Source organism: Pogona vitticeps, chromosome 5 (genome assembly GCF_051106095.1).
Source record: "Pogona vitticeps strain Pit_001003342236 chromosome 5, PviZW2.1, whole genome shotgun sequence".
Classification (NCBI taxonomy): domain Eukaryota; kingdom Metazoa; phylum Chordata; class Lepidosauria; order Squamata; family Agamidae; genus Pogona; species Pogona vitticeps.
In genome coordinates this window covers 141,597,796-141,741,974 of record NC_135787.1, presented here as the reverse complement: position 1 = coordinate 141,741,974, position 144,179 = coordinate 141,597,796, and positions in this window count along the sequence as shown.

Sequence of the window (144,179 nt, the reverse complement as noted above, 5' to 3'; positions counted from 1 at the left end):
TGGAGGGAAAGCTATAAAGCTAACCCTCTTATATCCCACTTCCAGTAAAATTACCTTGAACTGAGAATAAACAGAATGAAATATATTTTAATTTGGAAGAGGTGTCTAGCGGATTGCCGTCTCGCCACCCTTTCCTCTTCCCTCCATCTGGTGTTATTAGCAGTTGACTGACTAGTGGTTACAGAAGGATCCAGTTAGCATCCAGTTGTTATACTGCCAGGTCTGTCCTTCTTATAACAGGCAAAAGTGCTAAAGTACACTTTTCCTGAGCTTATAGACAAGGGATGGATTGATCTTTTGTGTCCAGTATCTACTTCAGCTTTTTGTTAGAAGCCCCTGGTACACCAGCAAGAATAAGATGCAAAATATTGGTTAGAAATGAAGCCAGATGTAATATGGTAGCTCCTTTTATTTCCCATGGAATATCTACTATACTCCAGGAGCCACAGCATGGCCAGCATGTAAAAATACAAACCTACTTCCAAGTTACTAGAAATTTGGAATGGGAAAATGTTGTTTACACTGCAATTTTGAGCCAAATTGACCTAATTTATATTTTCTGGACTGAGAGCATTTCCAGATGCACCTTTTAAAATGCCACCACTGTGCTTCATTCACAGAATGTTACAGAAACCCCACATGATGTACTTCTTCATCATAACCTTCCTTTGTTTTTCTGCTATTTCATGTGTCTCATCCTTACCACAGAAAATCCATTAAGGGGAAAAAAGACAAAATATTCTGCATAGTGCTTTCTAATTGCTGGCATGAGGAGCCTTCCATCTGGAGATGCTCCAGTCTACAGATCAAACCCAAGTTATTCCTTGAGTTGTACACTTTTCTGCATTATGCCCTGCAGTTTTGATCCTAAAGGTACATATAAAAATGAATATAATAAGGAGATTTGCATACCAAAATTGTATACAGAGTTGCATATATTAGGGAAAGTTGCATAGAAAATAGTATATTTAGAAAACATTATTTCCTAGTACAAAAATCCATGATTCATTATCATTAATGTTAAAACACAGAAAGGCCTTCATGGCCTTGTTTTTTTTAAAGATAATGCTATTAACATATTTAAAACACTAATCAAAATATTTTTAACATATTCATAAATTACAGAAGTTAGGTGGCTGTATTAGTAAATGAACCTAGATTATTTGCAGTGGTTAAAGCAAAGCAAAGCAAAGCAAAATGTGTTCCTTATACTGTATACTGCCCCATAGCATTTAAAGCACTCTGTGGGTGATTACAATTTTAATTATGCAGGCTACATATTGCTCCCCCCGTGAGCTGCATAATCAATTTACCAACCTCAGAAGGATGAAAGGCTGAGTCATCCTTGAGCCAGCAAACTGAGCCTGTCACCTCATGAGCAGAGTCTTGACTACAGTGTTGCAGTTTAATTACTACACCACGAGGCTTCCTGTTATAAAGAAAACAGGTTGCAAAGGGTCGTGAACGTATGTTTCCAGACTGGATGAATAGCTATTATATTGACCAATGGCAAGCAACCATAAAGTGAGGTATGGTGGGAGTCAAAAGTATCCTGAGTTCTCACATACACAGATGGGATCTGAACTGACTGTGACTGAGAAAAGGATCATAAGATTTGGATAGATAGACTGATGGAAATGTTCGCCCAGTGCGTGTCTACAGTTTAAAAAAAAGATAAATTTCATGTCTGGCCAAGTTAGAAAATAAATTGAAAAACTCAACATAAATCTGCTGTTATCCTACTGCCTGTATTATGCTACCAGGCATGGAAAATTGTACAAAGTTGACTGCTGCACCTGGATCAGTAAAGATGCAGAAAAAGCAAACAAATTAATCAAGGGGCTACAAAGGAGAAAATTAGGATTGGAATGATTTTTAGATTATAAAAGAATGTTAGGAAGAGGAGACACAATTCAGGGGTAAAAATCATAGATGATATAGAGCAGAGGTTTTCAATCTTGGGTCCCAAGATGTTCTTCGATTACAGCTCCCAAAAAATCCTGGCCAGTACAGCTAGTGATGAAGGCTTCTGGGAGTTTTACTCCAAGAACACTTGAGCCTCCAAGGTTGTGAAAGAAGACAGGAAGTTCTTGAGGAGCATGAGCGGGAGGGAGGTATTACATCTGATCTTGCTGGTGGGTTTCTCATTGGCAATTGATTGGCTGCTGTGTGAACAAAATAAATAAAGAATACTAGATCTTTGGTTTCACTTGCCTGGGCTCTTCTCTGACTCCTAACTACACAAGCTTCTAAACTTTATGGAAAATGTCTGGCCTAAAAGAAACAGCTTGTATCTTTAGGCTTTCTCCTAAACATCTGGAGTTTGAAGAGGCTATGTGAATGAGAGAGCCGGGCTGTCTTGGTTTTCTTCATAAGTGGTGATAACTGCATGAAGGCAGTTAAAGGGAACAGGACTGAAGCCTATTCAATCTCTGCCTCAAATATTAGAGTAACATGTTAGAATCTCACTAAAGTCACACTATTGCTTATAATTCTTATCACTTCGTGGATACATACTTTTGGCAATGATCAGGAGAAGAAAAAACGGCAATGGAAAATGTGAGGTAAATGTAGGCCAGGGAATATAATTTATCTGCACTTTGTCAAGGGATGGGATCAAAGGTACAGTTTGTCTCTGGTGAAAGAACTTGGTGATGTTCAAGGGAATAAAGAATAGGAAAATAAGATTTAAATAGTAAGTGCAAATGTCTGTTTATTCCTATAAATGAAATCCTGATGCATTTTAGCCCCTTCAGGGTAATGGCTTTGCATATAAATGGCCACAGGTCTTTGAAGGACTGTCTGCTCTGAGATCGTTGTCTCCCCCCCCCCCACCCTTCAGAGCTCTCACTACACACTTTTGAGAATTTATCTTGTCTATGGTCATAAACGGGCTGAGCTAGACGTTTGGCCCATATTTCTCAGCCACATTCCTCTTACTAGGAGTCACGAGAGCTGTACAAATAACTCAGGTCTGGGAGGCGGGGAGGCAGAGAGGCAAAGTGTATCATTGATACCTATGGATTGCTGACCTGGCTGTAGCTTTCACCTGTGGACATTTAAAGAAATAGTGAGTTTAAGATTTGTGGGGGGAGACCCTCCCATGCCCCTGGGGACAACCATGTTGGCACCTGCAGCCGAAATAAGAACTTCTCCCATTTCTCTTGGTGTCAGAAAGTCAATTCTGACTCAAAGCAACCCTTTTCAGGGTTTTGCAGGTAGCAGAGATTATTTGCATCATCACTAGTCACAATGGCTATGAGGATTACGGCACATAGGATCTGATTAGCAAAAAGAAAATCTGAAGGAATCAAATTTTCAAAAAGTAACTTTTTCCATCTCTGGATAAAGATGAAATAGTGGCTCTTCCAAAGATTCATGGCTGAGGAGAGATCTAAAATGGTTCTTTTATTAGCACATTTCCTTGCACGCAAACTGCATCGAGAATCACATTTGCGGTAAGCAAAACACGATCATGATATGCAATGTCATGCTGTTTGGGGAAGCAGGCACAGTAAAACAGTTTTATGAGGGTAACAATGCCATCAAAGTTGTTCTGACATATTTATATTCCAATGTCAGACAACTCTGTTAAGTGCACAGTTAAGGCATGAGACCAGGAGAAAGAAAACTGCACATATTATAGGCCTGGCAACTCCTGAATTCCTCTCTGGCTTTTCTTGTATTCCTCCTATCCAGCTTTATATCTGTCTCATTGGCATCAATGCAACAGTAACTTTCACTAGAGCAGCTGCCAGGTAGCTCTCCATCCCTTGTCCTTTACCTCTGATACCCAGAACTATGTTCTGACAGTGATACATACTCTTGTAGGCCTAGGCAATGATACCTTCTTGTCCCTTTGTGGATCTGGACGCAGGTAGTTGCAGGTAAAGGATTGATATGCTTCATAATAAAGCATAGACATAGCTGAACTATATTCTGATAAAAGGAACAGCTCTATGAGCTAAGCCCAGTTACCAGCTGAAGTAGTGGGGGTTTAACTACTATGAGCCTGATACTGGGAATGAACTGTATGTGTATGTGATTAAATATGGTAAAGTTCATACCAAAGAAGACAAAGGTGCTGGTGTGCGGTATAAGGCATGGTCATACGTCTTTTCAGGGAGCAAATTCATAGTATGGGGAATGCTTTTTGGCTTCGCATTCGAGGGTGCACTGGTGATAGTGTTGGCAGAGATGGTGGCGGTGGAAGATTTTATTTTGTTGTTTTAGATTCTGGTGGAACCCATTTGCAGATAGAAAGGATTTGGTTACTTGCTTTCAAATTCAAATAAAATTTATTGTCATTGTAAGTATATACATAGTATACTCATACAACGAAATTCACACAGACAGCTAGAGACCAGACCGACATGTACACACATAAAAAAAAATCCCCAAACACTCCCCACCTATTAAGCTTGTCATCTCTGCTGACTTCTCAGTTTGCCAGTTCTCAGGATGGTAAATATGGGCTATCTTGGAGAGCAGTCTCAAGACTTCAAACTGGATCTTTTACAAAAAGGTAGCTTCAGATTCCATGATACTTACATGCCAGTTTGTTTCCAAGACATGTACAAAAAACTATTTTGACCTTTAAATATTAAAGACCCAGATCTGCGATATCACAGAAGAAGGCCTCGGTGAGTTCTCCAGAAAAAGACTATAGGATTGCACTCTTAGCAAACTGGAACTATTGGTTTGTAAAAAAAAATTGCAGTGGAGAGACTTGAATGTAAAAGCTTCTGACTATATCAGTTGGAAGATACATTTGGCAATGAGTTCTGATATACGGAAAACAAGGCCTACTTAGAATGCCACTGGCAACAGTTGTTCTTTAAAAAAGAGAGATGACACAGTGATAACTCCATAAATTGAGCAGAATACTATCTGTCTGAAACTGTATAGTAAATGTCAGGTGCCACTATTAAACAAAGGCTGCCCTTTATGGGTCTTATAACAGGACAGGTGGGGGGAGCTGTGCTTTGCCTTTAGGCCATCTTTGAGATGATTAGTAAAACACTATTTCTCTCTGTAGCTTTTGTAGTTTTGCTTATTAAGATGTTTTTCACCTTTCTTCTAATTTCTCTCTGTCGGAGTTTATAGGCCAAATAGCTTTATAATATCACACAGAGGATTTGCCCATAAATTAAACAAATTTCAACAGAGCTCAGTCTTGAATAGTTCTATCAACCATGTTAGTTTGTCGTTGCTTGTGAGTAGGTATATGTGCTGTCTTTGGCTGAACTTGTAAATATGAACAAAATCAAGATTATCTGTGCATTTCTAAAGTGACTATGGGGTAGAGCAAAGGTGTGTTGGTTGCCCACAAGATGGGGTATCACCTCTCAAGGATTCATTGTGTTAGATCAGGCATTCATGCACTGTGATTAGAAGTGGGGAAGATAAAAGAAAGTAGATGAAGGAGAATATGCTGTTTATCTTATAAATGAGCCTTCCTGGCTTTTCTTGCTGCAAAGTCACTGATTAAACCATCTACATCTACACTGCAGTTGCAGCATCACTAAATTAAGATCCAATGAAGAGGAAGAATGGGAGTGGAAAGGCAGGATGGAAAGTGTAGAAAAGCAGAGTCCCTGCATTGCCCTTTTAAGAAGGAATTAACAATGACTGTGCCCATTGCTATTTTAAAGTTGCTTCTTGGCAGCTGGCTAGGAAGCCAACTGGGACTTTCTCCTGGCACATGGGAAAAGTGGGGCAAGGATAAAAATAAAATAGAATGTCAGCTATGGAGACTGCCTCTGGTGCCCTTCTGTCCTGCCTGCACCATTCACTCTATGGTCTGGAGCTTCCATTTGCATTTTCCCACTTGCAAGCAATTAGAGATTTACAGAGAACAAAGACTGCACAAGTACTATCATAAAACTGGGCAAGTACTGGTTTAGGTTATTACCAGAAATATTGGGTTGGCCTTAACTGCTGGATAGCTCAGTGGTTTAGGTCTCTTCCAGAGCTTGGAAGTTTGATTCCCCACTGTGCCTCCTTGACAGGGGCTGGACTCAGTGATCCATAGGATCATTTCCAGCTCTGCAGTTCAAAAATTCTTCAATCTGTGCATTCTTTATTAAGTCACAAGAGAGGTTGGAGGGCATCTGCATGTTACTACTGGTGAGAGAGGAACCAGATGAAAACATAATAGAGAGTTAAAACTGCTGATTCAGTGGGTCTTTGTTGGGTCTGCTGGCCATACTGAATTCTGACCACAATCTCTGGTCCATAGATTTCATTATGTGAAAGAACTAAGATCTGTTTAGGTCTCATATTGTTCTCTGCTTGAACCTTCCCTTTAGAAGCTCCTGCAGTGATTTTAATGTGGATTCTGGACTTGGAAGATCCCAGTTCAGATTTTTGTTGAGACAGGAATTCTTCAGCAAACCACTATTTCTCACTCTAATCCAGAGATGGGAAACATTATATTTTTGGACTACTCCCCAGATACAGCAGGCAGCGTGGCCAAAGTATGCCCCAAAGGTAAACTAACCAGTGCATATCATGATGAAGAAGCAATAGGAAACAGCAAGTTTAGTTTCCCATTTTCAAGTATTATGTTCTGTTTAAAATAATTAACTTCTTAATATGCACGGATAAGAGTTTACATGAGTGAGATGGGAGAAGAGAAACACAGGAGAATTTTTTTGTTGAGTGGGAAAATATCTCTAGCTTATTATTCATGGAAGAATTCTACCCTTGTATGTGTTCCCTTCCCCCACCTTTGACTGCTCATGTGTGTATATATCATTTGCACAAGTGTAAAAACAAAACAAAACAAAAAAACACTCAAATCTCCCTTGGTCCTTTCTTGCTGGAAATATAAATGACCAGGCATTGGTAGACCCTATTTTGTATTTTGATGCATGTCCTAGGCTGCATAGCCTTTAAAAATACACCTGTTGGGTGCATGCCAAGGTCATCCAGGGTTATTGATTTGTGTGCTTGAATTTCCCTCTTTGAGAACTATCCAACCTCCGAATTATCAAAAAATACTTTTTATCATAAAAATAATGTCTTTTGTCTTCCTGCAGTTCAATTAGATGCAAAAGTGGCCAAAAAACTATGCTCGGAAGGCTGAAGGGTCTCCTTCCTCTGCAGCTTGCTTCCCTGAAGTTCAGACTGCATGAGATCTTGAACTTTCATTTAAAAGTGCTGCTCTCTTACATGGAGAAGGACGTATATTTGTCCTAGCATGAGCCTTTCTTTCTCTGTGTCCTGCAGATCTGGAGGTACACACAGGCTTCATATGTAAGTCTAATTGTTTTGGTACTAGGCTTAGAGGAAGTTCTGTCACTGGAAATCATATGTACTATCAGCTTCTAAATATGAGGTTGGCATCTCATGTGTGCACTTCATTCCTACAAACTGGTGTAGGTCTTGTAATCTGTAATTCTCAGGATCCAATAGCCAGGATATGGCTTTTTTTCCACAATCTGAACTGGAAGTACAGTATTTACATGTTGTTTATATTGATTTTTGTGCATGATGGCATTTTCTAAGGAAAGGAGAGAGATGAGGGTTGGCTGCAAATGAACTTTTTTCAGTGAAGCAGTTGTTAGTTTGAAGGAGGCAACACACTGTGTGATGCACAGTGTGATCATTCCCTGTCTTCAGGCACAGTCCTTGCCATGGGAAAAGAAAGGATCATGCTCTGCATTGTTGACTGCAAGACATCTTTTGTTTTGCAAGGGAGAACTTGCATGTTGCTGTGTGCTTCATCTCTCCTGGAACAGCAATGTTGGTATGCATATATCAGAAACTGAACACAATGAAAAAGTAGAATCATAGAATCACAGAGTTGGAAGAGACCACAGGGGCCATCGAGTCCAACCCCCTGCCATGGAGGAACTCCATCAAAACACTCCAGACAGATGACCTTCCATCCTTTGCTTAAAAACCTCCAGAGAAGGAGACTCCGCCACACTCCGAGACAGCATATTCCACTGCCGACCAGCTCTGTCAGGACGTTCTTCCTGAGATTCAGATGTAATCTCTTTTCCTGTAGTTTGAAACCATTGCTCCTTGTACTAGTGTCTGAAGCCATGGAAAACAAACCTGTCCCTTCCTCGTACTTTATCCCTTAATATGATGCTGATTTCCCCACTCAAATGATGACATGTATTTAAATTTTTCACTACAGTAAAACATTAGCATTCAAAGTAGTACACTATCTGTATCTAAAGGACACCATCAAATTTGTCATTAATTTGGGACGATTTGGGGAAGAATTTACGTATGTTGTTTTGTACAAAAGTATTTAAATTAGGCAGATTTGTCGTATGAGTTGCTACCAAATCTTCAGAAACTGGTGGTGATGTATTTGAGGAACCTGGGAAGAACACTCATATGTTCTTGTTCATTCATAACAATGCATTAATAAAGCTCTTTGGATTCATGGCATCATAGAATAATGGAGTTGAAAGAAGCCTATAAAGTCACCAAGTCTAACCCCTGCTCAATGCACAAACCCAGGTTAAAGTCTGTCTAACCAATAGCTGTCTACCTTTCTCTTGAATGCCTTCACTGCTGGAGAGCTTACCACTTCCTGATGCAATTGGTTTTGTTGTCATATAGCTCTAACACTAGGAAGTTTTTCCTGATATTCAGCTGAAATCTGATTTCCTGTAACTTGAGACCATTTTTATAGTTCAGTTTCTCAGTTTGCAGTAACCGGGAACAGTTTCTAGCCCTCTTCTGTTTGACAAACTTTAAAGTATTTGAAGAGTGCTATTATATGTTTTTGTAGTCTTCTTTTCTTAAAGGTAAACATGCCCAGAAATTTCAATCTTTCCTTAGAGGGCTTGGTTTCCCCTGATCATCCTTGTTGCTCTCCTTTGGACCTATTTTAATTAGCTGCATCCTTCTTAAAGTGTTGTGTTCAGAACTAGACAAAGTATTCAAGTTGAAGCTTAATCAGTGCCACTTATCAATAAATGAAAATTTTAAAATCACCTTTTCCCTGCTTCCTGTTGTGAGAGGGGCAGGAGAAGATGTTGGAACATGAAAGTTGATAGGGAGGAATGAGCTAAATAGGATTGCTTTGAAGTGTGGTGTAGCTTCCTGTCCCGAAACCATCTGATCCTTGCATGTGGATACAAGGATCATTCTAAATATGAGACTGTACTTTCAAACGGCTAAGTTTAGCTTGGTCCAGCCTGGGATAAATTCATTGTCTAGTTGCACTCAGATGGGCAGTGGGATTGTGCTGAAGAATATTTGCTACTCTCTCTTGAATTTTAAGTTTTTTAAGGTACTGTTGCTAACACAGAACAAATGTTTCTATTCCACTAATGTCACCACCGCTACTACCAAAATGGTGTACATGGAGAGGCAATTCCTAAATAGAATGATGAAAGGAAGGGACATGACATTATATACTGTAGGTGATTTTGTGGCCTATGTTAAGAAAGTGAAGTGGTTAAACGCATCCCGCAAACACAAATGTGTATGCAACATAGACATAACAGTATGAGGCAACAGTGTGAGTGCAAGAAGACATTTCAGTTAAAAAAATCCACATTTTGTCAGAAAACAATGGCTTGACCAGTTGAGGAGAGGCCCACCATGGTCCAAGGATGAGTATATGTAGCCTCTGAACATTTGGAGATTGTCCATACCTCATGTTAAGCAAATGTTACGGATGTACAACATCAACTTGTAGGTCTATTTTAAAAATATGGTCTGAGCAAAATGTAACATAGGAACCTGCCTTATACTGAATCAGATCCCTTGGTCCTGTTGCCCTTGGCCACTTGAGTCCAATATTGTCAACAGTGATTGCTAGTGGCTCTCTGGACTTTCAGCTAGTAGTCCTTCCTTGACTTTTTTGGAGATGCTGGGGACAGAATCTTGGACTTTCTTAATGCAAAACATAAACTGTACGACTGAGCTGTGGCCATGTACCCCTGCCCATTTTGGGCTAAACCGCAGAAGCCTGTGCCGCAGGGTCAGAAGACCAGCAGTTGTAAGATCAAATCCATGCGATGGAGTGAGCTCCCATCGCTTTGTCCCAGCTCCTCACCAACCTGGCAGTTCGAAAGCATGTAAATGTGAGTAGATAAATAGGTACCATCTCAGTGGGGAGTTAAAACGGCGTTCCCTAGTCACATTGGTCATGTGACAACGGAAACTGTCTTCAGACAAGCACTGGCTCTATGACTTGAAAAACGGGATGAGCCCCCTAAGAGTCGGACACAACTGGACTTAAAATGTCAAGGGGAACCTTTACCTTTACCTTTTACCTTGGGTGAACACAGTGACCTCAGGGTACATTCTAGTTGCTGGTTGTTGAACCAGCTTACGATATCCCTCCTTATGCTAATTACAAAAATAAAAAAGCTTTATAGCCCAGCAGTGCTGGATATAGAACTCTTGAATCTTCAGTGTGCAAGATGATGTCAAATTTTTATTTGTGTCATTGGGAGCAATGTTGCAGGGATATGACTGAATGTGTAATAATGAGATGCAGCATGATAAAAAATGTGATTCAGAGAAACATTATGATTGCTCAAATTGTCCAGATTCTAATTTCAGTTCTCTTTGTGAGTGGCTTGTATTGGTTTCTTGTACTGTTAATGACCCCATTGGTGATCTTCGTAGTAGCTCTTCCTCTTCTCAACAAGCATGTTATGGTTCAAATAGAGTTCTGTGGCAATTATAGAGCTTGTGCTTTATCTATCTTTCTAATATAGGGTCACTGTAAATCCTGCTTCATATTTCAAGAGCTAAATATATCTATTAAAATGCAAATTATGAATTCCCACTATTTTCAATCTTCTGTTGCAGCTTTCCGTACTCATTTTAAAAAAGTTTTGTTGGGTTGTCAGCTCTTAATAGGAGAGATCGACTAGTACTAAGACCTTTCTTTAACTTATAAATTTTATCATTCTGGAATGAGGCATTTGATATTATGAATTAACTGAGTAAGCAATGAAAACAAGAAATGTCATTTTAAACATCATTATTTTATTTTAATGTGACCTTATATGGACTGCTGAGACCTGGCTGAGCGAGGCCAAGAAATCTAGCCTTATAATGGCTTTGGCTGATGTAAAGCAATTTAGAAGATCTTTTCCCTGGCAAAAACAAAGGACTGAACATAGACTGCTTCTCTTACTAGGGACAGGTGTATGTGTGTTATGTGCCGTCAAGTTATACCAACTTATAGCCACCATAATAGGTAAGTGAAATATGTAAGCAGTGGTTTTACCAAATTCTACTTCCTCCATGAGTTTCCATAGTTGATCATGTTATCCAGAGTCTGTCACTCTATACAGTATACCACACTGGGAATCCCTTACTAGATATAATGCTCTATAATTTGCAAGAAATAAAGTAGGATAGCAACACACTGCAGTTATTGTTATGTGCAGTACTTTTTTAAAAGCAATTTTTTAAAGACCAAGTCACAAAAGCCATTTTCACCTCAGAGCCAATTCTGTTAGAGGAACCCTTCTGCTTGGGAACCAAGTTAGTTCAGATCTCCAGCAGCATGTTGCTTCCCTTGTCAGGCAGCCTGTCTCTCTACCCTCCCCCTCCCCGACCACACAACAACCTCTCTACCTAAGCTCAGACTTCCAGCAGGCTGTGGTCCATGGGGTTTGGGGAAAGGGCATTGTCCTTCCCTAGTCCACCTCCTGATGGGCAACACCTTGTGTCAGGTTCCCTGGCACAAACTACTGCTTGATTTTTCCCCAAGACAGCTGCTAAAGGGCACCTTCCCTGGGGAATCTGCTTTGAAGGTGTACAACTTGGACGTCTGAAATCCAAACTTCATCAAACTTGGAGATGGTGTGTAGAGGAAAGTCAGGGGAAACCTCTCTGTGATTTTGGTGTCTTTAGGTGACTGGGAGGCTGTTACAGGGCTCTTGAACTCCCAAACCAAAATGAACCAATTTGTGGTTCATTTTTCCCAAAAGTTTGGGAAGTTCATGGTTTGTGAACTTCATTGAACCACAAACTACAACAAACTGCCATTTTGCTGGTTCATGCCCATCCTTAATCATCACCCTTCTGCAGACATAATTTATGCAACATTTTGTATACCGCCTGTATTTTAGCGTCCTGTTTTTAATGGCAGTCAGTCAGATAGGCAAGCAAACTCATACACAGAATATTACAGTGGACCCTCTACTTAAGGAATTAATCCGTATTGGAATGGTGGCTGCAAGTCGAAAAGTCTGTAAGTCGAATCTCCATTGACCTACAATGCACTGAAAACCGATTAATCCCATAACCAGTGGTTTTTATTCTATTTTTATTCCATTTTGGGTTTTTTCTGGTCTGTAAGTCGATTCTCTGGCTGCAAGTCAAATCTAAATTTTGCAGCCAGAGAAGTCTGTAAGTCGAGCCGTCTGTAAGTCGAGCCGTCTGTAAGTCGAGGGTCCACTGTAGTTCGATGACCCTTATCTATTTCTTGTGAACCTGTGAAAATATTCAGGGCTGCATTGCCTTCAAATCAAGATGTTCCATTGTACTATCCTAGTTAATAGGTGTTGATAATCTGTTTAATCTCCTTTTACATGCATCTAAGCTAGTGGCTATCAGCACATTTTATGGCAGCACATTCTAAGTGTTAATTATGTGCTATGTGAAGGAGTGCTTTCTCTTTTTTGTCTTGCAACTTAAAATTGTCCAATTCATTTACTGTTTTGATTGCCCATATCAGTTGTAAAATTTCCTTTTTGAGAAAGCATGACTCGGGTATTTCAAATACAGTTACACTGTGTATTTATATTAATATTATATTACTTGACAGCATATTACTGCTGCTACTCCTCCTCCTCCTCCTCAAAAATACCATACAGTCAAACAAGATTATAAAAATATTGACAGTTATTGCATAACAAATGCAAATTCAAACCAAAAACCTCAGTACCTGTTAAATATAGGTGCAGTATGTATGATGTTCCGATGATGATGATGATGATGATGATGGTGGTGTTGGTGGTGTTGGTGGTGGTGGTTGTACTCTTTTTGCCCCATCGTTCTCTAATGCATACTGTGTGTTTCTTGGGCTGGTGTCTGGAGGCAGTTTTGGGATTGATGATAAGAACAAGCTGACATTTAATCCAGAAAAGACGTTGTATGTACAATGCATGTACAATCAGCCCAGGTTTCTTTTTGACTCACTATAATCTGTAGAAACACAATTGGCATTGATGACTAAGACCACTGGCTTAGACTGATATATCATCTGGGACAATTCTGATAAAAAGTATTACCCATGCACTAGTGACTAGACTGTTTGTTTGATGTATATACAATCCCATTAGTGCAAGCACTACTCTAAGTGGTTTACAGATTAAAACCTAATACCCACAAGACTCCACATGACAAAATAGTCTGTTGTAATGTGTTCTATGTAGGTCTGCCTTTGAAGATGGTCCAGAACATTAAACCAATGCAGATCTGCCCCAGTCCTGCATTCTGATATTAATAGGGACAGCATGGTTAAAGCCTGTAACACCAGTTATGATGTGCTGATTGCCAAAATATTTTCATACTCAACTCAAAACACTCTTTGCTGCCTTTAAAGCCCACAATGATTTGGGAGCAGGCTGCTTAGAGAATCATCTGTATCCACATGAACCTTCTAACACTTTAAGCCTCTCTTTGGAGAAACTAGTCATATACGGATCAATATGAGCAATTTGGTGGCTGAGCAAGAGGAACAGGGCCTTTGGGGGCAGTAGCCCCATGTATGTGGCATTTTATTGCAACAAAAGTAAGGAAACACAGGAGCTACAGTCAACATAAATGGCCATGTTGTTTAGAAAATATTCCTGCTGCTAAAAAGTCAACCATTTAAAAGTATATTGAGTGGGGATATTCATTCATCGTTTCTTCCCCAAAAGTGCCAGTGAAATTCTCACTCCAGATTGGAAAATAAATGCTAACAATGAAGAAAGTCTGGATTCTCTTACGGCTTTGCATGATATTCTTTTTGAATATTTAGAAGATAATTACCTGGCTTTCCTTTACTTTCCAGATTGTAAAATCAGTCTAAAGCTATTTAGACTCCATTGACCTAATTCAGACTGATGTAGAGTCATTCAGACCCAATGTGGATCCATTCAAATCAATTTGATCCAGTCTGGGATTCACCTGGATTTGTTCCAATTCCCTGCTAGATTTATTTCCATGACAGCAGGTGATATATTTTTCCTCTGATGTATGTTTATGTATGCTCTTGCATGTGTGTATAAAAATATCCTTATCATATCACAATTTTATGCCAGAATTATGGCTAAGTCAAAGTCATCACTGGATATTTTCAAACAGATTTTGGAGCAGGCATAGAGAAAAGGAATTGATTTTCAGAGGTGGTATGTGAAAATTAATGGCTTAATGTAATATGAATTTGGGCAAAGCATCTTGTACTGTTTTCCTTTTCTTTCCTTTTAAAGCCCTGCTCCTCAAGAAAATGGCAGAGTCCCATAAAGGAACTTGGTGGAATCCCTATTATGCACCCATCAAGCTACATCAAGATGTAGCAAATGTATAATTGAGCAGTTGTCTGAAAAACAGAGTGTCCTTCTTCTGCTTATTGAATTTCTACCATCCATTGAACAGACATGGAAACTTTGCTAAAGTTGAAAAAGGGGAAAAATACCCCCTGACACTTCTTATTTAGGGCAAGTCCCTGTCCCCATAAAATCATCGATATTTGCCCACCCGTGATAAAACCACTGAGAGTAGAATTACATGGGAACTTGTCCTGGGTTGACATGAACTTTTGAATATCGCACCCTAGCTGTTTGCCCCAGATGAATTTGCAGTTCAGGCGGAAAGTTTAATTATCCCTGGAAGGTATATTTCAACTGTCTGTACAAAAGGGCCAACTCAGCTACATTTGTTCCCTATTTCACAAAGCTGCCTTTCTCTTTCATCCTCCTCTCCCATTGTCACTGTCCCCTTACAGCAGTTACTGCTGCTGATTCACCCGCAGACAGCTGATACGGGCACATAAATTAATCCCAATTTTATATAAAAAGTATACACAATACCTTCTCACAAAACATAAAAATGTGTATCCCTGTAGCCTGTAATGAGACATTCAAATTTCTTCTGTCTAATTTTTTTTGTAAGTGAAGTAATGCTGATCTAAAATGGCACTGAACCTGGAAGAATAATAGCCATTTCAATGAGGATAGGTACTGCCCCTATCTCTCTTTCCTTTGTCCTTCTTCTTTTCATCCACCTCATACAATTGCATACCCAAAAGGCTTTGCCTTTGAATATGCCAGTGAGCTGGCATAGCACTAAGCCAGGAAATTAACATTAAAAAAAAAAACCTTCTTGAAAAAGAGAAGAGGGTGTTGACCTAGCTGTATGAACCTGGAGGAAGTAATGTTAACCCATCACACTTTGCCCCACTTAAGTTTCCATCCTCAGTGTGGTCATGACATGCTCCTTCCCTTTGCCCCAAAGAACTGATACAGATGGCCATGAAACCAAAAGAATGCCATGTGATCCACAATTCAACCAATCAATCAATTAAGATCTGCTAGGAAGGAAGGAAGGAAGGAAGGAAGGAAGGAAGGAAGGAAGGAAGGAAGGAAGGAAAGTACTGAATACTTATGGGAAAAGACCAGATCTACTCATGTTTAGACTTATGTTGAGGAAAATATAGCAAAATAAATGATGAGAACTACAGTAGAAATAGCAAGACAAACCTCTATCTAATCATGCCCTAAGAATGATCCCAAAATTTATAATCTTCAAATAGGCTTGTGAAAATGTGGAAAGGTTATTTTCAACTTAGTACTGGAGTAGATGCCCGATCAGTGACTGTCATCATGTCATAAGAAATACAACTTAAGATCTATAGGTCTCATAACTGGGACACATTAGATTATGATTTCTTTCTTGTCATGGTTTATTATTCAAAATGGAATTATACAGAGATAGACATCTAAATCCTTTTAAGTTTTTTTTAATTTGTCTTGAATGGTGTCAAAAGTCATTTAATGATTCTGCCCTTTGCTAAGGGAAAAGTAATTATCATCTGCATAGGCAAAAATTGTGGGGTGCAGAGAGATATTTTTATCAAGAAATATGCATTTTGCTGAATAAGAAAATGCATAAAGCATGGTTTGATTTATATTGCCCAGATACAGAATAACGAGTATTCTCTGTCATTTTCAGGATAGCTGCAAGTAACCTTTGATTTTTTTTTAACTTATAAGGAATAAAATTATAGTTCTTGAGAACATATTACCCATTTTCTGCCTGTAGCAAAAAGTGATAACATCTGCTCTCTTTTTTTGGTACTAAAATCATTGCAGCAATGAACACTGTAAAGTGGTCTGCTTAACCCTTCTTGTGTGATCAAAAATATCCAAATATAATGGTCCATTAGCATGTGAATGACTTGTTTGGAACTAACAGTTCCATAACAAACTCACCTAGTTGTTGTTTTTATTCCTCCTCTGTCCCCCTTATTGAAATATAAGCATTTTACATTAGCTGAAAGAAAAAAAACACTGTGACTGCTGTATTGCTCTGAAAAAGTATGAAGACATTGCTTTTCAATAGTGTATGATTCATTACTATTAAACAGCTTTACCTCCTTTCCATCTTTTTTCAATAAGGGGGAGGAAATGTCAGTCTTTGGTCATCCCCTGAGAATGAATTTAATCACTTTTTAATCATCCTTTTCTTTCTCTATTGATCAAACTGACCACTTATTTTCAGTCCAGAAATAGCCTGAAGCAAGCATAGGGGCAAGAATCACAATTTCACATGAGCTGAACACAGAATGGGATGTTGTTTGCTCTACTTTCAGGGAGCAGGTAGACTGTTCATGACTCTTGCAGTTCCTCTCTCTCAGAGGTTGGATGCCATGATAGCTACAGCATTCCGATCTTGGATAACTTAATCCAAAATGGCAATGCTGATCTGAATCCAAACCAGACTTGCTCATCCTTCAGCATTCTCTTTTCTGCATTTCTTGTCACATTTCTTTTACTTTGTATGAGCAGTTGTAACAATCTCTAATTTTTTTAGTTTCTCTTTATGTGCGTAACTCATGTGTCCTAGCTTTCTCTACTTGACCTGATCTTTCATTTCTTGGTCTTTATTCATTTGCTTTGGTACACTGTCTTGATCCTGAAAATTATTAACATCATGTGGTATACCAAATAATCCCCTTCTAGATGTTCTCCAGTGCACCACATTCAGAAGTGTGTTTGATGGGGACATGGGAGGGGGACTTCTCTGTTGCTGATCTTCCACTTTGGAACTTCCTCCCACAATAGCCCAGGCTGCCTCCATCTTTTATTTATTTATTTCTCTTCTGGCAAGCTTTTTCTCAGTGACTGGTTGCCTGAGTGGGGTTTTTTAATGGATTGTTGTGTCTTGCTGCTTTGAATGTGTTTTTGGTGCTGCTTTTGTTTACTGTTTTTTAGAGTGGTATTTGTTTCGTCATTTTTAGTATTGGTATACTTACTGATTTTAGCTTCAAGTATTATCTTGGATGTAAACTGCCTTGTGTTCCTTTTTAAGGAGAAAGGCAGGCAAAAATATGTAAATAAATAAATACATAACAAGGAAGATTACCTCATCCAATAGCCTATGCTTTTGGAGGTGCGCAGCAGAACATAATTATGAGAAGCCAAAACAAAACACAGAAATAAGAATAACTGATAGACCAAGAAATCAAAAAGACAAAATTTTGTTCAGTTCAGAATGGGTGAATTTAAGGAGCTGAATCATTCTGGTGTGACTAGAGAAACTGTGTGGGAAGTAATATCACCCATGTGATTGTCTTCCTTCAAAATGACAAAAGGAAACCAGGTCATGCTGTTTGACTGTTCAGTGTAGGGCTATCTACTCTGAGAAGCAAAGCATAGGCAGCGAACACACAAAAATATAAACAAGCCATCCAGTGCTTCAGATTCTTAAACCTTCATGAAACAAACAACAATCATTTAACTGGATGCAAATTATCCAGTTATTTTAACTGGATGCGAACAGCTGTGCAATTCATCTACAGCCTCATTCTTCTAGCCAAGATAACAGTATTGAAAGCATCTACTCATTCCATGCTATTCTTATTGGTAAGGAGAAGAACATAACAGTTCCTTATCCTCTCTTGTGAGGATAAGATCTTTAGTAAAAACACAACATTAAAAAAACAAATTAGCTATCAGTTTTCTGCCCTTTCTTGACATGCCAAACTGGGTGCCAGAAACAGCCACCTAAAAGTAGGACTGTCTGATTTGCAGTAGCTGTTCAGCATCTCAGGAAGCATCTTTCCCATCATCCCTTTTTACCACAAGAAGTTGTGGTTTTGAACCTGAAACCTTCCACGTGCAAATATCTTCTCTACCTCTGAACTACAGTTCTTTGCTAGAATCAGTATGTTGGCAACCAAATTGTGATAACCTCTGCAATTTTGCTAGCAATGAATGAATTGGCTGTTGATGAACCTAGAATCCAGCATGACTTCTGTACCTTTTTGACTGAAAGGATACATGGATTGCCAGTGTTACCTGTTGGCATCCATTAACCAGTTTTAAGACACTAGCCTAGGAATGGATGTTTGCAGGAAGCTTTGCATGTGAGATAGGAACAAGTTTTATTAAGCTACTTGTGTTGGCAAACCCAAGCCAACAACTGTGAAAACTCACATGTGTAATCAAAAGCATAATGCCTTTATGCCAGTTTAATGTCTCCTCTTATTACAAATTGAGCCTTACAGCTGCTCGTTATAGCTCCCACAATCACCACTCTGAATCATTATTTATTCAATAAAATGAATTTATTATCAATTACTGCTATTAATAAAACAATTTAAACGACGCTGTAAATGCACAGTTCTTTATCAGCCAAAATATTTGCTCCAGATTATTTGTTTCTTTGCCTTAGGTAAGAAATAACTGGTCTTTAACAGTGATCCACTTCTAAAGAGGCTCATAGGCTAGTAGACCTCTCTGTAACATAATTCTTTGAAGTGCATTTCTTTCCATGTACTTAAACATTGAAGATGTTGGTGTCAATAAATGAAGACAAATAGTTGTTTCTGAAATAGGAAGAAAATGTTAGCAGGAAAATGATAAGAATAATTTTTTTTAAAAAATCTTATCTATTGCGAAAAGTGCCACCATTTTATGACCTTGGAAAGCATGAAATGGGGGTGGGAATCATGGAGGCCAGGAGCCACACATGATCCCCGAGGCTTTTTATAAGGAGAGGGTTGAAAAAAGGTGAATAATCATTTCCAGAAATGGGGACATGAAGCCAAGGACAGTCTGATGATCCAGAATCCTTTGATGGCTGCACATACACCATGCAACATGCTATACCCTGAAAAAAAAAGAACCAACTAACCAACCAACCAACTCAAACTCACTCAGAAAACCACTTTCAGATCTAAAAAGGTGGATTTATTTTTATTTTGTGCCAAGTGGTATGGGGAAGGGCTCTGCCATCTATGTACGGGATTTGTTGCCAATTGTAGACATTTCTAGAAGCAGCAATTCCTTATTTCCTCATGCCTTGAACACCTACACTGTCTAATGCTAGGTCGGTTAATTTCCAGAACTGATATTTCGTCAGAGGTGACTTATCAGTATGTTGAAAGAAATAACAATTTCTAGGAATTCACTGTGTTTCAATTCCCATATTCTCCTGCAAGTGTTGTGCTGTCTCCTGCCAACTTGCCTTGCCATGAATTATCGATCTGTGATCTTTTGGCATGTTACCAGTTCTTGGACAATACAATGAAATGTGCCTGTGAACATAAATGTCATTCTCAGGAGAAAATGGGCTTTTTATATCCATTATGCTGCAATGCATATTCTTTAATAGAGTGATTCATAGCATAAAAGTTAAGAAAGATTGTGAGCAACTTATTTAAATGGTGCGTCTGTATGTGGCAAGTGCCATCTGTAGCAGTTCTGGTTTAAAAACTCTGGTTTAAATGGGAAGGGTGACATGAGGTGGCACATTCCCCCCTCTCCTCTGACCTCTCCCTGTTAATGGGAAGAGGCAAGAGTCCTCTTTGGCTACATGTAGTTATCAAGCTCCACATGAACAAGAACAAAGCTTCATCCAGCCTGCTGATTATATGGAACTCTGTATTTACATTAAGCCCATGCGGTTGCAGCACCCTTGTTAAAAATACTCATGATGACAGAGAAATCAGAAGGGATGAAGTAAAACATGCATCTTTATCACCCATCATGCTTTCAAAGACAGAACTTCTGAAGAGAGTGATGAACCGTCCTAGATCAAAACCACAATGCTGTCTTTCAGGCTTACTGCCTGCTCCCAAGTTAAAAATCTCAGCTGTTGATGAAACTATGCTATCTTCTCCACCTTCTAACTGTATCATGGAGAAAGGGTCTCCTGCTTCACAGACATGTCAGTAGGCCCTAAACCACTTAAACCACTTTTTTTTAACATGTAAACATTATGAACATGTTCTCCATATGTGAATTATTGTTGCATGACGTGTTGCAGTGTTCTTGTGCAGGCACAACAAATCAACATTCTATAAGGCAATTCTAAAAATGGGGGCAGCCCAAACAAACAATCATGACTTTGAATTGGCTTCATATTAGCACCAAATTTGGTACAGTTGTAGCAGACAGTCTGCTGTTGCTTTGTGCCAAATTTGGGGGACTTTGGACAACGGTTTTCAAATTATGATTTCCCTCCCACTTCAGAAACAGGTGATCATAAATGCCCCCAGATTTAAAATAACCCATATAAACTGAAAAGACCAATTCACATTTGTTGAAAAACAGCCATAATAATTGCTTTATATTTGAGTGAGAAGTGGTTAATGATGATAGAAGGAGTGAGTTTCTGGGATTTTCCCTTGTGCAGCGTCACTTTGTGAATGGTAGTAAGCACAAGAGGGTATTCTGTAAATCATCTTGACTGCTGCCATTGGTGCTGTCAACATTCTTATATGAACAGCTTGGCATATCTTTTCTGCTGGCAATGCAGGCACATTATTGTGTAGCAATGTTAGGTCATTTCCTGGTGTTTTGAATTGAATCTTTATATAGCCAAAGTAGCAGTATTTACACACAAGAGGGGGAGCTCAGCAGGTTTTGAGAAAGCACAGAGTTCAGAGTTAAAAAGAGGAAAAACAACTGAAGCGGAACCTCTCAAAAACAACTAAGTAAGGATTGAGCATGCTAAGTGACCATGGAATGTTGGGTGGCTGTGAGAGGAATGGAAATGCAGAACTAGTGCCGGAAAGGAAGAATAATCTTGAAGCAGGCATGGCCAGCAGGCAAGCTGGCTGGCTAGCACTGTAAAATTTTATTGCAGATTCCACTTGTCTTGTATATCAGAAAACAAGTGTGTCTTTTAAAAACCACAAACCTTTCCAGCTCTTTTTCAACCTGCAATGATGTTAAGAAAATGAGCTATTTTCTAGTTCCTAATCCCAGGTTTCATTTGTGTGTGGGGTGGGTGGGTGGTCTTCATAGATAATAGTTAAAATTGCAAATATCATGGTGATTTTTAAATTTTGATCTAAGACTCATGGTAGAACAGAAAAACAAGCATTATGCCATACCAGGCATGTTAACTGAATCATGTGTAAGACAGAAAAGAAGCTATTTAGTCAGAATTGAATTGATGGAATGTGATTATGATCATTTATTAGATGCTACTGAGAGGAGGAACTAAAATAATAATAATAAAAGAATAATAAAAGAAAACAAAAGAATATTTGAAACACTGTTAATGACTTTTTCACGTAAGCATTGTATTTGATTCAGCAACTTCATATGGAGAATTAGTGAATATTAAAATACAAGGTACAGTTTCTATAGGTTTTATGGTTATATTTCTAGTCTTAAAATAACAAGCCAATCTTCACAGGACAGATTGGCTGACTTATATGGCCTGTTAGGGCTACACAATTCAATGGCCCTCAAGCAAGGTGTTTTGCACCAGTACATACAGATCCACAGTGCACATGGCTGTTCATATATCCAGTGGCACCCATATAGCTTTGCTGAAACTGTGCTAGCACCACCAGTCCATCTTTCAGGTTGAAGAGCTGGTTAAAACAAATGACCTTCCCCAGATTTCAGTTTCATTAGTCTGTCTGCACATTCCCAAAAGCAATGTGCTTAAAGGTATGAACTGAACACAAAGGTAGGAACTTGATTATGTGTGTTATGCTTACAGTGTCTATGCTTTCCATGGTACACCAGCAAATTTTGCTCTGCATAATTTCAAACTGCATGCCATTGAATCCAGGCTAGCTATGTACTATATTTAGCAAAAAGAGACAAACAAAGCAGACAATGCAAACCAGCAGCTACTGCATACAGAGAATGATGATTAGGTTGAGAATGGTTCTGTATATTAATATTTTATTCAGTTGCATTTTATTTTCTAATTACCACTAATTATGTGTTATTTAACGATCTTGGGGAATCACTATTAAATGACAGTGTAGAACTACATTTAACATTATGCAGTATAATTATGCGACTCTATAGTAATGAAAGAAATCCTTCTGAATTGAAAGGGAAACATCTGGGAGGATATAATGTCTCAGATTAATATTTTCTGTATGCTCCACATAGATTTGATTCAGTGGGATCTTATGGACACGTGCAGCTCACTGGAAACAGAGCTTATTCAGACAACTAATGGATGAATAGAAAGAAGAGATCAATGTGACAAACCCAGACCTACTGGGATCTGCCACACAGTTACACCAAGCTGCCACCAACCATTCCCTATAATAAGTCACACAGACCAGGGATGGATTTTTAAACAATAAAAGAATAAGGTTTATTTTAAATACAAACAGGGCAAATAAAACAATCAGGTGAATAAAATAAAGTAACGTGGCTTATTCTCCCACACACAAGCATACAGTTTGGTTCACCTAGAACCTTTAACTTAAAGCACAGACCCTGAACCCATCAGTTCTGGCTAACCCACAGACACCTGAACCTATCAGGTTGGTACTCTGACACACAGTAGTACCCTGTCAGACACCCAGACTCCCACAACAGCTTCTTCTTCCCCAGCTGCTGCTTCGTCCCAACCCAGTGTCTCACAGTCTGTCTCAGCATCTCCCTCTCACCACACAGGCATCACATATTTATACAGTACAGCCCCTCCTCCTGATGTCCCGCCTTCCACTCCCCATAGGATGGAACTTTCCCTCCAAACCCATGACAGACAGGTAACATCAGTGCTGTTATGTAACACCTCCCCTCTTTATAAGTTGTTTTGTAGGGGGAAAGCTAAGGTGCTTTTCACCAAAAAACAACCTGTATAAAATACACAACAACAGTTATACATACCATACCAGATCATACTTACTCATACTTACATTCTAAGTTAAACATTTCAATTAAGCATTTAAACATTTACCATATACATTACATCAATTTACCTTTATTCTTACAAACCAAATTCAAAACCAGGTACATTTAACCTTTTTGTCATCATTATACACATATAGTCCATGTTCTTTCGCCGTCTTCATTCTTCAGGTCTTCTTGATAAGGCGTCAGCAACACAGTTCACTGACCCTCTGACCACCTTCACTTCAAAGTCATAGTCCTGTAGGTTTAAAGCCCACCTCATAAGTTTGCTATTGTGGGTTTTCATTGTCTTTAACCATTGCAATGGTGAATGGTCAGTACACAGAATAAAATGTCTTCCCCAGATGTAAGGCTTGGCCTTCTGGATCGCGTAGACTATGGCCAAACACTCCTTCTCCACGGTTGCCAAATGTCTCTCACCTTTTTGAAGTTTCCTACTCAGGTAGGACACCGGATGCTGGTCACCATTCTCATCCTCCTGGCACAGAACTGCTCCTACCCCGCTGTTAGACGCATCGGTGTAGATGATGAACTCCCGGTCGAAGTCTGGAGCACGCAGGACAGGATAGTTGATTAACGCCTCCTTCAACCTCTGGAACGCCGCCTCACAGTCGCTGGTCCACGGGATGCGGTCATCAGCCTTCTTCCTCGTCAGATCGGTCAGCGGAGCCGCAATCTCGCTAAACCTCGGGATGAACTTTCTGTAGTAGCCCACCAACCCAAGAAATGATTTGACTTTTTTCTTGGTGTTGGGTCTAGGCCAATCACGAACAGCTTCTATTTTGGCCTCCAGGGGTTTTATCACTCCTCCCCCTACCATGTGACCCAAGTATTTTATTTCTGGGCTACCCAGCTGACACTTGCTGGCCTTTACTGTTAGCCCTGCTGCACTTAACCTCTGCAGCACTAACTCCAGGTGTATCAGGTGATCTTCCCAGGTATTACTGAAGATCCCTATGTCGTCAATGTAGGCCACTGTAAAGTCACTGAGCCCTGCCAAGGTCTGGTCCATCAGCCTTTGGAATGTGGCTGGTGCATTTCTGAGACCAAAGCTCAGGACTCGAAACTCATAGAGACCAAAAGGGCTGCAAAAGGCAGTCTTTTCTTGATCCCTGGGATCAATTCTTAATTGCCAATATCCCTTTACCAGGTCCAATGATGAGATGAACCGACAACCCCCTATGGTTTCAATCAGGTTGTCTAGCCTGGGCATTGGGTAGGCATCAGGAGTGGTTACACGGTTTAATTTCCTGTAATCAACACAAAACCTAATGCTCCCATCAGGCTTGTCCACAAGGACTATCGGAGAGGACCAAGGACTAGAAGAGGGGGCGATTATGTTCTCCCTCAGCATCTCGTCCAGCTCCTTCCGCACCTTGTCCCTATAGGGTCCCGTTACTCGGTATGGGGATACTGCCTGCGGGGGTGCATCTCCTGTGTGGATCCGATGCATCACTCCCTTCACTATCCCCGGCTTGTTGGAAAACACCTGTTGATATTTACTAAGCAGCATTTTTAGTTCTTGCTGCTGGTCTTGGGTGAGTGCAGGACTGATCTTTACCTCCTCTGGGTTGTATTTTACTTCCCCTCTACCCTCCCAGAAGGGTAATTCAGCTTCCTCACTCTCAGCTGCTTTTATCGCGAATAAAACCCTCTGTTCCCCTCTGTAGTAGGGTTTTAGGGCATTCACATGAACCACCCTCCTTGCTTGGTTCTCCTCCTGCTCTATTAGGTAGTTCAGGTCTGACATCTTGGAAATGACCCTATATGGTCCTGCCCATTTGCGCTGCAGTTTGTTCTCTCTGCAGGGCCTAAGCCAAAGCACTTCCTCCCCTGGGTCAAAGTGCCTCTCTCTAGCTTTGTGGTCATACCATGTTTTCTGTCTGACCTTCTGAGCTTGCAGGTTTTCTGCTGCCAGCTCTAGATTTCTCCTTAGGTCATTCATCAAGGTGTCTATGTATGTCACAACGTCTTGTGGGTCATCCTGGGTGATCTGCTCCCAATTTTGTTTGATCAAATCAAGGGGCCCTTTCACCCTTCTCCCAAATAAAAGTTCAAATGGACTGAACCCGGTACTGGCTTGTGGCACTGATCGATAAGCAAACAAAAGGGATTGCAGCTTCTGGTCCCAATTGTTTGGATTCTCTGCCAAGTAAGCCCTAATCATGCGCATTAGAGTCCCATTGAACTTCTCAGTTAACCCATTACTTTCAGGATGATAGGCAGTGGTTTCCTTGTGCTTAATTCCACAGATCTGCCATAAGCGTTTCATGAGCTTTGATGTGAACGATGCTCCCAAATCTGTGATTATCTCTGAGGCAAATCCCATCCTGGACATATACCCCACCAAAGCATCGGCCACTGTGTTAGTCTCAATGTTAGTCAAGGGTATGGCTTCAGGATACCTTGTGGCATGGTCCACAATTGTTAGGATGAACCTGTTCCCCCTCTTTGTGGCCTTGGGCAAAGGTCCCACTATATCCACCCCTATGCATTTGAACGGAGTGTCAATCACAGGCAAAGGGCACAACTTTGCTTTGGTCCTGTCGCGGTTATTCCCCTGCCTTTGACACACATCACATTGTTTACAGAACTCCCTGATCTGCTTCCCTATGTCAGGCCAGTAGAAATTCTGTGTGATTCTCTGCTGTGTTTTGTTCACTCCTAAGTGTGCAGCAAACATGTCAGAGTGCCCCCTTTGTAAGATCATAGGGCGATACTTTTCAGGTACCACCAGCTGACTTCTGATCCCATCTCCCCCTTTTGAGATATTCCTCAGGGTTTCTCTATATAAAATCCCCTTTTTCTCCAGAAATCTCACTGGGGTTTCAGGTGTTAGCTGGGTGTCAGTCACCTGTTCAAAACACTTTTGGAGAGTGGCGTCTGCCTTTTGCTCCTGTCCAAATCTGCTGTCTGTGGTTAAGGTTTCCACCACAGCTTCTGAACTCCCCCCACCTGCTTCCGTCTCTGGCTCATCATTACCCCCCTGAACTGTCCCTGTGGTGGCTTGTGAGCGTGTAATCACTAGCACCCGTTTCACATGTTCAGCCAGGTCATTTCCCACGAGCACGGCTGCTGGCAGAGTCGATGAAATCGCTATCCGCCAATCTCCCCTCCAGCCTTGAAAGTTGACAGGTACCTCTGCTACTGGCAGAGAGATTATCTGCCCCTCAATCCCTGCCACCTTCATGCTCTCATTTGGGATTATAAACTCCCTAGGGATGATATCTGGATGGCACAGGGTTACCTGGGAACAAGTGTCCCGCAGTCCCCTATACTGACGGTCAAGTATTCCTACGTCCACCCCTGCTGTCTCAAACAACTGAGAATCTGTTTTTATCAGCAAGCAGCGCTTCACCTCCATAAGAGGACCATTTTCCTCAGCCTGATCAGCAGAGGTAGCTGTTCCAGACTGAGTAGTCATGGCAACAGGCTCCCTCTGTGACAATGAGCTTTGCTCCTTCTGGACACAGAACACAGCTTTTGGCTTGGTCCCACTAGCATTCTGAGGCACCATTCCTTTTAGCTGCTTCAATTTCTCACACTCTGAGATCAGATGACCCTTTCCCTGACAGAAATAGCATTTTCTGGTGTATTTTGATTCTCTCTCCTCTTGTTTGGGTTTTCCCTCCAAATTCTGAGGGCTTGGTTTCATGCCTGAGGGCTTCCCTTCACCATGGGCCCCTCCCCCTTGCTGGCTTTTCCCTGGTCCCTGAGAGTACTTGCTGTAGGTTTCTTTGGGTTTACCTACAGATTTCCCCTCACCCAAGGGCTTTCTTATTTGGGAGATAAAATCCGCGATCTCTGCGGCTGCTGCCACAGATTTCGGTTTCCTTTCCCTCACCTGGAATTTCAATTCCCCATGCAGGACTGAATAGAACTGTTCCAGGGCTATCAAGTCTTTAAGCTGTTCATAGGTCTCTGTTCCCTCCTGCGACAGCCATTTCTCAAGCAGCCTCACCAATTGGGCCCCCACTTGGGTAAAAGTCTGTTCTGGCTTCTTGGTGAGGGACCTGAACCTTTGTCTCAGCTGCTCTGCATTTATCCCATGTCTTGCGAACACCAGTTTTTTAAACTCTGCAAAATCTTTCATCCGTTCCTCAGGCATCTCGGCATAAACCTCAGCCAGGCTACCACTGATTAAAGAACGCATGATGGTCATCTTCTCAGTTTCCCTCACTGAGAAGTCCACAAACGCTCTTTCCACTAAGGAAAAGAACACCTCAGGACAATCTCCCTTGTGGTACACAGGGAATTTCTTCAGGTCAGCCTTAGACAGTTGGCCTCCCTCAGAATCCCTATTATTATTATTGTTCTGGTTCATCATTTCCAGTTTTCTTAACTCATACGCCATCCTTTCTTTTTCCAGAGCAATTTTCTCTCTCTCCATTCTTTCTTCCCTCTCCATTCTCTCTCTCTCTCTCTCTAATTCAAATTGCCTTTGTTTCTCCCTTTCCTCTCTTCTTTCTCTCTCTAATCTTTCCTCCATTTCCCTCACCCTCAGTTCATGCTGTTGGGCTAGGAGTATTTTTCTGAGTTCTGGGTCCTGCTCTCCTGTGCTGTCACCTTGCACTGAGCCAAATTCATCCTCAGAACCTTGGTCAATCTGGGGGTCTTTCACCTCACTCATGTCTGCTACTTGGCTTCGAGTCAAGGGCATACCCCCCCTCAGAACAGGCTGCTTTAAAAAGTCAAGCCTCAAAATAAAACGACCACTTTTTTTCCTTTTACCTCAGAACCAGCTCTCCCTAGAGATTGCTGCTGTTCTTCAGCACTAAAGTTGCAACAGTATCGAGTCAGAGCCTACCCCCCTCTGCTGGGCCTCTCAGCTGGCAAGCTAGCTCACTGTTGCTACGCAGATTTGCCTCAGCTTTTCCCGCCAAAACTAGGCTGCCTCAGAGCACCTAAATCTAAGTCTCCCCAGTTGGCACGTTCTTCTACTAGTGCACCTCCCCGTGAGGTACACCTAGAAGATTACCTACGCGCCTCAGACTGTCCCTGACTAGACCCCCCTTGCTCTGGGCACACTTGCCAAGGCTTTGCTGGACCGCTGGACAACTGGACCAGTCGTATCCCACACGCTGGACACCAATCAATGTGACAAACCCAGACCTACTGGGATCTGCCACACAGTTACACCAAGCTGCCACCAACCATTCCCTATAATAAGTCACACAGACCAGGGATGGATTTTTAAACAATAAAAGAATAAGGTTTATTTTAAATACAAACAGGGCAAATAAAACAATCAGGTGAATAAAATAAAGTAACGTGGCTTATTCTCCCACACACAAGCATACAGTTTGGTTCACCTAGAACCTTTAACTTAAAGCACAGACCCTGAACCCATCAGTTCTGGCTAACCCACAGACACCTGAACCTATCAGGTTGGTACTCTGACACACAGTAGTACCCTGTCAGACACCCAGACTCCCACAACAGCTTCTTCTTCCCCAGCTGCTGCTTCGTCCCAACCCAGTGTCTCACAGTCTGTCTCAGCATCTCCCTCTCACCACACAGGCATCACATATTTATACAGTACAGCCCCTCCTCCTGATGTCCCGCCTTCCACTCCCCATAGGATGGAACTTTCCCTCCAAACCCATGACAGACAGGTAACATCAGTGCTGTTATGTAACAATCAGTTTCCCTCTGACTTCACTGCACTCTTCTTGATTTTTCAAGGTACAAGATACTGCAGAGAGAATTTGCATATATACAACTGTATAATGCACATAGCATCTGAACTGAAAATATAGTGAACACGTGGTGATGAGTGGCAGAATACATATAGATGTCCCATGGTGTAAACAGAAAGAACATCTCACCTCAAAATTTTGGAATGAGGCACCTATCCTTCTTGGACCATGACCTGTTCCTGTGATGTCCTATTTCAACTGTCCATTGGTCAAGTGAATATGGGCTTAATCACTGCCTGATTTTCTTGTACAATGTTCTGCCTTTCCTTCTATAGATGGGAAATATGTCTCACTATGTACAAATGGGTGTGAACATTAGAATAAGAAGCACACAATGAAGTCCATATTGTTCACAAAGCTAGTAATTTAACTGAATTCTTGATACATGTAGGCATCCTTCAGTCTCAAGAGACTATAGTAACGAGTTCTGAATAGAGGTCTTGGAACAGCATCTAGTGTGGCTGAGAAGGCCTATTCGAGAGTGACAGTCCCTTCCATTTTGCTGATTTCGGAACTGTCTCTTTGCCTCATCCTGCTGCACAAGTGTCTCTTCAAATTGGGAGAGGCCATGCTGCACCGCCTGCCTCCAGGCTGAACACTCAGATGTCAAAGTTTCCCATCTGTTGAGGTCCATTTGTAAGGCCTTCAGCTCCCACTTTCAGATATCCTTGTATCACAGCTGTGGTCTCCCTCTGGGGTGCTTTCCCTGCATTAATTCTCCATACAGGAGATATTTTGGAATCTGACCATCAGCCATTCTCACGACATGCCCGAGCCAGTGTAGACGTTGCTGTTTCAGTAATGCATACATGCTAAAAATTCCAGCTCATTCTAGGACTACACTATTTGGAACTTTGTCCTGCCAGGTGATACCAAAAATGCATCAGAGATAACGCATATGATGTCCTCTCCTGCCGTACACAAAGGGTCCAGGACTCACTGCAGTACAGGAGTGTACTCAGGACACAGGCTCTATAGATCTGGACCTTGGTATATGCTGTGAGCTTCTTATTAAGCCATACTCTCTTTGTGAGTATAGAGAACATGGTAGCTGTGTTGTCAATGCGTTTATCCAGCTTGTCATCTAGAGAGTGTGTGTCAGAGATCGTAGAGCCAAGGTACACAAAATCATGAACAACCTCCAGTTCTTGTATAGAGATGGTAATAGAAGGAAGTGAGTCCATGCCCTGGCCCATGATTTGTGTTTTCTTCAGGTTGATTGTTAATCCAAAATCTTGGCAGGCCTTACTAAAATGATTCATAAGTTGTTGGAACTCTTCATCATAATGGGCAACAGCAGCTGCATCATTGGCAAAAAGGAAGTCTCGCATGCATTTCAGCTGGACTTTGGTCTTCTCTCTCAATCTAGAGATATTAAAGAGCTTTCCATCTGATCTAGTCTGGAGATAGACACCTTCTGTTGCAGTTCCAAAGGCGTGCATGACAGCAAAAAAGATTCCAAACAGAGTCAGTGCAAGGACACAGACCTGTTTCATTCTGGTTCAGATGTCAAAGGGATCTGATGTTGAGCCATCAAAAACTACAGTGCCCTTCATTTCCTCATGAAAGGACCTGATGATGTTAAGAAGTTGAGGTGGACATCCAATCTTGGGAAGTATTTTAAAAAGGCCACCCCTGCTAACCAAATCAAGGCCTTTGTAAGATCTATGAAGGCCACAAATCATTCCCTACATTTGTTGTTGTTTAGTGTCCGACTCTTCGTGACCCCATGGACCAGAGCACGCCAGGACCTCCTGTCTTCCTCTGCCTCCTGGAGTTTGGTCAAATTCATGTTGATAGCTTTGGTGACACTGTCACCATTCCCTACATACATCCTCATAGTATTTAACCTAGGCTTATTCTCCACCTTGGAACATTTCATCCATAGTTAAGGATTGGCTGCGTAGTATGTAAAACCATGGTTTAAAGTGGGGTTACAAACCATTGTCTGGAATCCTATTGGTGTCAGCTTAAGGTTTGTCTAACTTGTCATGGCTGATTGTGGCTAATAGATGAGGTTCCAGGGTGCCTCTCTGTTGTGCTGTTGGGTCAATGTCCAGGCATGTGACCAAGACCTCTTATCACCTTGTCAGCCACACTCAACTGTGTCAGATTACTCTAATCTTAAGTGAATACTGATACAATTATGGCGATTATCTACATTAACCATGGTTAAGCAGTACATGCAGAATGGAGAAACTCTTTGCAAGAGGACATGCTGGTTTCCCCTTTGCCTACACCTGCTGAGTGAATGGAACAGCTGACTCAGTGATCCATAATATTTCCAAGATTTTAACTAGATACTAACTAGTATTAACATATATGTTTGTTTAGACGACCAACAAAGCAAAAACATTGCCCCAAATTCCACAGGTTTAACACAAGACGACATTGTGTTAGTGAGTCAAAAATGATCCACGATTGCAGCATTCTCAGTGGATTAGTAGAAAGCATCCCTGACACAATGTGAAGACTTGACTATAAGAACTGGGATGTTACTGTGTAAGCAACTTCATTTAAATAGCTTAGTAGAGACTCTTTCAGTGCTATCTGGGGCGCTTCCATTTTTAAAATTCAATATGTTTGGAAATACATGAAACAAGTGACATGTTCATGTAGACATACAGTATATATGGTACTTTGTATAGACAACCATTTTACAACACATTCTGGCAAATATTTGGCAACATACCTGAACAAGGTGTGTTGTAAGATTCTCCTTAACTCTTCCTCAAAATGATTTTGATGCACAGACTACCCTGTCAGAGGTAAACTTACTTTGGGATAGTTTCATCATCAATACAAACTCCAGGATGTTCACAGATTCATATGGGGAGAACCTCCCACTTCTAGGGTAAAAAATGAATGAGGAAAGTGGCCTCCTCATCAAAATGTCTGCTGAGCCCTTTGCTGTTCTACCTAGATGTTTTAGCCCCTGAACCTGCCTTTAGAGGCACAAATATGGAATAGTTTCCCTTGGTTCTGGATAGTTTGAGGATGTACTTATATTCTACACAAATCATATGTTCAGTCCTAGCCATGTTGCTAACATGTTTAAAAAAATTCCAATAGTCAAAGCAGTCTATAAAGGAACACATTACTTTTATTTTATATTGTACAGTGTAAAGCAGTGTTCTTTGGTATAAATCTAGAGAGCTGATGAAATTTACATGGAAGAACAATTACAAGATTGGATTATTGGTGTTACTGTACTGAAGTAAATGAACTATAAATCAGCCTGATCAATGTCTAATATTAGCAGCATAACCAGTATTTAATTTTCAGTTGAGATCATCTACAGTAATCGTCGTCCCTCAGATATTAATATTCAAACTAAAAATTAGATGGAGGTAATTACTGAAGCAGGGACTGTGAATTATGTTGTTTCTCTTGGTTATTAAGAAATGTTCACTCGGTCAATACAGCTTTATCTCAGTAACTTCTGACATTTTTTGAAAGTGAAAAGATGGTTTTAAGACACTAGTGTGATATCTTAAATCATGCAGTAGATGTATCTATGGATCACTTTGTGTTACATCTTCCTCAACAGGGCAGAACCTGTGGAAATGAGATTAGAAGAAAAAATATGTTTATGGACATCACCATTTAATCTGACCGTAGAAGAGAATTTTTGAAAGGTCTCTCTGTTGCTATAAATGATGTATTATGCAGGTTCCTGAGTTATTTAACACATTGAAGCAAAGTAGGAAAAACAGTACAGTACAGTACAGAAACCTTTATTGGCATGCTGCATAAATAAAACGATAAAACAATAAAATACCGGGGAAAGATTCATTACTGGGGGGAGGAGGAACCAGAACATCAAAGTTGGAGCCCCTCGTTTTGGGGGAACATGTTGCGGCGTCTCTGGATAATGGCCTGGACGTATCTGGCGGTTGATAGAGTGACTTCCTTGCTAAGGTCACCTAGAAGGTATTGTATTTTCCTCAGGTCTGCCCATCCGGAATGAAGGGGGAGAAAGACCATCTGATGTGACAGGCGGATATCCTTGTAGAGTGTACAATAAAATAGCATGTGCTGCAGGGATTCAGTCTTTCCTTGCCCACATGGGCAGATTCTCAATTCTGTTGGTAAGCCCCTATACCTGCCCTGCGCTAGACTTGATGGTAATATGTTACATCTAGCGAGGGTGAATGCCCAGCGGTCTTGTGGCTGTTCTAGAAGATGAAGGTAGTTGGGTCTGCGTCCGAGGGTGAGAGGTAGCTGGAAGTACAGCGGAGAGCAGACTTTCAGGGCCGCGCTAAACAGCGTTTGTCCTTCTATGTCCAAGACCCTGTTTTTGATGGTTTGGAAGACCCTAGAGGGGGGTATTGAGCCCATTAGGTCTGGTGACAGCCCTAGGGTCTTGATTTTCTTTAAGAATAGGGCCAGGCCTTTGGGTAACAAACTGTCAGCAAGCAGGGCTTGAAGCAGGGTGTCCTTAGGGGAGAGAAAACAGATTTTGACCCAGTATTTTAGGAAACTGAGCCAGGCCCTAGTTTCAATTCTCTGTTGACCGCATTCAAGACATAGGGCAGCATATGGAACACAGTGGGGAAGGCCTAAGATTTTGTATAGAAATACAGATTGGACTCTCTCCACGGAGCTGTGTAGTGAAGACATCCAGATGGGGACGCCGTATAAGAGCTGTGAGACTGATTTTGAGTTGAAGATCTGCAGGGCGGCGGGGATGTAGCCATGGCCCCAGGTGTGGTGGAAACGTAGGATGGCTTGTGCCGAGAGCTTGGCAGACTTAGTTGCTGCCCGTTGGTGAGTTGTCCAGGAGTGACGGTAGTGAAAGAAAACGCCCAAATACTTGAACTCTCTGACCTGCTGGATAGATTTCCCATGGAAGGACCATGGGAAAGATTTCCAAGCCTTGCCGAAGAGTAGGAAAAACAATAACACTCCTTTTTGTGAAATTGCAACAGGTAATATATTTTCTTTTGATTGAAAAACAAGAGAACCACACATGACCTGTACATGACTCATTCATAAGTAACTTGTAATATGAACTAGAAACATGTAAACACATTGGGAACAATGTTAGTACATCTATATGTAATGGATGAATTGTAGGAAAACCTTCAACAAGAAGATAGTTCTAAGCACATGAAACAAAAATACTTTGGACCAAAGCAGATGAATGCCATATTCTTTTATACTCAGCAGAAACTTAAACTCTGTCCTTTTTCAAAATTATTTTTAGATGTTTTTAATCATAGCAATAATATAACAATTTATATTATTATTATGTGCCATCCAGTCAGAACAAACTTCTTGTTGTTTAGTTGTTAAGTCGTGTCCAACTCTTCATGACCCCATGGACCACAACACACCAGACCCTCCTGTCTTCCACTGCCTCCCGGAGTTTGGTCAAATTCATTTTGGTGGCTTTGATGACACTGTCCAACCATCTCGTCCTCTGACGTCCCCTTCTCCTCTTGCCTTCACACCAGCATCAGGGTCTTTTCCAGGGAGTCTTCTCTTCTCATGAGATGGCCAAAGTATTGGAGCACCACAGTTCAAAAGTATCAATTCTTCAGCGGTCAGCCCGCTTTATAATCTAGCTCTCACTTCCATACATCACTACTGGAATAATCATAGCTTTGACTATGCTGATCTTTGTCGGCAAGGTGATGTCTTTGCTTTTTAGGATACTGTCTAGGTTTGTCATCACTTTCATCTAAAGAAGGAGGCGTCTTTTAATTTTGTGGCTGCTGTCCCCATCTGCAATGATCATGGAGCCCAAGAAAGGAAAATCTGTCACTGCCTCCGTATCTTCCCCTTCTATTTGCCAGGAGGTGGGGCCAGTGTACATGATCTTAGTTTTTTTGATGTTCAGCTTCAGACAATTTATTGCACTCTCCTCTTTCACACTCATTAAAAGGTTCTTTAATTCCTCCTCACTTTCTGCCGTCAGAGTGGTATCATCTGCATATCGGAGGTTTTTGATATTTCTTCCGGCAATCTTAAATCCGTTTTGGGATTGCTCCAGTTCCAGACTTTCGCATGATGTACTCTGCATATAAGTTAAATAAGCAGGTAGATAATATACAACCTTGTCATACTCCTTTCCCAATTTTGAACCAATCAGTAGCTCCATATCCAGTTCTAACTGTTGCTTCCTGTCCCACCTACAGATTTCTCAGATTTCTCAGGAGATAGATAAGGTGGTCAGGCACTCCCATTTCTTTAAGGACTTGCCATAGTTTGGTCCACACAGTCAAAGGCTTTTGCACAGTCAATGAAGCAGAAGTAGATATTTTTATGGAACTCTCTGGCTTTCTCCATAAACCAGTGCGTGTTAGCAATTTGGTCTCTAGTTCCCCTGCCCCTTCAAAATCCAGCGTGTACTTCTGGGAGTTCTCGGTCCACATACTGCTGAAGCCTACCTTGTAGGATTTTGAGCATAACCTTGCTAGTGTGTGAAATGAGTGCAATTGTATGGTAGTTGGAACATTCTTTGGCACTGTCCTTCTTTGGGATTGGGATGTAGACTGATCTTTTCCAATCCTCTGGCCACTGCTGAGTTTTCCAAACTTGCTGGCATATTGAGTGTAGCACCTTAACAGCGTCATCTTTTAAGATTTTAAATAGTTCAACTGGAATGCCATCCCCTCCACTGGCCTTGTTGTTAGCCATGCTCTCTAAGGCCCACTTGACTTCACTCTCCAGGATGTCTGGGTTCAAGGTCAGCAACCACATTAGCTGGGTTGTCCGGGACATCCAGATCTTTCTGGTATAAAAATTCCTCTGTCTATTCTTGCCACCTCTTCTTGATGTTTGCTGCTTCTGTGAGGTCCCTACCATTTTTGTCCTGTATCATGTCCATCTTTGCACAAAATGTTCCTTTAATATCTCCAATTTTCTTGAACAGATCTCTGGTTTTTCCCTTTCTATTATTTTCCTCTATTTCTTTGCACTGTTCATTTAAGAAGGCCCTCTTGTCTTTCCTTGCTATTCTTTGGAAATCTGCATTCCATTTTCCATAGCAATAATATAACAATGTAATTTACAAAACAAAATGTTTGGCCATAGATACATTTAAAACTGGACAATCACTTTTTTCTGTTTATTTTAGTGGCTGGCCATTACCAAAAATGTAAGTTCTGTAGAAGTTTGATCGCCTTGTAGATTTTATATTTTTATATATATCCTGGGGGTTGTCTGGTACATGTCTGTCCATGTAGGAATTTTGAAGTGTTCTATTTTGTTCATCTTTATCAGTGTTTTGTATTGATACTAAATAGTTAGGAATCCCTGTTCTTGCAGGAGCTGCCACCCATGTTCTTGTATGGCATTCTAATGTGGAATATTATGGCTCCATAATTATTCTGAGAATTGAGGTCAGTGTACCATAGTTTGCTTTAACTGTTATTTCCAGATTCTATTCCTTCAGTGACAAAGCTGTCCCCACTTTTTTTTGCCACAGATGCTCACATACACCCCAACCACAGTCAATGCTTCTGTCTGCAAGAGAGACGGCTTCTGGGAGGGGATTCAACTTTGCTCTTATTTCTTAATAATTGGCTATCCTCTGAGAGCCAGAAGGCAGTAAATGGTGTCCTCCTATTCTGAATGTTTTGGTCCATGGAAAGCACCAGGTTTCTCCATGCAATGTCCCCTTAGCCATGGAAAGAGGAATTGCTCTGATATATCAACATCTTCCTAATAGCGACTCCTGTTCACTCGTCTTCCCTTAGTCAGTGGTGCCAAAACCAAATGTATAGCCCAGAACAAGATCTCCACCTACGCTTGGAATTGTACTGTTCACTTGGTACACATCGCAGAATCGATTGTCTGGAGCTGAGCTCTCAGATGCAACTGCATCTGCTCAGACTCTCAAGGCAGAAATTCAGAACTCTTGGATTTACAGCAGAGAGTTCTTTATTAGCTATACCCACTCAGTGAGGTAAAAAAAAACTGACAGGGTAAGACTAGTAAAACAAACCCCAAAGAGAAAATGACACAAGATAATCAATTATAGCTTGCAGCTGAGTTCCTTGCACAACATCACAGTTTGTTCTGGATAATAATATTTCTTTTGTCAGAGGGCTTTGGATGGCAGGCACATGCATATAGATAACCAACCCACCCCCCTCAAATACTTCCTCAGCACCAAGGCTCTCCTCTGGCAGCAGCATTATAGGTCCCAACAGTGTCACATATAACATCATTACTTGTTCATCTTCTAATCAGATTTCCACTGCCCTTTGCAGTGCTGTTTCACATTCTATGTAAGCAAATAGGGCATTCTCTAACCAAATGGTAGGTCTGATGATGAGCTTGCTTCATCAAGAAGAACCTCTTTGCTCTCCTTCCTGGGATAGTGTGAAACGAGACAACTACATTCAGCTACCCAGGAGGGTTGGGGGGAGGAAGGAGCAAGTTACTTATAGCTGCTCCTCTATGATGTAAGCCTCTTTTGAAGTTTGCAATCTACCCACCCACCCTGAATTCTACTGTGAGTTTTACTGGTCACCTTCCAGGGCCAGATAGGAATTTTTGACCCGCTTCCTGATTGACTGGTGGGAGCAGGGTTGTTTCACCTGGCAGAGGGCATCAGGGATATTAATTACAGCTGGCATTTTTGTTGGTCATACTGGCAGATAGTGTGGAATGCAGTCCCCCTTGGAGCACAGGGGAGATTATAGCCCACCCAAACTCCCAGCACTGCGGACTGTGAGATTTCAGTGTGGAGGGGAGGATATACCAGGGCCACCTGCAAGCTGATGGCCACCAATAGGGGGTTCGAGGCCCAGGGGTAGTCAGAACATGGCCGTCTGGGGCCTCACTGTCTTCAGGACTGTGCAACCTTGGGCATGGGACTCACCTGTTTTCATGAAGAAGGGATCCAGTGAGACCTCTGTTACAAACCTGATTCCACACTATGGCAGGCCCCTCTTTTGGTTAATAATTTGGCTAATGTTAGTAAAGTGTGGCCCTCGTTTGCCCCATCACCTGCATCTCAGATCATTATTCCGGGATGGGAGGTCAAAGAATGAATGGAGAAAAACCTTATGTTTTGTTCTGACATTGGCAGCATATCAAAGCCAATGTCAGAACATCTTAGCCTCTCATTCACTACTGTAGAGAAAATAAATTGAAAAGGTTTCATAAGGGAAAAGCTGAAGTAAGTTGTATCCATGAATGTAAGTATGTATGAAGGCCCAGAGACTGGATCTTCTTAGCACCCGTAGGCTAAAGTCCTCTTGCTTTAACTTGCACTGCATAAGGCTGATGATGTCATCACATGTAGCAATTTTTCAGAGATAAAACATGTCTGACCCTCCCTAAAGGTTCTCAGCTCCTCTATCATGGGGAAGCAATTGGGAGCCACAGGATAGGGGTAAAGTCCTTAGTTTTCAAAAAAACAAAAAACAAAAAAAAAACACAAACAAAAAACAATTTGCAGAAATGAAAGGCTTCTCCCCATCCCCCAACCCCCAACTGCTTCTCCATAGCAAAAGGGACCACATGAGAGCCTTGGAACCTTTTTTTGGGGGGGGGGGATTGGAAATTGTTTATTTCTGGGCAATTGCTGTGACTGTTGACATCATCAGCCTTACGTGGTATAAGTTACAGCAATATCTATCTATCTATCTATCTATCTATCTATCTATCTATCTATCTATCTATCTATCTATCTATCTATCTATCTATCTATCTATCTATCTATCTATCTATCTATCTATCTATCTATCTATCTATCTATCTATCTAGTTATAGATATAGATATAGATATAGATATAGATATAGCTATAGATATAGATATAGACAGACAGACAGACTAGTTCTCATTATAGCCTTTTGTGTAGCCAAAATAGCCCTGGAAACCACTAGGGATTGGGAGAGGCTCTTGTTTTAACTTTTGTGAACCCTCCACTCCAGATCCTGGCTGCTTTTGTGTGTTTGCCCTTCCTTGAGCTGTGCTCCCCCTCCAATCCCTTGAAACACTGAGAAGCCTCTGAGAAGTAGGCTTTACCTTATAAATATTCCTTTGTTAGGCCAGAAATAGCCAGGGAGGTTATATTTAGAGAGCAAATCACATGCACGATAGGCTTCTGGAGACACAATCTGTCATTTAGGAGACTAAGAAATGGGTGAGTTTGGAGGTGGTCTGACTACCATGGTAGCAGACCTGAGGTGGCGCATGTGGTCTCTGAACTGCATTTTGCCCAACCTTGATTTAAACAGGTATTTAGACTAATCCTTCTTTAACAGACATTTTGCCACCCCTGCATTCAAACTCCTGGATGAAACTGGGCTTCAAGGCAGATGTTTGCTGAAATAATATGCACTTGTGATCTTAGTCCCACAAGCTGTAGATTGCGGACAGTGAACTGAAATGATTTATATTTTCTTTGTGTCTTCCCCCATTTCCAATTACAGAATTAGATGTGCTTCATCTTAAATTATCAGTGCTGTTGTAATGAAGCATATTAAACACTAGTCAACAACCTGTAAGGATGTATCATTTCCCACACAATCTGAAGTGCTTAACAGTTTAAAAGAAAAGGTTGGATATACTGTATATAAAATACCTACCTGCAAGGGAAAAAAAGAGGTTATTCATTACCTGAAATAAAATATAAACATTTCTCCCAGAGAACCTTGAAAAATCAATAGATCATTTCATAAGATGATTATGAGATTCTATATCATTGGGAGTTCTTAAATTAACATTTATTGATGCGTTGTTATCCTTGTAAATGAAATGAAATGCTCTGTGAAACATTTCTCTTCGCTGTCACCCCTCCCCCCACAACTAGTAAGCCTAGTGATATTTATTAAATTGAATGCTTGGTTTTACTATCATGGTACTAAATCCCATACAAATCAATGTATTTAAGGTGCCTTAAATATCACTTTTATAGAGTAAAAGCTGCAAACCAAATTGGATTTTTACTGCCATGTGTTTTAACAAGCTGCTAATTATCTTTTTAATGGGTTTTCCAAAAAAAATCTTGCATGCCCTATTTGATCTGTAAGCTCCGGGTTGCATGGAAAGCACAGGGTATATCATGCATAAGTGAAAAATGAGGCAAGTGATGAGAGGGACCTTGTCAGTATTGCTTCATCACGGAATTAGCACTTTGCAGAATTAGCATTATCTATGCCATATATCCTGTTTGGAGCCTTCTGAAGGATGCTTCTACAACAGGTATGTTTAGCTGGAGATCTTGAGTCACACCAGCTTTCTTAAAGCTGTGACTGAAGGCTGAAGTACACACTATGTTAACTAGGAATTTGCACAGTCTTGAAGAAAGGAGCAAATAAACAGCAAATTCTACATTTCTATGATAGCTGTGGCATGAAACAAAGACCCCAGAGGAATTAGCATGGTAGAGTGGCATGCCCGCTGGTCCCCCATTTTACATCTAGCATTCGCACATAGAAGTGGAAGAGAAAGGAAAACTAAGGAAGATCTTCAATTGGTGGCAACAGAGAAGCAAGATATGTTCTTTATTTTACAAATGAACTCTCCTTGCCTTTTCTGTTGCAAAACTGTTGACTGAATCATCTTGTGGTTACAGCACCAATAATTTCAGATCCAAGGAAGAGTTTGGGCAGCAGAGACAAAGGATGAAAACCATCTGGAGAAAAGCAAACTGTGTGCATTGCCCTTTTAAGAAGGTATCAGAGGATCACACCAATTTCCATTTTCTAGTCCAACTCTCTCTCCCTAGCCAGTGACCGTCTTAGGAAACTAACTGAGACTTTGTGTTGGTGGCTGTGAAAAAAAGGTGAGACGCAGAAAGAAAACAGAACACCCAGCTATGTGCACTGGCACATTAATTACACCTTGATTGTTAATTATTACTAATCTCAGGATCCTCAGTGAGTGGGTTCTAAATCACGAAAGAGGCTGATGGGAGGGTGGAGCTCATTCCTTCCCTCATCCCTCCCAGGTTGTGATTGTGAGACTACCAAAGTCTAACTATATCCCCGGAGGAGAGCAATGGAGCTCCACACTGCTGAAGTGCACTCAGCACTGGCACTGACATTTATTTAACCAAATAACCAAATTTTGCTCACTTCATTTTATATATCCCAACCAAACCTTTACATGACCCCAGTACAGCAAAACAGTGGTTCCCATATGAGGATCACCAAATGCTGCTGGACTTTAATTCCCAGAAAGCCCTAGCTCGTGTAGCCAATCATGAAGGATCATCTACATTGCACTCCAACAATATTTGGGAACAACCACTGCCAAACCATACTGCAACAAGAAGCATTTTGCTATCCCGATAGAGAATGGCTTACATTGCTATGGGACCCATCAATGCAGATGCATTTCCCATATCTTTTGCTTTATTTTATGGTACAGGATCAGTTTCAAAGATGTCCCAAAGAAATGTAAATAAATGTTACTGCAGAAGAATTATTTCATAGTTATAAATGAATAAGGTTATTATCTTCCTTTATATTTATTTAGATAGCAGGAATATTTCATGCTGTTGTCATTTTTAACTTTAAAAAGTGTGTTGGCCTGGAGGACTAAGTATGCAAAAGTGCGTCTATGAAGATGAACTAAAATATAATGAAATATATATGTTGTGGGGAAGAGAGGTTAGATTGCATTCTCTTATCACCATGCTGTTAAATCCTCCTTTTACCCCTCATTGGTTTATCCAAAGAGCCCTTAGGCAAAAATAAATGGCAAGTAAAGCATCAAGTATGATTATCTGTCTGAAAATTCTTATTGCTACAGTTTATATTTATAATACATTAATGCATGGATTGATTTGATTTACATGCCTCTTCTTACAAGATGACATTTTAGTTATAAAACTCAATCCCATTCCTCTTCTGTCCAGCCCTACTGTAGTAAGGTAGATCTGATCAGGTACAGTTGTAGATACCACAACAGAAAGAATAGCAGTGGATTAGTATTCAAAATATGAGCCTGTAAAGAAATGGCTTATGATAATGGAAGCTTAGCCTAGCTAAGAGGCTGACTACATAGATGTTCAGCCTGCTGTTTGGTCCACTGCAGGGACAGACTGGTTCACTCCTAAAGACAGCAATCAGGTGATGTCTTTGTTGGAGCAAACCAACTCCCAGAGTCAGCTCCCAGGGTGGTGTTACCTGCACCTTTCTGGCATGACACGTCAGAGAGAGAAAGCGAGAGAGAGAGAGAGAGTATATATGCAGGTAGGATTGCTCTTTTGGTCCATTTCCAGTGTATGTTACCACTGGGTATGAACCAAGAGTCTTCCTTTTTTGATTTGGCATTATCATGAAGAGGGGAAGAGGGAGTGAAACTGGAGCATCAAAAATGTGCTGCATCAATTATCATTTTTTTTAAAAAGCATTTTCTTCCCCATGCCTTAAGCTGCCAGTTAAAAAACTGCTCGCAGTTGAATTTGCTGTTGTGGCAGTTTCTCAACCAGCCCTTTGGGACAAGGGAAAGAACTGTTTTTGTGTATTAGATATGTCCATTATGCTGCAGCAGGTTCTCCACCAGACTTTAAGAGAGGTATATAACCTAATACAATTCTTTTAAAGATCATTTTTATTACACATACCTAATACTTTTAAAAATGGGCGAAAGAGAGTCTCTTGACTAAAAGTGATTCAAACATTTTAGTGTAAGGATAAAAGACAGCATGTGGTCCAGAACTGTGTTGGCCAAAATGTGAAGGTCTTACCTGTACCATCATCAACAGCCTCCACTGACTTGCCACCAGAACTGGATTAAGCCATGCTGAGCCCCCACCCATTTTCAAATTTAAGATACCCATAGCATTATAGATAAATGTCTTGTTCTATTAGATTGGGAGGTGGGTATTTTTTTAATCTTCTGAATTTTAGAAGTTCTTCATAATCCAAAACTGAAGTTTATTTAGCTTGTCTCTAAATCCAGAACTGCTTGTGCCCACCCCTCCAGGATTCCCGAGGACATTATGTACTATTTGTGGTTATACCACAATAGCCAAGGCAGTTCACAGGTGTTTACAAGAGCAAGTGAATACAAGACAGTTTACCAGTGAAGGAGCTTGCAGACGTTCACACAGGTAGTTTTGATACACAGCTGCTTTTGTACAGCCTTGAGTTTGTTTTTTTTAGGCCTTCCTCCAAAAGACAAAATAGCTTATTTCCAGACTGCATTTAAGACTGCATTGTACCAAGAGATATGCAGAAGTATATTTTTCTTCAGACACTAGTAAGGTCTGGTAGTGTCTCAGAAGACCAAGCAGCTAATGATTCTGAAGACTTTTACATGCATTGTCATTTTTTCTTCAGCCCCTACTTAACATCGTTTCTGTCTGCAATTGCAAACAGTGAAAAGTACCACCAAATAACACATTATAGAAGTGATGGGGAAGGTATAGCCTTCGAGATGCTGTTGGATTGCAACTCCCATCAGCTTTGAACAGGGAATGATGATGGTGATTATAGCCTACATTTTCTGGATGGCTCCCATTTCTTTTTCGTTTGGAGATAGATTACAATAGAAAACAGTGGTGGAACAATTCACCAATGTGTCCAGCTATGTTGCTCATGAATTGAATAGGGACAAAACCCCTGTTGTGAAAAGTATATGGGCATAGCTTGATCCTGTGTGAGCAATTAAGAGCCATTAACTTTACAAAAGACCAGCTCCTTACTTGTTGATATCGACCAATCCAGTAGCCTGCTTTTGGTCTCTTTGGGAGGGGACACCGGCTACAGGGACTATCACGACAAACATCCTCACTTCCAAATTACCATCACACCAGTGCACACTACCTACATTGACTATCTCTGCAGGTTTGTCAATATTACTATCCAGATATTTTTTGTGTGGACGATATGTGCACCATTTTGTTTTTTGTTTTTCCTTAACAAAGCAGGCAGCATTAAAAGAAAAGGATTGTCAACCCTCTTTATAGATCCTTTTTCTATACCGTTAGCAAAATACACACAGAATTATCCAGCTGAAATATTTCCTTTTTTTTTGGTCAAGGAACTAAAATAGGGAGAAAATCATTGTGGCTTAGATCATGAAGAAGGTCACAGGACCAAAGAGTCCCTTAATAAATGCTGACAATTCCAGCCATGATATGAGAAAGCATTGTCGTTATGTGCCATCAAGTTGCCTCTGACTTATAGCAACCCTATGAATGAGTGACTTTAAAAATGTCCTCTCCTCAACAACCCTTTTCAGCTCCTGCAAACTCAAGTCTGTGGCTTTCTTTATTGAGTTAATCCATGTCATACTTGGTCTTCCTCTTTTCCTGCTGCCGTCCATCTTTCCCAACATTATTGTCTTTTCCAGAGAATTTGCCTTTTCAAGATGTGCCCAAAGTATGACAACTTACTTCATCAGTTTTGACTCCAGAGGCAGTTTGATCTTGATTTGCTAGTTCATCTTTCTGGCATCAGCATCATATTTCAAATGACTATATATTTTCCTGTCAGCTTTCTTTACTGTCCAGCTTTCACACCAGTACATAGTAACTGGGAATACAATACTATGGATGATCTTGGCCTTGGTCTCAAGTGACACATCCTTACATTTGATGATCTTTTCTATTTCCTTCATTGCTGCCCTTCTGAGTCTTCTTCTGATTTCTTGGCTAAAGTCTCCATTTGGATTGATAATTGGGCCAAGGTATACAAAATCTCTCACTATTTAATTTTCTTAATTGTCAACATTAAACTTACCTTTTTCTATTGGCTCCCACACTGCTGACATTTAAAATGTGAGTGCCTTAAGATGGGGAGGGCTTTTATTACTCAGTGTATGTTGTATAGATTAATAACAGTATATGACAATATATAAATGATTTTTCTTTTAAAAAAGTGATTTAGTTCATTCCAGCACTGATAATGCACATTGAACCAGGTTAAACTGGAAAGACATGAGAGCAGCTTTATCTGTGTGTGAATGGAGTAGGGAAGGTCTGAAAATACACAGCGATGCCTCAGTACAAGTGTCTTGAGAATTCTCTCATGCTGACTCCTTATCTCAACATGTAACCCAATCACCAATTAGCGTCAAAGTTACCAGACCCATCAGTTTCCAATTGCATTAACCCCATGCTCTCATCCAGGGGAAACACAATCAATCCACTACTATCCTACTTGCTAATTTTAACATTATCGTTAAATAATTTGAACCCCCCAAAGTGGCGTTAAGTCACGGAACTACAGATCAAATTCACTCTCATTCTGGGATACCAAACTGAAAAGAGAGTCAGGGAGAGGGGGAGAGAGAGAGAGAATCCTTTAATCTAAGATCATGTTCGCAATCTGATTTCATTGTATCTACTTGCTCTGAGCATCGGAAGGTCGTAATTTTAACCTTGCACAGATCAGAGCTATTGGAAAATTATTCATTTTACTGAAGGCTGGCTATAATTCTCCTAATTCCTTGGCATATTAATTGTCAGCAATGAGTGAACCCCCTTAAGTGTCTCATTTATTGCTTTAAATATGAAAATGTTTTAAAGATTAGAAAGGAAATTGTTTGAATTAATTAACTGAACTGACACTCCAGGGATCTGGTACAAGATTTTTTAGACAAAGGTTGGGAATTTACAATAATGGCATTTCTTTCATGGTTAAAAAATATAGCTCCAGAGGGACTTTGAGGCATTCTTAACATTTTACTTGATGTCTGTTGGGGGCTTAAGATTGCTCTGAAAGCATCCATTTGATTCATTGGAGACTCCTCTCAATTACAGTATGAAAAGGCATCACATTAAACTAGCCAGACGGCCCACATATTTCACCATTTAAATGGAACTGGATAACTAGTACAATGAAAACTCAGAATGTAAATGGAAGCTATTAGAGTAATGGCATCATTTAAGGGGAAAAAGATCGCTTTTTTCACTTGAGAGGTAATGTGTAAAAGATAAAACACAGAGCTGTGTTGAACATGATCAATGTAATCACTTTCCCCCTTTGCCTTTGTGTGATATTTCTGTTATACAAACCATTCCATAGAGAAATGGAAGTCTTAACTATGACACTATGGCCAAAATCCTCTTGCTCAGTTATTCCTGTGGAAGGCAAGCAGTGTAACTCATGACAGCTTCACCTTTTCATGGCTAAATAAAGAGTTCCTGCTTAGTCTGATGGATTGGCACACAGCTGAAAATCTAGAGAGGGACTTGTTAATTGCCAGCAAGAAGCTGCTGAGAGGTAAACTGCTTGCTCTCCACAGTTATAATTTCACAACAGGATTTTGTGCTATATATACTGACTACAGCTTGGGAGTAACTCATAAATAATGTTGCTTGCAATTAAGTCCCTACAGTTATGAGACAGTGGCTTCAGTAAATCGTCAAAGAGACATACTAACTGATTCAAGTGCCAGTCTATGGTGTGCCTTATAACATTGCAATCAAAGCTTTTCTTAGTAATTAAAAATAATTAGTTACTTTTTAATATGTAGCATCCGTGAAACTTGCATAGGTGTTGACTCATCAAATCCCTGTTGCTTTAATGGACCTGCTCTGACTGGACTTACTATGAGATATCAGCCAATAGGTGTAATATAAGAAGTGTTCAACACTCAATTCAGAGGCAATATCCTATATTCTTTTTGCTGTGACTGTAGCAGCCCTACAAACATATCACACTTAATATGAGTGTGTCTGTGTGTATGGGTAATAAAGAAGAGCATTTTGGATGAGAACAAATAAATTGGAATAAAAGTCATATTACTTCCATCTGATTTTCAATTTGGAAAGCTGAGAACTCCTACTCCTTCTTTCGACCCCCAACCCCTAGCTAAAGAATCCACATCTTGGAAAACCAATTGTTATATAATTTGTAACAAGGCTGTGTTCCATAAAAGTTAATGTAGTTTGTTTATTGGTTTAAATACTTCAGCAGCATTTTTTTTTTTTAGTCCAACTCTTCGTGACCCCATGGACCAGAGCACGCCAGGCCCTCTTATCTTCCACTGCCTCCCAGAGTTTGGTCAAATTCATGTTGGTAGCTTCAGTGACACTGTCCAACCATCTCGTCCTCTGACGTCCCCTTCTCCTCTTGCCTTCACACTTTCCCAGCATCAGGGTCTTTTCCTGGGAGTCTTCTCTTCTCATCAGATGGCCAAAGTATTGGAGCCTCAGCTTCAGGATCTGTCCTTCCAGTAAGCACTCAGGGTTGATTTCCTTCAGAATGGATAGGTTTGTTCTCTTTGCAGTCCAGGGGACTCTCAAGAGTCTCCTCCAGCACCACAATTCAAAAGCATCAGTTCTTCGGCAGTCAGCCTTCTTTATGGTCCAGCTCTCACTTCCATACATTTTCCTATGGAAAAACCATAGCTTTGACTATGCGGACCTTTGTTGGCAAGGTGATGTCTCTGCTTTTTTAGATGCTGTTGAGGTTTGCCATAACTTTCCTCCCAAGAAGCAGGTGTCTTTTAATTTCATGGCTGCTATCACCATCTGCAGTGATCATGGAGCCCAAGAAGGTAAACTCGGTCGCTGCCTCCATATCTTCCCCTTCTATTTGACAGGAGATGATGAGACCAGTGGCCATGATCTTATGGTTTTTTTATGTTAAGCTTCAGACCATTTTTGCCGCTCTCCTCTTTCACCCTCATTAAGAGGTTCTTTAAGTCCTCCTCACTTTCTGCCATCAGAGTGGTATCATCTGCATATCTGAGGTCATTAATATTTCTTCTGGCAATCTTAATTCCAGTTTGGGATTCCTCCAATCCAGCCTTTCACATGATTATTCTGCATATAAGTTAAATAAGCAGGGAGACAATATACTAATATATACAATATATCAGTAGCATTAGCAAAGTACTTTTCATCTCTTCCTCTCCCAGCTCCTCCAAGGTTACACAATAGTTGTGTTAGTCATCATGCACAAGCTGGTGCTAGTCATAGTTCAAATAGGTATATTGAAATGAACAGGACTTATTCATCATCACTTGGATAAATCCCATTGATTTCAGTGGCTCTGGCTCTGGTTGGGACTAACATTGGATTTAGTCCACTAAAATTTGGTGCTCAGGCTTCAGATGGTCACTGGCTGTTTCTTTTAAAAAGCATTACGTGTTGTTACATAATTTGTTCCATTCTAAAATTAATTGAAAGGGAACCAAATCTGTTACAACATGTAACACATACCACCCGCAAGGTTTCTAGGGGATGCAAATTACAATTTTGGGGAAAGAATAAATGGTCCCCAGCCCTCAGAATGCTCGGGAAGTTAAATTTTTCTCAGCATTTACTTCTATCCTACTATCATAGCACCATTGAGAGTGTCCTAACCTGTGGCATTCTTGTATGGTTTGGGAGTAGCTCTTTAGCGGATAAAAAAGTTCTGCAGAGAACCATTAAAATTGCCCAGAATATCATCGGGCTCTAGCTATGAACCCTGGATGACATCTTCACATCCCACTGTCTGAGGAAGTCACACAATATCCTTAGAGACTTTTCCCATCCTGCTCACAACTTCTTTGAATTGTTGCCATCTGGCAGAAGATACAGAACTATTAAGACTTGGATCACACATTTTCTGAATAGTTTTTATCCCAGAGCTATAATTGCACTTAATAATGAACTTAAAGACCACCAGTAGTGAACAGTTGGGCAGTGTTACTTAGCATGGGGTGTAGATACAGTATTTGTATTTTTAGTGGGGGATTTTTAGTGGGGGGAATTTGTTGTTGTTGTTGTTGTTTTGTGTGTGTGTGCATGTGGGTATGGTCTCTGATTGTTTGTGTGAATTTTGTTGTATGTGTATGCTATGTATAGACTTACAATGACAATGTACAGTATGTATGTATGTATGTATGTATGTATGTATGTATGTATGTATGTATGTATGTATGTATGTATGTATGTACGTACGTATGTATGTATGTATGTATGTATGTATGTATTTATTTATTTATTTATCTATTTATTTATTTAGAAGTTGCATGCCCTAATTCAGGCCTGTGTGTAATTTCTTGAAATCACTATCTGTATAATGACAACTTTTTTCTAAATATAGAATGTGCATAGTTTAGGACACTGCAGTAGCAGCAGCAGCAGTAGTAGTAGTCGTCATCATCATTGTCGTCATCATCATCATCAGACATCATGCACACAAAAGTTAAAGAACTGACAGAAAGAATATATCAAAAGACTGCAGAAAATCTTAAAATCAAAATTAAAATGGGGAAATATAATCAAAGCCATAAACACATGGACTGTTCCAGTCATTAGATACCCAGCTGGAATAATAGATTGGACTCAAAATGAATTAGAAGAATTGGATCAAAAAACACAGAAACGAATGAACATGCATCACACACTACATCCAAAAAGCAATGTGGACTGATTATATTTACCACAAAAAATTGGAGGCTGTGGATTACTGCAAATACAGGAGGTAGTAGAGGAAGAAAAAAGAAACCTAAATGATTATATCAGTGCAAGCAGAGAAAAATTACTAAAATCAGTGAAAATGAACAATATTTTGAAAGCAATAGAAACAAAGGCTCAATATAAGAAAGAACAATTTAAAAATAAACAACTGGAAAAATAAGCCGCTACATGGACAACACCTGAGAAATATTGATGGAAAGCATGATCATAATTCAACATGGGCATGGCTAAAACTAGGGACCCTTAAGAAAGAAACTGAAGGCTTGATTTTTTTCTGCACAAGAACAAGCACTCCAAACCAACGTGATGAAAGCTAAGTTCCAAGGAGTTAGTGCCAACAGCAAATATCGACTCTGCCAAGAAAAAGATGAAACTGTGTCACACCTCATCTGCAAATGTCCAAAGATTGCACAAACAGATTACAAAGTTAGACATGATAGAGTGGCAAAATTAGTACACTGGTCATTATGCAAAAAATACAACTTGCCAGCCTCCAAAAACCCATGGGAACATCAGGTAGAGAATGTGTCAGAAAATGTGGAAGTCAAGATCTTGTGGGATTTCCAGATCCAAACAGACAGACACCTGACATAGTAGTAATAGAACAAAGTAACGTTTGGATCATTGACATTGCAATTCCAGGGGATGCCAGAGATGAAAATAAAGAATTGGAAAAACTAGCAAAGTACAAAGTAATAATAATAATAATAATAATAATAATAATAATAATAATAATAATAATAATAATAATAATAATAATAATAATAATAATAATAATAATAATAATAATAATAATAATAATAATAATAATAATAATAAATGTGCCATCAAGTCAATTCTGACTTATGGTGACCTTTTCCAAAGTTTTCCAAGTAGATAATACTTTTCTTCTTCTCTTCTTCTGAGGGTGCCCTAGGACTGTGAAGCTTGCCCAGGACCACACAGGTTGACTCTACCTACTCACAGGAGGCACAGTGGGGAATCAAACTCCCAACCTCTGACTCTGCGGCTTGATACCTAAACCACTGATCTATTCAACCAGTAATAGTGTGTTTCAAATACTCATATATTGGGTCTAAAGTATTAAGAAAATGTGGGTATACAATCCAACAGTGGTAGTAATGTGATTGTAGCATGCCATGGATTCATACATCTAGCTGATGATCTGTCCAAAGAAACTGGTTTATCCTACATGCACTCATTTACAGGTGAAGAATCTGCTCTGTCTCCGTTTTTCCAGATTTCTCCAAACCACACCTGACATGGGCATGGGTTGGGTGGACTTTGTATTCAGAAATCTGTACATTTCACTTTGTGAGTTGCCTGAAACCTTTTTGCGATTTTGATTTTTAAAGAAATGTAGCAATTGAGCAAACTGTAACCAATTTAAGGGGCAGTTTCATATTTCTTTGAATTTGGCATGAAGCTCCACAATCAATAATTGCATGCAAAAATGCGTGTTTGGAAAGAATACCCGGAAAAGTCCCTATTCTAAGTGATTCAGACAGTCTGCACCTGAGACTGAGGCACAAGCCTTGTGAGATTCTTTGCATTGCCCCCGGCAAGATCTCTGTAATTTGCATAAAAGTCTCTAGTGTCCTTTTGCTTGAAAAGCAAAGCACATTTACACACACGTGTGTGTATGTGCGTGCATGCATACATACACAGAGAAAGTGTAGAGGGATTGGCTAATTGTTAAGATGGCAACAATCCATTAAGGTGTAAAATTGTTAAATAAAGCAGCCATCATGCTAATTTTGGGAAATTCACACATTTGAATTGTTGCTTGCATTGTGTGAATTGCGCAATTTTGCATCAACATAGTTCTGCACAAAAAAATTGGGTATTTGTGTGCGTGTGCAAAAACATCATTCTGCCAATGTAGAAACTCAGATGAAGGCCCAAAAGACCTCCTACCACCCTTGCCAGAGAAAAATGGTGTAATATTTCTTCTGTGCCTGTGACAGTAAGCCAACCAATCATGCACATGCCTACAAAATGTGTTATATTAGTGAAACTGTTCGACAAACAAAGCATATGTATGTACATAAAAACCTGTATACTCACGCACATGTATGTGTACATGTCCATATCTTTGGCTTACAAAAATGCATAAATGAAGGGAACTTGTATAATAAAATGGAAATGAAAACACATAAAATTTTTGTGTAGGTTTAAATATTCATAAAATGATGCAGAAGTGAAACAGATTTACACTTCAAAACATGCAAACAATACAAAATGCAAAATGGCAGGATGGGTCCATTCCTAAGTTTCATGTGTGATGGTATATCTAAAAACGGTAGTTTAACTAAGCAACTTTCTTGTGTTGATGGTTCTGGCTGCTGCCTCAATAGAAGCCTTATCAGTGTGGAGTGGGAACAGTTCTGAGTGTATTTGTAGTTCTTCGTGCTTTAATATAATTGCAAAGTCTTCCTAAGGTTCATAAAAAGAGTGCTGTAATAAATATTTGGATTTACATTGCTTTGGATATTAATCTCAGGATTATTTTCTCCCCTAAAGGGATGTTTTACTTGTTATCTTTCACTCAATCTTAATTCATTTCCCCGTCTATCAAACTGAACTATATGCTGCTATTTTATTAATATACATGGTGCATTATTCAAGAGGAAAGTAAAAAACAATTCCAGCCACTGTATTCTGTAAATAGTTATTTGACTACTCCCACTCTTTCTTTGCTTTGTAATGGGTAAGAGATTTACCAGAGGAACAAATGGCTTGCATTATTTGGTTTTTCTTATGTCTCCCCTGCTATATAGTCAGGGAACAGGATTTACTGCATGCAGCGACAACATGTGATAAATATTTACATGAATAAAATAGGGTACATTGTGGGATGTTTCTAGCATTACCATAACAATTCAGCTTTATATGCTTGCATATGAACAAGATTGATTTTTGTAACTATGAAATCCATAGTTACATGTAAATCTACTTGTAGGAACTACTGAACTGGTGGATGATTTCTTGTGCACACGTTTATAATGAATTTCTCCATGTATGTGTTTATGTGCCAGCAAGTTGTATATATCCTTTGGGGGCTATACTACTTCATAGCTATAAGATCTAGCCACTCAAAGCCCACACAATAACTATCCTTGCATAATCACACATACACTCTATCCTAATAGTGTAATAATTTATTTGATATGTATGGTCAAGTCGCAAATAACTTATAGTGACCTTAATAGACCTTTCAAGGTAACTGAGATATTTAAGGGGTGCTTTTGCCAGTTCCACACCCCCAGTGAATTTCCATGGCTGAGCAGTGATTTGAACTGAGGCCTCTGGAGTCTTAGTCCATCAATCTATCCAATCTATGCCACACTGGGCATCCAGTGTAATAATTAGGCACAGGATTTGTGGAATTCATGGACTACAGCCTAAAGTCTGCAGGAATTTCCTCACCTAGCCATATGGTGGCTTTAATCAAGAAATTAAAGTCCTGACAGATGTTTTCAAATTCTTCAGGTAATGAATTTAGACTCCAGCAGATTGATTATGTTCTCTGCAGGCAAAGATGGAGAAGATCTACAGTCAGCAAAACAAGACCTGGAGCTGATTGTGGCTCTGATCATCAGCTTCTTATAGCAAAACTCAAGCTTAAACTCAAGAAAGTAGGAAAAACCACTGGGCTACTCAGGTATAATCTAAACCAAATCCCTTATGAATACACAGTGGAAGTGAAGAACAGATTTAAGGAACTTGATTTGGTGGACAGAGTGCATGGAGAACTATGGATGGAGGCTCATAACATTGTACAGGAGGCAGCACCAAAAACCATCCCAAAGAAAAGGAAATGCAAGAATAGAAGAAGAGACAAGAAGGCCTTCTTAAATGAACAGTGCAAAGAAATAGAGGAAAATAATAGAAAGGGAAAAACCAGAGATCTGTTCAAGAAAACTGGAGATATTAAAGGAACATTTTGTGCAAAGATGGACATGATAAAGGACAAAAATGGTAGGGACCTCACAGAAGCAGAAGACATCAAGGAGAGGTGCCAAGAATACACAGAGGAATTATACCAGAAAGATTTGGATATCCTGGACAACCCAGATAGTGTGGTTGCTGACCTTGAGCCAGACATCCTGGAGAGTGAAGTCAAGAGGGCCTTAGATAGCATGGCTAACAACAAGGCCAGTGGAGGGGATGGTATTCCAGCTGAACTATTTAAAATCTTAAGCTGCTGCTAAGGTGCTATACTCAATATGTCAGCAAGTTTGGAAAACTTAGCAGTGGCCAGAGTATTGGAAAAGATCAGTCTACATCCCAATCCCAAAGAAGGGCAGTGCCAAAGAATGCTCCAACTACGTACAATTGCACTCATTTCACACGCTAGCAAGGTTATGCTCAAAATCCTACAAGGTAGGCTTCAGCAGCATGTGGACTGAGAACTCCCAGAAGTACACGCTGGATTTTGAAGGGGCAGAGGAACTAGAGACCAAATTGCTAACATGCGCTGGATTATGGAGAAATCCAGAGAGTTCCAGAAAAGCATCTACTTCTGCTTCATTGACTACACAAAAGCCTTTGGCAGTGTGAAACACATCAGACTATGGCAAGTCCTTAAAGAAATGGGAGTGCCTGACCACCTTATCTATCTCCTGAGAAATCTATATGTGGGACAGGAAGCAACAGTTAGAACTGGAACAACTGGTTGGTTCAAACTGGGAAAGGAGTACGACAAGGCTGTATATTGTCCCTCTGCTTATTTCCCTTATATCCAGAATACATCATGTGAAAGTCTGGAGTGGAGGAATCCCAATCCAGATTTAAGATGAAAGAGGACAGTGCAAAAAAACGGTCTGACGCTCAACATATATATAAAAAAACTAAGATCATGGCCACTGGCCTCATTATCTCTTGGCAAATAGAAGGGGAAGATACGGAGGCAGTGATAGATTTTTCTTTCTTGTGTTCCATGGTCACTGCAGATGGTGACAGCAGCCACGTAATTAAAAGATATCTGCTTCTGGGGAGGAAAGCAATGACAAAGCTAGACAGCATCTTAAAAAGCAGAGACATCACCTTGCCAACAAAGGTCTGCATAGTCAAAGCTATGGTTTTTCCTGTAGCGATGTATGGAAGTGAAAGCTGGACCATAAATAAGGCTGACTGCTGAAGAATTGATGCTTTTGAATTGTGGTGCTGGAGGAAGCTCTTGAGAGTCCCCTGGACTGCAAGGAGAACAAACATATCGATTCTAAAAGAAATCAACCCTGAGTGCTCACTGGAAGGACAGATCCTGAAGCTGAGTCTCCAATACTTTGGCCATCTGATGAGAAGAGAAGACTCCGTGGAAAAGACCCTGATGTTGGGATAGTGTGAAGGCAAGAGGAGAAGGGGACAACAGAGGACGAGATGGTTGGATAGTGTTATCAAAGCGACCAACATAAATTTGACTGAACTCCGGGAGGCAGTGGAAGACAGGAGGGTCTGGTGTGTTCTGGTCCATGGGGTCACAAAGAGTCAGATACAACTTAACGACTAGACAACAACAACAAACAGTGACACAATTCTTACTCTTTGCTCTACAGGTCTGTGAAATGGCAGAACCTTCTGAGGGGAGATTTGTTTTTTTTTATGGTGTGAGGGTTCTGCTGTTCACTATCTGTTGTGGTGCCAACAGCTCAGTCCACTGTATTAATTCCCGTTTCCTCTTTCTTCAGTGTGAATGCCCAACTGTTTTTATATAACCATATGAATCTGGAAAGGGATATGAAGTATTTGCTGTGGTGTTGTTCTTCCCTGAGGGTGAGCAGTACAAACACTCCTGATATAGTCCATATTGCATATTTGTCAAAAGATAGCATACATGCCTAGTTGCCACCTCACTGTCTCCTTGTTGGAGAATCCAAGGACACCACTGGCTGTGAAAGCTGTCCTCTGTCTGATGCCTTTCTTCTGTGGAAAGTCTTTTTTATCTCCCAGTTTTTTGAGCTCTCCTGTAGTATTATAGTTCTTTCTCAGAATAAAATCTGAATTCTTCAGTTTCATTGATGTAGGTTGTTTTTACCTTAACAAGACATGTTGGCAGAGGCTTTTTAAACTCAGTGATATTCCTCATCTCCAGATTACAGCAAGACAAAAGCAGAAAGACAAAAAGTGCTTTTCTTTTCAAGGTCTCCACAATTTGTGCAAACATATCTCTCTGCACAACTAGCATCCTTTCTCTAGGAGAAGTTAGGCGCGCGTGCGCATGCACGCACGCACACAAACAAACCATTCCTCCAATACTTTTAATTCTTCAGCAGTGCATGCAACAAAACAAAAGTCATTGCAACTATGGGCAATCCATGTTATTGGAATTAAAGAATTATTTCTATAGTTTTGCATAATCTTGTACCTGAGGATGTCACTGACTACTGTGCAATCACAATTTAATGTGACATGCAGTTGTGTTGCCCTTCTGTGAAAAGATGGGAAACACCTCACCTCTGGCAATTATCAATGTGCTACATTGCATAGGTTGGATCTGACACTGACACTCTGTGAATGGAAGGGTTCTTTTCACTGGCTAGAAAGAACTGGAATCCAGTGTAGCCTTGCCAATAGAAGAGAGGTTGAGACATAGATCCTAGAGCTTCCCCCGTCTGTAGTGCTACATCCACACAGTTTGGAGGGTCACCCCCAACTCTCAACAACAACTCTTCAGGAGTGAAGGGAACTTCATAAAGGAGGAAGCCCAGAATAAATTTCTTTTCCCTTTCTACTTGTACAGCCATTTGATTTATGGAGCTCTGGATCTAATCCATTGTTTGTGATTGCCGCATTCACCGGGGAGGTAACTTTTCTCACTAATTCCACTCTCTAGGAAGTGACACAGTTCCCAAGGTAAAGAAAGGCACCTCTCTCAGTTTATTTGGCTTAAAAACCTAGTTATATATATTTTAGTGTCACTCAATTAAGAGTTGGCCCAAAAGAACAACCGGCTCCAAATCTATCCAGAGTGTCAAGGATTGCCCCTTTACTGTGCCAACCAGCTTGAGCCTTCAACTGGGATTAATATTATTCATCTGTTATGTGGAAAAGTTTTTTTTTTAAAAAAATGTAAACTTGCCAACAAAAGTCCAAATAGTCAAAGCTATGGTTTTTCCTGTCATGATGTATGGAAGTGAGAGCTGGACCATAAAGAAAGCAGACCGCCGAAGAATTGATGCCTTTGAATTGTGGTGTTGGAGGAGGCTCTTGAGAGTCCCCTGGACTGCAAGGAGAACAAACCTATCAATTCTAAAGGAAATCAACCCTGAGTGCTCACTGGAAGGACAGATCCTGAAGCTGAGGCTCCAGTACTTCGGCAATCTCATGAGAAGAGAAGACTCCTTGGAAAAGACCTTGATGTTAGGAAAGTGTGACGGCAAAAGGAGAAGGGGACAACAGAGGATGAGATGGCTGGACAGTGTCTGCGAAGCAACCAACATGAAATTGACCCAACTCCGGGGGGCAGTGGAAGATAGGAGGGCCTGGCGTGCTCTGGTCCATGGGGTCACGAAGAGTCAGACACGACTAAACGACGTCTTCTTATTCAAGTCTTCGTACTGCGTTGTCTCAGCTGATGTGGGAGTTCCCTTCTCTGTTTTTTCTTATGGCTATTATCTGTAAAGTTGTACTTATAAATAAATAAAGAGGAGAATTTTGTCTCCAGCTCAATAAGAAGAAATTCATGTATTAGGGAAATAGAGGTGTAAGGAAAGAAAAGAAGAGTTAATCAAAATTTGATGAGGAAAAACAATAACAATCTATATAAACTTTTTAATGTTCTCACCAAATTACTTATCATTTTCTCATCTGTTTTTCAACTTTACAATTAGCTGCTTCTACAGTCTTGGCACTACATACTTTGTCCTTAATTATTGTTCCTGAAAAGATTGTCAGCTCCGGTCATTCCTGGGACTGATGGGATCCATAGTGGGCTTGGAGGGATTTGGGCCCTAGGTCCATAGATGTTGCTCCCTCCAGGTACTTAGATGTTAGCTTTTTTTTGCTTTATGATGGCAAAAGACAGGATAAAGCTGACACAATCGCCCCAGTATGAATTCCGTGAAAATAATCATGTGATATAAGGCTGCTAACATTTGTCTTGTTGACAGACTTAAATTGTATTGTCCCAGTGGAGTTTCACTTTTTAGGAAACTGTCACAGAACTATAAAAACCCGTATTTTTTCAAAAAGCTGCACACATACAAAAAAAAGGCAAATATCCGAGCACAAAATGCTACTGTACATTTGTTTGTTTGTTTCTTTACAAGTCTCATTCACAATTCCCAAAGTGTCATTTGGTTCTTCATGGTCTTCCTTAGGCAGCTGAATTATGATGTGTGGTAAACTATACATTTCAAAGTGTTGAGAATTACTTGATTCATTCTGGAACCAATTGGCATTACATCCACATGACTGGAAGGTCTTGTAAACATTCAGGTTATGATTCTTAGCACATTGAACTATTAATGAGCTATGGATTGGACTACAAATGGTAACCTATCAATATGTTTACATTTGATATCTGGCACATTGCAATTTCCTTAGCAATCTCACAATGTTAATCAAAAACTGTAAAAAGTCTGACCAGCTTTTTTTGGTCTTGTTTTGTCTATTATATTTCTCTTCTGTTTCTCACACTTTAGTGAGCAATATGGGCATCACTTAGTTTAAATGTCACTGATTTTTAGTGTAGTGAAGAAGTGACTCGGAGGTGCACGTGGAAGGATTAGGGGAATGAACATTATTATTTCCCACCTTTGCTGGTCTGAAGGTGTAGAGAAAGTGCTTGGTATGTTTTTCCCCCTTCCTCTAATCAACTGCAGTATTCCCGAGCAAACTGAATTATGACCTTAGGTCATCTTTTTTATTGTTACATTATCTTTTAACTAATGTACATTTTCACTTTTGTAGCCTATTGCTATGATCTGTACTAGATAACAATGTTGAGGAACCAGAAAAAGTCTTTTCTGGCATCACCTTGTACTAATTCCTCATTTTATGTTCAGCAGTATCTTAAGTCTACATTTCACAGTACCTGTCATTTGTTGGAAGTGAGAATGAGAAAATCAAGCATTGCTAACGTTTGAAAATGGAATCAAGTGGAAATCAAATCATCCCACAAAATCCATTTGGTACTTATTTACAGAGCCAACCGTAAGCTTATTGAAACTTATGAATAACGGATTTTCTCACTGCCCTCAAATGAAAACTGAATGGGTATTTGCCAGACCACCCACTCATCTCCCATGGCAAGTGTATTTTGAACATGCTAGATAAGGAGCTCATAATTTACAACATTGCCTCTTCTCCCAGAGTAAAAAAAAAAAATCTATTTAGTACTTAAGGGAAAAACAGGATTACTGTTCACTTTTCTTGCTTATTTGCTTTGGGCTTGGCAGGCTTTCACAAAACCTTGCCAAATGTAACTGGCTTGGCAAGATCTCCCTGAGGCATTCAACACTTACTACGTTTAAGCTGGCAAAGGCTTCATGAATCAATGAATAGGTGACCAGCTGGTTTCTGGTCAAGACAGCTCTTGATTTGGTACATCTCATCTTAAATGGTTTTGCAAAGAAACTGAGAGATAAACTCCTGTATATTATTTTATGTTTCAGGCTAGATTAAGTGTTTCACTTTAGTCACAAGTTACTGTATAGGCAGAATAAGGCTGCTTCAGAATAAAATGAAATGGAACAAAATACTGATCCATGACCAGTGACAAGAATTGCTGTGGAGGGGCTGGGAGATATTATTCTAAAAGGCCAGAAGCAGCCTATACTGAGCCATAGGGTGGGAAGAAGTGATACTGAGTACAGTGCTCCTCTTACTTGACTTCACTGGATGAATTTATTTCTGTTTCTAAAGTGTGTGTCAGAGACCCCAGGTGGTATATTTTTCAGAATGACAATACCATAAGATTTTGTATTTCACTGTATGCACATAAAGGGTTCAAACAACCCACTCAACCAAAGTTTGTGCTAGATTCACACATAGTCTTATTTCACGTGTGTACTACTGAGGTTTGAATTGGTTGTGACTCTGAGAAAGAGACACAGAGAGAATGAGAGTGAGCAACAGAAGGATGTTGCTGGTAGGCTGGATAGTTCACAGAAAAAGTTAACCCAGTGTGTGGGTTGTGTGAAAAAGATAAATTCCAAATTCTGCACATTTTGAAAAGGAAAATATAACTGCCAATACCATTGTGTGCAGAATACTTACAAGTTTAGAACTGCTTGCCTGCATTCATTATAAATATGTTTACTACACCCTTTCTCCAGAATTGGGACCATCAGGGATGGAACAACTAACAGAATTAAGAGCCGTTATTTGTGTTTCAACCTTCTGGGAGAAAGTTTTCTTCAAGGGCAACCCATTAATTCAGAAATCACAACAAAGAATAGTTGGCACAAAATCTTGACTCCAAACCCAGTCCAAGCCATAGGATTTTATTCTGAGAGTGTGATTAGACTGTGAGAAAGGTGTGCATGTGGTTGCACTGGAAAGAGTCACATTGCCAGGAGGGATCTTCCTTGAAGTGACTATTCCATCCATTGAGGAATCGCTCCAGCCTAGCCCCAAAAGGTCCAGCTTGGGCATGAATGAGGGTCAGGTTGAAGTGCTATTCAACATCACATGATGCCCAGGAAATAGTGGTTCAAAATGTGAGCTATATGCCCATTTAACCATACTCACAGTTACTGGCTGAGTGCAAGTTACAATTTGTCATGTCCAACATCATCCAGATATTCTCCTTCAGACAAGATTTGGTATGATGTTTCAGCTGTGGTATGGTACATGTGGTACATGTGGAGAGCGATCGCCAGTCACATATGTGGTATTTCCTATGCAGATGATGTTATTTCAGTCAAAAAACCAAAAACAAAATGATGGATGGATGGACGGATGGATGGACGGATGGATGGATGACAACTATAGGACACCATGTTACTATCAGTGTAAAAGTTTGCATTATTAGGAAAGGAAGACACACAGATGCAGACATGGCCATAGATTGGTACATATGTATTTAAAGCAGCCCACACTTTTTGTTGAGAAGGAAAATGAAATAGCAGAACATGTTACATATATCCCAGGCTGCACTGTCCACTTATTCAGAAGTGGATTATCTTTAACTTCATGTCAGATGTAATATAGGTTTCCCCAACATACACATAGGCAAGACCAGTAGTTGAACTCTCTGTATTGATTGCTTTCAACAGAGATGGTTGATGATGGCTGACTGTACTTGTTCCCTGGCGTGAGGGTGAGAAAACATGAAACTAGATTTTTGACAAAGCTGTTTGGCTCACTGCAGGACAGCCAAAGTGTCTGGTGTAAGACAGCTACAATAAAACATAGCTTCACAGTTAGCCTCCACAGTGTGAGATTATTGCTATTATCTTGGTTATCCACCTGTATGATTAATCTATTACTTCTCTTTCCTCCCACTTGATGGGAAAGAACACAAAGTAGTCTAATCCCTTTCTCAAAGGCCCTTTTAAAAATGAGTCGTATGCAGAGTAACATTAAGTAAACCACAGGTATGTAAGAAGGCATAGTATTTTTCTCTGGAGAAGGTCGACTGAGATAGAATTGTTTTGCCTTCAACATTTTGCTTCTTTTTTTGTCCCTTAAAAATGCGATAAATGCTCGTGGACAGGCAAGAAACATCTCTTTGTGTTACGTCTTTTCTGCATTCTGCAATTATTTATTTATTTATTTATTAAATTTATACCCCGCCCCTCTAGACCATGTCTACTCGGGGCGCCTTACAACATAAAATAGGACAATATAAAATATAAATAATCATTAAATGCAATTAATATATTAATACAATTGGATTAAAAGTTAGCAAAATAGAATAAGAAGAGAGAAAGAAAAAAATAAAAGACTTAGCTGACTGGAGGGAAGGCCTGCTTAAATAACCAAGTTTTAAACTGTTTTTAAAAAACACCCAGCGAGGGTGTCAGCCGAATTTCTGCTGGAAGGGCATTCCACAGCCGAGGGGCCACCGCCAAGAAGGCCTGGTTTCTAGTTTTTTGCTTCCGAGCCTCTCTCAGCGTCAGACCCCTTAGCCGTCCCTGCTGGCAATGATTCAGGTAGATCTGGGTGGGAGAAGACGGTCTGTCAAATATTGAGGTCCCAAACTGTTTAGTAGCATTAACCTAACCAGTCTTACCAATCAGTGCCATGGGAAGGTTTCATGACATGGGCAGAACCACTCGAGGCTGCCAAAGTTGTGCTGCAAAGACCAGGCAAAATAATAAGGGGTTGGAGCCTGAAGGCAGATAGGTAGGTAGTTGCTGGACTGTCCGGCATGGATGTCAGTATGATGTGCACAGGCGAGGCAATTTCCCCCAAAAGGGCAAGTGAGGTTGGTTAAGTGGTGGCATCCAGGGCAGGTGAAATAGTAGGAGGTAGATGCATAGAGGCAGGTTAGTGAGTATTGGACTGCCTGACACAGGCCTGAGTGAGAAACACACAGGTGGACAATTTTCCCAAAGGAGCCACCAAGGCTGGCACACAATTAACGCCAAGTAAAAGAGTAGGAGGTAGGTAATACTCTACATTATGCTGGTTGAAAGAGGTTTGAGTGCAAAACGAACATGGCAATTGTTCCTAAAGGGGCAACTGAAGCTGGCAAAGTTGTCTGAAGCCTTTAGGGTCCTGTTTGACTGGGCTGGCTGAGGTGAAAACTCTTGGGCTAATATTCCTCAAAGGTCCACCCTCAGCAGTCAGGGTACAATTGTGAAAGAAAAGTTTCAGAGTACTATTAGGCTGCTGTCCTTGAGGAGAACAAGGAAGCATAGGGAGACTGGCTTGGCAAAATCAAAGTGAGAGGCACACAGAAGAATCCTTACCCTCAGCCCTGCTGGTGGTGATATGAACCCAGATTGTGCTCTGTGAAAAAGAACTGCAAGAAAGCTGGAGAAGCCTGCCTAGGTAAAGTCACAGGGGGATACAGTACATAGGGAGAGTTGAGTTCTGTCTACAGGCACCATTCTGTTCTGGAAGTGGCGCAAAGGCAGGAGGTAGAAGTATTTATTTGCATCGCCACAAGGAAGAAGTAAAATGATCCAGCGGGAAAGGAAGGCAGGCCTTAGCACTCTCGCTGTGCTAAGCTAGTCACTCAAAGCTCATGGAAGAAGAATGCACACATTCACCCACTGTCCCTCACACACTCCTTGTAGTAAAACTGTTTAGTAAAATAAATAAGATCAATAAGAAAAAAGATTTCAGCTTTCATAGGAGTGTGTGTGTGTGTGTGTGTGTGTGTGTGTGTGTGTGTGTGCAACTGTCACTCGCCTCATTTTGCGCCAGGAGCTCAATCTCTGTGCTCTGTGTATTGTTTTTTTATTTCCCCTTGCTCAATTCAAAGTGGTGTTGGTTATTTTTTTTAAAACTCCACAAATGCCAGACAAAAACATGAGGGAGCCATGGCAGTGTTGCTCTGACATACAGGTGAGTAGCAAATATTCGCTGTGACCTTTCCCCTGCCCCGGTCACCCAACATACATACAGTCTGTTTCATTCCCTGGTCCAAAGACAGTGCTCAGCTCTAGTGATTATTGTTTGTGGGGTTCTTACACAAAGCAGTGGCATACCATACTGCTCAGGTCTCAACTTAAAAAATGAGAGCAAGAACAATATGATCCATAAAAGGAGGCTTACTATTATAGAGAAGGACATATTCAATGTGCAACTTCCATCACAGCCAGTAGCAATAAGCAGAGCCAGTTTAGAAGAAAACAGGGGTTTTGAAATCTGTGGGAGACAAGCACAGCTAGCCGTCCTTTCTGTACACCTGCAGGGAGATTTTCCTGGGAAGAAAATCAGTCAACCTTTATGTGGGAAGGAAAAAAACTGCTTCAGCAGGATACCAGTATACTTGTCTCCTCTTTAGATGTTTCTTGAGAAATTTGTCAGGTTTAATTATATAGGAATATATTAAAGAGGGACAACTCTTAAGTAGGTGTGTAGGAACTGGAAGCTGAATTATGTTTAAACAGTGCCTTTTTTTAAAGGTTCCCCAGTTCAATCACTTCTTTCTTCTTCTTTTGTGTGAAACAACACTGATAACTCTCAGCATGAGGTTCTTCTTCTAAAAGCACTCCTTTGGAGCTGGCCTAGTGTAATGTGTGTTGAAGTGTTGACTTTAAGATGGTATAAAAAGAGTTTCTCTTTCTTCTTTCCATTACCCTTAGGACCATGAAGGTAGTATTACTTGTGTAAAGACAGCTTGTGCTGGTTTTCATTTATACTTAAAGGTTTCTGTACACATCTAACTTACAGTTCTGGCTAATAAACACCCTCCTGTGATGTCGTATGAAATACAAGAAGAAAGAATTGAAACAATCAAATAGGTCCCCCAAAGCATCCAGGGGGACTTTGAAATATAAACTGCAGCTCAGAGGCCCTCTTATATTTATATTAAACTTGTCAGTGTTACTTTGCTGTACATCCCACCAGCTAAGGTGAAATAAAGAGAGCTTTCCATGTTTATTTTCAATTTCCGAAGCAAGCTTGTTCACTTATCTGCTGACGGTTTCTCACTCAGGATTCCTGAGTGGAGTTTTACTGAAACTTGATCCCTCCACCAGTGCCTGCAATTGTAAAGGATACATGAGTTCTGATCTTGAATAAAGTGATATATTTTAATACATTCATGAACTGATATGTTGACAATCTTCTGACAGTAGTAGCACTAGACATTTTTTAACTTTTTTCAAAACTAGCCCTGATCTCCTGTAATTTTTAAATACTAGTATAGTCTGGACATTAGCAGGTGACAGTGCTATGAGCCACTTTGTTCTGCCTCTTTTTTTGGCAGAAAATCAGGTCAGATTGTTGTGGTCACTTGGCCACCATACTTCAAAACTTGGGCAATCTCAGCAGGACTGAGCACCATTTTTAATAGTTGTCAGCAGCCTGAGTCTTCGGTTACACCTCTCCTGTTTAGCTCCGACTTATTGACAGCAGAATGTCAACTAAATGGAGCTACAAATGAGAGGTGTTGCCAAAAAAGCCTATTATTTATTTATTTATTTATTTATTTATTTATTTATTTATTTATTCATTCATTCATTCATTCATTCATTCATTTGTACCCGCCCATCTGGTCTATAATTATTTTTTTATTATTTTTCAACAGAGTGTTCACATGCTATAAAAGTTGCTGCAGTGGATTTTGTAAAAAACAAAGCATGGAATTTAATTAAACAAGTTCTCTTGCAACCTCTAGTGGTCATTTTAAATATATGTGTGCTGGGGAGCCCCCCCCCCCACTGCAATCATGGCCCAAGAGGTCCATAAGGTGCATGTTGCTAACTACTGATCCACAAGGAATAGTCAAGCAAGATTCCTTGTGGATCAGTAGTTAGCAACATGCACAGGATCCTCTACTCTCAGTAGAGGATCTCAGAGTAGGATCCTCTGCTGAGCACAAGATCCTCTACTCTCATTTGCATAAGATATTACTGCAGAGATAGAGTAGACTGGTCATGTCTTCCTCCAGTCTGCTGCAGGAACTTTGAACAGGTAGAACCTTCACATAATTAACACTAACAGCAGTCCTTTGATAATTTAGGTAAGATCCCATAACTAACAAAATGGCAGGATTCAGCTGGCCACTGTGCATGAATAACATTGACAGGGAGTGGGGGGAACCAATATGTTATGTAATCATCTGCACAGAATGTGTAACATAACACAATGCTGCCCACATTTTGAAATCTCTACATCAGTTGAGACTATTTAAATTTATCTCATTGTGAAGAAGAGAGAGAACAGATGCAGCTAACAGGCAGAGTTTGTCAACCTATAGAAAGTAATGCAGGACTGTTGCATTGATGTTGATAGTTGATATTTAACCTTAGTGGTTTGCTTGCCTGCCCTATGCCAACAGGACAAACCCAAGGGTGCCAAGCATGATCATTGATCAATAGCTTGAAATTGCAGCAGCTGAACTCTCACCTTTGATTTTGCTGTGCTATAGTAGCACTGGCACATTAGTCACTGCAGAATGATTCATCCTGGCTTTGGATCAGGAATTCTCAAGCAACTACAGACTGTGAAACATATTTTCCCCTGTCACTGCATAGTTACACATATCTAGAGCTGGTGTATGTTAATTCAGAAAAAGTTCAATGACATCTGGAAATATCTGACTGAGTATACTGCAAAATCATCAAGCACAGGATGATAAAGATTCTTCAGAAGCAGGATATCACATGCTGGATTGAATGATGCTTGTTTATTTAAGAAACTCATGGTAGAAAGAAAGAAAGCCTTTTAGTAGTTCTTTACAGAACTTAGAAGAAAAAAGTCTGATGCAACTTTCCTTTATATTCTGTATTTTTAGGTGCCTAGGTAATGATACGTTATATACATCATTAAGTAATTGTTTTGTTATGTGCCATCAAGGTGGATTAACTTATAGTGACACTATGAATTAGTGACCTCCAAAAAGTGCTATCCCAGGTTCGTGGCTTCCTTTATGGAGTATCTACCAGATGCCATTTTCCTATGGAATGTTGATATTTCTTAGGTGCTGATATCTGTGACAGAGTATTTCCCACTCTCAGGTGTACTTGAGAGAGATCTCTGGAAAAGTAGCAGTTGACTTTACAAAGCCATTAAACTGAGGCTAAAATGCAAACCATTCCACACTATGATCAGCAGGGCATTTAGAGAATATAGTATTCCCGGAGAAGACAGAGGTCCTGAGGGTGGGTGGACCCACCATCAGTGGTTTGGGAAACTCCCTCTCTTTGGGGGGGTGACTGTCACTGCTAAGAATGTGGTTCGTAGCTTGGGGGTACATCTGGACCTGGTGCTCACCATGGAAAATCAGGCGGCATCCGTGGTCCGCACCACCTATTTCCATCTTTGGCGGATTGCCCGGCTGCGTCCCTTTCTTGACATTGGTGCGCTTCACCACCTTGGTCCATGCGTTTGTATTCTCAATATTAGACCACTGCAATGCGCTGTATGTGGGGCTACTGTTGAGATTCATGCGGAAACTCCAAATGGTGCAGAATGCAGCAGCCAGACTTCTTAGTGGGGTGAGGAAACATCGACAAATTGCTCCTACTCTGACACATTGCATTGGCTGCCCATTCGATTCTGCATTGATTTCAAAGTTAAAGCCCTAAATGGTTTAGGACCTCAATACTTGGCAGAATGCCTCCTCCCACCTAGATCTACTCATATCACCTGATCTAGCCAGGAGAGGCAACTGAGGAGCCTAGTGCCAAGGGAGGCCCGGAAAGAAAAAACAAGACACCAGGCCTTATTGGCAGTGGCTCCCAGGCTCTGGTACAAGCTCCCCCCCCCCGAGATTTGTTTGGTCCCCTTGCTGGGCACTTTCAAAAACCAACTCAAGACCTGGGTATATAGACAGGCCTTCCCTCTGGGCAGGGACGTGGTGGCGCTGTGGGCTAAACCGCAGAAGCCTGTGCTGCAGGGTCAGAAGATCCGGCAGTCGTAAGATCGAATCCACGCAACGGAATGAGCACCCGTCGCTTGTCCCAGCTCCCGCCAACCTAGCGGTTCGAAAGCATGCAAATGCGAGTAGATAAATAGGGACCACCTCGGTGGGATGGTAAACAGTGTTCCGTGTCTAAATCACACTGGCCATGCGACCACGGAAGATTGTCTTTGGACAAACACTGGCTCTATGGCTTGAAGAGCGGGATGAGCGCCGCCCCCTAGAGTCGGACACGACTGGACAAAAATTGTCAAGGGGAACTTTTACCTTTACTTTTCCCTCTGGGCACTACGTAACTTTCTCTTTTTCTCTATCTTTATCTACTTTGTTTTGTGTAAATGTTGTAAATTGTTATTTGATATTAATTGTTTTTATTAAGTGTTTTGTGAGCCGCCCAGAGTAGACTATGTCTAAATGGGCAGCATGTAAGTTCAATAAGTAAATAAATAAATAAATAAATTCTATATGGAAACCATCCATGCCAGAATCCTCCTCTTTATTTATTTATTGATTTATTGATTTATTGATTTATTGATTTATTGATTTATTCATTCATTCATTCATTCATTCATTCATTCATTTATTTATTTATTTATTTATTTATTTATTTATTTATTTATTTATTTATTTATTTATTTATTTATTTATTTATTTATTTGATTTATACCCCGCCCATCTGGCCTAAAAGGCCACACAGTGTAAGCAGGCAGATATACAAGAAAATCCATATTCACTGGTCAGTGTCATACTTTGATGCTTCCTTGAGTTGGAGAAGTAGTTGTGTACTGCTGCTCAAAATACAGCTAGCAAAGAGGGAAAAACTGCTGTGCAACTGCCTTTACATGCATGTCTTCCTGCAATAATATTTTGGCTCCAGTACTGTCCACCTCCTTGTGCAGTGTTCTGTTGAGGCTTCTTTGCCTCTTGGCTGCATACACTTGCATTGATCTCATCTCAGATTCTCCTCATGACTGTGTTAGTTTTCTGTTTCATTCTTTTTATCCCTAGCCACCTTGACACTTTCTCATTATGCCTCCTTCACTTTTCAAGTGATTTTTACTCTTCCAGTTTCATGCTTAAAACTGTGTAATATATGCATCATTTTGCTTTGCCTTCTAATCATTCCTGGTCTACTTTGCTTTAAAAACCAAACAACAGAACACCAAAATCACCCCTTAATTCCTCTCAGTGCATTTTAATAGACTCGGATGAAGATGATTCTCAGGTCAGTTCTTCAGTATTTTATTCAAGAACCTTTTGGCCAGAGAACAAATCTATTTCAGGAGGTGAACAAATCAAATAAGTGCCTTTCAACAGTTCAGGAAAATCATCTGGGTTGGGAAAAGCTAACGGTATTACAAGTCTTATCAGTCTCCATTAAGCTTCAGTTGGTCTTTTGCTCCCTGTTGAGGCTGTATCCTCTTATTGTCTTTGATGTAAGAGACAATTCCAGCCAACAGGGTGCACTTGGAGCTGTCTAAGGTGCTGCTTCCCTTTGCCCTCTGTAGCAAATGCAAAGGTGGACAAGCCAGTTAGCAAGGCAGGACAGAAGTCCCTGAGAAGGCCAGAAGGCATCTGTTCACCTTTCCATAAACATGTCTCAATTGACATTTTATAAACTCACTTGCTTTGGTTTTTTTATTGGTCCTTGGGAGGTAAGCAAGGTCTTCAGCTGCAAATGTGACTTCTCAGGCAGGGAGCTGTGAAAGAGCTGCATGGCTATACATAGCAATAATAAGGGAAAATACACATTTTTCTCAATGTGTGACTTGACCTTAAAATATTTCCCCCCTTAACTTTGCCTTTGTTGACCAGACTTTATCCCTCTGCAATAAAATTATGTTTCTGAATCCAGATGCACAGAACCTCCATGTTCAGAAAGTTGCCCACAATGATACTAGAAATTATTGCACTGGAAGTCTGGATAGACAGACTTTCCCACCTGATATCTTTATGCCACATGGAACCGGGATGCCTAAATAGAGCTTTTTATCTTCATATGATCGAGGTAGATAAAATTCATCCCATCTTGCCTACTATGACTTGAGTTTGCCTATCTTGATTGGATGTAACCCGTTTTGGGTTGGCTCCATCAGAGTCTACCAGCTCCTGGGTAAGCATCAAGTGCCCAAAGAATGAAACTGTATGTGGACAACGGCATTTGCTCCCAAAAATCCTGCACACTTCTTTTCTCATAATCCTATCATTGCTCTCTCCCTACTATGTTTTTCCTGGTTAGTGTCTGGTACAATAATATACTGTTTTAGGCTGCAGTAATTTACAGAGCTGGGTGTGTATATGCAGTCAACATGTGCCTAAATACTTTTGGGAAAGTCAAGCCTTCCTTTGTGGGCAAGGCAACATATCAGTTTTTGCAATATTAGGCAATTTATTCCCACCAGCAAAGAAGAATCATGGAGTCTGTTGCATAGCAATTCATGCTACACTGAGCAAGAACAGACAGTAGAAGTCATTAATAGTGCCAATCACAGAAGCCATTAGGCTGGTCTTTCCCTGCCTGCAGCTTGACAGTGCTGCCTGTTTTAATAGGAGCCGGCATGCTCCTTAAATTTTCTGTGCTTGGAAAATTCATATTTCAAGAACAGGGAACCTCTTCGTTTTTCTAAGATTATACTTATAGCATGATATGAGGGACCTGTGAAAGGTATTTTTTTAAGAGAAGGCAAGTGTGTAGAGAACAGATGGAGGTGACTACATCAGTATCTGCACCATACTGCTTCTATGTTTATAATTCAAATATATTGTACTTGTTCTGACAGTATCCAGCATATACATGGTCCAAATGTAAAGTATAAGGTCAAATTAAAGACAAGTCTATATTTTAATAGAACATTTATTTTTGTTTGCTTGTTTGTTATATACCACCCCATTAGTGTACAGCACTATAATATTCTAGAAAGTGTACAATCAGGACAAGCACTAATTCTTGGCAACTTGTCATTCTATTTTCTGAAAGTACATCTAGATGTCTGGATGGAAAATGACTGATCCCACTGAATTCAGAACATTAGTGAAATCAGAATTATATAAAGCTGCCTTGAATAACTTATTCCTGGATGCTGTTAATATTATTTTTTTACTGTTTTTCTTTCTTGTGCTTTCTCTTTTTTTTTTCTTGTATTGATATTAAAGCTCGATCGGTGAACCCTCCATAATGATTACATTGTTTTACTGGCTGTGTGGGGTTCTGAGTTTTATTTGTAAACTACCTAGAGTAATGTCTTCTCTAAAAGGGTGGTAAAAAATTAAAGTAAGTAAGTAAGTAAGTTTCATGGTAGTCATGTGGTTTTTGGATCACTGTGTAGGTCCTCTTGGGAGAACTTATTTTATTTTATTTTATTTTGGCCTATATCCTCCAAAATGTGTCTTCCCAAAGCACTCCTTTTTATTGCATACCCTTTCAGTCTTTGGGCAGAATGTTTTTGCCCAGCTCACTTTCATGCTTCTCTCCCTTTTCCACCTTCTCCCCTTAAACAAGCTGGTTCACAAAGATTCAGATTGGGTGTTCCTCAGGTTCCCCCTTATTTCCCCTTCTTTTTCTTTCCTTTTGCATGTGTGTGTGGCAGGTAGTAGGGGAGGGAGTAGCATCACCAGCCTTGAGCCAACCCGTCAGCTCCAGAGACACACCTGTTTGCTTCCCTGGTTCATTCTCCACCCATCACCTGCTGAAATCAGCAATTGGCATCCAACACTAGACAAGCTGGCAGGCTGGCTTTACTTATTTTTGGTTTTGAAGTGGCACATCATTAAAATGATGCAGTGTTGTTGTTTTTTTTAAAAAAAGAACAGATTTTTAAAAACCTCTTAGTGAGGTGGTCCAGGGGACACACAGACACTTACGAAGGGTTGCAAGTTAGCCAATGCCAGCAAGACACACCAGTGAGTGGTAGGAGTGGCAAACTCCACAGACCCAATTTGAACCAACAGAGGCATTTACATGTCAAAACAATTCAAAATAAATTGATTTCATGAGCAAATTAAAATAAATGACTCTTTTGCCGCCCCGTAAAATACTTTGCTTCCCTACTACTTTTTTTTGGGGGGGGGGAATCCATTTTTCCATGTGTTTTGTGTAAAAAACTTAATTTAAAACATGCTGAACCCTATTCAAATGCATTTTTACTAGTATAATCACACTCTGTTTCTCTGTCAAACATTTTTTGTTTTGCCAGTGAGTTACGATTCACAACTTTATTGTCCTATTGTCAACCTTAAAATATGAAGACATTTTACCACCTTATATCCTTCTTTTCCCAAAAGCTGCAACATTAGCATGACTTCTAATATTAGATAATTAAAATATGGTGTTTATATAAGATGTCTTAGCTCCTGAATTGTAGGCCAAGGGCACAGAGAAAATTATTAAGATCTCCTAGGCTGATGGACACAGGATGTTCAATATTCCCTGTGGTGGCCCCAACTGTATGGAAATAATCTATTATGGAAAAGAAATAGGACACCTTTCAAAACCTGAATGATATGGCACCTACAGCAGCCAACTAGACTAAAATGCCAGTGTGTTTTCTCTTCTGTTGTCTTAGCTGCAGCCGCTGGCTGATAGCTCTCCATTTCTGCCTGCTTCCTACCTTGCTCTCAAGCTACCACTTTGCTCTTCAATTCCAGAGAGAGAGAGTTGATTTCTTTCCTAACTATGCAAGGGCTGTCTTTTTTTTCTGTGCAAGCTCATTTGAGATGAATGGGAGCAATGCAAGAGCATGGTAGTCTATAAGCAGACAACTGCTTCCTGGGCTTAAGACAGAAGTAAATTTGATAGAGGAATGTTAGAAAGATATTATCATAGGAAGGAGAAGGGCACCTTTGCACTTCTCTTATCAAATAACAGACTTCAGAAGCAAAGGTGAAGTCTGTGAACTGAATGCTTCATGAGCTGCATATATTGATCCATTTTCGCAGGAAGGCAGTGATGATGGGCAATTGAAAGCACTGTGAATATCCCTGTATTTGCTGCTTTAGTAACACAAACATTTACACTTTAATTTTCTTGTATTATCCCCTGTATACTTGACTGATACAGTTTCATTCCAGCTTGTTCATTTTCAATATGTTCTAAACCGAAAGCTATAGCTTATCACAGATATCATTTATGTGTTGAAAACCCTTGTTTTAAAAAAGAAAATTGGTGTTTCATGTGTGCTTGAGCATTCTACAGCTCCAGTGACTTCATGATAGAGTTTCCAGGCTTCTGACTGGAAATGCTGCCAAGGGGTTGTATCTAGACTTAGTCATACTTGGATCCACTGAATACAATGGGACTCAAGTTAGTCACGGCTAGTTTGAATTCTGTTGAGTTCATTCAATGAATAAACCTGGGTCCAACCCAGTAACCTTACGCAGTCCAAACCACACAGAGGTATCCAATCATTTTATCTTCATTTGGCTATCTTCTCGTGTTCTTGTCAGCCTAACTTTATTGTGTCCCCCATTCCTCCAATAAACACAACAATCTTTTGCAGCCAGGAGAAGTAATAAAATAGATAATAGCAAGTCTGTCCCATTGTTATGTCATTGCGTGTGATGAAGGAGGCTACAATCTACAAAGGCTTTTACCAAACAAAACTTGTTAGTCTTTAAAGTAATAGAAGATTCTTAATTAATTTTATTGCAGCAGAGAAGGTTAATCAATAGTAATCACATGGCATCAAATCAAATCTGACTTAAGGCTACCTTTCATAAAATTTTCTAGTTACAAAGTACTCAGAAGTGGCTCACCATCCCCTTCTTCTGGGGTGGCTCTAGTACTGTGTAGTTTTTCCAAGGCCACTCAAGGTGAATTTTCCTCTGGGAGGCAGAACGGGGAATTGCTCCAAATTCATGGCTCCACAGCCAGGTGCTCCAGCACACTGAGATATCTAACGTGCTGTAACATGGCTGTCTCTTTGGAAATTATTCTGTTGTATATTTATATTGTCTTGGTGCACCATTGTAGATGGTTGCTCTCCTGCCTGTAAGTGTGAGGCAGTTGCACACAGCTAAAATCTGGCAAATGTGTGCATAGACATGACTATCTTAAGTATAGTTGCAATTTTTGCATTGCTGTTTGAAGAGTTTTACAGCACCATTTGGCCCTGAGTCTCATCCGTGAAGGTTACTATAAAACAAAAGATGTATACTAAGTCGTGAGGAAACGTCAAATTATGTAATGGTTTGTCATACAAGAGATATGCTTATCATTTAATTTTATCTTATGCTATGGGCATCATTGTGAGTCTTCAGAAGATGGAATACTTAGTGGAAGAGAAAACTGGGGGCTGCTTCTCCTAACCGAGAAAGCTGAATTGAAATGAGTCAGAGAAAGAGGCAAGTGGAAAGATATGTGAGGATCTTGTTTTTCAAAATCTGAAATATATACTTTGATATTATGTTTAATATGGAAAAAGAAGGAGTGTGGGGATTTGTAGAAGAGCACTTGGAAGCAGCGGTGGCGGCGGCGGATAATATAATCCCATTTATCAACAGGGCTACAAATTGGAACAAGATCCCTGTGAGTCTCAAAAAATTAGTAAGGCAGGGAGATTGATCTCAGTCACTTTCTCACAACAAAAGAAAATATGAGCTTGACCTTGACAGTACTCAAGCATTACAGAATATGAACACACTTCCTTCTCTTGGGGAAGAGAAGAAACATCGCTGGTTCTTTGGGTACCATTTTTTATTTTGTTTTACTGCATTTCATCATCAAGTGTTTAAAGGAGAGGCTTTTATGTTGTGAGAGAAGGCAATGGTTTATAGCTTACTTTCAGTGCTATTAAGATCTAATCTATCACTCGTTCAGTCAATTGTATTTGACAAGCTGCTTCTTAAACTTGAACTTTGTCATTTGGTGACAGATAACCCTGCTGGTTTGTTCAATTTCCTCTTCTTCTTCTATTGCCCCCACCTTTTTTGAAAGCAGAGCCTTTGCCATGAAGTGTCTCATTATTAATCACCACCTTTAGGTGTGATTTATTGTATGGTAGGAGCTTGAAAAAGAAAGAAAACAATGATGGGCTGCAGGGTGGGGGTGGGGGAAGCCGAACCATCTAGTATCTCACCTTGATCAGGTGAAAATGACCAAAGAAGGCAGCAATGTTGGCCTTTTGCAGTAAAAATAACAGTGGGGCTCAGGGCATTCTCTTGACTAATAGGTTTTATTTGCGATAAGCTTTTGGAATCTGTAGCCCTTCTAGGAGAAGGAAAACTCTGATTTCAAACCTCCACTGCCTTGTGGCTATATCCACTGATGGAAAAGGCTTCAGGAGTTAACCTCGAGGCAAAATCTGGAGCTGGAGTCCCGGAGGCAGTTCGTGTCATTCTGGCAACTCCTGCGACGTCACTGGAACCAGTTGTATTGGCTCTTGCCTTTCCATTGGACCATTTGAGTGATGTGGAGAGGGGGGAATTGCTTCTTGGGTAACAGCCTATCCTCCATATTATTTTACCCAGGCTTCGTGCTCTGGAAAAGAGACTCATACAGAGCACGTTACCATAGTCTCTGGAGACTGAAGGATGCTAAGAATGTAATTGAAGTGGACTAGATTTCATGGAAGCTTACACCAAATAAAACATGGTTTTTGAGGTGGCATGAGACTCTTAAGTATTCTTGAACAGATAGCAACCATGATGTGCCACCCCCAAATCATAACAGCACCTTTAGAGATGTAGATGCACATCTATGACACATACATATATTCACCACTACTTGTTGCAGAGCCAATACTGTAGCAAGTACTGGGGTTAAAGTGCTGAGTCAAAACTTAGAGTCATAGAAATGTTGAACAGGTAGGAACTTCAAAGGGTCATCTAATCCAACCCCTGCTGAAGCTGGAAACTGATGCTGCTTTTAGTCCCCAGGTCCACAGAGCCATGACCTCCCAGGGTGATCTTTGGCCAATCATTTTCTTATCCTGACATATCTGATACAGGTTTTATGAGGATAGATGGGAGAGGGAGGAAAAGCATGCTCCATCACTTGAAGTCATTGGAGGAAAAGTAGGATATATAGGTATCTCATACTTAACTAATAAATAGACAGTATAAGATAGTTAAATTTCTGATTCATGTTGGTTGCTATGGTGAATCACAAACACATCTTCAAAATACCTGTGATTATTTAAAATACTCATTTTTGATCTGGGGATGATGAGTGCCTAAGGGAGAGGTGGATGTTTCATTCTGAGTCAAATTGGCTCAGAATCCCCACCCCATCCCAACCTGGTAGTATGTGTTTAAACAGACTGCTGTTCCCCGCTTCTCTATTTTTGCAACACAGTAATTCAATTGTCACAGGCTACTCAGGTGTAAACTAAGGACGGATAACTTCAGAGTGTCTGAGAGGTAATTTGCTGCCCCTATGAGGTCATGTCAGCCCCATGTCAGGAAAAGAAATATTAAAACAAAATGTCATGGAAAGTCTAATTCCAAACATTTGGAATGTTCCTTGGCAGGTCAAAGCAAGGAAATACATTTTCAGATGTGCGAGCACAAGACTTGTTTGCAGGTAATTATCAACTTTGCCTACTTGCACAAGCATTTTTTTTTAAAAAAAACTTATTTAATGGGTTATATAAATTTGAAATATATCACACCCTATTGCAGTTGTTCTCAACCTTGGGTCCCCAGATGTTCTTGGACTACAGCTCCAGGAAATCCTGGCCAGCACAGCTACTGGGGAAGACTTCTGGGAGATTTAGTTCAAGAATATCTGGGGACCAAAGGTTGGGAGTCACTGTTCCACTGAATATTGTTAAAATTGGCATTGTAATCACACTTAAAGCTGAATGAAAAAGTAGTAAATGATCAGGGAAAAATGGTAGAATACTTATTGAAGGAATTAGAAAATTATCAATATCATACTGCCCTTATACAATACAGATCTATAGCGGACTGCATCTTGAATACTGTTTACAGTTTTTGTCACTCTACCTGTTGTATAGTACATTTGTAAAAGAGAATTTAAAATTATTAAGAAACTTCAGTAACTGCTCTGTGAGACAAAGTTCCAAAGTTTGGATTGCTTAACAGAGAAAAAAGTGAGTAAAAAGAGATATTATAAGAATATATAAAATATATAGTATGGAAAAAAGCAGAGATATCCCTGCCTTCTCTCATAATAATGGTACCTAACTAAAGCTGAATCAAAATCTATAAACAATCAACAAAGAAAGAAGAAACATATCCCCACACTTCAGTTTCTCAAGAGCTATCATAGCACCAGGGAGCAAACTCTTGGGAAGGTAAAGCACTTGTTGCAAGTATAGCTTAAGATCTCCCTTCTAATTGTATTCAGTTAGGTCTTAATTCAAAGCCTGACTGCATATGATTGAGTGTATCCCCAGATACTTTTGGGTGGGCTCAATTTCTATAGTAGGTTTAATCTGTTAAGCTGATTATTTTTACTGCCAAATTGACTGATAGTTCCTGACTGGGTTCAACAGGACAGAAATACAGTTACTTGATCATTTTGGGGGGAGAGTTCAGCCTTAGCCTCATCTCAGAAAGCTAGAACCCCTTGCCATTTCAGTTTCTTGCATTTATATATTGGCTTTCCTTCAACAAACCAAAGATGGCATCCATAGATGATCTTTTCCCCATTTCATCCTCACAACACAGCAAGATAAAAGAGTGACAAACCTATGGTCAACCTGTATGTTTCATCACTCAATGGAGGCTTGGGAAGGGATCTACTAAATCACAGACAACTACACCACACTGGCTAACAAGGATTGATAATAATAATCTTAGATCTGCAGAGCTGGAAGAGACCCAATAGATCATCGAATCCAGCCCTTGTCAGTGGAGAAATCAAACTCTCAACCTCTGGCTTTGCTCCAGATGCCTAAACCACTGAGCTATCCAGCAGTTATGTAAAACGTTTTGTGGAATACGTTCCCTCAGGCAGGCATACAGGTTTGTAAACAAGTAAACAATCAATATAGGTTAAATGGAGGGAATAACTTAGAATAAATCAACCTAATCCCTTTATTATCAAAGGAGGCATAGATCAAAGGCTTCCATACATGGCCACATCCTTATGAATATAAACAGATGTGATACTAATTCACACACACACACACACACACACACACAATGATGGTGGCCTAAGATGACAGCAAGGCCATGAAAATATATTGTGTGTAAAGTTTGCTAGAGCTACATGGGACATGGATAGCCCAGTGCTTCGGTAGGAGACTGCATGGGATCCTTTATTTGCTTTCTGCTAGAGCATAAAATAAATAAACACATATATAGAGAGTTTTAATGGCTTCTAGCCCATAGGTCAGTCTTTATTAAAATATACTTGTAAATTGAGAGTCTCTTTGACGATTTTCACTGGCACTGCAGTTTTCTGTTTTATGCAATTGGGGGTAGTGATGTGTTGAGCAAGAAAGGTAAGTAGATGCTGAGTTTCAGAAGGAGGATAGCAGCTCTGTAAGATACTCTAGACAGCCATGATAAAAGTGGTGAAGAAGGAACAGAACAATGGCTGTCATAAAAACAGTCCTGAAGTACTGAGAGCAGAACAGTTCCATGCATTCTTATTCCTTTGTGGAAAATAAGAGGTGAAGGTGTCAATTAGCTTTGTCTTAACCTCACAGACAAGAGTGAGAATTTGCCTCATCCCTCTTCTTACCAGCAAAGATCACAAGAAATTTCATGATGTTCTTGATAGTTTTCTTATATTGACAAAAACAATAATTTGCACAAAAGCTTGATGAATTTTGCATAAAAATGTGCCTTTTTTTGCAAAATTGCTCAGTTCACACAATTGTGTAAGTAATTGTGAAGATTCATTGTTATCCAGGTGAGGTTATCTGGAAGATGAGTCATGGCAACTAGACTTCTTTCTTATTAGGTTGAAACATTTCGCTACTCTTTCAAGTAGCTTCTTCAGTCTGAGGAGAGTTGGGGTCTCCTACCAACTCTCCTCAGATTGAAGAAGCTACTTGGACGAGTAGTGAAAGTTTTCAACCTAATAAGAAAGAAGTCTGGTTGCCATGACTCAACTTCCAGATAATTGTGTAAAGCAACCAACATGAATTTGACACAACTCCAGGAGGCAGTGGAAGACAGGAGGGCTTGGCGTGCTCTGGTCCATGGGGTCACGAAGAATCGGACACGACTAAACGACTAAACGAATGACAAATTTAAATTGCCTCAAAGTAGGATGACTGCTCCTAGATGGCATCTTTTAAAACAGAATGTCCTTCTGTGGTTTCTCTCCTCTCCTCTCCTCTCCTCTCCTCTCCTCTCTCTCTCTCTCTCTCTCTCTCTCTCTCTCTCTCTCTCTCTCTCTCTCTCTGTGTGTGTGTGTGTGTGTATACGTGTGCACTTGGCTTTTCAAAGGCAAAGAATGTTGGATGCATATTTACACAAATTATAGAGAGCAGAAGGGAGGGAGCCCTTTGTCTTGCTGTTGAAAGGAGGTGAGAAATCTTGTGATATTTTAAAGGTATTTCATCATGTTGAGACAGGCTAAGCCAATGAGAAGCAGGAATTTAGTTGGTAATCCCCCTTTAAAAATTTTTTGCAGACATACTTTTATTGGAAGAGAAAACAGGGAGTATGCCTGTTCCAAATGGAGACAGGCATGATCAGTGAATGCGCCTAAAGAACCTAAACCATCTGATTTGCAAAGTGACATTAATACAGCCAGCCAGCCAGTAGTCACTGAACGGTTCTCCTGTCATTCAGCACTTGAGACAGCTTTCTGCTCCAGCCATTCTTTTCTGAATCATGTGTTGGCATCAAGAGGCTATTCATGCCCAGCACAATATGAAGAGACTACATGTGGCTGTGTGGAAGATGAGACTCTTTCACTGTGCTGCCCTGTTCACTCCCAAACTTCTTGTTATCTCATGGGAAATCATACACAGCTGCTCCTCTCTCTGGAGAGAAAGATCAATACGTGTGACTCTGCACTGCAACTGCCTCTTCACATCTATTCAAGAAACAGATACAGCTTGCTAAAGGTTTTGGCACTTCAGCTCTGTTCTTTAGAAAAAACATTAAGATTCACATCTCCATAACTGAACTGGGTCCCATTATGAGTGCATAACTTAACCAAGTCTTATGTTCAAGCCTGACTTGCAGTAGAAATCTAAAATAACAGTTTAGACAACAGAACCACACCTTACCAACTTCAGATTGACCACTTTTAAATATTAAGACTAGAACTCTCTTCAGCTTCCCTGAATGGATAGCCTACCTAACACAAGATTGTGCCACTTGCACATGCATTGCTATTGCACAGATAATGATCTCTATGAAGAAAAGCTGCCCTCTGCTTGTACCATGGCAATGATTGTGCAAGCAGAGGACAACCCAGCATCACTACATCGGTGGGGATATGCAGAAAGGCAGTAGGGATACAGGTGTCACTATGTCATGATTTTAACACACTCAATTTCTTTTAGGACTTTCTTGACGTTCATTCATAATTTGTCACAATCATAGACTACTAGATGCAGAGGTATAATTTGTATTTTTTGCGTATGAATTTGTATTTGTGTTGTCCTTCCTGGAGTGTAGATCTTGGAGTTTCTGTCCACATATATGCTTAAAAACTCAGTTCTGTACTCTCTGAGAAATCAGACTCTCTTGAAGAAACAATTCTAAAATATTTCAAATATGTCAAAGAAATACTTTGGTAAAGCACTTATCTCCTGGATTGTAGTGGTTGTTGCCTTTGTTTTAGCAGATTAGTGTCAAATTGACAGCTTTCAATGGGAACTCCTGACAGTGGGCGTAGGTTGCAAATGCATTTTGGTCATCTGCTGTCTTTAAAAATAGGTTTCTTTTAAAAAAATCTTAAGGAAATTCTTTAGAAATGAATTTATCAGCTAGATTTAGTTTCATTGTTGCTCTTTCGTAGATTAGAATAGAATGGAAACTTACAACCCTTAAAAGTTTTTACTGCTTGTACTCTGCCTAAGTACAAAGTGAAAAATAAACAAACAAACACACCTACAAGAGGTGTTTAAAAACCCTCAGAAAGCCTCTCCCCACATTTTTGTTGTTGCTGTTGGCACTAGTTTAAACTTCGTAGTGTCTAGAGTATGAGAAATATGCTATTACATCAATACATAATGAAGTACGCCTATATAGAGGAATAATCACTTATTTGTACCACGTCAAGTTAATAATTCATAGGAGACTGAGAGAGGCAAGTATCTGTCCTCTATGGCCTGTTGCTAAGCTCACATAGGTTGCAATTTATACTCACCATTACTGGTGAAACAGATCAGGAATTCGAGGTCTACACTTGTATAATCTGCCATTTCAGCCAGGAGACTTTGCATGATGGCATCATGAGTTAGATGTTCATTAAGTATCAGATTTTTCCCCCTGTCAGTTTTGTCCATTGCAAGCTTGGTCATAAATATTTGGCCCATTTAATTGAAAGAAGTTTTGCCTGTCTGTCCTTTTGGCTGTTCCAGCAATAAGATAAATTAATTAAGTCCATGCTGCTGCTAAACCTACTGAAGCTGGTCAGGATGTGCAAGCTTCCTTGATTTACAAGGTCATTATGGTTGAATTCAACACTTGATGAAATTATGCTAATTAAAATGAAAGGTAGCTGATCACAGATGAAATTAATGGAAGGTGAAATATACAAATTGTCATATACACAACAACCCCCCTACTTCAGTATTATGATTTAGTCCTTGCCAAGCATAGTGGTTAGAGTCCAAGGACTATGCATTCATCACACAAATCATGGTTTTCACCTCAGTCTCCTTCTACTTCAGCCCCTCCCAGCTTCTGAAAAACTGGCCCTGGAAGTTAGGATCAGGAATTTATCTAGAGCAGCATTGAATGCACAGCAAGAGACTGCAGCTGCAATCAGAACAATCAGTCTGGCCTACAAAATAAAATAATTCTTGGTTGTGTAATGAAAACAGTAGTAATCAAGAAGAGAAACCAGAAGACCACCTCTGGTCAACTTACAGTTAGCAGCTAAATTGACTAAAATCCAACAACAGTACAACAGAACCGAAAAATGCCTTCAGGCCTGGCCCTACCATTGAACAAACTGAGGCTGTTGCCCAATATGGTGGAGTGCTGGGATTGGTGAAACTGCAACTGCAAAATAGCCTCTGCTGCTCCACCTTTCCATTTCAAATTCCTCAACCTCCATTCCTCAGAAGCTGGATGGCACTTTCAGTAATGCCTGGCTGCAAGGGGTCCTCAAAGACAAAACACTGGAGGGGTGTGTGTGTGCCAAAGAGATCACCTGTAGGTGTCTTTTATTTTGGCTGGCCTTTGATGTTTCCTTGCAGCCAGACCTTTCAGAGCAAAATGGGGGAGAAAGGGTCCTCTTGCTGCTACCCCTTTTCTTTTTCTGTTGGCAACATGTGGGGCTGCCTCTCCTAATGGTGTTAGTTCTGCACACAATGGGAGCGGAGGTGCAATGTTGACACAAATTCCTATGCAATGTGGGTGGCCTGGTCTGCAAGCCCTACCTTGGGCAATGGGAGACCTTGTGTTGTTGGAAATTTCATATACACAGCATCAGCAGATATACACCTGTTCCTCTTCCAATGTGATTTATAACATCATTTGCCATCCATGTCCTTCTTCACTCCACACAGGACAAACAAGCCGGTCTCTCTGTAAATAAATAATTGGATATAAACCTATCATCAAAATGGCAGTACTTAGAATGAGTGGCAGACACTTCAACCTCCCAGAAACCCTGAATTTACAGTGGACATTTCTTGCATAAAATCTCTTCAAACACAAGCTCAAAAGAACATCCACCAAGAGGTTTGATTCTATGTCCCAGAGCTTGATAGGAGACCAAAGTGGTTTCTGGTTTTTTTAACCCTTATTATTCACTAATGAGCTCACCCATGCAAGGATATCTGTATTAAAGCTCAGTGATAATTTTGTGAATGACCAATGTCAATTCTTACTATCTATAGCATTTTGTTGTCCTGTGACCTTTCTGCTTGTAACCGCCTCCTCCACAAAACTATGTGTCTATATGTACCAGTAACTCATGTTAACGTTTGAGGCATCTGATGCCACAAGACAAGACTCTTTATTGGATTTTTTCCTCCCAGACACCCAGAGTCGTTTACGAAGTGTCACCTTTTACATCAGTATCCTCTGCTACACTCTCCTGTGTCATCTCCCTACTGACAGAAAATGATGTTATCTGTGAGCCACACATTCCTAACACATGTAATGCTAGCTTCTATTTTACCTAGCAACAGGACCGAGAGGGGTCTGAAGCAGTCTGTGGCATCTTAGCATCTTTTGCTTCTAAATCAATGTTATATTTTTGCATGGCTAACAATCACATTTAAAACTGGTTTTATTGCCAGTTTTACTACCACTCCTTTGTACTTCCAGGTGGGTGTTGCACAAAGCCATACAATGGTGCCCTGCTAGACGATTACCTCGCAAAACAGTTTATTCGCTAGACGATGAGTTTTTGCGGTCGCTATAGTGCTTCGCTAAACAGTGTTTCCTATGGGCAATTTTTGCTGGACGATGTTTTGGTCTGTGCTTCGCAAGACAGGGTTTTTTTGGGACCATTTTTCGCAAGACGATGATTTTGACAGCTGAGTCCGCACTTCGCAAAACGGGCGTTTTTGGGACCGTTTTTCGCAAGACAGCAATTTTGACAGCTGATCTGCTCTTCACAAAATGGTTTTCCTATGGGTGATTTTCGCAAAACGATGATTTTTCCCCATTGGAATGCATTAAATGGATTTCAATGCATTCCAGTGAGGAACCGCATTTCGCAAGACAATGTTTTAGCAAAACAGCAATTTTCTCAGAACAAATTAACATAATCTTGTGGGGCACCACTGTATTGCTGTTTTACTGTATTGTCCCATACTGAATTTTTTAAGGGTTCATATCATTCCAATTTTTTGCAGCAGTAAATTAATTTCCTTAGAGCATCTTATAGAAATGGTGAAGGCTATGCCAACTTTTTCAACATGTTTATAAGACTGTGAGCTATGGCCAAAAGTGGAAGAGAAGCAAGAAATTGTGGTGAAGAACATTTGAGGATTCCTGATTAATTTTTGACCATGTGTATTTCCTCTGATTAACCAGTTTATCTTCATGCAATAGGCTTCCTTCAGGCATATGTGTCTGGATGAATGGATGTTCAAATTAAGCTAATATTGCAAATGATGAATCAAGAACCAAGTATGCTAAATGCAAGATATGCCATTGAGAAGAATCACATGCTGTGACAACCAAGATGTCCTTTGCCACTTGAGAGAGCATCTCTAAACACATGCTAAACAAATCATGTATTTTCACCCAGATACTCTCAAAGATTTGTTTATTTAAAATAGTTTTAAAATATGTTTTCCCATTGAGGAGATAATGTGAATGGTTGAAAACTAGAGAACTAGAAGTCCATTGTTCCATCTTTGGTGCCTTTCTGGGGATCCTACCAGCATCCTCATCTCTTCCAAATTACATATTAATAGACTATTGAAAGTCCTTTTCTGTTTTCATGTACAGAAATTCTTGCATGTTTTTAGAGGCATTTTTCTTCATATGCATTTTTGAATGCATTTCTCTCAAATATCATAGAATCATAGAAATGTTGGAAGGGGCCTACAAGGCCATAAAGTTTAACCCCCTGCTCAATGCAGGGAATATAATCAAAGTATATCTGCCAGGTGATTATTTAAGTTTTTCTTGAATGCCTCCATTGTTGGAGCAACCCAACTCCCGAGGTAACTGGTTCCACTCTCGTACTGCTCTAACAGTTAGGAAGTTTTTCCTGATGTTCAACCGAAATCCAGCTTCCTTTAACTTGAGCCGATTGTTGTGTGTCCTGCACTCTGGGATGATCAAGAAGAGATCTTGCCCCTCCTCTGTATGACAGCCTTTCAAATATTTGGAAAATGCTATCATATCACTGCTCAGTCTTCTTTTCCCAAGGCTAAACATGCCCAATTCTTTCAGCCTGGCTGACGAAAGAACATTCAACTCAGCTAAGTGTTTTAAAAAAAGCATGTACAAGAAATGGAAAAACAGTGCACCAAAGAAGAATAGAAGCAAATAGCCATTACATCTAAGGGGATGGTAAGAAAAGCTAAAGCACAGCACAAACGTAGGCTTGCATGAGAAATTAAAGATAATAAAAAGGGAATGTTTAGTTATGTCAGCAGTAAAAGGAAAAAGAAGGAAACAATAGGGTCTCTGTGTGGAGATAATGGCCAATTACTAACAGGGGACAGGGAAAAGGCAAAACATCTTCTTTGCCTCAGTTTTTTCCAAAAAAGGAAAATAGTGCTCAACCTGAAGGACGAAGAGCAGATGAAGTAGTGGGGGAAATGCAGCACAGAATAGGTAGAGAAGTAGTAGAAGATTACCTGGCTGCCTTGGATGAATTTAAGTCTCCTGGGCCAGTCGAATTACATCCAAGGATATTGCCAGAAGTAATATCAGAACCATTGGCAATAATCTCTGAGAATTCTTGGAGAACAGGGGAAATCCCCACAGATTGGAGGAGGGCAAATGTTGTCCCTATCTTGAAAAAGTGGGAAATAATTATCACCTCATCAGTCTGACATCAATTCCTGGAAAGATTCTAGAGAAGATCATTAAGCAGACAGTTTGTAATTGCTTAGAAAGCAATGCTGTCATTACTAGAAGTCAACACAGGTTTCTCAAAAACAAGTCATGCCAGACTAATTTGATCTCCCCCTTTTTTTTTGATAGAGATACAGACCTGGTGGATGAAGGGAACGCTGTGGATGCAGCATATCTTGATTTCATTAAGGCCTTCAACAAGGCCTTTTAAATTAATTAATTAATTAATTAATTAATTAAAATAAATAAATAAAACAAGGTTCCTCACAATATTCTTGCAAAGAAGCTAGTAGAATGTGGGATAGATAGTGCTACTGTTATGTTGATTTGTAATTGGTTGATTGATCGAACTCAAAGGGTGATCACAAATGGCTTCCCTTCATCCTGGAAAGAGGTGACTAGTGGGCTGCCCCAGGGTTCTTTTCTGGGTTCTGTGTTATTCAACATTGTTATCAATGACTTGGATGAAAAAAATAGACTGTATGTTGATTAAATTTGCAGATGATACCAAATTGGCAGGGGTTACTAATTCTCCAGGGGACAGGATTAAAATCCAAAATGACCTTGACAGGTTAGAGTCCTGGGCCAAAACTAACAAAATGAATTTCAACATGGAGAAATGTAAGGTACTGCAGCTAGGTAGAAATGAACTGCTCAGATATAGGATGGAAGACACCTGGCTAGACAACAGTACCTGTGAAAGGGATCTAGGAGTGTGATTGGGTTCATTAAAGATCTGAAGGAGTTCCTCCTTTTTGACGGGAAATTATAAGGACTCTTGGTAGATCGCAAGCTAAACATGAGCCAGCAGTGTGATGCGGCTGCCAAGAAAGCCAATGCAATTCTTGGTTGTATCAATGGGAGCATATTGTCTAGATCAAGGGAAGTGATAGTACCACTCTATTCTGCTTTGGTCAGACCTCACCTGGAGTATTGTGTCCAATTCTGGGCACCTCAATTCAAAAAGGATGTTGACAACCTGGAACGTGTCCAGAGGAGAGCGACTAAAATGGTTAAAGGTCTAGAAGCAATGTCCTATGAGGAGTGGCTTAGGGAGTTGAGAATGTTTAGCCTTACAAAAAGAAGGTTGAGAGAGGACATGATAGCCATGTTTAAATATTTGAAAGGATGTCATGTTGAAGAGGGGACAGGGGACCTTGTTTTCCAGGGTTCCAGAGACTAGGACGTGGAGCAATGGTTTCAAAGTACAGGAAAAGAAATTCCATCTGAACATTAGGAAGAATTTCCTGACAATCAGAGCTGTCCAGCAGTGGAATAGGGTGCCTCAAAGGGTGGTGGAGTCTCCTTCTTTGGAGGTTTTTAAGCAGAGGCTGGATGGCCATCTGTTAGGACTGCTTTGATGGATGTTCCCGCATGGCAGGGGGTTGGACTGGATGGCCTCAGTGGTCTCTTCCAAATCTATGACTTTATGACTCTATAAGATTTGGTTTCCAGCCCCTGATCATCCTTGTCGCCCTCCTCTGAACCTGTTCCTATTTATTAGCATCCTTCTTGAAGTGTGGTGTCCAGAACTGGACACAATACTTAATGTGAAATCTAACCAGTGCTGAATAGAGGGAAACTAGCACCTCATAGGATTTGGAAAGTGTAAGACAACCCCTCTTTTCTAACACCCAAATTAGAAAACTTGACGGCAGCGTGCGCACCCGCCCCTTTGATCCTTGCACCCTTTCCCAGCTGCCTTTCCCACTTTCTAAGCCCTGCAGAGTTTAGGAAATAGCTAATGCAGTCATGAAAGGGTGGCACGAGTGCGCCCCTTTGATCCTGATGCCCTTTCATCACTGCTTCAGGATCAAAGGGGTACAAGTGTGCTGCCCTTTCACGGCTGCTTTACTCTGTAGCTTCGCAAAAGGCAAGGAAAGTGGCTGGCTGCCCTGTATAAAACGACCCTCAATTTTTGGTCCAATTATTTAAGTAAAGAGTCTCGTCTTATACACAGAAAAATATGGTATCTTGTGATCTATGACAATTTTAAGATCTTTCTCGCTTGTAGTTTTGCTGAGCCAGGTATTCGCCATCTTGTCACTATGCAATTGGTTTCTTTTCCCAAGGTGCAGTACTTTGCACTTATCCCTGTTGAATTTCATTCTGTTGCTTTTGGGCCCCGTGCTCCATCCTATCAAGGTCATTTTGAATTTTGTTTCTATCTTCTAGGGTATTAACTCTTCCGCCCAATTTGGTATCATTTGCAGATTTGACAAGCATTCCCTGTGCTCCCTCATCCAAGTCATTAATAAAAATATTGAAGAGCACCGGGCCCAGGACTGAGCCTTGGGGTACCCCACAAGTTACCTCCTCCCAGTTAAAGAAGGACCCATTAATCATCACCCTCTGAGTACGATTCTGTAGCAAATTGTGTATCCACCTGACACTTGATCTATCCAGCCCACACTTATTTAGCTTGCTAATCAGGATATCAATGGGCACTTTGTCAAAAGCTTTACTGAAGTCAAGATATACTACATCTACAGCATTCCCTCTGTCTATCATGGAGGTGACCTGATGAAAAAACGAGATCAGATTAGTTTGGCAGGCTTTATTCTTGACAAATCCATGTTGGCTTCTAGTTATTACTGCATTGTTTTCTAGGTACTTGCACAATGACTGCTTTACGATCTGTTCCAAAATTTTGCCTGGGATTGACATCAGGCTGACTGGCCTGTATTTCCCAGGCTCCTCTTTTTTGCCCTTTTTGAAGATAGGTACAATATCTGTCCTCCTCCAATCCTCTGGAACCTTACCTGTTTCCCATGATTTCAAGAAAATAATGGATTGTGGTTCTGAGAGTTCTTCAGCCAGTTTCTTCAGTACTCTCAGATGCAGTTCATTCGGCCCTGGAGATTTGAACTAGTTCAAGGTGGTAAGGTATTCCTTGACTATTTGTTTATCTATCTCCAGCTGCAATCCTGTCCCCCCCTTGCACTTCCAATATGTTTGGAAGTTCATAGTCTGTCTTATGGGAAAAGACTGAACTAAAACAGTAATTGAAAACCTCTGTCTTTTCTTTGTCCTCTGTTATCATTTTTCCATCTCCATTGCAGAGATGTGCCACTATGTCTTTTGTTCATCTATTGCTACTCACATACCTGAAGAATGCTTTTTTATTGCTTTTAGGGTCTCTAGCTAACCAATATATACAGGTTTTAAGACATTTTCCTGCTGACTCACATGCTTGTGAACATTTTTCAAACGTACACATCTATATTTGTGAACGTATATTTACATATGATTTAAAAGCAAGAAAACCTGACATTCTCCATTTCCTGTGTTTATATATTAAAAACACTAGTTAATGCTAATCCATTTTTATCCCCATTACAAACATCATGTTTCTTATTAATAAGTTAAAAGACTTTATCATATTGTGTGTTTTTTAAAATGTGCTTATTGTTTGGTTCAGCATCTATCGACTCCAGCTGATTTCCAAGAGAAAGTACAAGGTGTTTATCAGATTTCACATTGTGTTGTATCTTCTGGTGGAGTTTTACTATTAGAGATTAAAGCTGCATCCTGCAGGGCTGATTTTATGGTTGGTAATCTGCAGTTATTGTACACATTCATCAGTTATGCTTATTATTTGTGCACACCAATTACTAACTCATAATTCCAGTAGGGCAGCTCTTTTAAAATGTGTAGGTGAATCATTATGTTTTTAATACAAATACTTGTTTGAGGCATATTGCATAAAAGAAATAATTGGCTATATTGAAGAAATAATTGAAGACATTACTGTTTCTATCCACATGTTATTAATACAAGTACTGTAATGATTCTCTTAATACTGTTTGAATTGTTTGAAATAATTTCTGTATGTTTGCTGCACTTTATTTTTAACAGCACTTTCACCATGAACAACAGGTGGAAATGTCAAATATTGTTCTTGCTAAACCACAGCTAGTGAGTGGTGCCATCAGTGGTCATCTATCTAAAGATCCAAGACCTTATTTAATGAAATAAGCAGGCCCTGAAATGCATGGAGACTGGCTTGCCCTTGTTTGAAAAAAAAATGCACATTTCCATCTGTAGACTGTGGCACCTGGTGCCCATGGCAGTCAGTGGGGCAAAACCACAACAGTTATGAGTGGAGCCAATCTAAGTACTCCAGTTATGTGATTATAAAAATTATCCCCTTCCCTCCCCCAAAAATCATTAAACCATGGGAAAAATACTAACAAAAGGCATATACTAACAAAGGGCCTTCTTGGTGGCTGCTCCTTAGCTGTGGAAGGAACTCCCCCCTTGCAATTTGCTTGGCCCCTTCACTGGCAATATTTAAAAAGTCACTAAAACTCTGACTATTTAGGCAGGCATCCAAAAACATCATATCTGTACACTCAGCTGAGTCTAATTAGTCTATCTGACCAATGTCTCATGTCTTAAATGTTTTAAATGTCTCCTGATGCAATCTTTTCAATTTTTTTGTTGTGCAAACTGGGACTGACCCATTGTAAACTGTTTTGGAAGTGGTCTGAATTTATTTGTTCCTGAGGTTGTGCAGGTCTTTGTATGTTTCCATTTTTAAAACAACCTGAAGGAAAACAAAGGGGAAGTGGGCACTAGGCAGGGCCATCAGTACTGGAAATGTGATCGACCTTAAACAGACTATTCAGTATACTCAGTTTTTGGTCATTCAAGCACTTCTTCAGGTATGTGGAAGAGGCAATTCCAAAGCAGCATCTTGCATCAGAAAAGGAATGATCTGCTAGGTGACTCTAGATGCTATAGGTGCAGCAATAGTTGGCAGAAAATGCAGGGATGGATGTGTTGTGTAAGTGGTTTTCCCAAACTGTAATCTACTTTCCAGAAATATACCTGGGTGTATTTGTCGTCACAGATGTCCAAATGCCACAAAGGTCCACAGATGACAAAACATACTAAAAGTCTATAGACTGTAGTCTATAGCAATAGGTTGGTCTGAACTGTGGAATATTTGGATCTTCTCCAGATTATGCAGTCACACTGCACAAAAATACATTCACCCATCACTATTCTACCTGTACAATCTTGTTAGTGTAACCTAACATTGTAAGTTGATTAATATCTTTTGAATTCCAGAATGCAGGAGGTAGCCTAAAAGTGACACAGCACTTTCCCTGCCTGAATGTGAAATGGCTGACTGAACAGCTGCAGGGAATATGTACACTCCATTGACCTCATTCTTAGCCCTCTCCAGGGTCCAAGTGGTTGAACTGCCCTGGAGAGCTCTGAGGTCGCATTGATGATTCAGCTGTCAATCATCCTCCATGGCTTTTTCTCCTTGCACTACTGTTTTAACTCAAATACTGGCAGACTGTTTTATCCATTGAGGTGGCTGGCCTGCCTGAGGGCGGTTGGGGTATCTTCCTTTTATTATTGGCCAAAAAAGATAGAAATACTTCTGACTCAGTCTGTTTTGCAACTTTTCTCCAGAGACAGTGCAAACCCTGCATAAATACTACCAGGAAGACCAAGTGCTTTTTGCAAAGTAACTGAAATTCTGAAATTTTATGGTAACTAGATACTAGATTTGAAATTGTCTTCTAATGTCAAACGTTTTTATGAAGTACCTGGAATTTTGGAAGTTTTAAGGTAACTAGATACTAGTTTTTAAATTGTTTTTTAATGTCAAATGTTTTTACAAATTATTTCGAATTCTGGAACCTGTAACGGTCTATATTCCCCCCCCCCATGTGATTGGTCTAAGGACCATAGCAATAAACTGTACTATTCTGTACTGTACTACCAGTACAATACAGAATACTGTACTGGTAGTACAGTTTTCCAGTCCATATACAGTAAAATCATTTCTGTCCTTGAACAAGACAAAAGTATCAGCAAGCTGATTGTTCAGGGTTTCTAAAAGTGCAACACATATATGGAGAAAAAAAAATTAGATAAAAGGCATGGAGAAAACTCCAAGCAACCCAAGGGGGATCGATTATGTTTAGTGGGCACAGATTGTTGACCCACTGTTGAGGATGTGGGACAGGGAAAATGGAATGAAACATTCAATCTATTGCTAGTGATACAAAGCCATGAGAAGGTAATCTCTGAGGAAGATGGATGAGCCTGGCCTCTGCACATCTCTGTATAGAGTCATGATGCTAATGTGAGAGAAATAGAGTTCCAGAGGGCTGCTCTAGCCATCTTTCTTACAGTGCATTTTCTAGGTGGGATTCAGAGCAGGTGCTTCTGCTTGTATATAGGTATATAGTCTAAGCAGAACTTTTCCCTGCAAATGGCAGTTTTATTTGTCATCAGACTCCGTGCAGGGATAAGCTATTAGTTGAGTGTCTGTCCCTCAAAGAAGGTAACCTGATTACAACAGGGCAGACAGTGAGTGTAGTGCTTCTCCTCCCATCCATCTTCTTCTTTCCGAAACTCTTCTGTCACCTCAGGCAAGAACCACTAAGTCACTTGACCACAGAGAGGAAAGCACCCTTTTTCAAATGCCAACACCTCCACATGCATCTCTGAATGCACCCTGTTGGAGAAGTACATGGTATGGCAGGACACAGCATGCCAACCAGTTCTTCCTAGAGCTGATATTTTTAAAATTTTATTTTTATTTGCTGTGTTCCTGTGAGTGCCCAGGTAGAACAGAGCTGCCTGGGGGTGTCCAGAGAAGTCATCTGAAACTGCAGCAGAGGCACTTTTTGTCCATCCAATCTGCCTTGCCTTCAACATGACCCCTCGGAGGGGCACCCCAAAAGCCAATTCTAATGAGCCTCTGTTGATGCTCTGACATCTGCCTCTCCCCTCAGTGGTAGGATGCGGGCAGGAAAGTTTGTAGAGCTACTGCCACCTCCAGTGGAGGCTGGTGGGATGGTTCTGTGTATAGAGCTCAATGATGTGGTGGAATAGCTGTGACAATGAGATTGTTCTGGGACTGAGGAGATGTGGCAAGAGGAAGCTGTGACCACCTCTGTGAATCTCGAAGTAGGAGGGTCTTCCTTGGATTCCTACTATAGCTGATTGTTCAGGATGCATGAGAAAGCATTTTTGTTCTGACAGGAACTAAACAATGGAACTATCTTCATGGGGAGATCAGTTTCACCTTTTCTACCCTTTCCTTACTGCCTAGTTAAGGATGTTGTTGTTACTACGACATGATTTGACTTCTATTTATTTAGCTAGCTGCTACTTGCCAATTTATCTATTCAGTTTATATCCTACCTTTCTCCCATGAATAGGACCCAGATAGTTTACAATAAAATTGCTCAAAGACATAAAAGAATAAAGATAGCAACATTTAATTATGCTTTTTAAACAAGACATTAAAAGTAAAATAATAATTCAGTAAAGAACCCTGAGAATGGGCAAGTGAGCTTTGCTCTGAGGTAAAAGGTTCCCCTTGACAATTTGTCCAGTCATGTCCGACTCTAGGCGGTGGTGCTCATCTCTGTTTCCATCCCATAGAGCTAATGTTTGTCCACAGACAATCCTCCGTGGTCACGTGGCCACCGTGACTAGATACAGAATGCCGTTTACCTTCCCATCAAGGTGGTACCTATTTATCTACTCACATTTTTGCATTTTGCATGCTTTCGAACCACTAGGTTGGCGGGAGCTGGAACAAGCGGTGGGGGCTCACTCCGTCGCGTGGATTCGATCTTCGACTGCAGGTCTTCTGACCTTGCAGCACAGAGGCTTCAGCGGTTTAACCCGCAGCGCCACCATGCTCTGAGAGACCTGCCCTAATAAGAAAGTCTCTGCTTGGCAGAGGAAAGACCAGGAAGGAAGCTCTAGGTGGAGAGTTCTAGAATCTTTGAATATTCCTGGCTAGGCTTTCAATGACTGACATACAATGGTTGCCCCAAATCAACAGCTATGCCTCCTGTGAATAATACCTCACAAGAGAGTCATCCATCTCTAAGCCTTACAGTTCATATGGCTCCATTGACTATATATGAAAACAATGTACCCAGTTTTGACAGCTTCATACTATTCCTTGAAATGTTTTCTACATGCTGATATAAAAGCCAGCTACTTTTCCTAGAACACTTATAAATACATGTGAAGAAAAATAATTGCCTATGTCCATGAAAGAGACACTTTGGTTTCTAAAATATTAGTCTAGCATTGGAGAGAAGAATTAATGAATGGTGTTGCCTGCAATGAGAACTCTGGGAGCCAAAACACCAAATTACTGAGGCCCCTGGCAATATCAGCTAACACACAAGACAGATGGGTACAACTGAAGCTGACCAATCTGACCGACCGATATACATACTGTTTTGAAAGCAAGACAGAGAGGTATCCATGGCTTTCTAGTAACTGTATATACCCTTTTGAAATCCTTGCTAATTGGAGGGAAAGAATCACTTAAGTAAACATAAATCAGATTTTCACTTTCCTGACCTCCTCAAGCCCTTTTCATTTTTATTTAATAAGAATGTCTCTGTGTGTATTAATCAATTGACTATGATATGTTACTGTACTGTCTGCATTACTCATAAACCCATGGAGCATATTATTCAGTTCCTTAACTTCAGAACTACCATCAATGAGACACACATTCTTCAGTCTGGAATTAAAATGCTCTATAAGTATCTTATTTCTTTGACCTCAGTGTGAATTTAGACATACTGTCTTGTTTGAAGCCATGTAAAATATAGTAATGATTTTCAACTAGAGCAGGGTCATTGAATAAGTGAGGATTTGGGGAAACAACACCTATGTAAATTCCTTTGATTCGATGGGCTAGCTCTAGCTACAACATTCTACTTTTGAAACATGCTTCCTTTCTCCTAACACCAAAATGTAATATCAATATAACAGTATTTCTTTGTCTAAAAAGGAGCAGTAGAAATGCAATCACTAAATATTTAAGCAGTCTGGTGGTAGCTCTTCTCTTTATTGTAAAAGAAGTTTTGAATGATCACTGTTTTCTGTGGAGGATATAAACATATTTACTGGGAAAATAACTGCTTTACACTCCCACAACTATAAAGTCTGCTGTTTATTCTGCTGTAAACCGAATGGTTCTGCTGAGCTATCTATCTTGAAATTTTTGGTCTTTATAAAAGTTGCAGGTGACTGGACAGGTCAGAAGTGACCAGACATGTGGCTGGCCACTCTCTTACCTTTCTCCATCAGAACTGTGTCCTGGTCTCATTTAAGGGGTTTTGTTCCTTCATAAGAAATTTGATGATTCATTTTTATGGAGGCAGTTTTGGGGTTATATTTAATATTTTAATGTCAACCATTAACACAAGCAGAAATGCTCCCTAGTTAAATGCTGAAATTCATTCAGACTCACCTGGGCTATGGCTTAATGAATATTATTTGCTGCATAATTGGAGCATCCTGTTTTGTTCTGCATGTTTGTTTGTTTGTTTGGCAATGATTCATGTTATGTAAAATAGCCAAACCTCAGTGTTTTATATTTATGATGTGTATATTCTCAAAGTAAAGAGTCTGAAACTTGCTAAATATTCTTTCCTAATGGTGCTTCTATTCATACAACACTATACTTTCCTTCTCCCATAGTTTATGAGACACAAAACAGCCAGTTTGGGGCCCAGTCTTGGAAGAGAGGCATCATGAAAATAAAGTCAGTTAGTCACTCAAGCATGGAACAGTGACCAAAATCTCATTGTACAACTATGCACCTGTAAGCCAAGGTTGCATCTAGGGTAATTGCATTAGTGCCAAGGTAGAAGTGCTCTTCCTAAAGCACTTCTGCTGATGCTTTGTGCAATTGGTCACACCAGAGATGCCCAAATGATTGCACAATTCCATAGCACAATTCCTTGTTGCTGGGCATAATGCCCGGCACATTTACACCATTGTAACATTATGTTAAGCCAGAATGAAGAAGGTACTGACCAGTATTTAATATTCTTTTGCATTCAGAGTTATATACAACATATACTGTATATATCTGTGTGTGCTATGGAATTGTGCAATCAGTTGTGCATCTCTGGTGTAACCAATTGCACAATGCACCAGCAGAAGTGCTTCAGGAAGACTATATATATATTTTAAACTTGCAGTGCTCATAATTGCAAAGCTACAGTCAAATGGGATAATATTACAACAAAATCAATTTTAATTGGCTTTTACAAAGACACTCACAGGACTGCATGTGATAGATTAGATTTACAGTAACAGAATATTTGTGAGAATAACATAGGAAAAACAGAAACTTTAATATGTAGTAAGTAGTTATATACATATAACATATTCTTACTACATATTAAAGTTTCTGTTTTTCCTATGTTATTCTCACAAATATTCTGTTAAATCTAATCTATTACATTCAGTCCTGTGAGTGTCTTTGTAAAAGCCAATTAAAATTGATTTTGTTGTAATATTATCCCATTTGACTGTAGCTTTGCAATTATGAGCACTGCAAGTTTAAAAAGACTATCCTTTACACAGAAATTCTTCAGTTACATTTTTTCTTCTCCCCACAAAATCTGTTTTCCCCCATAAGGACAACAAAGGATGCTGGAAAATGACTTCCTTGTTCCTGCCAGCATTGGTTTGATAACCATTTCAATAAAGCAATCATCACAGTTGTCAGTCTCTTGATCCATTATGCTCCCAAGAAATACATCAAGAGATGACACCAGTTTCGACATCTCAGAGACTTGATTGCACCTTGTAAATTTTATTACAGCAGCACTGCTGTAGTAAAGTTGTGCCAGCACTTTCATTATAATACCAATTTTGAAAGGGTGATAACTTGGTTGTAAATATTGGCCAGGAATTTAGTTTTGGTAGTACACAAGGTCACATCTCCTGGTGCCATTAAAAGAAAAACAAACAAACAAACCTCAAACCAATATTTGGAAATGTCTGTAAATTAGATAGGAGCACAGGAAATTGAAATGCTTTTTTTTTTTTACTTATATACCGCCCCATAGTGCTATAAGCACTCTCTGGGCGGTTTACAAATTAATTATACAGGCTACACATTCCCCCCCCCCCCCCCAGCAAGCTGGATACGCATTTTACCGACCTCGGAAGGATGGAAGGCTGAGTCAACCTTGAGCCGGCTACCTGGGATTTGAACCCCAGGTCGTGAGCACAGTTTTAGCTGCAGTACAGCGTTTTAACCACTGCGCCACGAGGCTCATATCTACCTCCCTTCCCTAGATCTGATCATCAAAGATGTGGCAATAAACTAATAGTTTCAAATATAACAAATATAGAATAGGATTCGTTCACAATGAAATAGGTTATGGCATTCTGAAATTCTTAAGTATCTAAGGAAAATGTCAAAATTGCCACTTATTTTAATAAAAGGATTAAAAAAGGGGAGTGAGGATCACACAATTTTCATATAATTAAAATCAATGTAGTTAGGACTGACGATTGGATTTAGACCATAGTGGCTAGTTTAACTGTGAAGAACTGTGTAATGTATCTGTTCCTTGAATTTGTTGTTTTTCATCCGTAAAATTTGGAAGGAGTGCTTCTGAGCATGTTTTATTGAAAGGAGATGTTAGGGATGTGCATGGCAATATACATTTGTTTTTCTTATTTATTACTAGCTTTTGATCAGTCATGTGTTAGGATCACAGAACCTGAGATCTACAGGTTTCCTTTTATGTTTTATCCAGCACCCAGAATTCTCCAAGGAATTCTACACATAGAATTCTAGACGTTCCAGCCTATATTTACCGGCATGGCCCTATCTGCTGGGCTGTCTTGGGCTTAATCTTGTACAAAAATCACCCCCAATTCATCACAGGAGTCTGAAATCTTTGTGGGAGCTGTACTTTACATGTTATGGTATAAAAACTACATTATTTGGGCATCTTTAGAGTAGTAGCCCCATTGATTTGAAAGGGGCTGCTATCTCATAAATGACTTCAAAACTATTGCTGTAGGAGATTAATAAATTACAGTACTGTCCAGTATCATAAGGCAATAATATAGTCTGGAACGGACAGATAAAGCAAAGGGATGAAGGATTAAGTAATTTAATCCTATTAGGAAATCATATTATAGCTGATAAACTCACAGTACATATTCCCTCTGTTATTACAATTCACTCAATTTAATTGGGACACACTTAGTAGCCAAATAAAATTACATGATTTTTTTAAAGGATGAAGCTATAATACTTTACATATATATTAAATATAGCACGCTGACATAAGTCCAGTTATGTGCAACCACAAGAGAGTAATTTGTGCCCTGTCTCCTAATAATTGAATTTAAACCAGTGAAAGGTAACACTTTCACTGCATTGGATAGGCTGTGATACACAACTGGGAACATTCCCATGTAAGCAACATGAATCTTTCCTTTGTTAATTAGCCCACTTGTAAATAAAATAATTAGAAGTAGATTGCATTGATTTAATCGAACAAACTCCATGTAATGTACATAGGATCATGATATAAAAATAGTTATATGTTATCTGGCTGGTGAATCAATCTCTTGGTAGTGACCTGCACTCAAACAGAACTTTATCCTCTTCTTTGAAAAAGTTCTAAATATTATATTTTAAGTTTGATGCCTATTTATGCTATCTCAGTGGACTGATGTTTTCTTCCAGTAATATGGTGTCATCTGTATGTCTTAAATTATTGATGATTCTTCTGCAGTTTTCTCTCCTCCTTCATTTGACTCTAGTCTAGTATCTTCACATTCTACATACAAATTGAACCTTGTCTGATGCTAGGGTGGAGCAGCTAGAGCTTAACACAATAGCACAAAAATTGAAAGCTCACAAAAATCTAGAGATGAATTTACTAGTGAATGTAAGAAAAATAAATGGCAATACCTCTTGGTGTTACTCACTACCCTTTTTTTTTGAAAGCAGAAACATATTCTTTCTTTTGGGGGGAAATCATATTCTCCTCCTCCTCCTTTGTCATGAATCATAGCACAGTGGGTGGAAGATGATGCCATTTTTTCCAGGTGCCAAAATGGCTAGTTAGAGATCTCATTCTGTCCTAATACTAGTTTTTTTTGTCCAGAATACAGGTTACATCTCAAAACAATCAAATGAAGTAGCATACACAGGTCTTTTAGACGAATCCATAGATTTTGAGATTAGCACTATAATCTAGAAGGAACAAAGTAATTTTCTTCTGAAATTCCTTGATATGCTCCAGTATCCAACATGCATTTGCAATATAATCTCAAGTACCTCTTCCTTTTCTCAATCCAGTTGAAGACGTGTCCATATATAGTAAGGGTCTTCAATGTAAAATCTTTAGTGACCCGTTGCTTGCATGGGACATCAACATGGCAGTGCTCTCATGCACTTTTTGGCTGTGCCTTTTGTTGTGATTCGGATGTATGCTCAGCATTTTCAATTTGTGACATACTGTTTTGTGTTCCATTTATCTGGGCAAATTCAGTCTCCACAGCCTGAAATATCTCTCTTGGCATCCCATCACTCCCAGTTATACGTTTCTTCCGTCGTCATCGTTTAGTCGTTGAGTCGTGTCCAACTCTTCATGACCCCATGGACCAGAGCACGCCAGGCCCTCCTACAGTATCTTCCACTGTCTCTCGAAGTTGTGTCAAATTCATGTTGGTTGCTTCGATGACACTCTCCAACCATCTCATCCTCTGTTGTCCCCTTCTCCTCTTGCCTTCACACTTTCCCAACATCAAGGTCTTTTCCAAGAAGTTTTTTTTCCATGTTTCTTCCAGTTGCCTTTAAAGCAGTTTTTACTTCAGTTTCTAAAACTGCAGGGTTTTTTTTAAAAAAAAATCATAAATTCTTTCAAAGGAATCTATCTGCTTTGCACCTCTTCTGTATAAGTCTTCATAATAGTATACATTTTCCGTCTCCTCTTTATTTTATCTTTATCAGATGATCTATTGCCCATTGGTCTTGGAGCATTCCGAATCCAAGTTTAAATTTCTCATTGATTTCTTGGATCTCATGGCAGAGATATCTGGCTTTTCCTTTTTTGTTGCCCTCTTCAATTCCCCCCCCCCCAACAATTTTTTTGTGTACAGGGAAGACCTTATGATTTTACTGTGGTGGCTGTTGTGTCTTTGGTAGAACATTTTCTAGCAAGAATGATGTTTCACTTCCAGATGACAACCCTGCGAACTCTTCATACTCTGGATCCTCTGATTTGCAAAAAGCCACATCTCTTGAGGAGGAATGTCTAGGACCTGACTTAGATGAGAAGCTGGGACTTTGCAGGCCACCAGAGAATAATTTTAAAAAGCTCAAGTTAGACACAAGGCTTTCAGACATAATGTGAGGCTTGATTCATAGGGGCTTCCTTGGAATAGCAAGCACTTTCTCTTTAGAGTAAATCTGTGCTAGTGGGCCTAAATGGGTTGCGCTGGATAGCATTTCTGGCAGCAGAAGAATATGGGCTGATGCTTCACCAGTGCTGGAAATAAACTGTAATTCACCTTGAACATATGAAATTGAAACCCTGTTTGCTGGATGGTTGTTTCCTTGCCATGAGTGACTCACACTGCCATTTATCAGGCCTTGTACTTCTTATCACGTGACTCAAATTAAACTCTGATCACTATTGATTATAGATTGTTGAATTTGGCTTTGGAAGCTCCTTGTTAGGGACTGACACTGTCTGGTAGGATTGACCTTTATTTGCTGTTCTACCACGCTCTGCTGTCCTTTGTGCATTGATAATATCTAAAGTGTTTTTCAGATCACCCTACAAAGATCCTCTGCCTGGAATCAGAACACAGGGTCCTTGTGATGTCACAGAAGTGGGTCAGGAAAGGATTTGCACATGAACAAGCACAGCACAGAAACTTCGCAGTAATCTAGGAATGTAACTGTTTTCTTATTTTGTGTTTGCCTAGAGATTTCTCAGGGACGTGGTGGCGCTGTGGGCTAAACCGCAGAAGCCTGTGCTGCAGGGTCAGAAGACCAAGCAGTCGTAAGATCGAATCCACGCGATGGAGTGAGCGCCCATCGCTTGTCCCAGCTCCCGCCAACCTAGTGGTTCGAAAGCATGCAAATGCAAGTAGATCAATAGGGACCACCTCGGTGGGAAGGTAACAGCGTTCCGTGTCTAAGTCGCACTGGCCATGTGACCACGGAAGATTGTCTTTGGACAAACGCTGGCTCTATGGCTTGGAAACGGGGATGAGCACCGCCCCCTAGAGTCGAACACGACTGGACAAAATTTGTCAAGGGGAACCTTTACCTTTACCTTTTAGAGATTTCTCTCCCCACGTGGAGAGTGAGAGAAATGTACTACTCCCTGAAACATCAGGCAATAGTGTGAGATATTGCAGCCCTACTATTCTATCTCTATTTTCTGAATGCAATATAAAACATAACTCTGCCATTCTCTCTCTTTGTAATTTGCTTCAATTACTGTTTCTTGCTTAATGCTTCCAAATGTTTGACCTTTCAAGAGTCTAAGCATATTGTTCTATGCATTCTATAAAAACATCAGCATTTTAGCATTAAGAATAGCTCAGTGAGTTAGGCATATAGCTATGAAGCGAGAGGTTGGGACTTCTCATTGGGCACCTTTGAAGTGCCAACTTTTGTGGCCTTGCACAAGCTGCACAGTTCCACGATGCACCCAGAAGAAGGGAATGATAAACCACTTCTGAGTACGCTGTACCTAGCAAACCCTGAAAAGTCAGAATTGACTTGATGGCACGTAATTGTTATTAGTTTATAGACGCTGATGAAGACTACTATTTTTATAGAGCAAGCCTTGCGTGCATCATGATGTAGCATCATTCTGGAGGATTTGGGGGGGGGGGAATGGTGGTCAGCAACAGCATGACGGTCAGAAGATTGTTACAATGCCATGCCATCCATCTCCCCAAAACTGTTGTACAACACATGATGTTAAAAAAAAAGTCTGTTCCTGTTGCATCTCACAAATGGAACCATAAATTAGGAGGAGGGACAATTTTAGCCTAGCTTTAGCATGCTTGTTAACTAACAAAACACTTCAGTTTGAACAAGCTGATGGGGCATCTGTTCTGCTAACAAATTCTGGAAAGAACAGCACTTCCCAAAGTACATGTACTTGTATCATTCAGAAGTTTAACAATTTGTTTGGAATATAAATTGATATTTTCTGATACTTTGATAGCATTCCAGCAGTTCATTTAAAATTGGCTATGGTGTAAAAAAAATTATGTCTTCTTGTGCTTCTGTGCTAAAAACAATTCAATGTTTTTCTGTGTTTTCATTATTGAAAATTTAGTTTACTAAAACATCGTTGTACCCACTAATGCTGTTCAATTTATTTATCTTTGCATGTAAAGCATCTCATGAACTCATTCTGTTCAAGAAGTGAAAGACTGAACATACATAGCATTCATTTGCATAATACACATATGAGCTTTCAAAGCAAAAATAAATTTCAGTCTGACTTCTGGGGTATGATCTGGTGTCTGAAGTTAACCAACATATTGAGTAATTTTTTTTTTTAAAAAAAATCAGTTTGCTCACATTTAGCTAACAAAAACACACTAGAAAAACAAGATGCGATTAGGTAATTTGGCTCTGTTTAATGAATGTAAATGGGTTAATTGTTAAAAAATAATGGATTCCCAGTCAATCCTCATGGATTTCTCATCAAGCAGTAATATTTAAAAAGGTCTTACATGAGCAATCTCACATCTAACATGTTGCATTAATTTAACATTCTAAAATGCAGTACTAGCTAGCAATCATTCATGTTGTTTCTTTTGATGTAGATACAGAATGGTGGTATTTTGTATTTTTAAATATAGTGTGACTTCAGCTGTTCCATTTTTTGAATGATAAGTATGACAATTAAATTACAGTTTAAAATCTGGGAGCTGCTGAAAATCATACATAATCCAATTACTTTTTATTCAATTAGTCTAATAGCAAACCACTTTTCTATAATTAAGATAATCCCTTGAATTTTTTTATCTCAGCTGTTTATCATGGGCCTAAGTTATCTTTGAGGAAATCATACTGGGATATAATTATGTCAGAAATCCCCAGTGGAATTGACAAACTAAATAACACTTGGTGAGCAATTCTCTTTTGTTGTTTCTGTCATGTTAAAGGAAAGAAGTGGAAAATCACCATTTCTTGAGAAGCAAATTATTTTGCTCTTTCATAACTCCTGCCTAATTTCTTTATTTCCTGTACAGTGGTGCCTCACAGGGCAAAAAACTCACAAGATAAATGGTTTTGGCAATGGGGCTGATGACTAGCAAGACAAATGTTTCTACGGCCATGCTTTGCAAGACGAATGTTTTCCGTTTTTTGTTCCTGCCTCATGTTTGCTGATTTTTAAATGTTTTTCTATGATGTTTAAAAAGTTAAAAGTTTTTTTATTGAATTTTTTAAAATCATCTGCACAATATGTATGGCTTTAAAGAGCACTTAATAAACCCTTTGTAAACCAAATTTGACTTTGTTCTGACTTTTGTTGCCCATAGGAACACATTAATTAGATTTCAATGCATTCCTATGGGAAAACGTGTTTCGCAAGATGAATTTTTTTGCAAAACAACATTAACCGCGGAACAAATTAAATTTGTCTTGCGAGGCACCACTGTACTTCTGTAGCAATGATTCCCAACCTTGGGTCCCCAGATGTTCTTGGAGTAAAGCTCCCAGAGGCCTTCACCACTAGATGTGCTGACCAGGATTTCTGGGAGTTGTAGTCCAAGAACATCTGGGGATCCAAGATTGGGAATGACTGCTGTATAGCATGATAAATGTTAGAACTAAGCTTTTATTTTCTGTAACAACATGTTCAACCACAATGTACCATTAAGACAAAGAACAGCAACTAGACTGTAACTAGATATTGCAGATAACTTGCCAGTAGAATGGCAACCAGAATTTCACATCTGCAGTACATTCAATGCCACCCAGGCTGGCTCTTCTGGGATCCACAGTGGGGAACTGAACGCCTAAACTCTGGCTCCACAGCCAGATACATAACTCACTGAGCTGTCCAGCAATAATTTTTAAACATGTGTCACAGCAGGTTGGAAAATTAAGAACCTACAAATAATGTAAATTTGACGTCACCCTCAGTCTATTTGACAAGGCCTTTATGTTCCTTCTTTCCTTCCATTCTGACTGGACAAGTGGTGATGAGCTTCAGTTAACCCCAATAATATTCCCATAAAGATTAGATCACTGAGGTGGGGCTACAGACAAAGTTTTATAAATATATGTTAGTATTCTTTGGAAAGAGTCTTCAGTTGAAAATATCTGGGAAGACTGTGTAAAGACCAAGGCAGGGGTGGGGAAAATATGGCCTGAAAGCTTCATGTAGCCCCATGGCCCTTGATTCAACCTCTGAGCTCCCTCAACTCCTTCATAAAAAGATGCCCCTCACAGTATCTATATATGTATTTATTTCTATACCGTTCCATTAGTGTTGCCACTCTCTGAGTGGCTCACAATATACAATACATACACTGAAACACTCTATAATAAACAGAAAGATACAGTAAAATACAATCAACCCTCTTGCTAGCTAAAAACTGCCTTTCAATAAAAACACACAATGTTAAAACCCATTTGAACATCTCAACTAGTAGAAGGCAGCTTTATATAATTTGTCTTAATTAACATCCTAAAAACGGAGGGATTGTGCCTCTATAGGAAGCTTGTTTCCCAGAGAAGGAGCCATGATTGAGAAAGCTCCGTTCCTCGTGTTGGCTTTTTGGGCCTCCTCAGGTGTTGTAATTCTTAACTTCAACGACTGCAAGGATGTAGCATGTGGGATGGGAAGCTAATTTGTGGGAGAGACGTTCTGCCAGATATTGAAATTCTAAGCCACTAAGGGTTTTATAGGTTATGATCAGCACCTTAAATTGAGAATGGAAACTAACAGGGAGCCAATGAAGGCATGCCAAGACTGGGGATATGCATTTATATCTGCTGGTACCTATAATCTGCTGGTACCTATAATCAGTCTGGCTGCCGGATTTTGGGACTTCTGAACTTTCCTTACTGTCAAAGGCAGCCCTACTTAGAGAGCATTACAGTAGTCTATTTTAAAGATTAGCAACAAATTAACCACTGTTGTTAGGCATTTCTTATACGGGTAGGGGTATGGCTGGTCAATCAACTAAGACTGATAAAAGGCACTCTTCACCCAGAATCTCCAGCCTGTATTGCTAGTGATAAAAGACAGAGGGAGATATAGTCTAAAAACATTTGGAGTGTCAAAGGTTTGCCATCCCTGATCTATGGTATCGAAAGCTGCTAAGAGGGCCAGCGGAACCAACAGGGACACACTTCCCCTCCTAATGTAGTTCATCCATGTAAGTGACCAAAGTTGTCTCTGTCCCACAACCAGGCCTGAAGCCAGATTGAAATGAATTTAGATAGTCCATCTCATCCAGGAACTTCTGCAGCTGAGAAACTACCACATGCTCCAGCACTTTGCCCCCCCAAATATAACTTTGGAGACTGAGTGATAAGGTCCAGTATAGTGGGTTTCAATGAGAACTTTTTCCACAGTGGTTTCAATATCATCTCCTTTAAGCATACTGGGACCCTCACGAAAGTGTACACATTTACTCTGAGGCAGGGGATGGAAATCTATTGTCTGAAAGGCAGGAGATTCTGAGTTGAAAATGAGTTTCCTTTTTTTCCTCCATGAAGACAAATCAACTCAGGATTGACATCCCTAACTTTTGAGTATGGAAAAAAGCAGTGTGCTGACTATAATCAAACAACTTTGTGTTCACATTGGTGTTTGCTGCCTGTGTCACCATAGCAATTACACAGCAGTCTTTCCCAGGAGAATCTTTCACCTGCTTGTTATATGAAATCAATAATTTCTGAACAAGAGCCAAAAAGACATCTTAATGTCTGCTGAGGAACATTTAGACCCCCAGTGTGTCTTTCACAATTTCTAAATGCCCACTGAGAAAGGACAGCAAATAGTTTGCAGTGAAAATTACAGCTGTTTGTAAATGATTTTTTCAACCTAGATATACAGTAATAAGAAATACGAAAGTCTTATTCATTCATTTATTCAGTTGTTCATTCATTCATTGGTTTTATTTATCATCTACCTTTCTATCAAGAAAGGGAATCAAGGCAGCCTCTTTTAATCCAGGCAGAGTCAGTTGAGCCCATGTCAGTCTTGGGAAGACAGCATGGTGCTTACTACAAGATTGTGGTTCAGTACTACAACAAATTTTGCCAAGTCTCAAATTTAGTTTTGTGTCGACATGGTATAAGTATATAGGATGGGCAAGACCAAGATGTTCATGTTACTCATTACTGTTTTGAGAATCAACCATGCTGTTTTGTACAACATATTTTGAAGGCCTCATTGGTAGTAAGAGTGTTTTTATGTTGGGATACACACTAGTAGAAGTGATGTGGGACCTCTCCCATCTCTTCAAAGGTCAGGAAAATCCTGGGATCATATAGTTATACCAGTAATCATAGGAAAATTGTTTAGGAAAAGCTGTTCTACCATTTTAAACATCAACAACTCTTCCCCTTGTGTTTCAGTAAGTTATAACAGGGTTTTTGTGTGTGTCATGTTTGCTTTGTAGGAGTTTCAGTGCAAAGTCTTTTGACTGGATCAATAAATTGTGTGCATTCATATGACTTTAAAATTTAAGACCTCTGATATGTACTGTCCTCCAATCTAAAATTAAAATAACGCTAATGCATTAAAATGTATGTGCTATCACATGTTGTTGCCTATATATTTCTGTAACATGTGGCATGTTGGATTGGAAAATATGAAATCTATTCCTTGCTGCATGAACTAGAAAAAAAATGACTCAAGTCTAATTTCTCCTTCTCCTCCTCCCCGAAGAGGCTGGTCCTCATAATGGCTATTCTGACATTGGATGCAGCAGTCCTGGACTGGTACTGTGTAGCATCCAAACAGTCTGTAAGGTTTTTGCCAAGAGGTTCCACTTTCTGTACGTCAAGCCAGCCAGCTCTCAAACAAAAAGTAGAACCTACTGAAAATATGTCCACAAAATTTCATACGGTAATTATGAAGCAATAATTGACTAGTGTAAGAGCTTGAAACTGACAAGAACAGCCAAGAGATACAAAAGTCTTGTGCAGGTTAATATTTCAGGCACAAGCAGTGCAGGATTATCAAATCTTGCTCATGAAGTTAGCAAGCTAGAAGACCAACCAACCAACCAACCAACCAACCAACCAACCCAACCAACCCAACCAACCCAACCAACCAACCAACCAACCAACCAACCAACCAACCAAGATTTCAGCATTTCACTCCACTGCTGCTCTCTGGGAGATTTCCCAGTCTGTATGGTAGTCCTAAAGCAGTGGTTCTAAACCTTGGCTAGAGTTTATGGGAATTGCAGTCGAAGAATAACATGCTAACTTAAGGTTGAGAACCACTGTATTAGAGGAGTTCCTCACTGGGACAATGTCAGGAATTGTAGGGATCCAAAAACATTCTGAGCATTTGTTACATCTTTTATCTGATTAGGAAACCCATGAGAAGTAGAGTAAATGAGCCTCACCCCTCTCCCATCACTCTTCATTTGTAGAACGTGATAGTGTGAAGAAATTCTACATGTGGAGGCTTTCAGTTCCTTCAGATACCCTGATTTTTCAGCGTTTTTAATTCCATGGCAATCTTCCACACACAGCAGAGATGTCCAGTGCTACTCTCTCCATGAGGAGAGCAATGGGAGCGATGATTGAGACCATCACAGTCTCTTCAAATCCCAACAGGCTATATAAAAATCAAATTATGAACATTTCCCCTTTAATGTGTTATCCCATGACACAGATAATGTAGTTTGTAATTATGCTTCCCATAATTAATCTGGAGTCTTTCCTGGTCCTTTTGTATACCTACTCTTCTGAATAATTTGGTGTCAGTTGGAAGTCTGGATACCTCTCTGCCAGGAACAGCCCTACAGTTAAGCATATTGAAGTCATTTTCTCAGGAGCACACTAAGTAGGGTGGCACAACAGTCTGTTTTATCTGTCCTTCTTGAGCTTCCCAAAATATTGTTATACCTAGCAGTAGGGCTGCCTCCGGCAATGAGCACCAGCTGTTTCCCTCTGCTGGAGAACAAATTTGAATATACCACACAGCTTCCCCTGGACCTCTGAAACTTGCCTACCGCCTCTGGAGAAGTGGTCAATACCATTCCACTGTCAGTGTGGAAGTAAGATTCAGCATGAGTTCAGCCAGTTTCTCTATGCAGAACAGGGACATAGTGTTGCCTTTTCTTGTGTTTCAAATAGCAAAATGTCTTGGGACATTGCTGCTCCAGATGCCAGATAATTTATGAGTAAGATCCATGGGATTAGTGCCAATACATACACTTGGAGGATCTGATGGTGCCCCAATGTCTCCTGTTGTTTGAAACAAAAGAAGTGCTGCCTCATGTTCTGTGCATTACCCCCTCCCATAATATGCATATCTACCTCACCTCACCCATGGCTCCTGTAATTTGTGTCCCTTTGCTATCAGATCTGTGTTCTCCTCCTCAGCTTGATCTTATCAGTCCCGTATTTCTTTATTAAAGAGAGAGGGGAAGAGAGGAAGTGCGCTGCAAGAAAGGTTAGCTGGAGTCAAGTAGGCAGAGGGAGACTGGAGATGGCAGAGGCCTACAAAAGGAGGGAGGAAGCCCAGCTACTGAGGTGACATGCTCTCCAGGAGATAGAGCAGCACAATTAGACTTGTGTCCTGCCATTTGACATGAATCTCTGGCTCTGTGGAGACTCCACAACTTGTGGTCTCTGTTCTAAAAGCATGAGTACATTCCAAATATATGTTGTCTTGGGACCTCAGAAGTTCTTGGGCCACGATTTCCAGAAATCCTGTCCAGCACAGTTAGTGGTGAGAGCTTCTGGGAATTTTAATCCAAGAACACCTGGGGACCCAAGTTTGAGAACCACTGTATGCTTCTCCTTGATGACCAAGAAAATCTCTGCCCTCCATATTTTCTCATAGCCTGTCACTACTGATCTGAGCTAGTTGTGGTGGCCCATATCTTCACAGGTCCCATTGGAGTACATAAAACTTTTTATTTATATCATTTTGTATTCATAGATTCCAATACTCAAAAAATGAGGGATTTCACTGTAATCGAACCACCCAAAGATTATGAAAGGGTTTACACAGCTTCCCCAGTTTGCTCACATTCAAAGTAAAAAATGTAAATGCAACCTCCGCCCACATATCATGGCAGCTGCAGCCTTTTCCCTACACTCTAGGAACAAAATTAAATATACAGCAAATCACTAATTCATTTCCCTCACACTGTCAAACTCAAAGATAAATTATTTCTTTTGATGCTTATTGCATCTGAATTATCCTGCTCCCCAGCTGACAGGAATGATTTCTTCCAGACACCACTCTCCTCATCTCTTTTGATCAGATCTAAGACTTTACTAAAGCTTTCCTAGTCAATATACAAATCTGATTAGTAACCATGGCATTTGTATGTCAGACACACAAACAATGAGTCATTTCCAGAAAATTTAACTTTAGAAAAGCATGAAAGCCATTTCAAGTTGATGACCTTTAATTGAGGCGGGTTAACCTGACAAATAATATTAAAAGCCTAATTCCTTTCCTTGAGCTGTTTTGGAAATCTTTTATTTCTCTCTGCCTGGACTCAAAAGGCCCATTAATGTTCCATCTCATGCAATATTTAAATTTTCTACATCGAGTGGGGCAGGTTGTTATGGCAGGTTAGCCCAGTGCCAAGCACATCAGTGGCTTCCAGGTCAGTGAACAAGAGGAAATCTGCCACCTGCCACTCTCTGGCATTTCTTCAGCAATTTCACGCAAATTGTGTGCTTCCTCACTGCGAAGAATCACTATAAAGAATGGTCAAGTCTTGTTCAGACGGCATCTGAACACAGTTCAAAGAACTGCATAGTAACAATTCCTACACATTCATGGGGGCTTTGGCCAGAGTTTGGAAATGTTACATGGCCACTTACCATGCTGGTTTTGCAGTTCTGGGTGAAGTAGTCCTAAGAAGTAAATTGCTGGAATGCAAGTTAGGTTAAAAGGCAAAAGTGGCTCCAGAAGGAATCTATCTCATAGCAACAGTACTGATTTTTATAGGTAGCATAAAGGGAATTCTTTGGTGCTGATAAAATAGCTACTTGTGTCTTGTCTGTGGTTTTGTACTGTGTAAGTGGAAGGAGTATAGAAGAGAAAAGGGAAACTTTAGAGCATGCCTTTGGCAACAGAAGACACCAGTCATGCAGCCACCACTTTGTTACTAGACAAACTGGTGGCTTGCGGTCCATGCAGGTGGGTGAACCACTAGTTGTCCTTCACATGGCTTCTGCAAGGCTTGAAGCATCTGTGTTTTTGATAGAGTGCTTCTAATCCTCCAAAAATAAGAATCAATAGGTGAATGTTTCATTTTTGTTTGGTAAAAAGTTACTAAAATTCACAATTTTTCCCATTAAGGATGGAAAGAACTTGACGTTTTAACACAAAGGAATATGGGAAAAATGAAACCAGACAGATTTGCTCATCAAATTTTAGGAGTGCCGCATGTCACACAAATGTACAGGAAACCACATGTGATATCACATAATCTCTTAAAAGTCTGGGTTTGAATCTCTGGTGATGCAGGCAATGTGGAAGCAGAGAATTTTCCCAAATTATTCTTTGTAGGAGGGATACTTGGTTTATATGCCCTGATGTCATAGCAGGACTTTCACACTGCACATCCTCTGACACAAAGGCATGTGCTCCCACTTTGTGATACTTTTTATTGTCCCATATCCACCAATATAAGGGAATAGATTTTGCTGATCTTATGTGCACTGTGTTTTATGTACGTTTCCTTACTAGCAGCAGCCGTGATGGTCATATGCCTACTGGCTCATCCAAACATGAGAGGTGGTGTTCCCAATGTTCTTATTGTTCTACAAACTCCAGTGAATATTATACATTTTATTACCTGAAATATCTGCAACTCCAGCCAATTACCAACAGGGTGTTCTTATAAAATTGTATTTCTTGTTTTAGCTGATCAATAATACATAAAAGGAAAAAAAGTATTTTCTATGGAGTTTAATTTAATTGAAGAAATAAAAAAAAGTTACTATTGTCATTCAAAATGAGAGGGGACAATCTAATGTAAGGGTTTTTCTATTCCTTTTAAAATACAGCATACAAATGTGGTGCTTTCATTTGTGTTCATAGCCCCCTTGTCCTGCTTAGGTAAAGGTTCCCCTTGACATTTAGTCCAGTCGTGTCCGACTCTAGGGGATGGTGCTCATCTCCGTTTCCAAGCCGTAGAGCGAGCATTTGTCCGAAGCCACTTTCTGTGGTCATGTGGCCAGTGCGACTAGACACGGAATGCCATTTACCTTCCCACTGTGGTGGTACCTATTTATCTACTTGCATTTACATGTTTTCGAACCGCTAGGTTGGCGGGAGCTGGGACAAGCGACGGGAGCTCACTCCATTGCATGGATTCGATCTTACAACTGCTGGTCTTCTGACCCTGCAGCACAAAGACTTCTGGGATTTAACTCGCAGCACCACTACGTCCCCTACCTGCTTACACACTTGCATTTTACTTGTCAAGGAACTTCTATTACTGTCAATACTATGTGATTGACCTCAATTAATTACTTAAATGTCAGCCTGCAGTTTCTTAACTTCCCCATCAAAAACCTGGTCACATATGATTGCAAATGAATTTGTGGTGATCTAAGCTGTTAGAGCAAATGGGGAAATAAATATAAGACCAATGACAGGTATTTATTTTAAAGTGGGAATAAAAGCAAATTTTGTTCCAATAATGGAAGTTAAAGTGGTGGGATGCTATTACAGCAATAGAAGATGCATTAGCTTGTTGACAATACTGCACTTTAAATTGGTCATAACAATGTTGCATCTACAGGCCAGCAAATGTATCCGCAAGCAGAGTGGCAGCATGAGATGCTTTTGAAGCTCCAGGTTGTCAGGATGTAAAGAATATACCATTGTAATGAGCCTTCACTTCATATTCCATGTCTGCTCTTACAGCAAAACAGAATTCCACCAAGTGCATGCTTGAGAAGTTGAAACTCAAATTTTTCCTTCGTTTTCATACAAGATGACTCAATATTTTCTTTTTCTTTCCCAGAGATGTCATATCTTTGTGAGCTGGCCGTGAAGCCAGTGGGAGTTTCTGTCTTCCCATGCCTCCAAGAAAAGGAGCCAGCTAAGATCAATTGGTGTGGCTGCAGTTGATGAAGGTCTGTGCCTTGTCATCTGTGTAGCTTCCCCAGAAAGGCACCAGAAGGAGAGGTCAGTAAAATACTTCTGAGTGTGTTATACATAGAAAAATCTGGGAAGATTGCCAGCAGTCAAAAAGCAAAGCAAAACATGCTGCTTATATATGGCCCCATAGCGCTTCAAGCACTCTCTGAGTGGTTTACAAGTTAATTACGCAAGCTACACATTGCCCCTCCACCCAGTGACTGGGTACTCATTTTACCAACCTTGGAAGGATAGAAGGCTGAGTCAACCTTGAGCCAGCTACCTGGGATTGAACCCCAAATCGTGAGCACAGCACATTGGCTGCAATACAGCAGTTTAACCATTGCGCCACGAGGCTCTTAAAGTCAGAATTTACTCGGCGGTGCATCATTATTGATTATTGTCTTCCCAGACCTATCAGGGTTTTTTAAAGCAATTCACATGATCCACTGAAAAAAAGGGGTAAATCATGTAGTTTGTTTTTCATCTTATTACAGCAGGCCAAGATGCACCTGGAGTGGATTAGCATTGCCCAGAAGAACTCATTTTATAAGCCTGCCTGGGCATTAATATCATCAGGGGAGGCCTTTCTCTTGGTGCTACCACCTTCACAGGTGCATCTGATGGGGACACAGAAGACGGCCTTCTCTGTCACTGCTCCCAGACTCTGGAACTCCCTCCCACAAGAGGCTAGCCTGCCCCCATCTTTGCCATCTTTTCACAAGCAGACCAAGACCTTTCTCTTTAGGCAAGCTTTCCCTCTGTGACTTGCCATCTGATAGGGTTTTTTTTTTTAAAAAAATGGATCACTGTGTTCTGTTGTTTTTAAATGTGTTTTTAGTATCGATTTTATTTACCATTTTAATATAATACTTTAATTCTTTTTAAATAGTTGCATATTTACTGTTTTTAAACATTGTTATTTTAATTATTTAAACTGCCTTGGGTCCTTTTAAGGATAAAGGTGGGATCAAAATATTTTAAATAAATAAATAATAAATAAGCCAGTAAAAGATAATTCTTGTCCCCAAACTTACAATCTAAAAAGCTAAGGAAAAAAGGAAAAAAGTGATTAGAAAGGGGGGAGTAACCTTTCATTAACTGCCCCACCCCCACATTATACCCCACATATAACTACTCACATGTAGAATTGAGGCTTGTCATGGTGAAATTTTCATTCAAACAAAGAGGATTTTACCTGTTGAACACAGACTGAGTTTCAATCATTACCAAATGTATCATTTTTAATGTTATTTATTATATCATTTCTCTGCCTCCTTTCTTCCATAAAGGGACTCAAGGTGGCTCCCAACAATTAAAAGACATGTACAGTTAAAAGTACAATAAATTGTGCAATAAAAACAATTATAAAATAGTATAAAAATAAGCATTGAATAATATTTTTTAATTTTTTTAATGCAATATTAAAAAATACAGTATCTAAGATCTCAGGGAGAGTCCAGGTTAAATGCCCCATGTAGTTTATAAGCCTGTTTTAAAAGAAACAGATATAACTGACTGGAAAGACAAGAAGGTGGGGGCAGCCTGGCCTCCCAAGGGAGGATTTTTTTGACGTGTGAGCAGCCACAGAGAAAACCCCCCTCTTGTGTTTCCACCACATGTGCCTATGAAGGTAATGGGACTGAGAGAAGTCTTGTCCCTGAATATCTGCAGTAGTAAATTGGAGGTGGTTATTTATGTTGCTGAGAAGACTCAAAAAATATAGCCTTTAGATAGCCTGGGCCCAAGCTGTACAGGGTTTGATGAAGAATAGAGGAGTCCTAAATTAATCCAATTAATCTTTGGACCAGGAAGAGTCATGGAACAGGGAAGAAGGAAGAGAAAGACTGTGATAAAGGACTGCAAATTATGGTTGCCATGTGGCTACTGGGGTACTGGCAGGTGGTGGAGGAGGTTAGGAGGCAGTGGGGTGAATTCATAATGTAAATGACATGAGATCTGGCAACATGGGGAGAAAGTTGGGAGAGAGGAACATGGAATAGGACAAAACAGCCTATGGCACAGATATATACACGCTTTAGACATAACAGCATTCAAAGAGAGGATTGTATCTAACCATCATAGTCAGTTAACCTCCACTAGGACCTCCTTTAGCTGCCGAAAGCAGCCCTAAGTAATCTGTGATTGTGATGCCTTGAGCTCCCATAAATCTGTTTGACAGGTTACCATAACCATGAAGAACTTTACTAAAGCATCTGGTGGCTCTTCCTCATTTGCTAGCATCTAAGGGTCATAGAGGCTTTCAAGCATCTGAGTTCTTCACCATTTGAAACTTCTTCATTTGCAAATGTGATCAGGATCCTGAGGGGATTCCTAAACTTCTCCAATTCTCCAGGAATTAGAGAAGGAAAAAGCAGGATTTTTGTATGAGAGGTGGTTCAAAATGTATGCAGTCATTTCATTTCAACAGGGATTCCCGGTGTGGTGTAATGCATAGAGTGATGGATTAGGACTCTGGCAAACAGGGTTCGAATCCCCACTCAGCTATGGAAACTCCCTGGGGGAGTGAAATTGGTAAAACCACTCCATAAATACCTCACTTACCTTGAAAACCCTATTAGGGTTGCTGTAAGAACACAGAGCATGTGTGCACGCATGCACACACACACACACACTTTAACGCATTCCCAGCAAGAGCCAGGTCAGCATGAATGTTTTTAATTTGCTGTTTCCCTTCACTGAAAAGCCAAGAGTGAGGGAAAACAGCAAAAACTCCCACAGAACAAATAAAAACTGAATTGTCTTTATGGACTGTTTGCTGCAGAGCACAGTATGGACAGAAGCACCCCTTGAGGCTGCACAGCTGGTCTACTTCTGATGTCCTGTTGTTTTGCCATTTTACTCAGTAGGGAGAAAAAAGGATGGATAATCTGTACCGTGTTGTGGTTCAGTAAGCCAATGACATCCCCCAGCAGCTGCCCAGAATTACACAACTAGGGAATTAATTCTGCATTTACATGCATTGGCAAGCTGAAAACCACCCAGAAGTTGATTTGAGGACTTCTGTTATTGTATAGTAAACATATACAATAGTGTCACCTTGTGAACTTGCTTACAGCTTGAGCTCTATGAAATGATACTATCTCTGTGCTTAAATCATATGTAGCTGAGTAGTAATTGCTACATATTCTTAATTTGTACCCCAGAGTCATGAGAAGACTGGAGAACCTAAAATAAAATCCCTAATGATTTCTGAAAACACAGTGATCTCATACACGAACAACAGCCTGCATTTTATAGGTGAAATGTTGGCAGCTTCCACCGACACCAGAGTGTCAAAAATGACTAGATAGGCGGGGTATAAATACAATAAATAAATAAATAAAAATAAATAAATACTGGAACAAGAGAAACCAAAGATATGGCCGTGTATGCTTGTAAATACCTGCAACAAATACCTAGCTATATGACATTATGAGCAAGATTTTGCTCAGGCTTTGGGGGGAAAAGGTCCTTATTTCTTACTCACCAGTTCTTAATAATTGGTCCCTACATACCAATCAGATAAATATGTGATTTTTGATATATTGCCTAAAATCCAGTCCAGATTTCAATGGTATTAAGCACACCCAGTTCTGCTTTCAATTGATGCAAGCATATATGAAACCAATTTATTACCATATTGAAACACTGTTCAAGTATCTATATATGCAGAAATACTATTAAATAAGATAATTTATAATAAAAATGCAAGTATGCATCCTAAGAACAGTTATATTCAAAGAGATTCACTGTGCATCTTAATAAAATTCACAGACTGAAGGCCTAGTTAAATTTGGATAGTCATCTTTTGACTATGTAAGCAACAGATAGTAAAGGGAACAAATTAATGTTATTTTGCAATATACTCTGCATGTGGGTTTATCACAGGTGATAACATGTTCTTATTGTTGTTTATTTTAATTAAACCAGCTTGCCAGATGAAGAATTGCAGAGCATATGGTGCCATTGTTATTTACGAAGTTTCAGGATATCAAAAATAGGCACAAAAATAGACATAGAGGGGGCTGTTTTTACTCATGATCAGATGCTTCCCTCCGTTTTGTAACCCAGTTTATATTGCTATGTGAGCTGTGATTTAGTAGAGCAAAAAAGACATTTTTTTTAACCATGAGTACTCACCTCCCATTCTATTCTATTTCATTTCCCCCTCTAGCATTCTTCTTCCATTCATTCCTATGGAATATCCAGACTGTTAAATCCCAGCCTTTATTTTTAAGTCTGGTTCTAGGCAGATTCTTAGGCCCCTGGTCTCTCCAGTTCTTACCAATAGTCTGCCATTGGAAATTGAAATCAGTCCATTTTCAGAAGTGTGGTTCAGATAGACCATTAGAATTACAAATGAGGTTTGTGCTTTTCCTGCAACAACCAATCATAAAACAAAGAAATGATGTCTAGCTAGGGTTCCAGTCAAATATTTCTTTGATCCTAACCCAAAGCCATTTTGTCTTCCTTGCTTCTCTTCATTATCCAAACAACTTAGTGAGCAGAAAGTAAGAGAAGTCAAAGAAATCAGCCTCCCTGCTTGCTTTTTGATGTTGCCAGAATTTCCATCACTCCTGCAAAATCTCTTTCTGAATTACAGTATCAATATCAAGGCATATTCTTGGGATTTTCAGATACATCTATCACAGGTTTACTGGTAAGATTTATCAGGATGGCTTTATAATCTTCAGGGACCTTTTGTTCTGAATTGCTTAAATTATTGGAGGGGGCTTATTTTCATATAGACTTTTTTTTTTAATATTCCCATACTCAGCTTGCTAAAGATGATTCTGACAGGCAATCAATAAAGGTATGAATGTGCTTAGTAAGAATAATTGCACTAGTGCTGGTTTATAGCATGGTGAGTTGCAGAAGATTGTATTTTCTTACATTAGAAAGAAGAGAATGAAAATCTGCCGTGGGCTAGATATGGTTGGCCTGTGGTTAAAGGCATAGCTGTCTTGAATGCTCAAAACCCAAGAATCCTTAAAAAGTAATTAGATTGCATCTAGATTGCTGTTTCTCATTATCTAGATAGATGACTTTTGAACATTAATGCATTTCCAATCCCTTTTTCTGAGTAGCACAACAGGTTACCATGCAACCAGTGTTTTCCAGTGGGAAAAAAGGCTGTAGATGATTAAATCATAGGGATTTTCTGCAATTAAGATACTACCTTGCAGCCTTATCTTAACTCTGGTTCCTTAGATGTGAGTTCTATTTATTTTGAAAGAGTTTTGTTTTGAAAATGTCCGGGTAAGATGTAGCCAATTAATAGATCTGTCTTAAAGAAAATACTCAATCAGAAGGTTGGACAAGCACACCATTACTGTCAGCCAGAGGGAATTGTTTTACTGTAGCAATTCTAATTCCAAATATGAAACAAAAATTAAAAAATAAAATAAAAAATTTTAAAAAGTCCATCCCACTTCTGCAAATTCCCAGATCTTCCAAGGATCTGACATGTTGCTGTGTAGCAAATTTTGTTGATACAAAACTTGCTTTCCCTATTTGGTGCCTATTCCTTGATCTGTCTTTCAGTTTCCCAGGAACACCTCTTTCTTGTCTTGACTAAGGTTCAATCTGGTTTTTACTGAAACCAGACACTGGTTTAGAATCAAACAACTTCCTTGAAATAAATATAAAAAAGAAGTAGAGTTGTGTATCATAAGTAGAGATGGGGGTGGACTCATCTCCCTGAGGCTGGACTGTCCACTCACTCTTCCGCTGCTCCTGCGGGCTCTGTGCTCCCTTCCAATCACTCTGGAGCACCTGGTCAGCTATCCACTCTTGAACTTGCCAGGGAGGTTCATCATCGTGCCTCTTGCCACGAGTGGCTAGTCGATCATGAGCTCTGGAGCCATAGGAAGGGAGCACGGAGCCTGCAACAGCAGTGGAAGCATGAGTGGATAGTCCGGCCCCAGGGAGCTGGACCTTCGTTACATCCACCTATGCGGGGGTATTCGTATACGAATACTTCCATTTCTAATCATAAGCATGCTCATGGCACTAAAACCCAAAACTCCAGACAACCTATCCCAGGAGTTTCAGTTATAAGCTACACAGTATGAGGGCCAGAATAGAATCCTGAAGTGCCCCACATGCCCATGGCCGAGATGTCAAACAAGAATCTCACAACACCACCTTCTGAGGTTGTCACTTGAGGTCCAACCAAAGTCATTGGAACAGTGCCTTCAAATCCCATCCCAGAAAGAAAACTGATTAGGGAACCATGGTCAATGGTACTGAAAGCTGCTGAGTAGCCCAGAGGCCACACTCACACGGTCTAGTTCCCAGTACAGGTCATTCACCAAGGTGACCAAATCTGTCTCTCATGACCAGGCCTAGTGCCAGACTGAAATGGATTTAGATTGTCCATTTGTCTGGATTTGAGAAACCACCACATGTTCAATATGTTGTTTATGAATAGGACATTAGATATTGGCTGATAATTGACTTGTACCCAATTGGAGTGCCCATCACGTCTTCCCACCAACTTCCCACAATAAGGGTTTTTTGTTTTGTTTTGTTGATTTGTTTTATTTGTCATGTTTTGGTAGGGTGCCTTAATTGTAGCGATACTTATAGAGATATGCAACAGTGTTCCTTAAAGGGAATACAGGCATGTAAGTTAAGAGACGTTCCCAAGAGAAAGGGAGCAGAGTGATAATAGACAGAAAAGATCCACTAGAACACTGGTTCTTAACCTTGGGTTACTCAGGAGTTTTGGACTGCAGCTCCCAGAAGCCTTCACCACCAACTGTGCTGGCTGTAGTTTCTGGGAGTTGCAGTTCAAAAACATCTGAGTAACAAAGGTTAAGAACCACTGCACTAGAAGTCATTCCCACATTTATATGCTTTTCAAATAAACAATTATATTGAATTCTTCATTGATGTGACTGTCAAAGACATGAATTCCTAATCTTTTGCACTAGTTAACGAGAAGGGTAAAGGTCATAAGAAGGAAGAGGAGGATCAGGAAGCAAAACCTGTAAGAACATGAATATGCTGATGACACGCAGCTGTACATCTCCTTTTCAGCTACTTCAGTGGATGCCGTTCTGTCCCTTCAGTGCTGGAGGCCATACTGCAATGGATGCAGGAGAATGGGTTGTGGCTCAACCCAGACAAGACAGAGGTCCTGAGGGTGGGTGACCCCTCCATTGGCGGCTTGGGAAACTCCCTCTCTTTTGGGGGGATTACTCTCGCCGCAAAGAGTGAAGTTCGCAGCTTGGGAGTACATCTGGACCTGGCACTCACCATGGAAACCCAGGTGGCATCATTGGTCCACTCTGCCAATTACCACCTGTGGTAATCTTGATGATGGGGCCCCCATCACTCTGGTCCATGTGCTCATAATCTCGATATTAGACCACTGCAATGCACTCTACGTGGGGCTACCTTTGATATTGATGTGGAAGCTTCAAATGGTGCAGAATGTGGCAGAGAAAATTCCAAAATATCTCTTCAATTCTGGCTGCTCTGCATTGGCTGCCCATTCGTTTCCACATTGACTTCAGTGTTAATGATGACATACAAAACCCTAAACGGTTTAGGACCTCGATACTTGGCAGAATGCCTTCTCCCACCTAGATCTACTCGAGTCACTCACTATAGCCAGGAAAGACGGCTGAGGGGCCTGATGCCGAGAGAGGCCGAAAAGAAAGAACAAGAAACCCTCCCTTCTCGGCGGTGGCCCCTCGACTCTGGAACACCTTGCCACCAGAGATTCACATGGCACCCTTGCTGGGTGTTTTCAAGAGCCAATTAAAAACTTGACTCTTTAGGCAAGCCTTCCCTCCTGCCATTACTTGACTTTTACTTTTCTTGATTTTGCTGTTTATTCCCATCTTGATTATAGTATTATTGTAGATTTTAATTGTTGTTTAACTGTTTATGCACAATATACTGTGAGCTGCCCTGAGTAGACTTCTGTCTAGAAGGGCGGGATAAAAAGCCAATAATCAATAAGTAAGTAAGTAAGTAAGTAAGTAAGTAAGTAAGTAAGTAAGTAAGCAAGTAAATAAATAAATAAATAAATAAATAAATAAATAAATAATTTTGAGTAGGAGTGAAAGAAGGCCAGCTTGTCACAAAAATTCAGGGAGTGGGTTTTCATAGCTGGGTATTCATACTTTACATTCCTTTTCTTATTCACCTGCATGAAGTTACCTGCCTCACTCTTGCAGTGCAAAATTATTCTCCAGCTACAAGAAGGCAAGATAGTTTGTGATGTTCACAACAAGAGAACAAGAATCAGAACATTTTCCCCGAAACCATGTAAAATTGTGCAAATACGTAAATAATCAACACAACTGTTTAATTGCAAATAGAGGGAAGAAATAATCTTAATGCAAATTGCACAGAATGACTATAATTGCTGTAGAGTGTTGTGCATTCCTTTTCTGCAGGCACCATTGCAAGCATCATTAAAGGGCTGTATCTCCCCACATAAGCCTCGGTGGCTCTTAAGATCTTCAGGAGAAGTCACTCCATCCATCTTGCCATCTTCACAATTGCATCTTGTGAAGATATAAGAGAGCAAGGTTTGCCTCAGTCTTTTTTCTGTGAGTGAATGTTCCAGCTCCCATTGTCCAAGTGGATTTTTTTTTAAAAAAAGGATTTCCTCACCACTGTTTAATTATTATTTTTAACTGCCATGTGGTAAAAAGCTATCCAACAGATAGCCCAGTTCTGAAGCCAAGAGTGCAGCATGACCTTTCATGATTTCATGAAGAAATTGAGCCTATTCCTTCACTTTCTGTCTCTGCAGATTTTATTTTTCTAAGGCCTTCACAGCACATATTATTAGAAGACAAAGGCTGTCAGTTTGTGAGCATGTGGGGAGAGGTCCAAACATTCAGAGTCATTAATCAATGACATGATCACAAAGCCCCTAGAGAAATATATACCAAGGAAATATACTCACCAAGCTCTATAAATCTGTTGGAATGTTATAAACAGAAAAGGAATAGCAATAATCTATTTTCATCTCTTTAAGGGTGTGCTTCTCAGTGTTATTCTAGGTAAGATTCACCATGGCCTAGAAGATGGTGCTATTCTTGAAAAGGGGAAGGGGGATCACGAATAAAGATTACAAAACAGCAAGTGTAGGGAGAAAAAAATAAATGATATTTCAGCTCACTACTACAATTTATTTTTTCCTCCGGCTGAGAAGACCAACAACAGGGAGACGTAATTAATGAAAAACCAAACAGAGTAATTATAAATGATAGAGTGTCAAAAATGGAACCAAGTGCCAGTGAGCAGAGCTCCCCAGGAAGCTATACTGGGACCAAAATAATTTAATATATTCATTAGCAACTTAGGAAATGAATTATGGAGTCCAGGGCTGATGCAATTTGCAGATGATAAAAGACTAGGACGGAGGGAAATGCCTTCGAGAAAACACAGCTTAAAATACATAATCTTGAAAGAAAGGAGCAAAAATCAATAAACCGAGATTCAGCGGGATGAAGACAAAGTGAAGCAAAACTACAGTATCATGCTTGAGAAAAGAATGAGAGGTTGCTTGCAATATTATTTCATGGCTCTAAATAGAAGATTCTATAGAAGCTCTGTGGGGCTGGCTATCTTTTCTAAGGGACACTGCCTCTGTGTCTGTGTGGGAATCCCAGTTTTAAAGAGATCCATGTTACGTGCAATGGCCATTTTAATTTGAGATGTACCCCCCACATGAAAATACTGTCACCTGTTGTTGCCACTCAGTTCTAAACTAACCAGTAAGCAGACATCACCATGCTATAGTGATGTAGCTGTCTCAGGTGGCAGATACTGAGGACAGCAGCACTATTACGTCTATTCCTCCTGCTCCCTAGTGACTATTCCTCATGGCCTATCCTGCAACCTTTAAACTAACCTGCTCCCACCTCAGGCATGGCAGAGGACCCTATGAAACTGTCCGTATTGAAAAAACATTCCTGACATATTTTGTTTATGGAATGACAAGAGATGTCTCAGACAGCAGAATGCTTTAGGCCTGTTCTTCTTATAGAGGTGTGAGTTACAGTGTTAGTGACAATGGGCAGGAGAAGCAACAGTTGCCTGTATCTGCAAGAGAGCCAGTAAGGAAGTGCTGGTAGTGTTTCTCTTTACCAAAGATGGCAAACAGGTATTGAAGCAAAATAGAAGAACCACTGGAGATCAGTGGAGCAGTGTCCTCCAATCACGCTGCACTTTTAGCATCTGCCCATGGATGCTGACTGACCTTTCAGCACAAAATGTACCATTATCTATTGATGAAAATTATAAGTACATCAGCTAGGAGTACAGGTCACCATTTTAAAAACTGCCTTTCTCTTTAAAATACACAGGGCAGTTGTTCCTCTCTGGACGTTTCCGCATAATGGGACAAGTCATACATCAAGCATTCATAAGTATGTATATGAATTTTGTGGATGGGTCAAATGAATCCCTAAACCAAAGAAGCTTGAAGGTGAAATCATGGCTCCAAATAGGGACAGCAAGTTTTGTATCAACAAAATGAAGGAACTTGGGTGTTGGCAATGGTCGAGAATGCATTTGCCTGCTTACTACTGATTTGGCTATGGTGACTGTGAAGGCAAGGTGGATGAGAGTGTGCAGTCTCCTCCAGATAGCAAAGATATGGTGGCTAAAGAAAGGGAAAGGGATGTGTTAAAACAGAAAGCTGGTGAAGAAAGAGTTAAAATAGAAGTTTGTTTGACAGATGAGGGAAAGGGAAAGGAAGAGGAGCAAGTGGTTGATGTGTGGGAGGAGGACATAAAAGTAGGAACAGGCATGTGGGATTTTTGGATTTTGACAAGCAAGAAAGAGACGGAAGAAAAGAAATGTGACCAAGTAAGCGAACTGTTGAAAGACTTTCCCAATCTGAAAGTGGGAGGTTTACTGCTGGACCCAGTACCAGAAAGAGAGGGAGTAACCATCACTGAAACATCAGAATGGACAGTAGTGGTCTTTCCGAGGGGAAAGGGTCCCTTGAAGAAGGTGGTGTGCCCCGATCCCACCTACAAGAAGCCACCACTGGAGGGGGATTGGGCTCACCACCCCTGTTGTGGCACCATTTGTGCGGTGAGGAGCACCCTGCTACGGAGGCCAACGGACAAGGAACGCTTTCATCCGGCACCCCAGTATTAAGGAGAGAGACTGGATACAATGGTTCTGCGAAGTTCGAGACACAGTTATATGACTGAGATCATGTTTACCCCACAGAAGTTATTATTGATACTCCTTTGTTGAATAAGAATAAATCTGGTTGTTGTGGAACCACAGCCTTCGCGAATACAAGAATAAATCTGTTAATGTTTTCAATGACTCTCCAGTTTTGATTTCCCCACCACATTCAGGACTGCCTAAGATTTTACAAGAACCTTTTGATAGTGACATATGCCCAAATTACATCCTGCTTGGATTACTGTAATAGTATTTGGAAACTTCAGCAGGTCCAAAACACTGCAGCCAGACTGGTGCTTGTTACAGAACCATATAATTTGACTGTTACAATGGCTTCATGTCTGCCAGTACATTTCTGGGGCCAATTCAAAGTGCTTGGAATTACCTATAAAGCCCTGTACGACTTGGGTTCAAGCTGTCTGAAGGGCTGTACCTCCCTGTATAAGCCTCGGTGGCTCTTAAGATCTTCAGGAGAAGCCACTCCATTCATCTTGCCATCTTCACAATCACATCTGGTAAATATGTAAGGGAGGGCCTTCTCAGTGCCCTCTTTCAGGAGACTAGGTTAGGTCCTGTCCTTCTTATCCTTAATGGAGAGCAGTGAAGACCTTCATCTTTAGACAGATTTGTCATAACTGAAATGGGCCATAAAGTTTTTTGTACATTATTATTTATTGTAGGATGCTGTATATTACCATTAATACTTTTTATGTATGTTTTCAATTGTTTTAAACTAATAGTTTATTGGGTTTCCAGTTTACTTGCTCATTGATAATTTGTGAGCCACCTGGGGTTCCTTCAATGGAAGAAAGGCAACATAAAAATAAAATAAATAAAGGAATGAATAAATTAAAAGGTACCAGGACTCACCTACAAAAAGCTACAATGCACAACAATTTTCCACAGAAGTAGAGATCTATCTTCTGTTCCGGTTTCATCAATAGTCCACTGGGTACACAAACACAATGAGGAAGGGGGAGAGGGACTCTTACTGTTATGCGACTCTTTCCATAAAGTCATAATTATAACTAGTAAAAAGGTTATTTCTTTGCTGATATTTATCAGAAATACAGTAATGTAGCTTCTGGTCATGGAAATATTAATATCTAATCATACAGATTGATTACAGTGTGTGTGTGTGTGTGTATGTGTGTGTCTTTTAGTTAGTAACACAGTGAATGAATATCATTTAAAGACTTGTTTCAATGCACAGTATTGGTAACCTGTTATCTTGTGCCTCACATGTGTTAATGTTATCAGAGTAAATGCAGTATGGTGATTAAGTTAAGGAATTTAATTAAAAAGTAATTAATTTTATGCTTAGCTTGTTTAGCAGATATTCAATGAAAATAAGCTATTAGATCAAACTAAGTTTTAACTAGTTCTATGCCATGCTAATAAATATTCTGTCACTTCCTGCCACCACCTTTTGTTGTCAATTAGCAGAAGCACCCTGAGTGCATCTAAAATGCAATGGGAACCAAAATCTCATTAAATCAAGGAACACAACTTTATTATGACTGCAGTGCTCAGACAAGAAAGAAATTTGTGCTTTGTTTGATTTGAAGTAAATGTCTTATGATCATGCTGAGTTTTCAACATTACTTATTAATAAAGAGGGTCTCTGCCCTGCCACTAAATGAGACTATTTGGTTTTGGTTTCCATTACGGATGCAATGTGAAGTTCAAGGCCCATTGCTATTCTATTTTTTTCATAAACATAACTTTTAACCTCATTGTCCTAGCAAAATTCCAAGTTTGGTTAATTACTTTCTACCAGTGAAGATAATTAGTATATGCAGCTTAGCATAGTAAAGCTACATGCTTTGTACAGAAACCTTTTAAAATTTTAGCTAATTACAGACATGTGAGTAGTATTGGTAAGAAAAGGAGCAAGATGTAGTAAGTAGACCTAAGCAGATATACAGTACTAAGCTTTAACATGAGCAAAAAATATCAGAAAGCTAAGGGATGGTGTTCTGAGTTAGCTTAAACCACCTGGGTCAGATTATAGTTTAAAGGCAGTATAGAATGATTTACATGTAGAAGGTGCCAAGTTCAACCCTCAGAATTTCCAGGGAAGTCTAGGAAAGACACCTGTATAAAACACTGGTGCTAGTTATTGAAGACAAATAAAGAGATAAGTAGATAGACCAATAATCTGATCCAATACCGTGCAATTTCTTAAACCAGTACAATTTCACTATATGCCCAAACTATGGAGATGAATTTTTTTGATCTCTTGCACTTCTTTTTTCAAGTTATGGTCCTCAGGCCCAAGTCCCAAGCCCTGAAGTTCTAATTGTTTGCTCACACCCCTCCCGAGGATTGGGACCTGGGACTTGGACCCAAAGACTTAGATTGCACATACACTTCTCAGCTGATAGGCCAGCATATGCGCAGAGACAGTGGGTCTCCTTACCTGCCTCTGCCACCACACCTGCTGCTACCACCCGCCACCACCAGCATCCTCAGAGGCAGCAAGCATAGCTTCCCTTCCAGGAACCAACTGACGTGCGGGGGGGGGCAGCTTCAGGAAAGTAGGCCTGTTGTCTCTGCCCATGGATGCACCTTTCCCTATTCCTATTCTTGTCCCATGCTGAATGTATCGAGCAATATGTGCCACACATTTTCATTCAACACTGGAAATCTTTCACAGCATTCCCAGTAAATCTCAGGTGAAACAATTATTTCATTCAATAACATTCAAAATGCAATGTTTTCTTAATGGTGGGCATGAACCTTTGAAGTCAAGGGCTCAAATCGTGTTGTTTAACATAGTAAATAGCACTACAGAAGGCCCATTGAATCAATGGAGATTTGGTAAGTCAACTCCTCCCTAGGTTCCACTGATTCAAACAGACCTATTCTAACTGTGGCTTACGAGCTGGAATTTTTAGCATGTATACATTACTGAAACAGCGACATTTACGTTGGCTTGGGTATGTCATGAGAATTCTGACGGCTGGATTCCAAAAGATCTCCTGTATGGAGAATGTGCCCCAGAGGGAGACACAGCTGCAATACAAGGATATCTGCAAATGGGATCTGAAGGCCTTAGGAATGGACCTCAACAGATGGGAAACTTTGACATCTGAGCATTCAGCCTGGAGGCAGGCGGCACAGCATGGCCTCTCCCAATTTGAAGAGACCCTTTTCCAGCAGGCTGAGGCAAAGAGGTAGTCCTGAAATCAGCAAAATGGAAGGGATTGTCACTCTCGAATTGGCCTTCTCAACCACACTAGACGCTGTTCCAAGACCTCTGTTCAGAGCACATTACCATAGTCTCTTGAGACTGAAGGATGTCTACACGTATGTATGCTAAAGTAAGTCACAGTTAGAGTAGGCCCATTTTAATTGATGGAATTTCTGGAAGAGTTTACTCACCAAATCCCCATTAATTCAATGGGCCTACTTTAGTATGATTTACTATACTAAGCAACAGGATTTTCGACAATGTGAAACGTGTGCTGACTTTAACAATCTTTCAGGGGTTCAACACATTCAAAATTTTACTGATGCGATGCACCTTTGCTTATTTACGCATCACCTTTAATCAATTACAATTCCCTGAAATCCTGTTGTTAGACCAGGCATTCTAAGTGATACTTTTTGTTGTAAATTTCATTCTGACTCTTGATTTCTATACTTCCCAGACTATCTAATACAACGGTATGTCTTTGCGGAAAATCAACTGCTATTTTTCCATTTCCTGAAGAATTTTTAAAAATGAAAATGGCGTAAAATATAGTTGGTGAAAGTGGAGTAACTTAATTATCATCCTTATTTTAAACTCTATCAAGTAAAGTTCCTTTGTATGTTAGATTTTTCTTCATATAATCTCGTGTCTACTCAGAGATTCTCTCTGAGCCTCCTGTATTAATCATCGTTGCCCAATTCCCTGTTAAATCTTTCAGAGCTGAATCAATTGAAGCTATCATCTTTCCACCAAAATAGATTTCAGTGCTAATGAATATTTTCAACCTCATTCTATCAGACTGATTTTTTTTTTTTTTTTGCTTTTTTGCTTACTCTTTATGGCAACTGTTACAACTCTTTAAAAAATTCTAATATGATTAATTAAGCTCTGTTCTCATTCTTCTTTTGATTGCTAATCAGTTGTTCCCCCACCCAATTTTTGCTTCTCTGACGTCACTTTGCTAAATTATTGTCATTCTTATTTACATACTGTATCAGAGAAGTCATAAAATTAATCATAAAACTTTTTGGAACTAGAATGTGGCTCAGCTTGGAGTGTAGCTGCTCAGTTATTCATCATTAATTATGTGCTTACTGGGTATGAATATTAAACTGTTGATATTCTAGTCTTCAGCATTGGTGCACTTTAGAAGCATCTTGTGCTGGATGAAAGCAATGGTGTAGAATAATCATACTATTCTAAGCATATATGTTATCAGTAATTCTCATGCATCACTGCATGTGCCTGTTAGCTTAAGGAAGCTCATGGAAGGAACACTGGCACATTTAAGGCAGCTTGTGGGGGGTCTTTATTGCTGCCACCAATTGCACCCTTGCTGCACATTGTTTGGATGCTGTTTACCATCATAAAGTGTTTGCTCCTTGCTGTACTGCTGGCTCAATCCTCTTGTGAGTTTACTGCTTATAGTTAGTGATGGAAATATTTGCTCTTTTTGTTCTCACAGGTGAGCCCCAAACTTTCATGTTTTCTTCCTATGGAGCAAGATTATGAGAGATCTGATGGTGTTTTTTTTAAGTTTGGTTTTTCAAAAATGTGCTAGTGTTTTTACACAAAGCTTTTTCATTTCAAGTGAAATATAAGATTTATGTGCAAAATGCAATGTTTCTTTTCTTTTGTATTCTCGAAGGTTTTCGCGGCTGGGATCTGATGGTTGCTGTGGGTTTTTCTGTACTCTGTTGCAGTTTGTTGGATAGTTGAGTATTTATAGTTGTGGGATCATTTTTTGTCCTCTTCAGGAGATTAGTTGATTATAGTGATTAGCGTGTTTTTGTTGTGGGTGTATTGTCGTGATAAGGGAGAGAGATGATCTGTCACTGTGATTGATGGGTGCAGTTAGCTGGTCTTTTGTGTGCAGTGATCACTGGTCTTTGTGGCTGGGTAGAGTTCGTTGACCTTTTGCAGGCTGTATTTTTCGGTGCTGGGAGCCAGGCTTTGTTGAGTTGTAGACTTTCTTCTTTTTTGTTGAAGCTCTGCTGGTGTTTGTGGATTTCAATGGCTTCCCTATGCAGTCTAACATAATGATTGCTAGTGTTGTCCAGTACTTCAGTATTTTGAAATAGAATTTCATGTCCAGCTTGTTTTAGGGCATGTTCAGCTACTGCTGATTTTTCTGGTTGTTTTAGTCTGCAGTGTCTCTCATGTTCTTTGATTCTGGTGTGAATGCTGCGTTTTGTCATTCCAATATATACCTGTCCACAGCTGCAAGGTATCCAATATACAGTGGTGCCTCGCATAGCGAGGTTAATCCGTTCCGGACTAACCTTGGCTATGCTGAAGCATCGTTGAACGGGGCAGGGATTTCCATTGGATCGCATTAAACATGGTTTAATGCGTTCCAAATGGGCCAAATACTCACCGTTCAGGGAAGCTTCGTAATGGCCGGCAGCCATTTTCGCGCCCTCGCCTCGCTTAACGAGGGTGCAAAAATGCTGCGCGTGGCCATTTTGGGCCATTTCCGGGCTTCCGGTGGCCATTTTGGCCACCAAACAGCTGATCGTTGGGCTTCGTTTTGCGAAGATCGGTAAGCGAAACGCTTACCGGTCTTCGCAAAGCGAATTTAGCCCTATTTAAAAAACATTAAGCGATCGCATTAGCGATCCGAAAAAACGGATCGCTATGCGATTTCGTCGTTATGCGGTGCGCTCGTTAAGCGAGGCACCACTGTACTCCTGCAGTGGTGAGGGGATCCCTTTTGTCCTTTGCTGACCATAACATTTGTTGCATTTTTGTGGTGGGTCTAAATACTATTTGTAGGTTGTGTTTTTTCAAAAGTTTCCCCATGCGGTCCATGACCCCTTTGATGTATGGCAGAAATACTTTATTTGTGGGTGGCTGTTTTTCCTCTTCAGTTTGGTGTTGTTTTCTTGGTTTGATGGCTCTTTTGATTTCATTCTTGGAATAGCCATTTGCCTGTAGGGCCCAATTCAGATGGGTGAGTTCAGTGCTGAGAAACTGAGCTTCACAGTTCCGATTTGCACAGTCTACCAGTGTTTTGATTATGCCTCTTTTTTATTGTGGGTGGTTGTTGAAGTTTTTGTGTAGGTACCAGTCTGTGTGGGTGGGTTTTCTGTAGACCTTGTGTCCCAGTCGGAGGTCAGTTTTGCGTAGGACCATGACATCTAAGAACGGGAGTTGGCTCTCTATTTCTTTTCCCATGGAGAATTTTATATTTGGGTGGATGCTGTTGAGATGGTTTAGAAATTCTTCCAGTGTTTCTTCACCATGGTTCCAAATTGTGAAGGTGTCATCCACGTATTGGAACCAGACTGTGGATGTGAAGGGTGCCAAAGCCAGGGCAAGTTTTTCAAAATGTTCCATGTAGAAGTTTGCTATAACCGAGCTGAGGGGGCTCCCCATGGCCACTCCATCTGTCTGTTCATAGAACTCGTTATCCCACTGAAAGTAGCTGGTCATTAGGCAGTGTTGGAAAAGGGCCTTGATGTCTTCTGGAAAGATCTGCTGGAGGAGTGTTAGAGTGGCCTTTATCGGTACCTTGGTGAATAGGGATACTACATCAAAGCTGATCAGTCTGTAGCCAGGGTTCAGTTTTAGGGTGCTGATATTGCTTATGAAATGTCCTGAGTCTTTGATGTATGATGAGGTTTGTCCAATGTGAGTTTATAGGAGGGTGGCTAGGTGTTTTGCTAATTCATATGTCAGGGAGCCGATGGTACTGACAACTTTCTTTCTTTCTTTCTTTCTTTCTTTCTTTCTTTCTTTCTTTCTTTCTTTCTTTCTTTCTTTCTTTCTTTTTTTCTGTTCTAACACCAGGCAGTGTCACTACTAAGAAGAGAAGCAGCAGTGGCAGCAGCAGCAGTGACAGGTCACCACCACTGCTGCCATCAACACTACCACTGCTGCTGTCATTACTTTAATTTTAGCATCCTTTGCTAGTACTGCAGACTTTGTCCATGACAACATAGCCTTAGTATGGGCAACATCTATTAGGACTCTGTGTCTTTGAACAGAAAGTCAACCAACCATCATTCATAGCAAAGAACTTTAATAATATTTTCTCCTAGCTTGCTGGTCTTTTCAAATAAAGCAAGCTTGGCAAAATCAAGTAGCACATGAGATATTTGCAGACACAAAGCTGATGCTTCTGTGCTATATATTTTCAGGTGTCAGGCAGACACAACATGCAGAAAATATCAAGAAACAAAGTACAACTGCATTCGTTGCAAAGGATTTCCTGCCATTTTTATGCACAATTCAGGCATTTCTCCACTCCAGTATATATAATAATTGTCATAATTTTGTGGCTTTGCCTATAATGAAGCCCTCAGTGTCAGAATCTGTTGGCAGGTATATGAATGGTGGTGAGGTGGCTGGTCCTCCACTTCTACCATTAGCAATTCTGGATCTAAATCTTTCACCTTTTAAAGTTAAAAAGCTATGTCTGCAGTCATATTAAGAACTTTCCCTATACAGACCATGGGCACCAACACTGTTATCTTCAGAAGGAAGAACTGAAGAATCATTCCAAACCTATCATACATAGACTAACAACATTTTATTTGATAATCACAATGGTATTTCCCTGAAATCATCTTGCTAATTCCTGTGGACAAATGAATTGAGCCCCATAGACAGAGAGCCCTGAGGGCTGGAGTTATGCTTTGAAAGTGGAGGAAGGAGAAAGAGATGGGAAGTAATGGAGTTGCTGTTCCCTGCCATCCTGAATATAGACCCTCATTGTGTTGATTTAAGATTTTAGCCACTGAGATGATAGGTTCATTGTGTTTGATTGTGTTGGAGATGGTTCTGGGAGATGGGAATCCATATAGGCTTATTTGTTAATTGAGAGTAAAGAGACTTTGCTGGATGCTTTTTCAGGCAACCCTTGTGAGTTATGCCATTGGTGAATTTCACCACCATGTTTCTATATCAGAATCTACCTCTCAAGTTATCTTGCCCGTAATAGTAGATATGTTAATCGTCTGAACTGAATTCGCCCATTCCCATCCACTTTAGTTCACTGATGCCCAGGATGTCAATGTTTTTTCTTGCCATCTCCTGTCTGACTACATCCAGCTTAACTAGGTTCATAGATCTTACATTCCAGGTTCCTATGCAGTATTTTTCTTTGCAGTATCGGACTTTCCTTTCACTTCCAGGCATGTCCACAGCTGAGCATCCTTTCGGCTTTGGCCCAACACCTTCATTAGCTCTGGAGCTACTTGTCCTCCACTCTTCCTCAGTAGCATGCTGGATGCCTTCCGACCTGAGGGGCCCATCTTCCAGTGTCATATCTTTTAGCCTTTTGTTTCTGTTCATGGGGGTTTCTTGGCAAAGATACTGGAGTGGCTTGCCAGTTCCTGCTCCAGGTGGATTGCGTTTAGTCAGAACGCTCCACTATGATCTGTCCGTCTTGGGTGTCCCTGCATGGCATAGCCCATAGCTTCTCTGAATTACTCAAGCCTCTTCACCACGACAAAGTAGCAATCCGTGAAGGGGATGTTAGAACTAGAGCATAGATATCCTTTGAATTTCATGCTTCTTCAAATTTGAATGCCATTCTTAGCTCAAAATGTCTCAAAATACATTTTAAGGCATTTGATCAAACATTTGATTAGAATTTTGAAATAAACATGTTGTAAGTGTATTTTGATACATATAGACATTCAGTTTTGTGGGAAAATGAACAGCGACATTTACCTTTGTAATATTTTTCTGTGGATTTAAATATAGGAATAATTGTGTATCAGTGCAGAAATGGGATATAACTGTATTGGCCCATGAGTGATTGCATGTAAAAGTGGCAGAGACTAGAAAAAGACTGTGTTCTCTATCCCAGTACATACTTATACAAAACTGAAATCTGTGGTACTTCCTGTCAGTGCAGGTACTCAGGGAATTACTCATAAACATATTTTCTAGTGCAATTTATTGCTCATCTGTTATAAAAAGTCCATCTTATTGCTTTTAATGGGCTTCCTTGCCTTTTCTCTGTAACTCAAACCCGTCTTAGTGCAGTCTGTGTGAAATACAATAGTTCTACCATTTCGTCAAATGAAGGAATATATGGTACAAAAACTTTTTTTGTGGGAGTTCGTAAAGTACGGTTTCACAGTGGTTGGGAGAGTGCTGAGGAGGCAAAAGGAAAACAGAGATTTATTGAAGAGTTATATAGAATTTAATGCTGATCAAACCAGTAGGATCTGATGAATATTTAATAGGGCTGTAGCAAAATGCAGACTGCACTGTAGATTTTGACAGAGAATGATATATTTGCTAGACCCTTAGTGTTAGCTGCTGTGTTGCTTTCTATCCTGGGAGCATAATGCAGAGAAAGTTGGTTGCATCTCTGCTTCATTGAAATCAATGAGGTTTAAGCATTTAACTGTGGGTTTAAATCCCATTGATTCTGTAGGACTAAGATGCACCTAATTTAAACTTGCTTGAGCCCTAAAGCTATCCATATGACTGCTCTCTCTCTCTCTCTCTCTCTCTCTCTCTCTCTCACACACACACACACACACACACACACACACACACACACACACACACACACACAGAGAGAGAGAGAGACAGAGACAGAGACAGAGAGAGAGAGAGAGAGAGAGAGAGAGAGATAGCCCTTTTATGGATAACTTTAAGGCTCAACTGAGTATAAATTAGATGTATCTTAGAGATAGAAAGGTTATCATTTGCTTTCATAGATGATATAACTGTAATATGTCTGTAAGGTGATATATGAAGCTTGACCATATTGCGTTCTTTCCTTCCAAGAGACCCTTTCTTAGCCTTCTATGTATGTTGACTCAATGATCCTTAAAGATATACACCAACTGAAAATATTGATGATATGTGGTGATTAGAAAAGCATCTATATTAGCATTTGCTGTAGCACAGTTTGGAAACAATGCTTTCTTGGACTAAAACTTCAGGAATTCCCTAACCAGCCTGACCCTTGGCCATACTGGTTGAGGTACTCTGAAAATTATGTTGCAGCATTTTGAATTTCTGGTTAAAATTCCTTTTTCTTTTCTTTTTGCTATGCAATAGAAGTACAGAAACTCACAGAAGAGAATAGCTACTACTCCCCCAAATAGTCCACCGCTTTCTCATTAGCTGTCACTTAAGGTCTCAGTAACTCTGAACAGATCAGAAGCGAACTAACAACAGGCTGCTTCCAACAGACTAGAGGGGTGGGACTCTCTCTGAATTCAGAGGTGGGAGGGAAAAATTGGTAAGTGCTGTAAAGATTGACAGTCACCCCAGCCCGGAAAAGTCCCTCCCAGTCAAACAAACTACAGCCAGCATGTGAGGCTGTAAAAACTTCAACAAATTATAATTACATAAAAATAGCATTTCAAGGAGTTTGTATCCTGGTCAGCAATAACCAAAAGATGATGCTCAGATTTGAATTCTTATGGAGCTTATGGAAACAGCTGTATTTGTTCTGTGAGATCTATGTTTGGCCCAACTTGTGAGTTCTCTTGGGAGCTTTGCGTCAGTGAATTAGTTTGCCACCATCCAATTTATTATAGCCCAAGTAACTTGGAAATCACTGGGACTTCAATTGCTAACAAGCAGCTTGTGTAATTGCTTTTAATTTACAGTGCCCTGTAATTTTTATCTACATAGCAGCAGGTAACATGGAATTCAGCAGGCTTTACTCCTAGCTGTATGTATAGATTTAAATTGAAACAATGCCTGATTTTTGCTCCCTGCTTTTTTCTCATGCGTATGTTTGGATAAAGCACCAATCAAGAAATATTGAATAATGGGGCAGCACAGTATACATATGATCCAATTGTTCGTGCTGTGCACAGGAGTGAGTTGATAAAGCACGGACTATAGTTTATCATGACACCCAAATTGAGCATTTTGCCCTCATTTCTCCCTAGGAACCAGAGAATCAAGCCAAGAATAGCATGTGAGTTGTTTCTGCTGTCTGTAGGTGGAGAGACAAGCTAGAGCACCCGGTTTGGCCAACACAGTAAATCAACCATAAGAATGGAAGGCCTATGGTATTTTAGGTCCTCTCATATGCAATGATGGCAACAAGACAGTGTGCACCAATATGCTGCCTCATATCTGACAAGATATTTGCTGCATCCAATTCCATTTATATCCATGGGACTTAGTTGTGACTAATTTTTTATCCGGTCTCACTCTGACAAGTCATAATTGTGAGATAAATGAATGATTCATGATGAAGCATTACCCAGTTGTCACAATAAAAACGGATGAACCTGTATGTGCTCGCTTGAACTTTCAGAAAGACCACCACAGAACGTATGTGAATAATAATAATGAGGAGGAGGTGGTGGTGGTGGTGGAGGTGGAGATTCAGCCATTCAGTTAAAACTCATGATTTCCAGAGGGACATAAAGATGATGGGCTACTCACTTGAGCAAGTGCCACATAAGTGCCACTTAATTTTTATTTCTATCTCTTGTGAGTTGTGGCTATCATTGTAATGCTGTCTAAGCAAACACTGTCCTTTTCTTTGCTTCTTTCTGGGCAAATTGATCAAAGATGCTCTGGGTATTGGCTTTGTGCCTGGTTTCCACAAATGCCAACGGCTCTTGCTCACTGAGTTAATTAAAATTGACTGCTTGTTTTAGGCAGAAGAACAGGCTGGATTCTGGGCTGTTCCAAAGAGTAGCTGAACAATGGAGAGAAACCAAAAGAGCTGCTGCAACCGCACCAGAGAATGCAAACAACTGGTCAAGATAATCCTTTTAATTTTGACTCTGGAGAGAAAAAGCTTTTGTTCTTTGGTGCTGTTATCCTATGGATTAGACACAGGAACACAGGAGCCAAACCTCACTTGTTTGTCCCCATTAAAGTTTTAGAATATGTAATTTATGCAACCCAGCATGTATATATCTGTATATAAGAATGGATGAGAGGTGTTATTTGCATAAGAGAACATGTGTAACTGATCAGATTGTGTCTAGTGTCAGCCAATTGGTGCTCAAAGGGTTAATAGTCAAATATGGAAAAAGTGACAGTTGTAGAGATGGGATTTAATTAAAAAACTGAATCACCAAATGCATTGAAAAATCACCAATTCACCAATTCATATTTGTACAGATCAATGCTCCTGACAAATATGAATCAATGAATTTTCAGTGATTTTTGATTTGTTTGGCTATAAAACAGCCCCCAAAGCACCTAGAGACACTAAAATTGCACAGAAGCTTCCTCATACTCTCCTCTACAATTTCCCCCAGTTGGGTTTCAGATATCTCAGTTATGTACCCACAAAGAGGGACACCCCCCCAGGGAAGTCCCCCCCAGGCCTCTAGAGACACCAAAACTGCAGAGAAGCTTCTACAGACTCTCCACCACAATCCCTCCAGTTTTGCTGAAGATTGGGTTTCTCCAAGCCAGCTGATAAAGGGAACTTTTCTGAGGGGGATCCAATTTGTGAGTGTATAACTTTGATGTCTGAAACCCAAACTTCACCAAACTTGGAGGAATTGTAGAGGAGAGTTAGGGAAAGCTCTGCAGTTTTGTTGTCTCTGGGTGTCTGGATGGGACTTTCCTAGGGAGCCCTCTTTGTGGGTGAATAATCTGGATGTCTGAAACCCAAACGTCACAAAACCTGCAGGGTTTGTGGAAGAGAGACAGAGGAAGCTTTTCAGCAAGTCCGGTATATCTAGGTGATTTGGGGGCTGTTTTATAGCTTTTTAAATAAAAAACTAACTGACAAATCAATTTGTCAATCCATTAGGAAAAATTCATAAATTTGTAATTTGCTGACCTTTACAAACCATGAATCAAAATGAATCACAATATTTCTGATTTGTGCCCATCTCTCAAGACAGTTTATATGAGGTTTCTCTGTTGATATGGTGGTTTTCAGTTATCTACTGCTAGCTCTCTGCTTTTAGGGCACTACCAAATATGAATTCCTCAATAATTGTACTGTTCTGTATCTTCCAAATATATTTTCCTCCTTAACAGATTCACTTTAAAAACTTCCAAGGTAAATCAGAGTCTTAATTCACTGCCATGTAGCTCTTGTGGTCATCCATTGCCTGGGGTAATTCACACATTGTTGTAGCCTACAAAAACCCCTATAAACGAATGGTCTTTAAAAACTGTAAAAGTCCACTCTCCTCGGTATTATTAGCATTCCTGGTATTCTGCCATTGTTATTCTATGACAGAAGGGCTTACATCCTTTACAGCAGTGCCCCCCAACCTTGGGCTTCCAGACGTTCTTGGACTACAACTCCCAGAAGCCTTCACCACCACTTCTGCTGACCAGGATTTCTGGGAGTTGAAGTCCAAGAACATCTGGAGGGCTAAGGCTGGGGACCACTGCTTTACAGCACAAGCTTCCGTGGAATATACCTGTATATTCACCTCACTGTTAAATTCCAATGACTTTTTTACCAAAATATGGTCTCGGTATTTTGATGCTATGTGTAAATATTTGCCATGTTATCTCTCTCTTTTTGTCTGAGGAAGTGGACTTTTCCACAAAAGCTCACATTAAAATATAATAGTTAGTCGTTAAGGTGCCACCATGTTTTTGTCTTTTATATTTGTTCTTTTATTTTTATTATCATGTTGTTTTTGCCTATAATGCTTGCATTGACTAATTTTGCTACGTCCTCTACAACTACAACTATGTTAGTAAAGAAGATGTGATGAATGTTTGATAAGTGTCTATTATAAAACTGCAATAAGAAGTCTATCAAGTGCAACCAATATCTATGACAAGTCACATGTTCATTTACTGTTAGTTTACTCTTCAACATGTATTTAACTAAATGTTACTATGCCTGAATAATTGTTCTTTTATTTGGTGGCTCAAACATATAAGTGTTAAGGGAGAATATTATTGATGGATGGATGGATGGATGGATGGATGGATGGATGGATGGATGGATGGATGGATGGATGGATGGATGGATGGATGGATGGATGGATGGATGGATGGATTTTATTTTATTTTATTTTATTTTATTTTATTTTATTTTTATCCCGCCCATGTAGACCAAGGGTCTACTCTGGGCAGTTTACAAATTTAAAAACAATAAAACCAAAAACCAAAAAGTCCAAGTTGGCGAATTTTAAATAATTAAATAATGCCCTTCTGGTTCCCCATTCCCCTTCCAAAATTGTATAGACTCATGTGCTAAATCCTGTCCCGACTCCCTTATCAATTAAAAACAACAATAGATTCTCCGCATATATCTGCAAACACATCTTAAATAGTTATCCTCTTCTTAACTCTTATATATCATACAAGTTTATCATTGATTGCTATATCCAAATCACTTAACAGTATATTGTGGGCTGATTTCCAGTTCCTAGAAATAATCAATCTTGAGGCTGTAAACAGATTAGAAACTATTCTTTCATTGATCACTTATCCATCTCCTTTCCGAACACTGAAAAAAGCACTGTTTTAGGACATACAGCTAGATTTCTTTGAAAACCAATTGCCAGGATGTATACACTTCTCCCTTCAACAATGCTGGGGTAAGGGGCACCAGATCCCTGTGTAGTTCAAAATCTGGTGTAACTCTTCTGCCCCCCTAAATACAAAGCATAAACAGTTGATTAACATACATGCTTAGATGCACTCCCACTCCTCTGGCATATGTCAGCTTCCTGGCATGCCCCAGCACCCTCCACAGCCACCACGTGGAACTGCCATGCCATGACTCTCAAGCTGGCCAGGCCATCACCACTGGACTGGGGGCAACCACACTGCCAACAACTGGGGCATCAGTAAGTCCAAGACCCACCTTTCCCAGGCCACTTCATGAAGATGAATTATAGTATAGTATATATTGGATATGTATGTATGTATGTATGTATGTATGTATGTATGTATGTATGTATGTATGTATGTATGTATGTATGTATGTATGTATGTATGTACTGAAACAAAAATCCACTTATACTCAAGACCATGCTGCTTAGACTCATGCAATTCAAGAGAGAAGTGTATATATATTCACATTCCCACTGCATGTGAAAATAGGTACTTACTTTCTGGCACCATCTCCGGCACATCTTAGAATCTATTTGATTCTATCATCTATTTGATTAAGTTTCACTGGGGTTTAAGTACCATCTCCACACTAACTTATAAAATTCTCTCTTATCCTTATTGACATAGATCTCAATATTCTAATATCCCACATATTTTTCCAAGCACACTACTGCTTCTTTCTTCACGCAAATCACATTCCCATAACATTTAAAATGAATCCTCCTGTTCTTCTGCTTCCAATAATAGATTATAAATTTTACTTATAGTCTCCTTTCCTATCTCCTCCTCTCCTGGACTTTTCTTTGTAGAATAATTCCTTCATATTTTGTAACTTCCGTACATTTATTGTTCCTTTTTATTATACCAAGATATTTCATCTTTGCCTAACACTTACTTTATTTGTTCCTTATTTCTCATTTTCTGCCAACCATTTAAATTAATAACTTTATCAAAAGATCTTCAATTGATCTTTTTAAATTATCTGGGAATTTTTGCAGATCTTTCGCTGAATATAATGGAGGCACTAGTGGAATAAACAATTTTCTGTATTTATTCCATATTGTTAACATGTTATTAAGAAAAGGATCTTCTTTTTCTTTTTTAAACTATATTTTAATTATCTTGTAAGACAAGGATATTTATCAAGTTCAAATATAATTCTTGCCTTTCCATATTCATCTATATTAATGTATTGGGTTGAAATATAACATATGATATACAGTATATCTTAATTGATTGGCAATGTTATATAACCTTAAGTTAAGCAATCCTAAACCTCCAGTTCTTTATACAAACTCTTTTTATTAATCCTTGAATTTATTCTGGTACATGTGATCACTGGGATTGAACTAAAGTGGATGATTTGCTGCTTGCTGCTTTCAATTTCCAATCTGTTTCCAATCTCCATATATTGTTAAATGGTTTAAGCAGACAGCTTAACAATACTGAAGTCAAAAACTTCCTCTGCTCTCCGTGGAAAGAGTAGCACTGCCTTGATAGCTGTTTTAAAAATAAAATATCTTTGCTTCCTCCCTTTCCCCCTCCAAAGAGGAACAGAGGAAATAAGGTTTTTTAAAGCCTATGAGGGCAGTGCTCTTGCCCCAGTAGAAAAAAGAATAAAAAAATGAAAGGTTCCTCCCAGAAGGAGGAGAAAACAGGAGGGGACAAGGAGGGTGATTTGTTTATTAGTTTGCCTGAGGTACATATGCCATGCAGATGGAAGAAACACACCAAAGAACATACTGCACTTCAGTGCAACCTCAAGCAATCCTCTTTAGCTCAGTCCAGCCTAGTCCAGTTAAGCCATTCAGCCAGCCTCTTGGTTACTTTCAGCATGTTGGCAAGAATAAAGCAAAAGGGGTAAGAAGGCAAAATACTGCAGCTCAATAAAGACTAACATTTCATGGATCAGAATCACCTTCTTTAACTACACTTAAAGATGGGCATGTACCAGACAACCATGGGTTCATGATGGTTTGTGGTTCATGGCTACCCATAAACCATGACCCACAAACCATCAGGAACCCCTCGAAAAATGAAAACTGGTTTGTGGTTCAATTCATGTCCGTCCCTAGCCACAATTACTGTTATATTTATCCCCATGGCAGTGAGTGTCATGTCTAGTTGAGGATACAGGTAACAGATAAAATGACAATGGTTCATTCACACAGGAATAGGACTGTCAAGCAGTCGGTATTTGTACTTCTTGTGGTCGAAGGAGGGGATTTTGATCCATGGAGGTCACAGAGAAATAAATCTGTTAGTCTTTATCGAGCTAGAGTATTTTGTTCTTTTCCCCTCATTCCCTGCCCAACTTTACTTTGCCAACATTTAAAGACTGTGTTCTCTCAAGACTCTGCCTTATGGCAATCCTTTTCAGGGTTTTTCTAGGAAGAAAGTACTTAGAAGTTGCTTACTATTCTCTTCTGGAGGTGCTCTAGGAGTGTGCAGTTTGTCCAAGGTCACTCAAGCTGACTCTTTTCTCCAGAAGCAAACTCCTGATTCTGTGCTCTAATCCAGCCATTATCATTGGGAGCCATATGGTCCCGTGGGGGCCCCTGGCACATTTGAACAGGGCCACAGACTGGAAAATGTGAGAAGAGCATTTTCTGCTCATGTGCTCATGTTGTATCCTTGTTTGACAGGGACCCTGAAACTTGAGAAGAACCCCTAAAAGTGATGTGGCCAAAAAAGGTTGAGAATAGTTGCTCTAGTTCACTGAGATAGCTACGCAACCAACTCATAATATACATCAGGAAAAATAATTTTAATGCTTTACATTAAAATAACTTTATTTTTAATAAAAAAGTTATTTTATTTCTTCAAACGCTAGCTCTGTGGGTTGGAAATGGAGATGAGCACCGCCCCTAGAGTCGGGCACGACTGGACAAATTGTCAAAGGAAACCTTTACCTTTTAAATAAGGAAATTAAAATACCATTTCAGATTTCTAACAGCAGCACCACTTAAAAAATCTTTTCAATTAAATGTCACAGGGAACAAGTGTGTTTAAAACTTTGAAAACAGCATCTTAGGAGATGATTCCATATCGTTGTGACCACCACTGAGAAAGCATTCACTCTAGAGCTTCCCAATGTTGTTGATTTTACTAGTGGGAAGTAAGGTTGTTGTTGTTTTTTAAATGAACCTAAGGCATGAGTAGGTTCTTGCGAGTATGGCAGCCTCTCATTTAAGAAAAGAACAGGTTTGGTAAATAATGAAGCCCAGCAAAAATGCTGTAAATATAAGAAATCGTCAGCACCGTTCAAAGAAGGTTAACTGAGAGCCAGGAAGATATTTGTGTTCTAATGGGAAGTAACTTTTGTCTTCTTACTGGGAGTGGTGGCTCTCATCTCAGGCAAAGTCACTGCATAAACTGTGGTTGAAATAACATCATCATGTTTAAGAAAGAATTGATCTATTGGTTTTGATTTCTTCCATATTTGAATGTTTTTTAATTTTTTTTCATAAGGTTTATAAAGGTTTTAAAAACTGTACTAAGATCCTCCCTAAAGGAAGTACTCAAAATTCTTGTCCATCCATAATTAAACTAACATTCCTTCTTTTGCTTCTTTCATTATTATCTGTGGGGCAAGTAGAAACAGGAATATGGTGATGTGATGTGACCCTATGTTTGAAACTTTATTATATAAGAGAAATGCAGGATCATTGGTACCCACCGGGAAGTGTCACTTTTGGGTTTATCACTCCCAGAACCCGCAGACAAGATGGCCATTTTGTAAATTGTGGTCCAAGAGAGGAAATTTCCAAGCTCTTCTCCTTTCTGTTTAACATATGGTTGTGCCGGAACATAAAAGAATACCAGCTGTGATTCACCCCCCATCAAAATACAAAATTGGCTGTTATTTCCTAAACCAGGTCTGCGAACTGCCGAACCTTTTTTATTAGCAAAAATATCAATTACAGAACTGAAGGAGGGAAGCTATTCATTCCAGAATGTCTGAGGAACTTGATTCTTCAGCGAAATCCATTTACGATCTTCAAAGTGACACTGAGTCTATTAGAGGCAGAGTGTAAGTAAACGATCAAGTTTAACTGTAATGCTTAAAGACTCAGGTCCAGAATAGCTTGAAAGCAAGGGGATTATTAAGGTTAACTGTTGTGAGATAAGAGGGTGAGAAACCTGACAGAGCAACAAGATTGTTATCACAGCTTAAAGGTAGAAATCATTACCGTAGGTAGGAATTTAATTTGTTCCTATATAAAATGATTGATTTTTAAAATTCTTTTCTCTTTTTTATTTACATTTTGCAAGTTTCATTTGCTTACTGAGAAAAAACATTGAGATGCTTATTTATGTACTTATACTTTCATGGGGACCTAAAAGATCAAAAATATCTTCTTCATGCAGATATAAACATTATAGTCTTCTCAGTTAGACCGCGGTATCAGCAACAATGGTAACAACAACAAAACTTTAATTGCTCACTGCTAGACATTTACAAAACACGGTCCAACTTTCTCTGATTGTCTTTTTAGGGTCAGTGACAGAGCCAGGTCAAACAGAGAAATGGGAGGAAAATTCTGGATTTCTAGTCAATATTCTGGCAATGAAAAAAATAAGAATCATACTGTGCGAACAGAAAAATATTACGGTTGGGCTGTAGAGAAAATAAGTACCTGTGATGCAACCCCTAGGGTAACAGCTCAATTTAATACCAGCCTGTGTGAAGAGTCATGAAGTTCGTGATAAAAAAAGAAATTAATCTCTTAATCACTCTGTGATATATATTCCTTGGGATTTTAAAAAAGAAAAAGACCAAGGTGTAGAAGATACATAGCACTGTATTTTACTAGATTAGTATTCCTGAGGGATAATCAAATTAAAGTAAGATAGTACACCAAAAAGAGAGTCATCTTTTGCTCAGTGCTATACGAGGAGGCCAATAACCAGTTCACTTCTGTTGGACTTGAAGGTCTCAGGTGTTCAGTACAGCCAAAACTGATATCTTGTGATTGCATTTCTTTTGGATAATATGTGCAGTATGTCTTTTTTGGAACTCCGGACAGAGAAGTTTTATCTTTACCAGGGGGATCTCCTGCTTACACCGTACAAAGCAACACTTACAACAAAGAGCTTTAAAAAGATTTTGAAAAGCAAATAAAGTAATGAGTTTTTTTTTATCCCTGTGTCACGGACTAAAAAGTCAATACTCTTTTCTAACTGGATGGTAAAGTGACACCATGTCACTTTACATGGCTACCTCTTCCAAAACTACATGTCACTATGGATCATGTCAAATACACAGATCCGTGATTATATATTCTGTATGGTGCAGAAGGACAGGCCTCACTATTAGACTAAGTGAGGCAGCTCTCCAGAGGATAAACCATACATTACAAAGAACCCATCATTCAAAAAGCAGAATTGTGAGAATTAGCTTGATTTTTTTTCTTCTTGGTGATCACTCCTCAGGATATAACCTCATTCTTTATTTGAAATTCTACCATAAAAGTCTGCCTGAACAACATTTTTCTGGAACCATACCATAGAATTTGCTTTCTGAGGTCCAAAGTATATATTACAGATAGTCTATCAGGAGCGCTGGCCAGCCAGGGATGTTGTTTTTAGCTGAGGGAGCAGTTAGTTCCAGTGACTCCATTTCCACTGCATGTAAGTGGGTGAAGATTTTGCTACCTGACTCTGTCTCTGTTAATTTTTAAGCCTCAGTAGGGCTTGCATTGCAACATTGATTTCAATTTACCACATAGTTTCGGCCTACAACAGATGCATTTGCAAGAGTTTCCTGTTCAAAAGAAATGAAAGCTGATTAATAGGGATGTGCGCCACCTTTGGACATAGGTGGAGGGAAAATGAATTGAATCAGGAGAGTCTGTGTGATTCTGGTGGGACTATGGGGTGGAAGAAAGAGCTGCTGATCATCCATGGACGGGGAGAAAAATGCCCACATAAATGTTTTGTGTTCCAAATCACATCCATAGATTTAAGCAGTTTTCAGCCCAAGGCACCCAGTGATTTGAAATGGGGAAATGGATGGTGAAAATATGCAGCTGTTAGTGCCAAAGAAGATAACTGAATGCTAGGACATTCCATTCTTTGAGGCAGTATTTCAGACTGAGGCCACCATGTGCTATATTTTTCCTTGTGGTCACTCTGCTATTTCATGTAGGTGTTGAATGAAATGGAACACATATGTTACCACTGCTAACTAAGATTTGTGTCTAGAATTACTGTATATCTTACTTCACTTAATTAGTTTAATTAATTAAACTAAACAGTTTCCCATTAAGCTTGACTCTGCAACAGGACAGCAGCAGGAGGACGGAATTCCATCCCCTGGGCTGAATTCCAACCTGTTTCGGAAGCCTGTTGATCATGAGGGGGATGGTGGTTACCCCTGCTTTGATCAAGGAATCTCCCCAATCAGCCAGCAGGTGGAAACAAGCAGCTGAATAGCTCAATTGCAAGTAGTCAGCAGCCGGCAATAGAGAAGCAATAAACCACCTAATTAACATAATCATTACCACTGGCTGTTACATACAGCACTGATGTTACCTGTCTGTCATGGGTTTGGAGGGAAAGTTCCATCCTATGGGGAGTGGAAGGCGGGACATCAGGAGGAGGGGCTGTACTGTATAAATATGTGATGCCTGTGTGGTGAAACACACACTAAGGAAGATGCAGAGAGACTCTGGGTTGTGACGAAGCAGCAGCTGGGAAGAAGAAGCTGTTGTGGAGTCTGTGTGTCAGACAGGGTACTACTGTGTGTCAGAGTACCAACCTGATAGGTTCAGGTGTCTGTGGGTTAGCCAGAACTGATAGGTTCAGGGTCTGTGCTTTAAGTTAAGGTTCTGGGTGAACCAAACTGTATGCTTGTATGAGTGAGAATAAGCTACGTTACTTTATTTATTCACCTGATTGTTTTATTTTCCTGTGTGTACTTAAATAAACCTTATTCTTTTTATTGTTTAAAAATCCATCCCTGGTCTGTGTGACTTCTTAAAGGGAATGGTTGGTGGCAGCTTAGTGTAACTGTGTGGCAGATCCCAGTAGGTCTGGGTTTGTCACATTGATTGGTGTCCAGCGTGTGGGATACGACTGGTCCAGTTGTCCAGCGGTCCAGCAAAGCCTTGGCAAGTGTGCCCAGAGCAAGGGGGGTCTAGTCAGGGACAGTCTGAGGCGCGTAGGTAATCTTCTAGGTGTACCTCACGGGGAGGTGCGCTAGTAGAAGAACGTGCCAACTGGGGAGACTTAGATTAAGGTGCTCTGAGGCAGCCTAGTTTTGGCGGGAAAAAGCTGAGGCAAAACTGCGTAGCAACAGCGAGCTAGCTTGCCAGCTGAGAGGCCCAGCAGAGGGGGGTAGGCTCTGACTCGATACTGTTGCAAGTTTAGTGCTGAAGAACAGCAGCAATCTCTAGGGAAAGCTGGTTCTGAGGCAGAAGGAAAAAAGTGGTCGTTTTATTTTGAGGCTTGACTTTTTAAAGCAGCCTGTTCTGAGGGGGGATTATGCCCTTGACTCGAAGCAAAGTAGCAGACATGAGTGAAGTGAAAGACCCCCAGATTGACCAAGGTTCTGAGGAGGAATTTGGCTCAGTGCAAGGTGACAGCACAGGAGAGCAAGACCCAGAACTCAGAAAATTGCTCATAGCCCAACAGCATGAACTGAGGATGAGGCAATTTGAAGTGGAGGAAAGGTTAGAGAGAGAAAAAATGGAGGAAAGGGAAAGAGAGAAACAAAGGC